The sequence below is a fragment of the Malus sylvestris genome, chromosome 2 (assembly GCF_916048215.2).
Source record: "Malus sylvestris chromosome 2, drMalSylv7.2, whole genome shotgun sequence".
NCBI classification, from domain to species: Eukaryota; Viridiplantae; Streptophyta; class Magnoliopsida; order Rosales; family Rosaceae; genus Malus; species Malus sylvestris.
The window spans coordinates 18,893,578-19,030,013 of record NC_062261.1 but is presented as its reverse complement, the minus strand read 5'-3'; the positions used below and the strand labels follow the sequence as shown (position 1 = coordinate 19,030,013).

The 136,436-nt window shown below is 39.2% G+C and overlaps 5 protein-coding genes, 1 long non-coding RNA gene and 2 pseudogenes across 6 annotated transcripts; 5 read left to right on the top strand and 3 right to left on the bottom strand.

Moving 5' to 3' along the window:
• Positions 1–26,556: 26,556 nt before the first annotated feature.
• LOC126598192 (uncharacterized) lies at positions 26,557–27,905 on the bottom strand. Its single transcript, XR_007614713.1, has 2 exons — positions 27,606–27,905; positions 26,557–26,747 (listed from the first exon to the last, which is right to left on the bottom strand). It is a non-coding gene; the product is annotated as an uncharacterized LOC126598192 (long non-coding RNA).
• Positions 27,906–30,043: 2,138 nt separating this feature from the next.
• LOC126597920 (growth-regulating factor 9) lies at positions 30,044–33,421 on the top strand. The gene is made up of 3 exons (XM_050264656.1): positions 30,044–30,623; positions 31,710–32,369; positions 32,676–33,421. The coding sequence occupies exons 1-3, from the start codon at positions 30,296–30,298 to the stop codon at positions 33,089–33,091; spliced, it is 1,404 nt and encodes a 467-aa protein (XP_050120613.1). The 5' UTR covers positions 30,044–30,295; the 3' UTR covers positions 33,092–33,421.
• Positions 33,422–35,794: 2,373 nt separating this feature from the next.
• Positions 35,795–37,976, bottom strand: LOC126597936 (serine/threonine-protein kinase Aurora-3). Its single transcript, XM_050264657.1, has 6 exons — positions 37,737–37,976; positions 37,389–37,631; positions 37,203–37,298; positions 36,382–36,596; positions 36,219–36,291; positions 35,795–36,100 (listed from the first exon to the last, which is right to left on the bottom strand). The coding sequence occupies exons 1-6, from the start codon at positions 37,959–37,961 to the stop codon at positions 36,002–36,004; spliced, it is 951 nt and encodes a 316-aa protein (XP_050120614.1). The 5' UTR covers positions 37,962–37,976; the 3' UTR covers positions 35,795–36,001.
• A 19,342-nt stretch (positions 37,977–57,318) lies between these two features.
• LOC126597840 (uncharacterized) lies at positions 57,319–62,863 on the bottom strand. Its single transcript, XM_050264651.1, has 14 exons — positions 62,749–62,863; positions 62,357–62,675; positions 61,179–61,270; positions 61,050–61,069; positions 60,605–60,845; positions 60,424–60,519; positions 60,230–60,345; positions 60,039–60,119; positions 59,284–59,407; positions 58,903–58,952; positions 58,708–58,798; positions 58,508–58,543; positions 58,147–58,244; positions 57,319–57,747 (listed from the first exon to the last, which is right to left on the bottom strand). Exons 1-14 carry the CDS (start codon positions 62,807–62,809, stop codon positions 57,631–57,633), a joined length of 1,542 nt encoding a protein of 513 aa, XP_050120608.1. The 5' UTR covers positions 62,810–62,863; the 3' UTR covers positions 57,319–57,630.
• Positions 62,864–67,119: 4,256 nt separating this feature from the next.
• LOC126597856 (cytochrome P450 704C1-like) lies at positions 67,120–69,666 on the top strand. The gene is made up of 5 exons (XM_050264653.1): positions 67,120–67,659; positions 67,835–68,119; positions 68,221–68,565; positions 68,687–68,887; positions 68,976–69,666. The coding sequence occupies exons 1-5, from the start codon at positions 67,138–67,140 to the stop codon at positions 69,159–69,161; spliced, it is 1,539 nt and encodes a 512-aa protein (XP_050120610.1). The 5' UTR covers positions 67,120–67,137; the 3' UTR covers positions 69,162–69,666.
• Positions 69,667–81,076: 11,410 nt separating this feature from the next.
• LOC126601969 (cytochrome P450 704C1-like) lies at positions 81,077–111,851 on the top strand (annotated as a pseudogene).
• A 7,124-nt stretch (positions 111,852–118,975) lies between these two features.
• Positions 118,976–122,275, top strand: LOC126597888 (cytochrome P450 704C1-like; annotated as a pseudogene).
• Positions 122,276–123,141: 866 nt separating this feature from the next.
• Positions 123,142–124,611, top strand: LOC126597952 (uncharacterized). Its single transcript, XM_050264658.1, has 2 exons — positions 123,142–123,917; positions 124,244–124,611. Exon 1 carries the CDS (start codon positions 123,164–123,166, stop codon positions 123,878–123,880), a length of 717 nt encoding a protein of 238 aa, XP_050120615.1. The 5' UTR covers positions 123,142–123,163; the 3' UTR covers positions 123,881–123,917; positions 124,244–124,611.
• Positions 124,612–136,436: the final 11,825 nt, after the last annotated feature.

Below are 136,436 nucleotides of genomic sequence, written 5' to 3'. Positions count from 1 at the left end.
CCAACAAGTTATTTTGGTACCGACAATTCCAACTTTCATATATATTGTATTGTATTGTATTGGATACTGTAGAAATTAACCTTTACACATGAGTGCAATGTAATTGTTTGCATGTTAGATGATACCATCCTTTTGTATTAATAAGTCCCAGCTGCGTTGCTTTGTAAGCATGTAACCAAACATGGCCTTTGTCGTTGTCATCCATATTTTCTATACAAGCATATGGTTATGGTTAAGATTCATGAATATAAGTATTTTGACACACATTTTATACAGTCTACTTCGTAATGTATTTTAACGATCTATCTGTTTATCTTTTTTTTCCTTCAAATACCATCTCGACCAAAATCATCCGAATCTGAAGCTATATGACTGTTGGATTAAATTTAGTGTTTTTTTAGACCGTATTCATTCATTTTCCTCACTATAAATGAAAGTTTTAATTATTTTGGATTTGTCTAATTTGTTGTAAGGCTGGTTTATAAATGATAAATTGAAATATAGACTATTCGGATATTTGAAAAAGATACAGAATGGAAACCACAAAAATGTGTGTCAAAATGTGTGTCCCCGAATCCTAACTCATATATAAATCTTATGGATACCATATTTTATAGACCACATGATATGACGGTTGATGATTAGCTTTGTTATTTAATGATTTAGAGACCATCAACCAATGCATCATCATGTAGTTTACAAAATATGATTCAAATAAATGATCACTCTAGCATCACCCATATATATTATCCTCCCAATGTGTGTGCATATATATAATGGTTGTGTATGTATAATGATTGTTTGTTTTTTTTTTTTGAGCAAACGATATTATCTACACTAAATGAAGGGGGTGGCTTAGCCTCACAATGGACTATCAATAATGTGGTTCAAAGTCGCATTTGGTGAGAATCAAACCTAAGACCTCTTACTTACAAGTAAAGAGGAATACCACTATACCGTAGTATTAAGTGGCATGTTGTGGAACAAAGCATATTGTGGAACCAAAAGCTATTAGGAGTGCCCTAAATTATGGAACAGGATCCTAGGGATTAGTTCATGCTATTTGTTCATCAATCATCATGCGATCAGAAATTATTTTGAATTTTTTATTAAAAATTGAATACAAATATATCTAATCAAAATTGATCACACGATGTACGATAAATGATTAAAATAAATTGATTTCTAAGATTCTCGCAAAGAGAATCCGAAAATGAACCTCATCCCTAAATTATTGGGAAGGAGTTGAGAGGGTCAGTGGCTAATCACCATAAAACCTCCAACCCATTTTTGCTTCCCTTTACGTTTTGGCTATCTTTGGAACACAGACAGCTGGAACTGCCTTCCATATGGAAATCTTCAAATTAATTCAAAATAAATTATGTACGACCTGCTTTCCTGTTTTGGATTAATATATAGGAGTGTGCTATCTACACATTCCTTTTACTTTTCATATTCTTATTAATTTCTGTCATTTGACATTTTTCAATTCATCCAATTTGATGGTGAAAATTAAAATGGCGTGTGAGAAGTAAAAAATAGTGTATGAATATCATGTCTCAATATACATGACCAACTTTAATAGCGTCAAAGAAAAAAAAATATAAAAATCGAATTTCTTCTATCTTTTTCCTTGAAGGGTTTTGGTTATAAAGATTAAATTAAAACTTAATATGTATTTTAGCAAGGGAAAGAAGAAAGGAAAAAGAGGAATAACGTAAACAATGGATGCCAAGCATTAAGTCTCCCTCAATTGGAAGCAAAGAGCATGACTTTCATCTGAAATGGCACATTAGATTCCGTGTCATTTTTATTTTTTTACAGGTGATATTATCTACATTAATAGAGTAGAGAAGTGGGCTAAGTTTTACAATGAATTAGCAATAATGTAGTTTGAATTCGTTTTTGACGAAAATCGAACCTAAGACCTCTCACTTATGAATGAAAAGATACCATTAGACCGTAATACTGGAAGACTTCCTTGTCAATTTCATTTACGTTCTTTAATTGTTTATTAGATTTATTTTCCACCTCTGACAAGGTCAGAAAAGAACTATGTGGCGAAATGAGAGAGTGCGGCAAGATGAGAAAGCATTCTATGTGGCGAGGTGGGAAAGTATGAAAAGAAAACCTTCGACCGAGCTTGTCATCTAAATTTTGCTAAAAAAAGGATGCAAATTTTATTCGGAGAAAATTGATTTCTGGACACCCTTTTCATATTTTGCTTACTCGAATTCTGGCTTGAGACATTACATTATTACAAACGAAAAGCGTTGTCAAGAAAGCATAAGGATATGAATTTCTTCTTGTACAAGTTTGGATTTCTTTTGTTTGAGAAAGCAAAAAATGACTTGAGGTGATTGGTCGTGAGACAAGTTGGTCCCTATCACCCACAAGCATAAAAATGCGACAACGTTTTCTTTTTTCTTCCTTGCTGGGAGATGTGAAGTTCCTTTCCATGGTTTCACCTCTATATGAAATGCGACTTAGCGTCCTTTATCCAACTTGTTAATATATACAATAAAACACGCGGACATGCACGTTTCATATGTGTATTTTACCTCTACAATGGTGGTTCAAATATTTTATCACATAAACTAACCATCGTAACTAGTGGCGGATCCATAATTTCAATGTCGGGTGGTCCCAATGTAGAAGTTTCAAAAGTTCCAACATTGATCATCTTTATAAACATCATCAGTTTATATTGAATTTGGTTCACATCTTTATCAAATTTGGTTCATATGAATATATCAAGATTAAGCTCACATGTGTCAAAACCAACAAATGCTCCTCAACACCATAACGCAATTATGACTTTCCAAAGACCGAAAAACTGGCTTAAATCACAAGTAGACCTGATATTCGTGTCGTGTTTTGCAATATCTTAACAGATCGTATCGTGCAACACCTGTTAAAATAAATGGATAATATGATCCAACTTGTTAATATTAACGGATAATATGATTCGACCCGTTACCCGTTAAAGAAATATATTTTAAACCAATAAGTAATCAAATGAAAACTATAAAAACTCTCTTGTCTTTCAAGTATTACAAACCCCAAAATAAAAGGCTAAGGAAAAAAAAATATTAGTACATTGCGACAAAATATAAAATGTTCAAGGATATGCAAAAAAGTTATAATAATATAAGTGAGATGGGATCCAACGGTATGGATTTAAGAAGATTTGGGTTTTGAATAGTTTTTTTAATTAATGTAGAAGTGTGGAAAAAAAAAAAAAAAAATATATATATATATATATATATATATATATATATATATATATATATATATATAGACACAGGGAACATATTATTTAATCTTAAAGGTCAAAGTGAACCCTTTCATTCTGAATTAAAGAATTCAAAATGAATCAAATCTCCCTAGGTAGGATTCGAACCTACGACCAGTCAGTTAACAGTCGACTGCATACACACACACATATATAAACGCTCGTCATGATAAGCTTTACAATTTTCATGAAGAGCTCAACTTTGAAATTCACACTATAATCACATAAACTATAGTTTAAAATTTAGCCGCTGATTGCATTTACATTTACCCTCCATTCTTCTCACCAATTTTTTTTTTTTTGAAAACATAATCTTTTAGAGGATGTAGGAAGATGCACAATCGAATCGTTGATATTATGTTCAGAGTTTTATCGTTAGTGAAAATATTACTCGGAGTTTATAAAGTCTATAGAAACTACATAACATCGCTCACATTTTAGTTAACCATAAATATCGGAACGTGATATTAATGATCCAAACTATTCATTTTTCTATATGACACACCCCGACCTAGATCGAGGCATGCTGGCCGTCATGTGAAGATGACGTAGCCATGTGTACAGTGCGGAAACAATAATGATAAACAGAAATGCGAATAAATAAAACCAAACCAACTAGAGCTCTAGATAAGGTAAGGTGCAAGATGAGAATTAATGTGACTACACATAACTAGAGCATAAGTAGCCTAAGTGCAGTCCAGCATGACGAATACTAATTATACAGTACTAAAGATGGTCCTACACTAGTGATAATCTGTCAGAGCTGCCGTGAATTCCTCGTGAGCCACCAACAAGCCCTCCTACCTAAAACTTGGAGGGGCGCAAAACAGAAAGTGTGAGTGGGAAAAAACAAAGCTTTTCAAAACCATTTCATTTATCAAAAGTTCTAACTCATCGCCGTAAAACCTATATAAATTCCCAGAAAATAAAATATATAGACATATCTCAAAACTATACTCAGAATAGTGGAAATTATAGTATACCATGCCATATATCTCAAAGTAACAAAATAAGTAACTCAGGTGAAATAATCTCATGAATATAACATATCAGCCGAATCCACCTAAAGTGGCCTGTACGGCTGAATCTATAGCTCAACAAGTATGTCTGCACATGAGTCAAAACCACCTAATGTGGTCTGTACGACAGGGCTGGGTATAAATAAATACGCTCAAGTGTTACGATCACGTGAAGACTGTGCGTATAATCGCGGGTCACCTATGAGTCGGAACCACCTAAAGTGGTCTGTATGATAGGAATATGCACCTAACTTGGATCCAAGGTGAGCGTATGGTGCGGGAGGTGAACATCACGTGAAGGACTGCGCCCTAACCATTGGCGGGAGCACTAACACTGGGGTGCAGGTTTATAAGCTTTCAACACATCTCACAAGATCATTAATTCACAATAACAATCTACAACTCACCTGATACTTACCTGAGCGGCCACCGCGTTGAATCACATATGTATATACCATACAATTTCATAGTCTAAGTATAAATCAATAGGCATGGCATTTCAAAACATAATTTCATTTAAACACATTTTTTGGGAAAAATGCCAAGTATATAAGTATATACTGAAAACCAAAAGCCCACTCATTGATATGTGGAAGGGTCGTAACCCCCGAGCCTTGCTTGACTGCGCTCGTCCTCAAGATAGGTCTCACCTATATGCTAAACAACTATATACACATTATTTAAAGCACATAACCAAAACTAGGTAATAACTTCTCATACATTGCTTAATTGGGGTGTTGGAATATACCAACGTGATCTACTCAACCCCACGAACATCCCCATATTTTTAGAAAAAAATTTCGATGTCCCATGCGCCCTCACGCGCCGGCCAAGGCACGGCCAGATGCGCCACCCACGAGCAGGCACGTGCTTGGCACACTGACGGATTCCTTAATAGCATTAGGGAGTATTTCGTTAAATAAAAGCATACACCGTTAAAGATACCTGACGCCGTTAGAATATTCCGTCAAAGTTGACGGAATATTTGCCTTCTTCTCTAGCGAGTCACCGGATTCCGTCTCCGTCCGTGTCACTGGAAACTGAAAAACTTTAAAGCTTCATATCTTTTCCATTTCTCAACCAAATTCGATGAATTTTCACCAAAATGAAGCTTACAACGAGTAGAACACATTCTTACCACTTTGGGGGACCTAAAAACAACGGAAACTCGCCGGAACCCCTCACCAAAGTTCGGGAAATTCAAGTTCTACAAGCTCTCATGACCAACTAAGGGTACGAATCGACTCCTGGGCTTGCAAGGAACATGAAAACCACCTTCACAGTCTCGATTCGTGCCTGCAAAGGTTAGTTTGAAATATGTCAGTACAATTGTACTGAAATGGAAAGAGGTTCGAGAGGGATGAGAGAGAGAGAAAGTCAACGGGAGTTTGTGTATGGGTGTGTGTGGTTCTAGTTGGGTCACCAACCAAACACAAACAAAATCCTAAGTTCTAATTGGGTCCAATTAGCTAGGAAAGAAATTAATTGGTCAGTTTCCTTTGCCCACTAATACAAAACACAATCCAACGCTCAAGGGCAAAATGGTCATTTCACGTTATCGAGGATAAAATAATATACACATTCGGGACGGGTTCACAACTACCCCCTTAAGAAAATTTCATCCCCAAAATTTACATACAATAATGTACAAACCACTAATAACCATAAAAAAAGCGTGGGTACATTTCCTTCATATGCTCATCTGTCTCCCACATAGCTTCTTCCACTGAGTGATTCCTCTACAAAACTTTCACTAAGCGCACAGTCTTATTCCTCATAACTTTGTCTTTCCAATCCAAAATCGTCACTGGTTCCTCATCATAAGATAAATCTGGATTAATTTCCAATGGTTGATGAGGTATCACATGTGATGGATTTGAAACATAATGATAGAGCATGGAAACATGAAAAACATTGTGCACTTTAGACAACTCTGGAGGCAACTCAAGCCTGTAAGCAACCTCACCAACTCGCTAGATGATCATATACGGTCTAATGTACCTAGGACTTAGCTTACCTTTCTTCCCGAACCGCACAACACCTCTCCACGATGATAACTTTAGGAATACCCAATCACCAACTTTATACACTTTATCAACGGCATGCTTATCTGCTAGACTCTTTTGTCGATCCTGAGCCACTTTCAAATTAGACTTAATTCTCTGAATATTCTGAGTAGTCTCATCCACAATCTCAGGGCCCACCAAAAGTCTTACACCAATCTCTGACTAACATAAAGGAATACGACAAGACTTGCCATAAAGTGCTTCAAATGATGACATACCAATACTCGAATGGTAGCTATTGTTATATGCAAACTCCATCAAATCTAACCGCTGATGCCAGGTGTCGCCAAACTGCAATACCGAAGATCTCAGCATATCTTCTAACGTCTGAATAGTCCTATCAGATTGTCCGTTTGTCTGAGAATGATATGTCGTACTATAAAGTAACCTCGAACCAAGAGCCTCATGAAATGCTACCCAGAACTTAGAAGTAAATCTAGGATTCCGATCCGAGATAATACTAACCGGAACTCCATGATACTTAACAATCTTCGATATGAGCAATTTAGCTAATTGGCTTAAAGAATATTTCTCCCTAACTAGAATAAAATACGTTGACTTAGTAAGCCGATCAACTATCACCTAAATGCCATTATAACCATTTTGTGTACGAGGAAGTTTGTACACAAAATCTATAGTAATGTCTTCCCACTTCCATTGTGGAACGGGAAGTGGCTGCATCAATCCAAATAGCTATTTCCTTTCAGCTTTGACCTGCTGACAAATAGCACACATACTCATATACTCAGCAATTTCTCTTTTCATACTCAGCTAATAATAAAATGGTCGAATGGTATGATACATTTTTGTACCTTCAGGATGCATCGCATATGTCGAACAGTGCGCTTCATCCAAAATTTCTTTCTTTAACTCAGCATTATTTGGCACATACATTCTTCATTCCTGCATAAGCATGCCATCCGATTCTCTAATCCTTAGATCTTTCTTTTTCCCATCATTTCTTGCTTAGATTAATTCCTAGATTTCCTCATCATACATCTGAGCCTCGAGTACTCAATCAATCAAAATTAGTCTGACCTGGAAACTAGCAAGTAAAGCTTCCTCTCGATCTTCCACCCCTAACTTCACTCCAGTGGACCTCATATCTACAAGAAGAGGAACATGACAAGCACACAAAAAATTAATTCTCGCTTGAGGCTTCCTACTAAGTGCATCTGCCACTACATTTGCACGACCAAGGTGATAATCAATTGTGCAATCATAATCACTGAGCAACTCTATCCATCTTCGTTGCTGAAGATTAAGATCCCTTTGAGTGAAAAGATAATGAAGACTCTTATGATCTATAAAAATCTTACATTTTTCACCATAAAGATAATGTCTCCACATTTTCAAAGCAAAGATAATAGCTACTAATTCAAGATCATGAGTAGGATAATTCATCTCATGAGGCTTCAACTGTCTTGAAGTATAAGCAATCACCATACCATGCTGCATCAACACACAACCTAGACCATTCAAGGAAGCATCATTGTAGATCTCAAAATTACCATTATCATCTGGAAACGCCAAAACGGGTGCATGAGTGAGACAATATTTCAACTGCTGAAAACTCTGTTCACAATTATCATCCCACTTAATTTTAACATCATTCATGGTTAACCTCGTTAGTGGTAAAGCCATAACAGAAAAATCCTTAACAAACCGTCTATAATAACCAGCTATGCCAAGAAAACTCTGTACCTCAGTGACGGTTCGTGGTTGCTCCCAATTTTCAACAGCTGCTATCTTTTGAGGATCCACCAGAATACCTTGAGCTGAAATAATATGTCCCAAAAAATGCCACTTGATCTAGGCAAAATTGGCACTTGCTAAACTTGGCATACAACTGTTGTTCCCTTAATTTCTTCAACACCAAAGTAAGATGTCAAACATGCTCTGACTTAGACTTAGAGTATACCAAAATATTGTCAATAAAGACAATAACAAACCTGTCCAAGTATTGCTGGAATACTTAATTCATCAAATCCATAAAAGCTGCAGGTGCATTAGTCAATCCGAATGGCATCACAAGAAACTCATAATGACCATATCGAGTCCTAAAGGTTGTCTTAGGGACATCCTCACTTCTGATCTTTAATTGATAATAACTAGACCTCAAATCAATCTAAGAAAACACAAAGGTGCCTTGAAGCTGATTAAATAAATCATCTATATGCGGCAATGGATAACGGTTTTTAATCGTTACCCGATTTAATTGCCTATAATCAATGCATAGCCTCAAAGTTTCATCTTTCTTTCTCACAAATAACACCGGAGCTCCCTAAGGTGAAGTACTAGGCTGAATAAAACCCTTATCAACTAATTCCTGCAACTAAATTTTTAATTCCCTCAATTTAGTAGGAGCCATTCGATAAGAAGTTAAAGATATAAGATCTGTACCTAGAAGTAAATCAATGGTGAACTCCACGTCTCTGTTTGGCGGCAATCCAAGTAAATCATCAGGGAATACGTCAGGAAAATGCCTGACCAGCTGAACATTCTCCACACTAACAAAAGTATCATCATTCAATACCACATGAGCCAAATATCCTTGACAACCTTTCTCTAACAACTTTTTAGCCCTTATGGCAGAAATAACACCATGTCTCACCCCACTATGCTCGCCCACAAAAGTAACCTCAGGTAATCCAGGACGATGAAATGTAACTGATTTCCCGTAGCAATCTATATTAGCACGATTGTAATGCAACCAATCTGTGCCCAAAATCACATCAAAATCCACAATATCTAATGGGATAAGATTAGTTGGCATAACTACATCCTCCACTAATATACACAACTAACGTAACATCTCTCTCCTCTGGGCATCGCAAACTCTAACTCATACCCAAGAGGTGTAGGATGAAGTTGTGTCATTTGAGCAAACGTATGAGAAATAACAAAATGCATAGCACCACAATCAACTAATACTCTTGCAAAATGATCAAGAATATTCAATGTACCCATGATCAAATTAGGATTATTTTGAGCATCCTGCAGTGTCATGTGGTGAATACATCCTTGAGCCTGATATCGACCTCCACGACCTCTGCTAGTCTGACCACTACGACTTTGCACATTACGCCCCTGAACTGGCTGGTTGGGCTGCCTCGATGATACTGCATTGCTAGAAGCAGCCTCCATATGCTGAGACTGTCCACCAAGGTACCATTGTGACCTACCAGCTGAATATGGCGAATATGGCATATAACCTCCAGAATACTGAGGATAACCACTCTACTGATATGAGTCATGTGGATACTGATACTGCCATGCAGAATAAGGAGCTATATCGCCCTGTTAATGATAAGCACATCTACGACCCGGCTGGGCATAACCACTAGATCCTGAAACTTGTTGGGTCGGCCCTAGGGGTGGTAAGTAAGGCTGTTGGGGCCTATGCTGATTCTGAGGACAATGCATAACTCGATGCCCCAATTGACCATAGGTAAAACATTCGCTATTGCCTCGCCTACAATTCCCAAAATGCCGATTATTACACCTACGACATAAAGGTGCACCCGTGCCACCAGAATCTCTCTGCCTCTGAAAACGAGGACTTCCAGAAAATCTATCACCTCTCATCTGACCAATGGAACTCATACCCCCGCTATAAGAACTGGAACTGGCTCCACCTCTCTTAAAGCTCTGAGTCTTGTGAGGTCTAAAAAATGATTGGCCTTTACCTTTATCATCTTTCTTCTGACTTCCATCATTTTCTTCCTCTTCACTGTCACTAGGTGACACACCCCGACCCAGAAAGTCCACTAGGACTCCGAATCAAGTTGTGTTGGCCGACACCTGGAAGGTGACGAAGCCATAGAATGTGATAATGTGTAAAAATGTGATTAAATTTAAACTTAAAAGTGGCTATATACATAAATACGCGGTGAGTGGGTGTGCACCCATTTCACACGTGATACAGAGCATAATACAGTACAGTGAGCAAAGATAATAATTATACCATCATAAGGAGCCACTTGAACTGGGAATGCCACAAGTCCTAGTCAATACGGAACCTTGCTACTAGAACCTGGAAGGGGTGCAAAAATAGAAAGTGTGAGTGGTCAAGACAAAGATTTTCAAAATCAATTCCATTATCAAAGGTAGTAACCCCTCGCCGTAAAACCTTTATAGTTTCCAGCAAATCATATTACGTAGAAGTATGAAATCACAAGTATTCTAACCGTAAACCCATGAGTATACCACTACCCAGTATCTCATTAGTAATATAAATAATCATGTGCTTAATAAACCAAACTAGCACGCAAGTTGGAATCACTTATGGTGATATGTACGACTTATCCATATCTCATCATATATCTTGTCAATCATTGCTAGCATATAAGTCGGAGTCACCTTTAGTGATTTGTACGACTGCATTTATATCTCATCAATCATTGCTAGCACATAAGTCGGAATCACCTCTAGTGATCTGTACGATTGCATTCATATCTCATCGATCATTGTTATCACATAAGTCATAATCACCTTTAGTGATCTGTACGACTGCATTTATATCTCATGGATCATTACTAGCACATAAGTTGGAATCACCTCTAGTGATCTGTACGACTGCATTCATATCTCATGGATCATTACTGACATAAGTCGGAGTCACCTCTAGTGATCTGTACGACTGCTAGAACATAAGTCGGAATCACCTCTAGTGATATGTATGACTGCATTCATATCTCATTGATCATTACTAGCACATAAGTCAGAATCACTTCTAGTGATCTGTATGACTACATTCATATCTCATTGATTATATGCAAATAATATGTCAGCCGGATCCACCTCTTGTGGCCTGTACGGCTAAGTCTATAGCTCATATCTCAAACTAGCTGGAGTCACCTCTAGTGACCTATATGGCATTACGCCTGCACACGAGTCGGAACCACGGTAGTGGTCTATACGATAGGCCTGGGTGTAAATGAATACGCTCAAGTGCTATGATCACGTGAAAAGTCACATACGAGTCGGAACCACCTATAGTGGTTTGTACGACAGGCCTGTGCACCTACCTTGAATTCAAGGTGAGCGTATGGTATGGGAAGTGAACCTTACGTGAAGGACTGTGCCTTGGCCACGTGCGAGAGCACTAACACCGAAGTGCAAGTTTATGAGCTTTAAATGCATCTATTACAACATGTACGACTCATAAGCAACCTGTACGACAATGCCGGAGTTGCCTACTATTGCAACCTATACGACAGTGTCAGAGTTGCTTAAAACATATATGTAGTCATACCATAACCCCATCAATTCAACTAATACCGTATACTTACCTGAACTTACATGTGTGTCCTGCGTTCCCCTTTGCACTTCAGAGCGTTCACAATAATTATGTGCAAGGAATATACATATGAATATGCCATGATGAAATCTAAAATTAAAACATTTCCTAGTATTTCCAATTATATAATACGGCGTACTAACTATTAATCACCAAAACATAAAGTTAAAACGCACAGTTTTCACCATTGTCCCTCACATTGCTCAATTCCCCAAACGATGCTATTGTTTCAATTATTTAGTCTCATTTATTATATGGCTGCATCTAACGTCTCGCTAGACTGCCTACATATCGAAAATTGGACGGAAAACCCGTCAAAATTGATAGCAAGGGCGCGGATCGTAACCGGGTCAAAAGAAACCTGGCACGTTCCTCACCTTTTCTCTTCCCTCATTTCCCTCATTTCCTTCCCTTATGATTGGGTAGTTTCTTCCTCTCCCCTTTCCTGATTCGTTCATCTCCCCTCTGTGCTCTCTTCCTCCCATCTCTTCCGCTGCCATCAGGCATCCCTTCCTTCCCCCTTTTCGTCACACACACACACACACACACGTCCTTTTAATTAGTATACAATAATATAATATAATTAGAAAAGTTATTTCTTCAAAATAGTTTCGGTTCATCACTCTAAATTCACTTCTGCTTGCACATACTCATTCGTATCGTCGAGTACCTCAGGAATACGCTAACAGAATATTTAGTATGTCTTGCAAAAAGATGTCCCCTTCTACTTACTATAAGTAAGATGCCTTAGATGGGACCAGTCTCCAGGGAAGGTTTTGATTCTTCACAGACAGGAGAGGGATAAGAGGGGCATTGTACTGACTTTGGGAAGGGATCCACTAAAAGGAATTCCTGCTCATTGACTCACTTTGGGAACTGATCACAATAAGGGTGATCTACATGTTAGTCAATGAAAGTCAAAACCTTCGTCTCTAAGGCATTTTCGTAATTTCACATTTTAAAATTTATAAATTAATAAAATTTGGGACAAGTTGTCACACTAGGCATATTCTCTTAATCTTTAATCCACAACAAAATCTCATAAAACTCCTGATAAGTAGCACAGGGAGTAGTGGTTGCCATAGAACGCCATTTCTTTTTAGTACCCAATCTAAAGCGACGAAGCATCTCAACCGAATTAGCAGCAACCTCTGGATCATAGCGAGATAAATCAGTAAACCTCCTGTAGTAATCATTAGCTAACATCTTTCCCTGCTTTAGATGCGTGAATTCTTGATTCTTGTGATCTATATACTTTAGAGGAATGAATCTCTTCTGGAATAACTGCTTAAAAACTTCCTAATCAGCAGCTTCCTCTGGTGATAACTGATAAAACTCATGTCTCCACCAAGATGCGGGTTCTGGACCTAAAAACCAGGTAGTCTTCTCAACCCACCTATCAGGAGGAAGACTCCCCTAACTCTGTTTTACACGGAAAATCTTCTCAACATGATTGAGCCACCGCTCTGCTCCTTCATGTCCTTCATTACCCATGAAATGATTCAACTTCAGATTATACACAATCTCTAGAGGAGTCATTTGAGGAGGACAAAGTGAAGACTGAATAACATTAGCTATAGCTTCCCTTAATTGGGTAATATCAGGGAAACTAGGCTCAACTGAAGGACGTGGCTCTCTACGACGCGACATAGTTCTAACAGAAGACACCAAGATAATTAGAATATTCACAAGATATACAGAACTGCAAAACCTAGGCTATGATACCAAACTGACACACCCCGACCTAGATTGAGGCATGTTGATCGTCACGTAAGGGTGACGTAGCCATGTGCACAGTGTGGAAGCAATAATGATATACGGAAATGCGAATAAATAAAACCAAACTATCACGTGAGGGTGACGTAGCCATATGCACAGTGCGCAAACAATAATGATATACGGAAATGCGAATAAATAAAACCAAACCAACTAGAGCTCTAGATAAGTTAAGGTGCAAGACGAGAATAAGTGTGACTATACATAACCAGAACATAAGTAGCCTAAGTGCAGTCCAGCATGATGAATACTAATTATACAATACTAAAGATGGTCCTACATTAGTGATAATCTGTCAGAGCTACCGTGAATTCCTCATGAGCCACCAACAAGCACTCCTACCTAAAACTTAAAGGGGCGCACAACATAAAGTGTGAGTGGGCAAAAACAAAGCTTTTCAAAACCATTTCATTTATCAAAAGTTCTAACCCCTCGCCGTAAAACCTGTATAAATTCCTAGAAAATAGAATATATAGACATATCTTAAAACTATACTCATAATAGTGGAAATCATAGTATACCATACCATATATCTCAAAGTAACAAAATAAGTAACTCAAGTGAAATAATCTCATGAAATATAACATATCAGCCGGATCTACCTAAAGTGGCCTATACGGCTGAATCTATAGCTCAACAAGTATGCCTACACCCGAGTTGGAACCACCTAATGTGGTCTGTATGACAGGGCTGTGTGTAAATAAATACGCTCAAGTGCTACGATCACGTGACGACTGTGCGAATAATCGCTGGCCACCTACGAGTCAGAACCGCTTAAAGTGGTTTATACGACAGGACTATGCACCTAACTTGGATCCAAGGTGGGCGTATGGTGCAGGAGGTGAACATCACGTGAAAGATTGTGCCCCAACCATGGGCGGGAGAACTAACACCGAGGTGCAGGTTTATGAGCTCTCAACACATCTCACATGATCATCAATTCACAATAACAATCTACAACTCAAACAATCTACAACTCACCTGATACTTACCTGAGCATCCACCATGTCGAATCACGTATGTATATACCATACAATTTCATAGTCTAAGTATAAATCAATATGATGGCATTTCAAAACATAATTTCGTTTAAACACATTTTTTGGGAAAAACGCCAAGTATATATGTATATACTGAAAACCAAAAGCCCACTCACTAATATGTGGAAGGGTCGTAACCCCCGAGCCTTGCTTGACTACGCTCGTCCTTAGGATAGGTCTCACCTATATGCGAAACAACTATATACATGTTATTTAAAGCACATAACCAAAACTAGGTAATAACTTCTCATACATTGCTCAATTGGGGTGTTTGAATATACCAACGTGATCTACTCAACCCCACGAACATCCCCATATTTTTAGAAAAAAATTTCGATGTCCCATGCGCCGCCCACGTGCAGGCACGTGCCTGACACACTGACAGATTCCCTAACGGCGTTAGGGAACATTTTGCTAAATAAAAGCATATGCTGTTAAAGATACATGACACCGTTAGAATATTCCATCAAAGTTGACGGAATATTCGCCTTCTTCTCCGGCGAGTCACCAGATTCCGTCGCCGTCACCGTCTGTGTCACTGGAAATTGGAAAAAAATTTAAAGCTTCATATCTCTTCCATTTCTCAACCAAATTCGATGAAATTTTCATCAAAATGAAGCTTACAACGAGTAGAACACATTCTTACCACTTTGGGGGACCTAAAAACAATGGAAACTCGTCGAAAAAACTCGAGGAAACTGACCAAACCCTGCAACTATATAAACCCGAGTGTTCTTACATCAAAATCACTCCAAAATCGATCCAACGTGCTAGAAAAGCAAGAATAATACCTTATTAGGTCTCAAAACCACTTAAAACCTTCGCGATCACATTGGAGGAAAATCACCCCTCACCGGAGTTTGGGAAATTCAAGTTCTACAAGCTCTCACGACCAACTAAGGGTACGAATCGACTCCTGGGCTTGCAAGGAACATGAAAACCACCTTCACAGTCTCGATCTGTGCCTGCAAAGGTTGGTTTGAAATCTGTCCGTACAATTGTACGGAAATGGAAAAAGGTCCGAAAGGGAGGAGAGAGTCAACGGGAGTTTGTATATGGGTGTATGTGGTCCTAGTTGGGTCACCAACCAAACACAAACAAAATCCTAAGTTCTAATTGGGTCAAATTAGCTAGGAAAGAAATTAATTGGTCACTTTCCTTTGCCCACTAATACAAAACACAATCCAATGCTCAAGGGCAAAATGGTCATGTCACGCTATCGAGGATAAAATAATATACACATTCGGGATGGGCTGTCACACTATATCCTTAAAAGACCATGTTTTCAATACAAAAAAAATCGAAAAAATGAAATTCGGCAAGAAGAATAAAGTGTAAACGATAATCAACAGTTAAATAAAAATATAAGATTTATGGATTATGCGTGCCGGATTTCGGAGTTGACCTCATCACAAAGTTGTGAAGTTTGTCATTACAAGTGATTCTGTATTTTTCCTTACATTTTCACTTCTATATAATTATTATTAATTTTATAATTTTACCGTCAAATAAAAATACTATTCATGAGTGTTTAGAATGTTTTAAAAATCTAAACGACGATGTTTACCATCGTCTACGCATGTAGGATGCAATCACAATCTAAGCTAAACGACAATGTAACAAACGAATCTCGCTTTTAAGAGGATAAAACATTTATGAGTGTGACTGTATGAGACAAACTAATAAACTTGTGGCTGTATGAGATAGACTAATAAACTTTGTTAAGTCGTTGACTCTAAAATTGAAAGTTTGTTTTTTTGCCTATAATAATATTATACTAGTTGATTTGGATTTTCGACAATGGGTCAAGTAAAATTTATTCCATTAATAATAATAAGAAACTCTAGTAATAAAAATAAATAAATAAAACTTAATTTTTTAAAACTTTTATAGAATAATAGTACAATAATACATATGTAATATACCATATATACGCAATGACTATTGTATTTTATAGAAAGTTTTTTTAGTAGTTTAACTTTAAAATCATTAAAATAATTTTTTTCTTAACGGGTCGAAACATGTTACACATGTTACCTAGAAGTAAACATGTTATTAATGGGTTCTTAATGAGTGATCCGATAATGACCCGATTATTTATCATGTTGACTCAAACTCATTATTTTCGTGTCGTGTTAACGAATCTATAAGAAACTGTCAGGTCTAATCACAAGTATACATATCAATTTAAATGGTTAGCATCTATATTATAAATTGGGTCTAGGAGTCTAAGATGATAAAAAAAAGGGGGGGGAAACTAATGAAAAAGGGTTTGAAAACTTTGAATTTTAACGATAAGGCCAAAATAAAGGGTAAAGTGAATAGTGCAAGGATTGACATTTTAGTGTAAAAATGTGATTTTTTGTTAAAGTGAATAGTACCGGGAGCTTTTTGTTAAAGTTCCCTAAAAAAAATTACATGAATTTAGAAGAAAACTGAAATAGGCGGTGGCACAACAAGTGGTAGTGGAGAGAGGTGGTGGTGATTGGTGGGGTATGGGATTGGGAAGGTTGTATAACCTGCTGCATGCACATCCATAGAGATAAGGACCTCTCCACCACCACTGCCCAGCCCGTCGGAGGGTCCCAAGGGGTCGACCACAGGTGTTTCTCTCAGCATCCAGAAGGTCCTAGGACCACTCAGGTTCCTATATGGATTCATCTCTGCCCGTAACACGGTAATCCCAATTTTCCTTTTTGTTAGTTTTTTTGCTTAACCAGTCCTAAATTACTCGATAAAATCATGTACACTTTAGGCTGACCTTAGACCCGATACTTATCAAAAGTTAAACTCAACTACACAAAAGATCATTTCTAACTACCCTTTTTTCGACTTGCTTTCTTACCATCGAAAGTATTAACTACTTCTTACACATGAATGATGCACAATTGATCTCATGTCATATTTCACATATATCACCAATGAAGAACACTCCAGCAACAGTTCCACAATCACGACAGATGAATATTCGAATGAAGCAATTGTACACATAACCAATTATCATCTAGCCACAACAAGTCAACCAATATAAAAAATAATATGGCACTTCACAAATTTAATAAAATAAATTTCCGTAAAAGTTTTGGACTTATATAATTCAAAATAATAGCCAATTAGAATATAAAAAATAAAATAATTAACTTATTATTAAGTAAAAATTATTAAAAAGTAGTAATACAACACTTAATGAAATCAATGTGTATTCAATACATAATAATCAGATAATTATTTTTAAAAATACAGACCTTCACAATCTACCCTCTTTAAAAAAAATTTCGTCCTCAAAAATCTGTAAGACGTTACTCACATAAGATAGTAGTTTAAGAAAACTAAGGCATATAGATTACCCTTCCATTTCAAGTGCATTGCAATTCTGTATTGCCGTCCAACTCTAGCATGTCTTCTCTTAATATATATAGAGTACAACAACTTAAAATTAACTAAATAATAAACGACAATTTTTTTTTTTGAACAATCGATATTATCTACACTACTGGGGATGGGGGGGGGTGGGTTAGCCTCACAATGGGCTATCAATAATGTGGTTCAAATTTGCCTTTGGTGATAATTGAACCTAAGACCTCTCACTTACAAGTAAAGATGAAGACCACTTCACCGTAGTACTAAGTGGCAAATATTGCATACATGCATTGTTTTAATAATGGTCCAATATTGCCACTTAATACTATGATCTAATGGTATTCCTCTTCACTTGTAAGTGAGAGGTCTTAAATTCGATTCATGCAAAGGGCTTTTGAATCACATTATTGCTAGCACATCCCCATTGTGAGGCTAAACGCACTCCCTCCTTAGTGTAGGTACTATCATTTGGTCAAGAAAAAAAATAATGGTTCAATATTTGGAATTGCTCAGACGGAGAAGTTATTTATAGGAGGAGATTTAAATGGACACGTGGGCAGGGAGACAGGCAACTATGGAGGTTTTCATGGTGGCCATGGTTTTGGGGAGAGAAACGAGGATGGGGAAGCTATCTTGGATTTTGCAATGGCATATGATCTCTTCTTAGCCAACACCTTCTTTAAGAAGAGAGAAGAACATGTGATCACCTACAAGAGTGGGTCGTCAAAAACACAAATAGATTTTCTTCTAATGAGGAAAGGGGATCGTATAACTTGTAAGGATTGCAAAGTTATACCAGGAGAGAGCGTGGCTAATCAACATCGCTTGTTGGTGATGGATGTACATATCAAAAGAGTAAGACAAAAGAACAAGACTTGGAAGTGCCCAAGGACTAGATGGTGGAATCTAAAAGAAGAAAAACAAGCCATTTTCAAAGAGAAGGTAATCACCCAATGTGTGTGGGATAGAGAGGGGGAAGCTAGCCAAATGTGGGATTCCATGGCTAGTTGTATCCGAAAAGTAGCAAAAGAGGTATTAGGAGAGTCCAAGGGCTTTGCCCCACACCAAAAGGAATCTTGGTGGTGGAATGAGGAGGTACAAACAAAGGTGAAGGCTAAGAAGGAATGTTGTAAAGCCTTATACAAGGAGAGGACTGATGAAAATGGTGAAAGGTATAGAAAAGCGAAGCAAGAGGCGAAGAAAGCTGTCAGAGAAGCTAAGTTAGCGGCTTACGACGATATGTATAAACGACTAGATACCAAAGAAGGAGAGTTGGATATCTATAAACTATCTAGAGCAAGGGAAAAGAAGACAAGGGACCTAAACCAAGTGAGGTGCATCAAGGATGAGGATGGAAATGTTCTTGCTACAGAGAACGCGGTTAAAGACAGATGGAGAGGTTATTTTCATAATCTTTTCAATGAAGGACATGAAATGAGTGCTTCTTTAGGGGAGTTGAGTAACTCAGAAGAGTGTAGAAACTACTCTTTTTATCGTCGAATCCGGAAGGAAGAAGTGGTTGTAGCTTTGAAGAAGATGAAGCATAAAAAAGCAATAGGCCCAGACGATATACCAATCGAAGTGTGGAAACTTTTGGGAGAGACAGGTATAACATGGCTCACTGACCTTTTCAATAGGATTTTGAAAACGAAGAAGATGCCAAATGAGTGGCGAATGAGCACTTTGGTGCCTATCTACAAGAATAAGGGCGACGTACAAAATTGCATGAACTATAGGGGTATTAAGCTAATGAGTCATACAATGAAGCTCTGGGAGAGAGTCATTGAGCATAGATTGAGGCAAGAGACACGGGTTTCGGACAACCAATTCGGGTTCATGCCAGGGCGCTCAACCATGGAGGCAATCTATCTCTTACGAAGATTGATGGAAAGATATAGAGATGGGAAAAAGGATTTACACATGGTCTTTATAGATTTGGAAAAAGCGTATGATAGGGTCCCAAGAGACATTCTTTGGAGGATTTTAGAGAAGAAAGGAGTACGAGTAGCATATATCCAAGCTATAAAGGATATGTATGAAGGAGCAAAGACTGCCGTAAGAACTCATGAAGGACAAACCGAAAGCTTTCCCATAACTGTAGGATTACATCAAGGCTCATCCTTAAGTCCTTACCTTTTTGCGTTGGTAATGGATGAGTTAACACGACATATTCAAGATGATATTCCTTGGTGTATGCTTTTCGCAGACGATATAGTGTTGATAGATGAAACTCAGGAAGGGGTAAATGCAAAGCTTAACCTTTGGAGAGAAGTGTTGGAATCTAAAGGTCTTCGCCTAAGCCGATCAAAGACAGAATATATGGAGTGCAAGTTCAGTGCAAATGGAGGCCAAAACGAGTTAGGGGTGAGGATCGGAGATCAAGAAATACCAAAGAGCGACCGTTTTCATTACCTAGGATCTATCTTGCAAAAGAACGGAGAATTAGATGGAGATCTCAACCATAGAATACAAGCTGGATGGATGAAGTGGAAGAGTGCATCCGGCGTGTTGTGTGACCGCCGTATGCCACTGAAGCTCAAGGGAAAATTTTATAGGACGGCAATAAGGCCGGCGATGCTGTATGGCACAGAATGTTGGGCGGTGAAACATCAACACGTACACAAAATGGGTGTAGCGGAGATGAGGATGCTTCGTTGGATGTGTGGGCACACGAGAAAGGATAAGATTAGGAATGAGGATATCCGGGGTAAAGTAGGAGTAGCCGAAATTGAAGGAAAGATGAGAGAAAATCGGTTACGGTGGTTTGGACATGTGCAAAGAAGGCCTACTGACGTTCCGATTAGAAGATGCGACTATGGGACAGAGGTTCAGGGCCGAAGGGGTAGAGGAAGACCTAGGAAAACTTTGGAAGAGACTCTAAGAAAAGACTTAGAGTACTTAGATCTAACGAAGGACATGACACAGGATCGAGCACAATGGCGTTCTAAGATTTATATAGCCGATCCCACTCAGTGACTTGGATTTTCCAAGTCTCCAACCGAGAAGTTTTCCTCACTCGGGAAATTAAGGGAACACTACCCCAACCTACATGCTCCACTCAGAAAGCTTCAACATACAAGCTTTAACAAAAGAAAATTCAAAGAACTTAGCGAAGAAGGCTTTGGTGTATTTAACACAATACGTTGAAATGAAGGAAAGCTTATTTATTGATATCCCCGATAAGCTACAAATATGTACATATACATGAGTCAAAATAAGCACACAAGAGGGAGCCTTCACAAAGGTTGCTTAGGAGAAGTCTCAGCAGTCGGTAGAGCCCCAGAAAGAGAAGGCACCGGAGGGGGATCATTTGGAGCCTCAGCACTGGACAGAACCCTAGAAGGAGGAGGCATCAGAGGTTGATCATTTGGAGCTTCATTACGCGGTACAGCCCCAGAAGACGAAGGCAATAAATGCCTTTGGAACAAACCCACAAATCTCTGATGATCAAGTAAAACCTGACCATCAGTTTCCTTCATCTGGTCAAGCTTCCTTTTCATGTTTGTAGCATAGTCATGTGCGAGCCGGTGCAACTGTTTATTCTCATGCTTGAGCCCTCTAATCTCCTGTTTGAGACTCATCACTTCAGCCGCCAATGATTCAACTTGGCGGGTTCGAGCAAATAGGCGTTGGGCCATATTAGACACAGAACCTGCACACTGAACACTGAGAGCCAGCGAATCCTTAACAGCTAACTCATCAGACCGTTTGGAAAGTAGTCTGTTATCTTTGGGAGTGAGAAGGTTCCTGGCCACCACCGCAGCGGTCATATCATTCTTCATCACGGAATCCCCAACGGTAAGAGGACCAGTAGGGGAGACGAAGGATGGGCGCCATATGTTGTCTGGAGAAGGCGGGGCTGCCTCTTCAACAAGGTTCAAGTCAAAACGACGGTCGGAGGGGCCAGACATTTTCAAAGGTGTTGAAGAGAGAAGAGGTCGGACAAATCAAGATCTTAGAAGTGCAAGAATGAAGCTTCTACTGGTGGAGATTCAAGTGTGCTTTGGAACTTAATGCCAGCCCCTATAAAAATCTGCACTCGACGAAGCTTCAGAAATCGAAGAGGCGCCTGCTCAGAAATCGAAGAGGCGTTTGCTTTCTCAAAAGTTGGGCTGCTTAGAGATCACGAGGGTTGATCTCAGAAATCGAAGAGGCGTTTGCTTTCTCAAAAGTTGGGCTGCTCAAAGACCACGAAGGCCGATCTCAAAAATCGAAGAGGCGCTCGCTTTCTCAAAAGCTGGGCTCCCCAGAGACCACGAGGGCCGATCTCAGAAATCGAAGAGGCACCTACTTTTCCAGCCTTTTCCAGCCTTGTCAGCACCTGTCACACGCACACTCAGTTTTGCGGAAATTATGGGCATTCTGTCAAAGACTTCTGGGGAAGTAGAAAACACATGAATCTTACTGTTCAATCACCCACTTCTCACACGCAACAATAGCTCATGGGTACCACAGATAACTTTGCCAAAGTTCTCTGCCAAAGTTGAGCACGTGAAGCTTGCAGCTCCCACTACATCGCTCTGACCAAGAAGGGTAAAAGAATAGCAAAGAAACAGCACTAACAAAGTTTAGACCCATAAATTTTGAAGGTCTAGCTACCATATTATTACCCACAAGGGTAAAGGAACAGTACCACTGCTGGATAATTGGAAAGTCCCTGTGTGTCAACCTCTGTGCTTCGTGGCAAGGTAGACTAGCAAACATGCCCAACCTTTACTCACATTCGAGAAAACACTCCCAATAAGATTGCTTGCTCCAAAATCGAAGAGGCACCGTCCTCCGAATCTCGAGAGCCAGACTCCCAACATGACTACTTTCTTAAAAATCGAAGATAGGGTAAAGGAACAGTACCATTGCTGGATAATTGGAAAGTCCCTGTGTGTCAACCTCTGTGCTTCGTGGCAAGGTAGACTAGCAAACATGCCAAACCTTTACTCACATTCGAGAAAACACTCCCAACAAGATTGCTTGCTCCAAAATCGAAGAGGCACCGCCCTCCGAATCTCGAGAGCCAGACTCCCAACATGATTACTTTCTCAAAAATCGAAGAGACACTGCTCCCCGAATCTCGAGAGCCAGACCCCCAGCATTATTGCTTTCTCAAAAATCGATGAGGCATCGTTCTCCGAATCAATCGAAGAGGCGCTCGCTTTCTCAAAAGCTGGGCTGCTCAGAGACCACGAGGGCCGATCTCAGAAATCGAAGAGGCACCTACTTTTCTAGCCTTGTCAGCACCTGTCACACGCACACTCAGCTTTGCAGAAATTATGGGCATTCTGTCGAAGACTTCTGGTGAAGTAGAAAGCACATGAATCTTACTGTTCAATCACCCACTTCCCACACGCAACAATAGCTCATGGGTACCACAAATAACTTTGCCAAAGTTCTCTGCCAAAGTTGAGCACGTGAAGCTTGCAGCTCCCACTACATCGCTCTGACCAAGAAAGGTAAAAGAATAGCAAAGAAACAGCACTAACAAAAGTTTAGACACATAAATTTTGAAGGTCTAGCTACCATATTATTACCCACAACTGTAAAGGAACAGTACCACTGCTGGATAATTGGAAAGTCCCTGTGTGTCAACCTCTGTGCTTCGTGGCAAGGTAGACTAGCAAACATGTCCAACCTTTACTCACATTCGAGAAAACACTCCCAATAAGATTGCTTGCTCCAAAATCGAAGAGGCACCGTCCTCCGAATCTCGAGAGCCAGACTCCCAACATGACTACTTTCTCAAAATCGAAGAGAGGGTAAAGGAACAGTACCATTGCTGGATAATTGGAAAGTCCCTGTGTGTCAACCTTTGTACTTCGTGGCAAGGTAGACTAGCAAACATGCCCAACCTTTACTCACATTCGAGACAACACTCCCAACAAGATTGCTTGCTCCAAAATCGAAGAGGCACCGCCCTCCGAATCTCGAGAGCCAGACTCCCAACATGATTACTTCCTCAAAAATCGAAGAGACACTGCTCTCCGAATCTCGAGAGTCATACCCCCAGCATGACTGCTTTCTCAAAAATCGAAGAGGCATCGTTCTCCGAATCTCGAGAGCCAGATACCACAGACCACTTTTTCAAAGTGCTCTGACAGAGTTAAAACATGTGAAACTGGCAGCTCCCACTACCGTGCTATGACCAAGCAGGGTAAAGGAATAGCATTACTACTTGTTGTTAGGGAGACTCCTATATATGTCGACCTCCATCCCCAACGGACAGGCAGACCTGCAAAAATGCTCAACCCTTCATCATATCTGAGAGGGCACTCCCAACGAAGCCTTTCGAAATATTCAGCTTTCTTTCCCCCCGATAATACCTCTGTAAACAAGCTATACTAGAGCAAGAATATCTCATATCATCAGGGTTAAAAGCAAGAGTATCCCATATCATGCTTTTTCCCTGTCTTTTCTTTTGGCCTTGTTTTTACCTGCAAGACAAGGAGAAAGAGAGCAATCAGTCAGCACTTGGAATCAAGCTTCCAGCCAGGAACTGACTGCCTGGAACCCCTTACCTGATTACTTACCTGGCATTGCTCTCGAGTACTCATCTTCAACATCTTATGTTTCCAGGGAAGATTCCGCATCTGCTTGAGGAACAGATAGGGCAAGTGCGAAGGATACAAGGAAGCATGTGGAGACAAGCGTAACAGCACACGTGCCGATACATTCATTACTCTGTCAAAAGCAAAAGTATCCCATATCAGCAGGGTGGAACGTACTCTAGATTTGGTGGACTTGTTTTGACCCTCAAATTCTTCAGTCGGCCTTATACTCTGGAGGAAACCAGAAAACCCTCCAGCTCAGTTCAAGAATAAGCCTGTGGAAAGTTACTTCTTCAAAAGCAAAAGTATCTCATATCATCTCTTCTCATTTTTCTTCTCTTTATCCTTCATGCTGCTGCAAGATGGGGAGAAGGTGAACAATCAGTCGGAGCTCTGATTGCTTACCTTGTCTGTCACCTCTTTCAGCAGACCCCCTAGCTCGGCGACTTGGGGGACTCCTACTACATGGTTTGTATCGCGCTTGACCAAGCCTGAAACTACAAGTAAGCTTCAAGTGAAATTGATACATTACCTTGTGCATCTCCACCAGTTAAAGATACCATCCCTGGATGGAGGAAGAGTACTTCCAGAGAAGATGCCACATCTACCTATGAGACAGATAAGGCAAGTCAAGACGACACCACACTCCGATACTTAGAAGTTTCGTGATTACGAGATCATTCTCCCACAATATTTCCTAATGTCATTTGTACTAAATCATTCACTTGTACTCACTAAATGAGAGCTTGAACCTATGTACTTGTGTAAACCCTTCACAATTAATGAGAACTCTTCTATTCCGTGGACGTAGCCAATCTGGGTGAACCACGTACATCTTGTGTTTGCTTTCCTATCTCTATCTATTTATATACTTATCCACACTAATGACCGGAGCAATCTAGCGAAGCTCACAAAAAGCGATCGTTTTCGCTACCTAGGATCTATCTTGCAAGAGAACGGAGAATTAGATGGAGATCTCAACCATAGAATACGAGCTGGATGGAAAGAGTGCATCCGGCGTGTTGTGTGACCGTCGTAGGCCACTGAAGCTCAAGGGAAAATTTTATAGGACGGCAATAAGGCTAGCGATGTTGTATGGCACAGAATGTTGGGTGGTGAAGCATCAACACGTACACAAAATGGGTGTAGCGGAGATGAGGATGCTTCGTGGGATGTGTGGGCACACGAGAAAGGATAAGATTGGGAATGAGGATATCCGAGGTAAAGTAGGAGTAGCCGAAATTGTAGGAAATATGAGAGAAAATCGGCTCCGGTGATTTTGAACATGTGCAAAGAAGGCCGACTGACGCTCCGGTTCGAAGATGTGACTACGGGACAGAGGTTCAGGGCCGAAGGGGTAGAGGAAGACCTAGGACAACTTTGGAAGAGACTCTAAGAAAAGACGTAGAGTACTTGGATCTAACGGAGGACATGACACAAAACCGAGCGCAATGGCGTTCTAGGATTCATATAGCCGACCCCACTTAGTGGGAAAAGGCTTTGTTGTTGTTGTTGTTGTAGTCAAATTTACTATGGTAAAATTATGTTCCTCTTGAGTTGTGGAAGCTCACCTCACTATTATTATGTAGGTTTACGAATTAGACAATCAAAATGATAGACATGATAAAATCGACATATACGTGAGGCTAAAATTTGTATTTATTTATTTTAATTTTGTAAAGAATTCTTTGATTCTTTTCGTAAGAGGAATTTATTCTTCACCCTATATTTTATTTATTTACGTTTTTATTTTTACTTTTTCACCTTCTCAGGTCTGGACCCATGATACATTGTTGTTGTGCGAGTATAAATTTATTGTCGACTACACTTGTAACAACCAAATTTGTAAAGAAAAAATAAATAAATAAAAAGGTAAATGGCCCAAAATGAAGGATTACTTTGCAGTTGGTTGCCATGCATCTTTGTGCCCCTCCATTTACAAATGAAACACACTAGGGGTGGGCACGGACCGGGCCGGGCGCAAACTTGTAGGAACCGGACTCGACCCGTTTTAAAATGCAACGGGCCGGGCCGAGCCGGGTATATGAATTTTGAGATTTGGAACCGGACCTAACCCGGCCCGTTTTAAACTGGCCGATTCGGGCCGAGTCCACGGGTCCAATTTACTTTTTTTTTTTTTAAAGAATAGGTTGTTTGGATTGTGTATAGAAAATCTGTATCATCTACTTTGTTGCCTGAGTACAGACTATTGCATTAAAAGATAAATTACAGGCTAACTTAGCGACTACATAAATCATTTGAACATATAGAATAATGAGAAAGGCTCTGCTGTTAGTACAAGGCGTTCGCAGCCTTCTCCCTATTCTCAGAGGGGTGATTACATATTTCCCTGCCAATAGTTACAAATAAAAGCTTATAAAGAGGAATTTACATTCAAATCCAATTTGCATGAAATGGTCATAGTTAAAACTTAAAAGGGATTTTGAATACCTACTCCTGATCATATTGCATCTCAACGTCAAATTGGGGATTTCGAATCAATTAAATTTCAGAACTTGAATCAAGTGGACTTGCATATTATCAGAGATTGTTGGTCCACAATGAAACTAAATGCAGCTGTGTAACTTAATTGACTGGAATTACAAAATTCTCCTCTAAATTTTCTCATCGACCAACAATTATCTAATTACATTACTTGGATTTACAGAAACGTTCCACCAATCAACCAAACATAATCTAAATAAAAATACCAAAATCTGAAACAGAATATTCAAATATATACAAGTTTGAAACTATCACAGGACACACATATATTCAAATTCAATTTAATTCAACAGAAGATTCAAATTCAATTCACCTAAAGATTTGAAATTCGAACAGAACAGAGGTCAAGATTCAAGAACCCAACAAAATCCCTAAATCTAGTGCACCACTAATATCTCTCGTTCGAGCACAACAATTTTGGTTATGTTAATCAGAGCATCAGCATGTGGGGCTTTCATTCGGTAATCCTATGAAGGCAAATTTATGAACCTTCCAATTCATATAAGGCAAATTTATAGATTCGGTTTGGGGTTTTCTTGAAATCCCATATGATTACTGAATGCAGAGACTCAGAGATTGCAGAGTCAAAAAGGGCATATATCTAGAAAACCCTAAATCCCTAAATCTAAAAAATTATTATAGAGAATCAGAGATTGCAGAATGCAAAGATTCCAAAGAGTAAAGATTTAAGAAATTATACTACCTTAATTTGGGAGGACATGAGATGAAGGTGGTTGATTTCGATTTGCAGGATGATGGTGGTGTTCTAGATGGCGATGATGGGGTAGTTGCGATTGGGACGAGACGACGGTGATGTGGTTGGTGATGGTGGTCGTACCTCGCAAGTCGCCAGAGAGAGAGACAGAGACGGAGAATTGGCGATGGCTGCTGTCGAGGAGGAGAGGAAGGTTTCCGTCTGAGATGAGACTCGGTAAGGAAAAAAATCCAATCGAATGGTGGAGAAGTGTGGAGGTGTGAATAATCCCACGCTATAAACGGTTCGGGCCGGGGGCCCGTTACTCTTGATATTTGGATCCGCCCCGCCCTGTCAATTCCTCCACCCCGCCCTGCCTCGCCCCGTTTCTTCTACAAAATATTTAGACCCGCCCCGAACCTGTCCCGAACCGCGAGGACCCGCCCCGACCCGCGGGTCCAGGATCCGTTTGCCCACCCCTAAAACACACACATGGTCCCCTTGCTCACCTGTTTGTTGGCCTCTAATCAATGTAGTTTGAAAATATTCAAATGAAATGACCAAGTACTGAAATGGAATTGGCAATTAGGTTAGAATCTTTTAGCAAGTTAGGTCAGGTGAAAAGAATTCACACTGTTCTTTCTTTCTCAATGTCCAAACCATCCGAATATTCTATACAAATTTCGTGAATGACAAGTTTGATATTAATTGTATTAATGGTCCCTCAACTTTAATCTAACTGGAAAAATGGTCCCTCAGCTTTAACTCAGTTAGAGCAATGATCCTTTCAACATAACTCATTTTGACAGAATTCCGACAAAGTTAATGAAGAGGATCATAGCTACATGTTTTGATGAGATAAGGGACCAATGGTATTTGATTTTTAGTTGAGATGACCATTGCTCCAATTTGATTAAAATTGAGGGACTATTGCTACAATTTACTTGATTTTTAACAACAAAGTTTTGATACATGAATGCCGCCAGAAATGCCAGGTTGCTTAGATAAACTAAATATCACTAACAGTCTAACACACAACAAAATAAAACCAAGAACTCTCACACATGTAGAGACCGCACAACAAACTATTATCATATGTAGAAGTATACGTAGTCACGTTAGAATGAATGTGCTCCCTCTTATGCACGACTTTCATTTCCCGATTTTATGTTAACTACATTTTGTTTAAATTCAATTGTCGATATTATTAAAACCCGCGACGATTCAACTTTACAATTGTTGATGTGTAGACATGGTTGTTGATATGCCGATCGCATCTAAAATTGCAATTTAACCTTAAATTTGACACTCCAATAATTTTATTTTTTTTAACAAATAATATTATCTACACTAATGTGGTTCACAATGAGCTAGTAATAATGCGGAGATGGGAGATGGGTGAGCTTAGCCTCACAATGAGCTAGTAATAATGTGGTTCAAATTCGTCTTTGGCAATAACCGATCTTAATACCTATCACATTCCAACAAAATTGTTAAATGCTACTTTATTTCATCCTTAAATAGATACTAATGTTGTGGCATGTGAAGATGGCAAAGTCTTTAATAGTTCAGACTACTAGTAGTTTAGCATTGTACCTATTAGATCAGCAAATAAATAATAAATTATTTTCTCAATTTAATTATGACCGTTTATTTTTCGTACTACTGAATAGTTTGGATTGTTGAAGAAAAATTGATGTGATAAGGCAATACTTGTCATGCTAAGTTTAAAATTGGAAGATATGGCCGCTTAGTACTACAGTTTGGTAGTATTTATCTTCACTTGTAAATGAGATATCTTAGGTTGAATTCTCACCAAAGAAAAATTGAGATATCTTAGGTTCGATTCTCACAAAAAAAAATTTCATATTCCTCGTAGTATAAATAATAAGAAAAACTAATGAAAATGACTTGAAAATTTTGAGTTTTACCGATAAGGACAAAAGAAAGGGTGAAGTAAATAGTACCATGATTGAATTTTTAGTGTAAAAATGTGATTTTTAATTAAAATGAACAGTATCGAGAGTTTTTCGTTAAAGTTCCTTAAATAATATCGTTGTTGGAAAAATATTGGAGGATATGAACTTAGATATTGGTTTGGGCCAAAGCATTGCAAACCTGAAAGAAATTCAAGCTGGTATCCAACGACCTCCCATAAATCCAAAATATAGGCCTATTGGGCCCTGCCCAACCACCGAATCGAAGAGAAGACGAAAGCGAGAAAATGTAACGTACGTGCGGGTCCCACTCAACAGAAAACCCGGATGACGTGTCGACAGGCGGGGATTCCACTGCTGCCAGACAAGCAGGCGCCCTGGCCCAGCTGAGAGGCGCGTGGAGTAAATCCCCAGCGAAGGACTGGCCGACCCGCCTATTGGAGCGTGACGAACACGCGCAATGGGTTTTAAGCGGCCCGAGAAGCGGAAGAGAAAGTTGGTCTGAAAATTTCGGGCTGCGGACACTGAAAAAGTCTGAAACAGAGAGGCAGGGATTGTCAGTGACTCAGTGCTCTCTCTGACAACCCGCTTTAAACAAAACAAAGCAAATATATTTGTATACATATAATATATATATATATATATATATATATATAAAGATTTCATTCACTCAGTTCATCAAATTTGTGTTGAAAATTTGAGAATCGAGTTAGGAACTGAATTGGGTTTTTGTCTGTGAATCTGTTGAATGTGTTTGCGAAAATGGAGGATGGAATTATGAGGAGAGAGAAAGAGGAGAGAGAAGAGGTGAAACTTGGACTTGGTATTGGGGTTGGTTGTAATTATGGTGATCAGAACGGGAAGAAGAAGAAGATGAAGTGTGGTGGCGGTGGTGGTGGTGTTGGTGGTGGTTGTGGTGGTGGGTTTACGGCTGTGCAGCTGCATGAGCTGGAGGAACAAGCGCTTATCTATAAGCACTTAGCTGCCGGGGTACCAGTGCCGGTTCAGCTTTTGGTTCCAATATGGAACAGTGTGGCTGCCTCTTTTGGCTCCTCAAATGCTGCTGCTATCTATCAGCACTTCCCCACCTGTAAGTCAAATTCTTGCCTTTTCCTTGATGGGATTTCAATTTTTTACCGAACGGTCTTTTTTTTTTTTTGGTGGTTATTTTGTTTGCTTTTTGGTGGTTGTTATGAGAAATTTGAACTGGGTTCTAATGTTTTTGTTTCATTGACTATCGGGAAACTGGCTAAAATGATCGGAAATCAAATCTCAATTGCAATATCGACAACATATCCATTAAATATTGAAAACATAACGATTAAACGATTGACATGCTTTTCTGTTAGTTTTACTGCAAAATATTTTTCCCTCCTTGAAGGTGGTTCTGTGTATTGGAATTCGAATCTATCACTTCATCCACCGATAGACAGTTTAGATTTTCAAATAATGGGGTCATAATATCAACCAAAAAGCTTGCCATTTTGTCGAGCACCTAGTAGGCACTTGTCAACATATGCCGGAAGTTTATACCAACATATGTTGACAACTACTATTACTTGTAGAGGCTTGTTGAGGGTGGATGCAGGGTACTGTGGAGTAATGTTGAAGACTGCCAAGGTTTTTCAACTAAAATATTTCATAAAAGAAGTGAGAAAAGAAAGACAAATATGATAAAAGAAAATTGAAGAAGTAGGAAGAGGTTGTTGTAATTTAGTTTGCCTTGGCTATTTATAGGGGTCAAAAACACTATACAAACAAATATACATGGGGTTTTTGAAGTTACTGGGGTCAAGGACAACCAATGACCCCATGCTGGCTCTGCCACTGCTGATAGATAATGTGTTTTGTTGACGTGGTTTGCGGAAATGAGTTTGAATATATTCGATTATTGTCATATGAAGTATTTGTTTATGTGAACTTCCCTCCCGAAAGATGGTTTTGTTCTGTGTGCTACAATTCAAATTTTTTTGCTGGGATGGGTAATTCGAGGCATCGCTTCATACATTGATAATGTGAGTTTGTTGACAGGGTTCAAGGAATTGAACTTGAAAATAATAAGAACTATGTCATGTGAAATGATTGTGTCTGTGAACTTATATCAAGTAATCTGATTTTCGAGAAGGATTTTTCTCAGTTGATTGGTTTTTTTGTTTATTTGGATTGATTGTTTCAGTTATAGGATTCAATCCTGTGGGGGGCTTTGACTATCGAAGTAAAATGGATCCTGAGCCGGGAAGGTGCAGAAGAACAGATGGAAAGAAATGGAGGTGTAGTAAGAGTGTAGTTCCTGGTCAGAAATACTGTCAGCAACACATGCACAGAGGCTGCCAGCGTTCAAGAAAGCATGTGGAAACTTCTGAAACGTCTTCTCCTTCCAGCGCAAAACAACCCAAGAATTCAGATGCTGAGTTGTGCAGTTCAAAGACAAACCTTCGGATTTCAACTCCGAATGGCCTTCATCTTAAGGCCCAATCCTCGGATAATATTGGTGTCAGCCAAGGTACAACCAATGCCTCCAGTGGCTATCAAGAATGTAAGACAAACATCCGATCTGTTACAACTACATCCGTTGCCATGATACCTGCCAATAGAACTGCTACATCCCCTGCTTCTGCAGTCACTATTGCACATGCTGGACCAACCGCTGCCACCAACAGCAGTAGCAACAAAAATAGCATCAGCATTGGTGTAAAAGAATATAGTAGCAACCATGCTGGTGACAATTGCATGATCAGAGGAAGCAGCCTCAACAGAAATAGCACCATTGTTGGTAGTACTATATCACCAGGATTGGGCTTCTCCCCGAAGAGCGTTCTTCAGGGTAGACAAATGAGTAAGATCAAACCATTGCGCTAAAACATGTTTTTATTCTCACCTGCTATATATATGTGTGTGTGTGTATTATTAAGGATAACTGTTGGTTTTGAGAAACTTTCTACACAACAATGTTTGAGTTTGGTTTAGATGTGACTTCTTAATGAAAGAGGCCAACAGTGCACCAGAATTGAAATCACGTAGGAAAATTATGTCCTGTAAAAAAGATGACAAAATGGTTTTAGTTACTAAAATACTTCTCTAGGTTTTCTTTCTAATCAACTGGAGTATCTGTGTATTTATTTCAGTTTTCAACTGTTTTCAGCTTTTCTAATTTCCAATGGCGTATGCTTCAACAATAGTAGCGGGACAGAGCTTGAACCAAGGAGGTGTAGGAGAACGGATGGAAAGAAGTGGCGCTGCAGAAGGGATGTTCTTCCTGACCAGAAGTATTGTGGTCTGCATGTCCACAGAGGAGCAAAGAGGCAAACGAAAGACTCCCAGCCAATTGGTGTTCCTTCTAGTTCAGTTGCTTCCATGAACACTGCTCAGATCTCTCAGACGACATCCACTACCAAAAAAACTGATCGTGCAATCCCCAATACAAATCTCAGCATGTCCATCCCAGCAAGGCCCCCACCGATGCAAAATGATGAAAAAAGCAATTCAAGCGGAGATAGTGACACGACCATTACAGACACCAGCCTTGCTGCTTACGAGGGTAGTTATGTTTCATCATAAATAGCTACACTTTCCATCACTCTGAAGTATCCGAAATTTTGAATTCTGTGTGTCTCCCGCAACCAGTATCCTCAGGAAAATATCAACAGAAGAAAAATGAAGTCTCTCTCTAGGGCATAAGAAATGCTGTGTGTTCTGAGAGGAAAATAGTAATTCAGATTTCCTGGTATCTGATCGTTTTTTCTCCTCCGAAGAAAGATATGAAAGTGTATTTCTTGTTAGTTTTCGGAGAACGCAAATGAGGGTTGATTTGCATGTAATTTGTTCATCGAAAGGTCGACCTTCTCTCTTGTAATCTTGTACAATGTATGCCAAATTAATGTTGTGTTATGATGTTTCTTAACTTTGTATTAGCATACATGAGCAGCCTGCCAACTTAGATAAACATGCTTTCAAGTGCCATTGAAACATCAAAAAACCACTTTCTGTTAAAAGGGCTTTTCTGTCTAAAGGGCTTTTATCATAAACACTTCGAAATTTTATGAAACTTTTATGATAGTGTTTGACAGATAAAGTTAAAAGGGTTTCTGGGTAGTTACAAGGAAAATACTTGGATTTTTGTTAAATTTTTTGATGTTATCTAATGAAAGCGCTTCTCGTAAAAGTTGTTTCTTGAGAAGCATTTCCAAACGATCCTAATTATTCTGCTTGCATGACAGTGGTGGAAACGTGGAAGGAAGATATCGGGCAACTTTACAATGAAACGATTCAGTGGAGGGGACCCTAATACTTCCATGCTCAACTCCAGAAGCAGACACATTCAAGCTCATAGTTGTTTATGGCAAACCCTACCTGCTAAGACTAATCAACTCCGCAGCGCAACAGATTCTGTTTTTCGCCATTGCCAATCATGTCGTTGCAGTTGTGGGCTCAGCTGCTAGCTGCACCAAGCCATTTTCAACAGATTGTGCGACCATATCTCCCGGCCAAATCATTTGCCTCTTGTTATATGCCGACCAGAGGCCAGAACAACAACTACATGATTGCTGAAGCCTACGTTGGTGGTGCTGGAATGCCATACTCCAATACAACGGAAATTCTAACTCCGCCGTTACTTCCTTCCCGTAACAACACTAACACATCGGTTCACTTTACTAGTAAACTCGACATAAAAACACCCTGTTGACGTGCTGCTCAAGATATCAACTTTTTTTTTTTTACACCGAATAATTCATGTTCCAGGCCTACTGGGACGCGTCTTGCCGCCATTGTCAACAAAATTATCTTTGTCAACCTCAGCATTGACATACTGCAAGCTTATTTCTACCATGTCAATGGGGGCAATTGGAACTGGCCGTCCAAAATTCCCAGCCCTCGCTGTTTTATTTTACGGCTCAGGACTTGCCGTTGAACCTACAGACACGGAAGCAGGAGACGGAGGTGAGATATTCAACGGTGGAGATTGTGTTTCAGGGGACAAATTTGGTGGCAGGGGTCCGGGGATGAGCATCCAATGCAAGGACAAGGACCCTTTGACATATAATCTTGTTGATCCTCCTCTTTAGAACACCTTTGCCGTCCTTGTAAATGGTTGGACTACCATTAGATTCAAGGCAGACAATCCAGGTAAGTAATTAAGACGTTCATCTTCCTCTATTAACTATATTAATTAAGAGGCCGTAGATAACCATTTCAGATTTTAGTTTCCGTTTTCACACTAAAAATGAAATGGTTATCAAACAATGGAGCTACGATAAGCCGAGACGGAGCTGGGATTGGCGTCGGTCTCTGATAATGTTGCGGCCAGTGCTAGCATGAACAACGGAGCTACGATAAGCCGAAACGGAGAGACGTTTTTCATCAGATTAATGCTTGTTTGCGCTCCTTCCTGTGTTTCTTCTTCCTTTCTCGCGGCATTGAATCTTTCGCTTTTTCATTAGGTCAACGATTAGGTTCGGTATGCACATATCTCATTCATTGTGAATAACGTATCTTCATTACATGAATTATGTAATTGGGACGGTTCAATTTTTTAATCTTTATTTGAAGATTATCAGACAAAAAAAAAAAAAAAATCATTCTAATTGAAGATTGTTTAGTCATCTATGTGTATCAGATTGATTCATGAATGTTAATTGATACTCACACCGTCAATTTGTTCTATACATTTGGATGACTAAACGATCTTTGATTGAAATGATATTTTATAAGAATGATCTTTAAATGAAGATTAAAAAATTAAACAGTTACGATTATAAAATTATACATTATTCGCAAATAATGAGATATGTGCATGGTCTCACGGAAGAATGCTAGTGTTACCATTTTTTTTTATTTGAGCAATATTCTTCACTGAATTAATCTAGACTGTTGGGATTATTCAATATATATACACACACACATATACACATACATACATATATGTTGTACTTAAAAAATTAAAATTGAGAACCAAACAAAAGTCCAGATATTTGATGATCAAGAGAGGCTTTCAAAATTGAAGTGAGGGGTCATGAGAAAAGGGACGATGCAACATAAATACACAGGAGAGAGGTCACTCAGAAATTGTTGTGCGGGTGGTTGCTAAAATAGTAACAAACAATATTTCTTTAAAATCCTCTACATCCTTACAATCATGATTCACGATAATCCTCTTACAAAATCGTCGTTTCGGTTATTTATTAATTAGTTCAGCAACTAATGCACTCTGTAATTTACACAAACCAGAACACAGTCACAAAACCTTTAGATATATGTCTACTATTTACTGGGAACAGTCAGAACTGAGAAGTATATTAAAGCATACTCAGCCAGCAACTGATGTGATCAATGTTGACAAGTTACAAGACTTCCTTAGCATATATTAGAGAAATTAATCGTCTCTTGTCCGATGAGATTCTGACCGAAATTTACAAAATTCAGCTGCGCTCACTTCCATGGTTAGAGCATGATGAAAGCAAGAAACGCAAGCTATTTGCAAATGCCGGAGGGATCTGTGTTCTTGATTATCCAAGGGTGTTCCATGATCTTTTGAAGAGACAGCCTCTTTGAGGAGTCCTTGACGAGAAGCTGCAAAAAGGTCGACTTATTTCAGGAAGGCAATGGATGGATACTGATACCAAAAACTACTGCTAGAGGTTTATTTACCCCCACGTATCACTAAGAACATAATCATTGAAAAACTTACCCTGGTAATGAGATGTTTAGCCTCCGCGGAAACTTGAGGTTCAGCTGGGAAGCTTAGGTCAACCTTCATTATCCTGCATCCAATATCAACTTGTTATCCAATTATGTTTTCGTTCATGTCAGGAAACCACATTGATTGAGGAAGACAGAAAACTTATTGATACCTTTTGAATGTATCCTTTTGACTTTCGGCCTCAAAGGGAGGAATACCAAAGAGGAACTCATAGCAAAGAACGCCTAAAGTCCAGTTATCAACAGCATAATCATGAGCTTTGTTCTCCACCATTTCTGGTGCTAAATAATCTAGAGTTCCACACATGGTATGCCTCTTGCTTCTTGACTGTACAGACCATCCAAAGTCTGCAATTTTCAATCGACCCTACAAGAATAATTTCATAATCAATTCATCAAAATACGTCCTCAGCTTGTTCAAAGATAACGACCCCAGAAAAGAATTCACATAGCAGTGCAATTTGGAATCACTAACAGGCACAGCTTTGTTCAAAAACCGAAAGGGACTAACAATGACAGCAATAAGAAGCCCCTGTATGTTCATATACTGGAAAACCAACCTTGGTTTCAGATTCTCCTAAAATTGCATAAGGAAAATCACATCTACTAAAGCTAACCCCGAAACCAAAATTAATTGGTCTTAAAGGGTGTAAAGGCTCTATAAAATTGAAAGAAAATCATACAAATACAGAATAATTGAAGATGTTGCTATTGTCACTAATTGGAAACCAAAAACGAAATTTCAACACAGAAAAGGTGAAATTGTAGTCATTGTTACAATGTGGAACTAGAATATGTACAACATTAATTGACCGATGAGCATTGTGGGATAAATTTTGGGCAGAAATAAAGGATTAAGAGCCACAGTTCTCATCTCTATTTCCAACTTCTAAGATGACCCAAATACCGAAACCGGAACAAAACAAGAATGGCAGATTTATGGTAGGGAGAGGAAGTAGCAAAACATTCATACCTCATGATCCAATAGCAAATTTTCAGGCTTGATGTCCCTATGAATCACATGCTTTTCGTGACAATACGCCAATGCTTCAGTCAAGCTCAAAATATACTAAACAATCACACGAAACCCCATTAATGTCCAAACCACACACACCAGAGAAAGAATTTAAGAGAGAGAGAGAGGGACGGGGATACATACAGTGGCGGCCTGTTTCTCCGAAAGGTAGGTAGTTTTCCTGAGAAGTCCGTAGAGCTCTCCGCCGTGAGCGTACTCGAGGATCAAGAAGATGCGGTCGTCATCGTGGAACCAGCCGTAGAGGCGGAGGATGTTGGGGTGGCGGAGGCTGGTCTGGATCTCCATCTCCCTCCTCAGCTGATGCTGAATCTTGTACTTTTCGATCTGCTCCTTGAATATTACCTTCAATGCCACTACGTACTTGCTCTGCCCAAAAAAAAAAAAAAACACCCAAATTTCCCCAGAAATAAAATTAATCGATGGATTCGGATTCGAGGTTTTTCGATTTCGATTGAGGAGAAATTCAGATACCTTGGCTTCTCGGGCGACGTAGACTCGGCCGAATTTCCCCTTTCCGAGGGGTTTTCCGATCTCGAAGTCTCGCAAGGACCAATCTTTCTTCGAGGATTCTTGCGGTTTCTGGGTTTTCGATTCCATTTTCCCGTGGTTTTTTCCGGAATGGAATTCTGGGATTTTTCTTTCTTGAGGGAGAGTTTCTGGGAATTGAAAAGCCAGAGAGACAGACCAGACCAGCATATGGAATTTTTGAATTTTCCTTTTAGCGCCACTACCGAGGCGCACCGTTTTGCTCGATTCTTTGGTCTGCTCGGGTGGGTCCTTGCTACAATAGCATGGTAGATATTGCTAAACTTAACAAAATAATGTGTGTACTTTTTTTGTACCATCCGTATTCCGTCACAATTAAAAATTTCTCTTCATGCTCATAAATACTCGCCAATTGCGTCCATGCCATTCATAAGGGATGAATAGTGATAATACATTATACGCATGTCCGTACCAAGTATTATATAAGCCCCGATAACGTGTAGAAAGTAGGCCCTAAGATATTGTTCCTGATGAGGATCACCTCACCTACCTCTAACTCGAGAAGGTTTTCCTACGCCAATCTAATCGTATTTTCCTTTTAGAAAAGGTATTTTGGTCAGGTTGCCTCTCAAAAGCATCATCAAATATGTGGAACCAAAAATAATCACAATGCGGCAAGTGGATTTTTAGGTAAAATGAACAAAATTACCTTTGAGGCACATCGGATTTCCTACGAGCGAGTAGTGGACAATCATCTCTCAATCAAGTCAAAAGTGCTCAAAAAATTTAACAAATTCAAAATTATTTCATCCATCCTCATCTTATATTCCCTACAAGGTAATTATTCCATAACCTTTAAAACATTCCATATAAATTGAGTTAATTGGCCAATTAATGGATTAATTAGGTAATTAATCCATTAATTGCCAAATAAATCACCCATTACACTCACAAATTACCCAAAAGGCCAGCCACTCTCTCTACCAAGAGGGCCGGCCATGCTCTATATATTGAACCCCATTTTTTCTAAAAACCTAGCTCCACACTCTTGCAAAACTCCCAAAAACTCTCCAAACACTTTTCTCTCTAAATTCTAACTTTGGCATCGGAGGTTCTTCGGCCAAAACCCCCTCATGTATCATGGGCGCGTGAGGCTCTTGGCCTTGACCTAAGGTGTTAATTATTTTGTAGGTGCAATTTTGTCCAAGATCAAGGAGGAAGAAATTTGCATCCACAAATTGGTGCTTTCATTGAGAGTTGAGTCCCCCATTCGTTGAAAACTCCCGCATCCAAGGTTTTCTATTTTCTTGTCCATTTGTAGATTTTTCGTATGTTCTTATTTTTAGAATTTTTTATTTGAAAAAATTCTTTGATAAAACGTAAAAGAGAAGTACAATGGCTAGAAATTTATAAAATTCAACAAGTGAAAATTCCAATATTCAAGAGATGGGACCGCGGCGATCCACGAGGCTAAATGTGACAATAAGTAGAGCGGCATCACCATTACGAGGCTCCACCATGGTAACCATCGCAGCGGCCACCACGGCAACCACGGCAACCACACGTGGTAAGGTCCATGGCACCACTACCACGACCTAAGCCGTGTCATCCAAACTTGCACGGGCCCAAGCCCCAGCCAAGCCATCCAAGGCCTACAGCACCAGAGCCATAGCCCAAGCCATGTCACTCCAAGCCCAACGTTTTGCCAAGCCAAGCCCTAGCTTAGCACCCATGTGCGCCACACGCAAGCAGCCCACTCCCGTGGCTTAGCCTGCTTCTGCTGAGCAGCCCATTCCAGTGGCTCAACTTGTTCTTGCCGAGCAGCCTGCTCTCGTGGCCCAACTTGCTCCCGCCGAGCAACCCACTCTCGCGGCCCAGCCTGCTCCGGTAGCCCAACCTGCTCCCGCGGCCCTTCTAAGCAGCCCAAATCGATCCAAGATTAGTTTAACAGTCCCAGCTTCAAATTTTCAGACCGATGATCAAACCAGGAGGATTTTCACCATATTTTTCTACTGATTTGACATTTTCCAACTCAAATCTCGCACCCGGAGTCTACCACACTTCCACTACTCAAGGAGACGCATTCCTTTCAAGCTATTCCAACCCAAATGGAGAACAACACTTGTCTCGACAAGTCATAGAATTGATGAGCGCCCTCACACAGCAGATGACCTTGGTGAACCAACTCTTGCAACGTACCGAGATGCAACGTGCCCCAGACAAGGTATTCTGAAGTAAGACAAAGGTAGACAAAGAACCTCTCCAGCAGTGTCCCAGCAAGCAGCCGCTCGACTAGCCACGAATCGAGTGTTCGGGCAATGTACACTCCCGATTAGGCCCCCGAGATAATGTATACTCCTATCTTACCGCACGAAGAAGCGTGCACTCTTGACTAGGCCCACGGACTAGCATACATTCACGGTTGGGGTCACACTCCGATAGTCAACATGAGCAACCTTCCAGGTAAAGTGTTCATTTATGGTTAAGCCCGCAAAGAGCATCATCCACCTCACATCGGAGTAGGCAGCACGACGGATGAAGAGAAGCAGTCACTCAATCCGGCTCAAGTTCAACCGACAGCCTACGAAAAACTCATTTTCCTGCTAGGAACACACCACACGCACCACATCCACGACATAGACTAGCCAAACACATGGAAGAGCAGTCTAGACCAGCAAGTCACGGCTGGGGTTAGTCGAGAGCTCTGCCACCCCAACAAAGGCAAATTTAGGAAGAAGTATAAAGACTTTTGACCAAGGATTGCACAATTTCCAATGCAACAAGGTCACTAACTAGGCATTACGACGGAACATGACCAACATAAGCAGGTCACCCTTCACGGACAAGATCGAGCAGGCAGAGCCTCCATGCGAGTTCAGCATGCCACATTTCACATATTTAAAAGGGGATGAAGAATCAGAGAGACATTTAAAGCACTACCAAAACATAATGATCCTCTATCGAAACAACGACGATCTCATGTGCAAGATATTCACCACCATTATACAAGGCAATGTGCAAGATTGGTTCTACACCCTGCTGCCACAATCCATCCGGAGTTTTGACGAACTTTCTTTGGTTTTCACCAGAGAATATTCATCATATCGCTTGATCAAAAAGAAGTCCGACCATTTGTTCAACGTCAAGAATAACCCAAAGGAGTCGTTTTGTGACTATGTGAAGAGGTTCAAAGCAGAAAAGGTAAAGATAGTCAGATGCAACGACTCGATAGCTAGAGCAACCTTCCAAAAAGGACTTCCAATAGACCACCTGCTATTCGAAAAATTGATTATGAAAGAAGATCTAACTCTGGCAAACTCTTTCGCTCTGGTAGAGAAGCATGCACTTTGGGACGAGGCTCGCCAATGCACATTCAAGGACTTGAAGAAGTACCCGACATTACCTCTCTCTTATCCAAACTAGAAGCAGTAGAGGACTTATTAGCATGTTTTACAATATCTAAAGCAGCAATAAGCTCTACCATCATGTGAGAAGAGCTGGGGGCCCAACTACCTGTATTTCACAGTTCAAAAGCTCTTGTCGATGCTATCAGAAATTCAAAAGCTAACTTTGGCGATAGTTGTCGCAACCTGGAAGCTCAAGTTTTACCTTCAAACGCACGTAACCATCCTCATGACACACTATTCCACCAAATCCAGACGCGCGACAATAAAGGCGTAGACCCCGGTGGATGTAAAGTTTTCTGACAAACGCAACAATTAGGCCCAAAATACACGCCAAGGGTAGATGAACACTGAAAGGACACACTCTGAATTAAGTTTTATCCTCATCGACTTTAAAAGATTTTACATAAGAGCAACATGTACCGGTAGTTGAGCACCACTTCCTGCTACGTCTCACACGGCCCCAGCCGACCCTTGCTCCATAATTCAATTCTAAAGTGGCCTAATATCGGCAGTTGAGCATTTCTTGCTGTGTGTAACATGGCCCCAACTCCACAGCTCCCTACCACACATTCACGACGTAACAGAGCAGCTCAACGACGTCCTAGAGGTAGCTGAGCACACCCTAGCCTCGTCTGCTTCACCCGATGGAGACTTCTGGCATTTGCATGTCCACATCACATCCAACTACAAAGGTTCGAGAGCAGGCGTAGTCCTTGTCACCTAGATGGTTCGATGCATGAGCAGGCGATCACTTTAGGCTTCAAAGCATCCAACAATGAAGTAGAATATAAGACCCTACTAGCAGGCTTCCGAATGGCAAAAGACTTGGCGGTGAAAAAGCTCACAATTCATTTTGATTCCAACTAATCACTAACCAGACTGCTTGAGGTGTTTCAAACTTACACCCTTACTCAAGTTCCACAGGCAGATAATGCTCATGTGGATGCACTAGCCGACCTAGGCTCCGCCCTCGACCACCAACTCAAAAGCTCTATTCCAGTGGAGTATCTAGATGAGCCAAGCATAGAGGCGAAGCCAGCAGTCGAGGTGTCACATGTTAGTACAACTCCAAACGGACAAGATTCCATTGTAGACTACCTGGTCAATGGCACATTCCCCAAGAAAAGATTGGAGTCTAGGAAGCTCCAAATCAAGGCAGCATACTACTACATGTGGAACGACATTCTCATCCAAAAATCTTACACCAGACCACATCTCTGCTGCCTAGCGCCTCCCGATGACTTGAAGGTTCTAAGCTCAATCCATGAAGGTGTTTATGGAAATCACTGTGGAGGTCGATCCTTAGCACATAAGGCTCTTAACGCAAGTGACTACTATCCTACCATGCACCGAGATGCTAAGAAGATGTACGACTGTTGCCAACGTTACAAGCCGGTACTATCACTACTTACCAGCGAGTTAACCTGCGGATGAATCCTTGGTCGTTCATACAGTGGGTAATAAACCTGGTAGAACCTATGTCGCTTGCTACTGGGGGCAGAGGCATGATGATCGTGGCAACCAATTACTTCACCAAATGGGTAGAAGCAGAGCCCAAAACGACCACGACTTAGACAGACATAGAGCACTTCATATGGAGGAACATCATTTGCTGATTTGGCATACCTCAGTCCATTGTCACCGACAACGGCCCGTAATTCATGGGCCAAGATATGGCGAAGTTCTTCCAAAAGTATAACATCAAGCAGCACATGTCCATGCTAAGATATCTTCAAGGCAGCAGGCAGGCAGAAGCATCTAACAAGATGATCCTTGACTGCCTCAAGAAATCCCTCACCAACAAGAAGGGAAAATGGCCAGACGAACACCCCAGATGTCTATGGGTATATCGCACCACCAAAAGATGAGCAACCGGTAAGACTCCTTTCTCTTTGGCATTTGGCTCATAAGCAATCATTCATCCCAATGTCATCAAGCCAAGTATCACCGCTCTACTACCAAGCATTGAGCAAAATAGTAAGGAGGTGGCCACAATCTTACATCTGGCAGAAGAGAAGCGCGAGCAGACCATCACCTGCATCGTAGCCTACCTGCAACAGCTCATTTCCAGCTACAACAAAAGGGCCAAGATCCGGCAGTTCTAGCTCGAAGATCTAATCCTAAGAAAAGCCTTCATCACTGCCCGTAGAGAAGGCTCCAAAAAGATGGATCCCATATGGAAAGGTCCGTACAAGATTAGTAGAGTAGGCGGCAAGAGTAATTACACCCTCGCTACCATGAAACGATAAAAAGATCGAAAAGAAATGGAACGCTTACAATATGAGGAAGTACCATGTGTGACATCCCGCTACATCAAAGCCCAAAGACTCAAGCAACTTGACATGCACCACCTCACAAGTCGAAAACTATCCAGTTGTTATGTAGTTCCTACTTTACAGGTAAGTTCTCATTCGTTTCACTCATTTTTCAATAAGGAATTCAGAAGTAATCACAACTTGGCTCGACTCCATGCTTACAACAACTGATCATCCTGCACTTCAAAAGAAGATCGCGCCCTTCTTAGGGACTCATTGCAGGAATTGCGCCCCCCGAGGGACCAACCATGCTCTCTAGTGCGAAAGGGTAAACCAATTCCCTAACACTTACATGGGCCAGCTCTCCAAGACGGAAGGATAAACTCTACACTCCGAATATCCAGATGTGGATGAGTTTGGTTGCCTTAGTATAACTAGATGCACGATGGCTTATGCCGAGATTCCTAGAAGTAATACAATGGTCTTTTTCAAGGCTTAGCTAATTGAAGGATTTTGGGTCTCTTGGCCTAATATGTGAGGAACCTAGGCCCTAGAGACTGAGGGGGCATATTACGCAGTACACCCTACAGACGACTGCCTTAGAACCCTAATGTTGCTACCGAGTGCACTAAGGTAGCCTACGGTTTCTGGAAGACTGCTTACGGCTTACCTTTCGAGCAGTAAAACCATGCTAGACTTAAACAACCGCACATTCTTGTGAAAGGTTAAACAAGGTAGCGTGTATATACGAAGCTTTATCCACTGCCGACACGCTACGTAGGCGATAAGCTTCACCTCTGCCAAGCGCAGAACAACCTACACCAAGTCCTAAAGTGTTGTGATACTTGCTACGCAACTTATGGAATTTGGAGAAAGCCAAAGTTAACAACCTAGTGGTTACGTGGACTTGTTTACTTCTGTAAGTAAGGCATCTGGCTGCCAACCCTATGGCTAACAACTTTGCAAAGTTCTACACCAACACCTACAATTGCATAGGCTACGCAGGCCTGTCTGCTTATAGAATAGTAGCACGCCTGCCACTGGTTTATAAAGTCTAAAGGTTAGGGCATGAACAAAAGAAGTGAAGATGAAGAAAAACGAAGGAAACATGTTTATAAACAACTAGCAAAGGCTGATGGAGTTCAAGCAAAACAAGAGCTACAATGAAAAACAAAGAAAATCTTAAAGGCTACCTAGAAAACTACACTTCAGCAGCTTGGACATCCCACGACTACTTGGTCACCACACCTTCAGCAGCCACGACACTTTTAGCAGTGACATCATCCAGCGCTCCTTGGTTGCCCCAACTTGGGCACTAACTTCTCCAACTGCTTCACTAATGGAAGCCTCAAAAGTAAAAGCAAGCAAGTCTTCTAGAGAAATAGAGAAGGTCTCGAAACCTCGAGCCCATCATTCTCACCCTTCAGCTGCTTATCCTCCTCGAGCAGACCAACACAGACGCGCTGCAACTCATCCACTTCATTCTTCAGACTTTCGTTGATCTTCAGTACACCTTGAACTTCCAACACTTAGGCTTTAAGCCTATCGATGATTCTCTTGAAGTGGATCACTTGATTATAAGAAGCAATCAACTCTTCATCCTTTGCACAAACAGCAAAACGAAGCTCAGAAACTACAAACTCAAGATCTTGAATTTGAGGTATGTAACATCCAATCTCCTTCTTTGCACTTTCATACTTAACTTGGATCGCGTCAAGCTTAGTCTTCCAGTCAACAATATCTTGGCGAGTGGTCTCAAGCTGCAGAGAAGCGGGGATAAAATATTAGACCCCTTCAAAGCAACGAGCTCAGAATCTAACCTTTTGATGTTCTCGGTCGAGGAATAAGCTTCAGCTACCATAGTCTTTGCCACCTCTTTCGCAACCTTGTTATATATGCATTATAGTAAGCAGAGCAGTCATTCTATATTGGGTCGTATGCTTCGCAAAGGAACTTGGGCAAACAAACCTTTCTAAACGCCATCAACAAACTTGGCACAAGCATCCATGTCTTCAAGCAGATCTGGTTTCAAGAGCGCAAAGATCTTAGCAACCTCCCCAAAAGCAAGCTTAATAGATTTCTCATAGCTGCCCATGTAAGCAGTCTCCTCCTTTCTAGCAGTTGAATCAGTCTCAGCAACAGGGGGAGTGGGCCTTAGCGCCACTTTAACAACAGAGTCCACCGTATCGCTCTTCAAAATAACAAGCTTCTCCAAATATGAACTTGACTTAGCTCCCAATTGACGTCTTGGTACAGACTTCGTACTAGGGGCATAACATGACCTCTATGCTGAGCAATCCTATCATAAATCGTACTTCCCATTGGAAGAGGTCATGTCAATCACAGGCCTCTCGGTAGTAGACGAACCTTTATAAGCAGCAAATGAAGTCTTCAGTTTTTCTCAACCGGTATCTCTTAAGCAAGCGGGGAAGATCTCTTCTTTCCACCTTCATTCATAGTAGGCTCCACGACAGTATTCAGATGAGCCAATGCATCTGCCTTGATCCTATTACCTCTTTTATCGAGAGCAACCTACCTTTCTCCCAGCGAAGAGGATTAAGTAGCCAATGCCATTCATAATACTCAGCAGGAGAGCTCAACCCATACCGATTTTTTCCTCATTTTTCTCTCAGACCAGCAAGCAGGAGGCTTACATGCCCAACATTTCAGCAACCCATAAGGCCTGCGACCTCCTCGTTTCTCTGCGACTCGCCTAGCACTACGCCTCAGCGCCTCAATCTGCGGCCCCAGCTGGGCAAGCTACCTTTGGCACTAGCCAAGCCAAGCAGCCTAAACAGTTCCCTGCCACAACACCTCATTGGCTTATGCCGAGCCAACTCCGGGCCCCTGCCAGCCGACGTGCCGCACCACCCCGACGGCTGCCCCGCGACAGCACTATCCAAGAAGAAGACAAGGAAAATTAAAATTTTCTTACTTTGGTGCGGCGCGGAGAAGACGAAGAAAGCAACGAAAGACGATCATTTGCACAGACAAGATGTAGAAGATTGCTAGATGAGGGGGAAGAAATATCCTCTAAGCTCTCTCTCTCTTGTAGGGTAGAATAAATTGCTCTGCAAAGTTGATTTAATAACCCACTTAAGATGGACTTAAATAGGCTTTGAAAGAAATTTATTTCCCTTTCCTAGAATGATCTAATTTCCAATTAAAGAGGGAATTTACATCAAAATAGGAAGCAATCATATGTTTCCTAAAGCAAGAAGATCTCTACATCTGCCGCCCTTTCCTGCAAGCAGCCCAACAGGTGTGGGAGCATTTCTGGAGCCAAAAATAATCACAAGGCGACACATGGATTTTTGGGTAAAAAGGACAAAATTACCCTTGAGGCACATCGGATTTCCTACGCGGGAGCAGTTGACAATCATCCCTCAATCAAGTCAAAAGTGCCCAAAAAAGGTAACAAATTCAAAATTATTTCATCCGTCCTCATCTTATATTCTCTACAAGGTAATTATTCCATAACCTTCAAAACATTCCATATAAATTGAGTTAATTGGCCAATTAATGGATTAATTACCTAATTAATCCATTAATTGCCAAATAAATCACCCATTACACTAAAAAATTACCCAAAAGGCATGCCACTCTCTCTCCCAAGAGGGCCGGCCATGCTCTATATATTGAACCCCATTTTCTCTAAAAACCTAGTTCCACACTCTTGCAAAACTCCCCAAAACTCTCCAAACACTTTTCTCTTTAAATTCTAACTTTGGCATCAGAGGTTCTTCGATCAAAGTCCCCTACCCCCCATTCATCGTGGGCGTGTGAGGCTCTTGGCTTTGACCTAAGGTGTTAATTGTTTTATAGGTGCAATTTTGTCCAATATTAAGAAGGAAAAAATTTGCATCCACAAAATAATTTCACATGCTTTCTCATTCTACCAAATATAAGCTTGCCATTTGCTTGTAAACATGATATTATATGAACCTCCACTAATACAAGCTTGCCAATTGCTTGCAAACATGATATTATATGAACCTCCACTAATACAAGCTTGCCATTTGCTTGCAAAAATGATATTACATGACCCGCATTATAGTATCGAATGAAGCTGTTTACCGTATTCCTATCCACCCTCAAGTGATACTAAAATTAACTTAAAAATCTAAACCCTACACGGTTCAAAAAAGGTCTGCAAATGTGGGGTTATGATCAAGTTATTTACCATATTCCTATCCACCCTCAAGTGATACTGAAATTAACTTAAAAATCACACGGTTCAAAAAATGATTGCACAAGTGGGGTTATGGGCCACTTGTTCGGGTTCAGGTTGTTCATTAGTTCTACAATAGCCTGCAAAACAAAATTAAATAAATAACTTACACAAATTGATGGTGAATTTGGCCAGAGTTATTTGTTCACATTCAATCTTCTGAGATGTTGAATTAAGTAGTTGGGAACTTACATGATGTACCTTAGACACAAGCACAAATGATACAGAGTCAATTAGCAGTTGGTGGGTAATCATGAAGAGTTGCCGCATAGTTTCGTTTTCTTAGTATTGTTTGAATTCGCTCTAATTTTTCACATGTAAAATATATATTCCGATTCTGATTATTGAGGGATTTGTTTGTCATCCACATCTTAAATTGATGTTCTATTTTGTTGTGTATGCATTTCTCTTATAGATGAGGTAAGTGGCAGATTGATATGATACATTTGTTAATTCATACTCATCAATCGTCTGCTACACTGTAAACCTCAGAATCTGTTTCATGTTTCTCAATTTAAGTACTATTTTTCTTGTCTTCTCATATTTTGGTTTCTGTCATTTTGGTGCACAATATCTGATATATGTAATTTTATGTATGATTTTGTGCAGATACGGTTGAGTTGCAAGTTTATGGGTTGTCAGATTCCTTTAGTGCAGGGAAGGGAAAAAAGGTTAAATGGCCGCGTAACATTCTACCATCGCAAATTTTAACGTCATCCATTCATTTTGGGGAAGCTCTTGCGAAACAGGTTCTTTAGGATTGACAGGATTACAGAACCTTGAAAATACTTGAATTGTTCCATCCAGTGTTGAGCGCACAGCCCAAAGCTTGTGGACTATTTTCTTGGAGATTATGGTAGAGAAATAAATCCAGACAAGACAATCCATGGGGGCATGAATGTATATCACCTTTCGTTGCACTTTCTTAATATTCATGACCTGATGTTCGGCGATGAATGTGTGGGTTAGGAAGGAAGAACTGGGGTGCGCTTGTTCTTGTCTCTTTTTAATGTCATTCCACTTCATCTTGACCACTGGTTAATGCCTTGAAGAAAAAAACCACAATGAGAAATACATATTTACAACCATTTCTTTCACTTTATTGATTATTTTTCTTTTATTTATTTGTTTGTTGAGTGAGTGGTGCAATAGATGGAGAGAGAAGTAAAAAAGTAAAAAAAAAAAACTGAAATTAATTTTTTGAGCCAAAAAAATATTTTAATCCAGGACTAGTTAGGCCTTGCATCAAATACTTAACTATTTTTATCCTGCTTAGTCTAAGCTAAGCTAGTCCAGCTTAGTTCTTAAAGCTAGTTTAGTTCAAGATAGTTCGGTGCAACAAACGTACATTTAGTGTCTAGGTTGTAATTTTTATAATCATTACTATATCCGTAACAAATGCAATTGATTGAGTTGTGATACACACACTTTCACTATAGTTGTTGCTAGCCAACATTGATGGGTCATTCAGTACCTAGGTTGTTATCTTTAGAGCAACTCCAGCGTGGGAGCCCTCCCCCCAAACTATTCACTATTAAATCCACCCTGTGAACACTAACCGCCACTCCAAATTGTGCCACGTGTCACAATGGTAATTTTTCTTAATTTTAAAACTATTTTTTCTTTTATTTATTTATTTATAAAGCAGAATAATATCAACCGTTGATTTCACGGTTGATATTAAATAAGTTTATTTTTATTTTTATTACCGTTGCAAATCGGACGATCCTATTTAAAGAGCCGTTGAGATCGAATGGACCATGGGACACCACGTGGCTTCCCAACGGTAACCTCGGCAGACTGCGACGTGGGCCCCATATTTTAAAAAGTTATCGGCTGACACGCCCCCACGCACGGGTGAGTCGCACGCACCTGATAGAAAAAAATATAAAATTGGGCTAATGCAAGGATGACGTCAGCCCTGGCTTCACATCCACTTGGGCTCTCGGGCTGGCAATTCTTCACATGCTCGAAGCTCGGGCCTCCACTCTCCCTCAGGCTGCCCACGCTGAAGCTTCAAGGCCGGGCTATCTGGCCCTATTTCGTCCCCCATCCCCCAAGCACCAGCCCACGCTAGAGTTGCTTTTATGAGTGTGTGCCTCCAATTTCTTTCTGTTATGCATTTAATTTTTTAATTTTTTTATAAGCTATTGTAAAGCTGATGAATAACCTGAACTCAAACAAATGGGAATTGGATCATCTCCTGAGCTTGGGCTCAGGAGCCTGCTGACCAACACACATAGACCGTTGGATTTTGATCCAACGGCTACAAACAAAGAGTCCTTTAAAAGTTATAATAATTGTAGCCGTTGGATCAAAATCTAACAGCCTTGTGTGTTGGTTAGGAGGCTTCTAAACCCAAGCTCAAGAGAGGATCCAATTCCAAACAAATGGCCCATAACCTCACCTTTGCAAGCCTTTTTAAACCATGAACAGCTAGGATTTTTTAGTCAATTTTAGTATGATTTGAGGGTAGATAGGACTATTGCAAACAACTTTATTGGGATCAAGCTTATTTTACATTTGATGGGCATTCTTGCTACTTTAATTTAGTGAATGTTCATATAATATCCTGCTTGCGGGTATTTGGCAAGCCTTAGAGTAACTCTAGCGTGGGCTGGTGCTCGGGGGACGGGGACGAAATAGGGCTAGATAGCTCGACCTTGAAGCTCCAGTGTGGGCAGCCCGAAGGAAAGTGGAGGCCCAAGCTTCGGGCCTGTGAGGAATTGCTAGCCCCAGTGGATGTGAAGCCAGGGTTGCCGTCATCTTGGCGTCGGCCTAATTTAATTTAATTTTTTTTCTGTTAGGCGCGTGGGGGCACGTTAGCCGATAGCTTTTCAGAGCTTGGGCCCGCATCGCAGTTTGCCGAGGTTACCATTGGGAAGCCATGTGGCTTCCCACGGTCCGTTCAATCTCAACGGCTCTTTAAATTGGACCGTCCGATTTGCAATGGTAATAAAAAAATCTTATTAATATCAACCGTTGGATCTGAGATCAATGCTTGATATTATTCTGCTTTATAAATAAATAAATAAAAGAAAAAATAGTTTTAAAATTAAGAAAAGTTATCGTTGTGACACGTGGCACAATCTAGAGTGTTGGAATTCAATTTTTTTTTTAAATCCAATGGCAGAGATTAATTAGTTCAATAAAAATTTTAAAAAATTTGTAAAAAATCCGAAAAATAATCTAAAAAATTTTAAAAAAAATTGTTTTTACTTTTCTATAAATACCTTCTCATTATCATCTACCTTACGCCACAATTTCATATTTTCTCAACTACTTTCAATCAAATTCCTATCTTTCTCTCAAAGTTTCAATCCAATTTTTTTTCAACAAAATTACTACTGATGTAGGTATGAATTGGTCACTTCTTGAAGATGTTGCATTGTGTACTAGCTGGGTTGAAGTTACTTATAGTTCGCTTACGGGTAATTAGATGCAGTTGCGAGAAATGTGGAGTCTTATTCATACCAATTATCTTGAGAAAATGGGTGGGAAAAGAACCAAAGAATTGATGTCCAGCCGTTGGAAATTACTTAGCCAATCGTTTAGTACGTGGAGAGATGCCTTGGCACAAGCTAGTACTAATCTTCGAAGTGGGGAAAATTATACGGATCAGGTAACAATATATTATTTATTTGTTTATACTATACCCAAATTTACATTATAATTATTTGTTTGTATTATTTATTTATTACCTACTTTCATTTATAATTATTTGTTTGTATTATTTATTTGTTACCTACTTTCATTATAATTATTTGTTTGTATTATTTATTTTTTACCTACTTTCATTATAATTATTTCTTCTCCCGCATTGTGTAACAACTTCAAGCACAAGCTTGTTATGGTGCCAAAACCAAAAGTAAAAATAAACCGGTGGGAATGTTGGAATATTGTAAAAGATTGTCCTAAATTCAGAGTTGTGTATGTCGGTCCAGAAGTTTTCATGAACAGCACCCCTCTACACTCTACACCCGATCATGGCTTGCATGTTCATGAAGATGATGCAGAAGAAGTGCCCGAAACGCCCCTCCCTGAACAAGCGTCGGGGTCAACTTGTTATCCAATTAGGCCTCAAGGTAAGAAGGCTTCAAAGAGAAAAGGGAGTGCTTCCAAGAATGATTATGCAAAGTACATGGAAGAACTTGCTTGCCAAGGTGAATTGACTTTGGCGCGGGAAATGGCAAAATTTGAGGCTGATAAGGCTAGAGATGAGGCAAAAGCTGCAGCTGTTGAGAGAGAATTTCAAGCTAATGAGAAGGAAAGAGAGCTACTTAGGCAAGAAAGGGAACAAGCTAGAGAAGAGAGAATGACTCAACGAGATCGTGACATTATGAACACGCCTTTGAAGGGAAGTCTCCAAATTCTAAATATTTTTGGAAGTCGGAGAAAGAGGATGTGGTGATGATGAATAGAGTACTTTTTGTAATCGGAGCCCATAATTTTCCAATCACTTTGGGTTGAAATTTATTATTTATTGAATAGTGTACTTTATGTTGTTTCCAATTTATTGAATTTAATACTTTATTTATAGTGAGAGTAAATTTATTTAATTTGGTAAGTTATTTATATCATAAGAGAATATTTATTCAAATGACAAAAACACACCAAATAAAATTACATAAACATACCAAATAATTAAAAATGAACTAAAAATGAACTAAAAAAACACACCAAATAATTAAAAATGAACTAAAAAAACACACCAAATAAAATTAAATAAACACACCAAATAAAAACAAACACACTAGATGAACTTAATTATCTTCAGCTTGTTTCAAAGCCCACTGGTGCTCTATCAAGTCATTTTGTCGGGCATTGTGCATGTATGGCCTTTGAAGTGCAGTATATTGTTGAATGATCAATTCATAGTAACGTCCATCCCTTTCTAATGGCTCATGTTGCACGGGTTCTTCGGTGGCTTCATGAGCACAATATATACGTGTTCTTGAATTGTTCATCGTGTTTGGCTCATATTCATCAACGGCATCATAATCGTACTCATCTTCCACAATCATGTTGTGAAGAATGATGCACGCCATCATGATGGATCGAAGTGATTGTACATCAAACAATCTAGCAGCACCTCTGACAATCGCCCCAGCGAGCTTAGAGGATACCAAAACAATGCTCCACATCCTTCCTGCACCCCTTTTGACAACTTGCAAAGTGTTTTTCCTTTGCACTTCACGGACGTGGCACTGTTTTGACAAATGTTGACCACCTTAGGTAAATGCCATCTGCTAGGTAGTATGGCCCGTCATACATACATTTGTTGATGCAGTACGTGACTTTTGGTGCCTTTCCTTGCAGGACATAGTTGAACATTGGGGATTGGGCAAGGACGTTGAGGTCATTTTGAGCTCTTGGAACCCCGAAAAAGGCGTGCCAAATTCATGTATCAAAAGATGCCACCGCCTCCAAAATGATATTTTTTGCTCATTTTCTGTCCCCATAAGCACCTTGCCATGCACTTGAACAATTTTTCCACGTCCAATGCATACAATCGATGCTCCCAATCATCCCAGGAAAACCTCGCATCTCAGCCTTCTTCAGAAGCCTTTCAAGTCCTTGTGAGTAGGTTGCCGAAGGTACTCTGCGGTGTAGATAGATTCGATTGCTCCGCAAAACCTCATTAGGGACTTAAGAATGGTTGATTTCCCCATCCTCGCTATCTCATCCACTTGGTCTGCAGATGCTCCATATGCAAGCATCCGCATCTCATCAGTAATTTTTTGCTCTAGAAGGAGACCCATAGCACCCAAACCATCCTTCTTTTGCACAAGTAAGAATCATGGTTGCAAACAACAATCATGATTTTGTTGAACAAATGTCGTTCCATTCTAAAACGACGTCTGAAGTACGTATCAGGGAATGCACTGTTATGGACAAAATAATCGTCCAACAACTCCGCACCTTGTCGTTGCCTGTTTTTATCAAGGTTTTCGGAACGGCTGGGCCCGGAGATCTGAACCACAGCTTGGATGACTCGACGGGAATGTGAGGCTTTGGCCATTCTTGCTTCATCATGTCTCCTTCTACGCTCATCCTCCTCTTCCATCTCATTTCGGCCTACCTGGACATTGAACATTCCTTCTGATTGGTTAAACAATTATTCCTCTTGCTAATCGATTTCCCACATCATCATTGAAGAAGAAGACATTGTAAGAAGGAAGCAGAAACTATGAATAATGATACAGATTTTGATTTTGGTGAAGAAGGAAGCAGAAACTATGAATAATTATAGAGATCTTGAGAAAATAGGTATGAGATTTCAGAGATGGATGATGGATTATATGGAGGATTCAGAAGCGGATTAGGTTGTAGATAGTGCCACGTGGCATGTTATCATTCGTTAAAAATCTGATCGAAATCTGTCCTCAAAGATTCTGAAAAGGTAAGGACACATGGCACGACGGGATTGGATAAAAATCTTATCGAAATCCATCACCAATAATTGTCTTTTCAGGTAGTGACATGTGGCGCAACGAGAACGATTAATAATCTAATCGAAATCTATCCTCAAAGATTCTGAAAAGGTAATGACACGTGACACGACGACATTGGATAAAAATCTTATCGAAATCCATCACCAATAATTGTCTTTTCAGGTAATGACACGTGGCGCAACGAGAATGATTAAAAATCTGATCGAAATCTATCCTCAAAGATTCTGAAAAAGTAAGGCACGTGACACGACTGCATTGGATAAAAATCTTATCGAAATCCATCACCAATAATTATCTTTTCAGATAATGATATGTAGCGCAACGAGAACGATTAAAAATCTTATCCGAAATTACAAATAAAAAATTATTCTGTATTATTTAAAAAAAATTATATTTTATTGCCTATTGGCAGGGCTATTCAAGTGAAACGGTGGATATGCAAAAGGCAGTTACTGTTCATTAAGGACGGTTACTATTCACTAAAGGCGGTTACTATTCACAGGGTGGATTGAATAGTGAATAGCCTGGAGAGAGGGCTCCCACGCTAGAGTTGCTCTTATGATTGATAACGAATTTCACCACATGATTACAGTTAATAGCTTTCTCACTACATAAGTCTATTTAAAAGTAGATTATTACCACAAGGATCATAAAAAAAATTTGGCCAAGAGCATATTACTTTATAATAAAAGTCTAACTTTATTATCCCCAACGTTTGGATATAAATGAAAATATCAGTTTTTGCTTCAGAAAGAAAACTGATATCGGGATATGGTAAACTAGACTAAAAATATTAGACTACGTAGTATGAATACCAACGTTATAAACTAGTTAATGCATCAGTTTTGATTTCCCAGCAAAATTTAATTAGGATTTAAAAGAAAACATTAGGGAAAAAAAATGTTATTCTTACAATCTACTTGTACAATTATTTGTATCATCTCTCTAATAGATGAGAGCCATATGCATTGACGGACCCTATCTCTGTTAAAGAGATGGTACAAGTGATGGTACAAATAGATAGTAAGTGTAGCATTACTATATTAGGAATGATATTAAGGTGACCAATAAAGAGTTTTATTTTGCCATTCTATCCTAAATGTAACACTGCTGAGCACAATTCTCAGCTTCTATGTTTTTCACTGTAGTCCTATAATATGCATGATACCATACGATACCACCAGAAGAGCAGCCAGACAAAACAAGGGCTTGGAAAACAAGTGGGCAACCTAACACCAACTAATTATGCCACTTAATACTACAGTCTAATGATATTCTTCATCACTTGTAAGTGAAAAGTCTTACTGTATTCCTCTTCACTTGTAACATCACTTGTAAGTGAGAGGTCTTACTGTATTCCTCATCACTTATAAGTGAGAGGTCTTAGGTTCGATTCTCACCAAAGGCGAGTTTGAGTCACATTATTGTTAGCCCATTGTGAGCCTAAACCCATCTCATTCCCTTTAATGTAGATAATATCGTTTGTTAAGAAAAAAAAAACACTAACTAATTCTGTTGCCATAAACAGAAAACGTTCAATACAAATAACAGCAAGCCTAGTCTAAAGAAACGAGCATACTACCTTCACATACTTGAAACACACCCGAAATTCACCCTTATCGTGTTCTGCCTTAAGGTGAGATCATCTTCAGTTGCCTTGACGACCACCAGGACAAGAAACCCTTCACTTCTTGAAACTTTCCTCTCTTAGAGGTACAAGGGATTTGGTATTGCCTCCCAACGAGTACAGGATCACACTCAAGAAGGCAAAGGCTCCCTACACAAATAGTGGCATAAATCGACGGGGCAGACCATGAATTTCAACTTGTTTGACACTATTTTTCTGTAAATCGTACCAAAAGAGAACAGTTTCACTATCCATCGAAAGCACCAAAGGTTCACTACTAGCAAGCACCCAAGGCACATTCCCGTGAACAATAGAATAAAGCAGGTTCCAACTCCAAGATTCTGTGACTCCATATTCCTTCATAATCCAAACATTGTTTCGAGTGGCTAAATCTTGGGCGTTGAAATGATTAACACAGATGCATAAGCAGCCTCTCAAGACCACCAAATCAAGAGTAGAATATTAATCCCCATCCCATGGACAGGTGCAGGAGATTTGTGATATTTCTCGTTGGAAAGATTAGAGCACTGTCCAAACACACGATGTCACCTGGTTGAATCCAAAACCATTGGAAGGAAAGTTTAGGACCCTTTTCATGGAGTTGGATTTTAAGCTGTAGACATTGACTTGATAACTCACCACCACCACTACTACTACTACTACACTTTCCGTATCAGTAAACTCCACAATTTTCAAAAGTTTTAGTCCCCGTCAAATGAATCATACCCGGATCCATAGTGAAAGCTCGTTCATAAATCCGGTTCTTCCTCAATAGTTGGGGAAGGAATCTTCTTGAACCTTTGAATTGACGGGTTCCACAAAGGAATCTCCTGATGGCTTTTGTTGTGAACACAAACCAAACCATTGGACCAGTCCACTATCTCAATAAGAGCATTTCCACCGGTTGGTAAAAGGCAAATAGGCCAGGCTCAAGATGCTGGGCACTTGGGCTGGTAGTGGTTGGCCCACCACTTGCCTTTGCTTATTTGGACTGCTGGACATGACAAAGAACAAAACCCATTCGATTTTATTGAATTTGGTTGAGATTTGCTATGGCAAAAAATGATTTGAAATTGTGAAAGGAAATTGAAAATCTGCCCCAAACAGTTGGAGAGCTCTACTTTGGCTGGTTTAATATCTAGGTCGCAATTTTCTGTTCTTTTTTATGTTGGTTATTTTCTCCTTTCTTCCTGTTACTTGAATTGCTTATTGCATTGCAGACACATGTTCTCAAGGTGCTGATAAACCATCTATGTAACAATTATTAAGGGTTTATCCAACAAGGCTTTTAGTATTTGTATTGTAATAAGTTGTTTAAGCGCAAAATAAGCTTTGAGTTCGAAATCTGAAGGGTAACCAGCATCTAACGATTGAACAACAGAAAATAGTAACAAAATATGGCATCTTCTCAGGCGTGACAAGCCAATCCGCGATATAGTAAGGAAGAGCATTGTGCTCACTGCTCATGCCCAAACCAATGAAACTGCCACTGGTTTGGTTCGAGCTCAAACCGAACCAATCGTATCGCTTAACAGTGACTGTTCGGCTGCAATTATGAACAATCCTCGAAAACATACAACAGCTATCAAAGATTTCTTAATGTATCAACTTGAGATTCTTCTTATATTTTGGATTATCACTACTTCAACTGAAGTCATAAATTGTTAAATTACACGAGCTGCACATCTCTGGCGGGTTCCTGCATCGTAAACCCAACTACATAATACTATGTACAATCTTGCACCGAAGAATACAAACAATTAGGAACAAGCAGAGTCGAGTTCGCGTCTTTGAGGTGTGGAGTTTTTACGATCAAAATATGATTTTCCATTTTTTTTTTGTCCTTCGTCCCAACTCCACATCCTATGTTTTGGACATCATAGAGTCAATGCTGTAATAGGCATTCAATTAGAGCCGAACTCTTCGTTCCACCTCTCAAGCTCTTCCCACTTGCTTTTGCTTAAGCTTGGCCTGATTACAGTCATCGCCTTCTGAAAATCTTCATATCTTAGAGGTCGTACCTGGCACACGGATAACAAAGTAAACTGAGATCAAAATTGTTTTTCAAACAAGTTTACAGTCACCGGGAACATCAAATAAATATTATACTGAAAACCAGATGAATGCCACCGCTTCGCTTAAGTTTGAGACCAATGAGAAATATTATGAGTAGCTAATGGAGTGTCTTTGGCATCCACATCCTCATCAATAGTAAAATAAAAAAGGTTCCTCACGGAAACCTTAATAAAAAAAAAAAAAAAAAAAAGCATTTTGAATGAATCATGATCTAGAGTGAAAGACTTGCATGAAACGAATCAGATCATCAAAGTAAACATGTGTAAGTGCCTTTAGCAAATATCTACCAAGCACTAATAAGTATTTATACACGGCTCTTAAACCAATTTATTTAGGTATAATACCTGATTTGCCCTGACGGTGAGAATATTTTCACCCAGTTCCCTAATTGGCATCATTGCAGCTTCTTCACACAATGCTTGCAGATCACTTCCCGAATACCCTGTACATAAAAGTAACTAGTGACATGCTTAACCAGTATGATAATTGTTTTATTCCAAGATGATGAATAAGGTTCCATTCCATAAAAAAGCAGCACAAAGTAATGGCTGGTAACCACCAACCAACCACTACGAGTGGAACTAAGGTTGGTAGCACCAAGTGTCTCAATGTTGGCCAAATTTCTTTTGCAAATTGAATTGACTTATTAAAGCACTGCCATTTGAAAAGCACTTCAAAAAGTATAACAGGAAAAAAATTTCTTACCTTCTGTCTCTCTTGCAAGTCTTTCAACATCTCCACCTAATACAAGCAATAAGAAGTAAAAAATCACGTGACTCAGAAGACTAACCAAAATGCGCAAAAGGATGCTTGCATGCTTCACTTTCTTTGGTTATTATTTGGTTTGGTGGAATGGAATCATATACAAGGAAAAGTTCCACAAGTATTTATAGGAGCATCCTTACTTGGTAAGGAAAATGCTTGGCCCTTGAGTTTGTGCCTTAGGAGAACTCTCCTCGCAGTTAAATCTGGTAATGGTATGTACACTCTCTTTACCTGGTTCAGGGTTCCCCATTACAGTGAGTTTAATCAGAAAAGCAACTGGAAGCCAACAGAATGAATACCAACAATGTATAAAAGTTAAAGGGGAAGAGAGTAACCAGTCTTCTAAGAACTGCGTCATCCAGTTCTTGAGGCTTATTCGTAGCACCTGAAATAACATTAAAAAAAATATGTCAAAGTGAGGATCCATATTGAGACAAAATAGAATAGTTCAGAACTTTGGCAAGTCACTCCCTACTTCCCTTGACCTTTTCTTTTCTTTAAAATTTATTATTAACAGGGGTCAACATCAATTTCCTTGATGAAAGTCTCAACAGGCAGAAGACATAAATGATTACAAATAAGAATGGTAATATACCAATTGGCATTCTTGAAGCAAGCTAGCCAAGATTGTCATAGAAACTAGACATAATGTACTAATAAAAAGCACATCCTTCCAGTTCGGGGTCCTTTAATTGAATTTGAGATATAAAGCTTACCGATCACAATTACCAGATCATTAGGATTAGAGGTCACTCCGTCAAACTGTATCAGAAACTCTGACTTCAACCTTCTGCTTGCGTCATTTTCGTTTGCCTGCCTTGTTGACATGACACTATCAATCTGTAAACAAACAGACATCAGACACAATTGCATCACTGATTTATGTTGAACAGTAACAGAAAACAAGAGCACCATTGGAGAGAAACGAGGGGAGGGGACAGTGGGGTGGGAAAAAAATATGGTGGAGATGAAAATGGTGGAAATAGTCTATGATCTCAGAGGCATTTGTGACAGCAGGTACAGAGATGCAAGTTGAATGGAAATTCAGAAAAGTGTCATGTTGACTCATTCCACGAAACACTCTCAACTATGAATATGTAATCTTTACATTAACTATTTACTAACAAACCCAAAATCCTGAAACTTACGGCACTTAACTATAATGGCTATATGCGATCTAGATGACTAAAATCAAATAATAAGTGATACAATTGAGAAAAATCAGCAGTAGCGGGAGCGCTAAAAAAACTGAGAAAGCAGTGACATATAAAAACAACAAACACAAAGAGAGATAATTACCTCATGCTAACCACTGATCATACATCCAATTTCTCCTAACCAACTATACAGTCTTCGAGTACAAGCAAGAAATAGCTTACTTAATAACAGAATCAATAACAGATGCAGGGGAAGTCAGGGCGTGTTCAAAAATTGAATCTAAATTTCAGAGTTCAGAGGAAAAGTAGCATACTTCATCCATGAAAATTACTGATGGCTGTCTGGATATAGCAACCATGAAGAGAGTTCGTACAAGCTTTTCAGCCTCTCCCACCTTTTTCAGTGCAAGTAAAGCTTATTAGAATTCCTATAAGGGCAATAGCGGAAAAGAAAAAAGGGAATGAACTGAAAAAAGAAAGTGCATCCCTCAAGACAGAGACATACCCATTTTGAAGTCAGGGAAGATGCAGAGACATTAAAAAATGTTGCCTCTGACTCTGAAGCAACTGCCTTTGCAAGCATGGTTTTTCCATTTCCAGGTGGACCAAACAAAAGCAAACCTGAAAGTTATATATGAAACAAGTTTTTTGGCTGTTTCACTTTTACAAGTAAAGATGTGAAATCTTCCAAAGCATTACCTCTAGCTGGCCTTCGAAGACCAGTGAACAAGTCTCTTCTTTTTGTGGGTAAAATAATCATCTCCATCAAAGTTTGTTTCACCTTCTCAAGACCAGCTGTAGAGAAACTAAAATGAGTAACTTGGTAATCTTAACAAACTTACCAAAAGAATAAATAGGGAGTATGTTATAAACTTCTCACCAACATCTTCCCATTTAACGGAAGGGCTTCTATCCACTATAGCACTATTTATCATTTCAACCAATTTTTCATCATAACCACCCCCAGACTGTTGCACAGGTTTTGAGCTTACAATGTTATTGGCCTGATTCCTCATTTCTGGTCTGTTTGTAGTGGCACGTGGAGACTGGGGTAACACATGTTTTCTGGCAGTTGATGTTGGTGATGCAACTGAAGCAGTTTGTGCATGAGCTAAGGTGTTCTGCATATATTTTGAAATTTTTTAGCTACACAGAGTATGTAGTAATCTTGAATTTTATCAAATACTCAACTGTTTCCTTTCATTTTTCTAAACAGATTAGATGCTTCAGATCACCATAAAGTGCATTTATTAAAAAATAAATTATGGTTCAACTGAAAAGGAACAAAAAAAATGTATAGAACTCTCAAACCAGACCAACCATACTTTGCTCATGGGCGCACCACCTGAAATAAGGACAAGGAAAAAGAAAAGAAAGAAACAAAGTCACTTGCCAAGTATGGATATCAGTTTGAAAACAATGCTCAGTTAAGTTGAATCAGTATGTGATATGACCTGTTCGTCTGCCTAAAGTTTGTAATCTTTCAGAAACTTGACCCTGCCACTTCGATATTTTCTGACGATAAGATTTCACCTTCTCTCTCTCACTGCCACAAAATAACATATTTTTATGATAACTACAATGCACGAGCATCTCAGCATGTCATCATGACTGACTTCATATTTAGCAGTAAAAACAGTGTGGTTATTCACTCTTTGTGAATGATTTTTAATGATTTTGGTGACAAATGAATGCAGTTTTAATAATTTCATTGGTTATGGTTGGTTTCTTTGTACACCCCGAGACAATTTCGTAGTAAGTCCAATAGGTATTCTAACCCCTTTTGAAATCGTTAACCTTGTGGGCAGTTTCCTAACAAACTCATTAAGATGTAATTTTTGAGGTAAAGTTTGAAAGAGGCTTCAAATTATGTTTGTTCTTGTTGCTCACAACTTTATTGAATAGATTTGGGAATTTAAAGCAAGTGTTCTATTCTGCACTGAAGAATTAGAAAATATGTGTAAACAACATTTAATTCATCAGCTATTTATAAAGATCTTCATCTCTTACAATAGGAGGCAAACCATACTTGTGGGCTGATTTGCCCTATTGAAAGATACTTCACAGTTTACGCAAATGAATTCCAAATTAAAGTTCATATTCTACAACATTAATCACTGTGACTGACTTGATACTTAGCAGTATGAACCGTAACTGACTTTTGGGTAACTATCCTTTGAAGGGCAGATTCAGCCAACATACGAAGTCACGGTTTGAAACCTATTTTAAGTGATGAAGCTCTTTATAAATAGATGATGAATTAAATATTGTTTCCAAATCTTTTCAAATTCTTCATTGCACATTAGAACACTTGCTTGATTTCCGAAATTATCAACCAACAATATTTTGTACACTGTTTCCAACTTTACCTCAAAAGTTTATCTTGACGACTTTGTTTAATCACCCTCACTCTCCTACGTTTTCAATGAAAGATGTAATTTTGTATCTAACACATAAATAATCAAACTTTCATATCCACAAAATCAAGGGTCTCGGCATTTCGATGCATAAACAGAAATTTGAAGACTAGCCACCAATTTTTTCAGACTAACAACTTCAGCAACACTTCAACAAGAATCAAAGAAGAAGAAAAGCACAAGAATAAGAACACAGAGCTCAGAAAGTTGAAAACCTGAGGGTGATATAGGAAGGCATGGGAGTGGAGGTGGCCTCGACGAGAACCCTCTGAGCGTTGCTGTAGTGAGCAATGGCGTCATCGACTAAGCCCCACTCTTCAGCCCTAACGGCCTTGGCGATCTCATCCTTCGCCAATTCGAAATAGCCCTTGAGCTTGTATGCGACACGCTCGTTGGAGACGGAAGATGGGCCAGCTACACCGTCCATGGTGGAGGAATCGGGCGGAGGACTGGAATTAGGGTGAGACTCGTCGGAGGAGGCGGCGGAGAAGACGGAGCCGAAAGAATCGATTAGTTCTTTGAGGAAGCTCATGCCTGAAACGAATACATGCCGATTAATTGGGTTGAGGAGGAGAGAGGTAGAGAGAGAGAAGGCTTTTATTCTTACCGATTCCGCGGGACTGCGGAAAATTCCCTGTAAAGTCATTCTTTAAGGCGCTTTTATCCATTTCAGACGCCGGCGCAGGCAAGAAATTGAGAAGTTATTATTAATTTTTTTGTTTTTGAGTGCGGAAATTCAATTTTAAAGGGTAAGGATAAACTAAATTTGTTGATAAAATTTTGTAAACTAAACGACATAAAAGTTGATGGTTAACTTATTACTTAAGTATTGATTAACATGAGCTTATTTTTAATTGGTGACACATTATTAGTATTCAAATTTAATCTACTTAGCATTACTCAATTTTAAATGGTTAGAGTATTTATGATCATACCTTTAAGACAATTTTCAAAGGAGTTTTAAAAAATTAGTATTCAAATTTAATCTACTTAGCATTACTCAATTTTAAATGGTCAAAGTATTTATGATCATACCTTTAAGACAATTTTCAAAGGAGTTGTAAAAAATGCCACATAAATATATAACAGTAACAAATGACATGCCATTTACTCCAACTGAAATGTCAAAGATGACATGGAAAAGAAGGCTAAGCTGACATAGACAAAAAGATGTCAAATTTGAATTTGTATTCAAATTTGATTTTTGCTATTTCTAAGGGAATTCCACTTGCCTTACCATAAATGCTAACATATTTAAGTATTATTTTATTATTTTTAAACCAATAACAACCCAACTTTTATTATTTTTGTTAAAAAAAAAACATAAGTGAAGCAATAAAATTTGGTATACCGGTGGAAGAAAAATATTGACAATATGTCCAATTGACAAGTCAACCATCAAATTTAAATTTGATGTTTTGAATTTGACGTATCCTTTGAAGATGCTCTAAGAGAAGGGATGGATTAGTTGTGGGAACCACTCCACATTGAACTTCACCGATCCTAACCATCTATTTTGTAAGTCTCGATTCATAAATCAACCTTGCAAAAATTAAATCAATCCGAAATTATTTGCACATTTAATTATCACAATGAAGTTTCATTGTTTCTTAGAGAATAAAATGTTCGTCAATTTCTTTTAACCCAATTAGATGCCTCAAATATTTCTAATTTGGTTAATATTTTGTAAGGATAATTTATGAAGTGCAACTTAAAAAATAAACGGTTCGAATCGTTAAAATTCGATGTAGTATGTGGCTACAACTCATCCTTATATTTATAAAAAAACAAAACAAAAAAAAAAACAAAAAAAAAACCAATACAGCTTACTTCCCATAAAAGCTTCCTATTTATGATTATGGCAGAGATCACAATTTGCCAACATGTGACATTAAAATTACATAATTTAATTTCTAGCTAGTATTATTGATATCGAATCACAGTACTTGTAAGTTGTAACTAAACATGAATTTTAAAGTGATGAATTGTACAAAGATAAGTTAAGGATGCAAGTTTTTTTTTTTTGAACAAATGATATTATCTACATTGAGGGGAAAATGATGGGCTTAGTCTCGCAATAGGCTAGTAATAATGTGGTTCAAACTCGCATTTGACGTGAATCGAACCTAAAACTTCTCACTTACAACTGAAGAAGAATACTACTAGATTGTAGTATTAAGTGGCTCGGTTAAGGATACAAAATTAATTAATCATTCTCACTTCTTTTGTGGTTAAACTAAGCCCGCTTCAAATTTTTAGGGTTAAAAAGACACGCTATCTCTCTAACGAACGAGTAAAAAATCACTTGAAGGCTATACCTTTAGTCCTCGTACGAACGAGTAAAAAATCACTTGAAAGCTATACCTTTAGTCCTCGTTTGATAGCTCGGATTGTACTGACTATTTCAGTTGGATAGGATAATTTGTCATTAGATAGTACTGACTATTTAGTCGTGTATTTGGTATAATATCAAATTAAATACCTATTTTTTTATGAAAAAAATAATGCCTATATATTTTTTTAAGAGTATAAACAATTAAAGAGCATTGATTAGATCTGTTCTTAGCTAAAAAAAAACTCAATTCATCTTGGACTTATTTTTCTCTACCCTTCTTCCTCCTTCTAGTACTAAAAGTTGTCGCTGCACAAAGAATCAAAGCTTATCATATTCATCTACTTCCTCAAAGGGAGATTGAAGAACATTCAATGGCACTGAGTTTCCAATTAAAATCATATTTGCTATTAGAGCCCGTCTATTTGATCTAGACATAGACGTTGTTGCCATGGATGTTGCCATGAGTATCTGCAAACGCAGGTCGACGACCTGTTCATCGATTTGCCCTAATTCCAACTTATTCCACCACCCAATCCCCATCCCCATCCCCAATAACCATACATAGCCGCACCCTCAAAACTCCAATTTCTTCTTCGTCGAGAGAGAATAAGGAATAGTGGTTGAGAAGATGGATCGAATGACCCTAGAGTAATTTGCGAGAGAGAGATGAAAAAAGCCAGCGTGATTTTGTTTTCAGCAACCCGACTAATAATATCGGGGATTTGGAGTGTATAAGTTGGGGGAGAATTCTCTCTCCTCCTATTCTCATCCCCTTCTCTCCCCTCCTCTCACACACTCATTTTTGTTTTATTGTCTTTATATAAAAATCAATATAAGATGTTGACGTGACTTAATCGTAACCGTTCAAGCCGGAAGGGAGAAAAAGGGAGAGAGATTAGGAGGGGAGAGAATCCTCCTCCGTATAAGTTATATGGCGTGCATCGTACAAAATAGGTGGGGCCGTAAAATAATTCGATGCTAATTTAATACGGAACGACACCAAACACCGAATAGCTAGTATTACTTAGTACTATCCGGTGTCTAATACGGCATGCCAAACTAGGCCTTAAAAGACACTCTCGTGCCCTTTCATTAACCCTAGCCACAAGAGGAAAAACACTTAAAATGTTTCATGCACATAACTGGTGTTTCTTGCAGAAAACATTTAGGTACTTTTGAAATCCAAAAATATTTTCTCTAAAAGTATTTTTAATCATTTTAAAAGTATATCCAAACGAGCCATTAATTGTCTAAAACACAAGACAACTAACGAAAAATTGGGGCTGGCAACTGGGAACAAATTGCACATCAAGTAAGGATTAGGGTCGGCTAGCATGGTAGCACAACAAGGGTTTCGGTTTGGTGTCGATCTCAAAAACCTGAAATCGTGCAAGAACCGATGCAGGCAAAATAGCAATTCTTGGCGATAGGGTTTTTGGGGATTGAGTTAGGATGAAACATGCTTTGATGCCAAGATAAAATTGTAGTAGAATACTAGGGTTTGAATTGTTGTGTGTATTCTTCTCTCAATGAGAATATATATATATATACACACACACCCACACACACACAAACTACATATTTGACTAGGGTTACAAAGAAATTTCAAACAACAAGAAAATCCCAATTAATAAGGAAGTTACAATAATAACTAGAAACCCCTTACTCATGTTGGTATTTGACCCTAATACTAAATCACATCTCTCATTCTAATCAATACCCATGATTATAGTCCTCTTTTGTTCCTCTTTTGGTAAATAGAAATTATAGCTAATCATAAAGAGAACATGCTCTTCTCGAATCATAAACTAAATTGTTTTACATTTATATAACCCAAATTTATGTTGTGTAGCAATTTCTGACCCAAATGTCACGATGTTAAGTCCAAGATAGTAGGCCGCTATGCCGACTCTCCGAGATGTCAACATAGTATTGAAGTGGGTTAAGACTGGCCCTAAATTTTGGGCTTGTGATATTTTTAAGCCTACTCGCAAATCGATCAATCCGAACGTGCCCTTGACTGAAGTGGAAAGTATGGGAACTAGAAGAAAGGGTCCAATTCTTAACAAGACTGACTTTACTGTTATTTGGGGAAATTAGAAGAAAGGGTCCAATTCTTAGCTGGAAAGTAGTGAATCACCAATCTTCATCAGCAAGAAAGCTTTGGAGCTGGTTAGCTACACTGTCCTAGTTATCCAAGGAATCAACTGCTATAGCTAAAAGATCACAACCGTTGATTCAATCCGAACTTCTTACAATCAAGATCCGGATGTCCGCTCGCTAGCAGATCGACGGCCATGATCAGCCATAGGGAACTCAGGACTGCTATTTCAACTCTCATGGGTAGTTATCCTTTTCTTATTGTCTTATTTTGACAATAAGACCATTGAATAAGATAATAAACCAACGTTGATGTTCTGCTTGCATTTTTTTCTCTTGATTTCACTTTCATAGATGTAACCTAAGATAGCAACGTTTCCTCCCGTTACACATATAGATAATGTTTTTCCTTCGCCGAACAACTCAATATATTATGTTGTCAGACTGTTAATTTTAGCTGAAATTTAAACGATAATCCACTTGATAGACATCTTATACGGTTGACACTTTTGGATTTCCCTATATATAGACTGTCTTTGCCTCTTTAACCAACCAGGAAAGATGAGTATTCTCTATTTCATATTCACCTTCATATTATTTTCAGTACTATTTGTCATCCTCACCTTCTGTTTTCTGCTACTTAAAATCTTCACAGGAAAATCCATTAGAAACCCAATTTACCCGCCAGTAAAAGGCACCGTCTTCGACCAGCTCTTCTACTTCAACAGGCTCTATGACTACCAGACCGAAGTTGCCAAAGAGCAGCCAACTTTTCGGCTGCTTACCCCAGACCAAAGTGAAGTATACACCACTGACATGCGAAACATCGAGCATGTTTTGAAAACCAACTTCGCCAAGTATTCCAAAGGGAAGTACAACCAAGATATTGTGTCTGATGTTTTTGGCCAAGGGATATTTGTTGTTGATGGAGAAAAGTGGAAGCAGCAGAGGAAGCTTGCGAGCCTTGAGTTTTCGACCAGAGTTCTTAGAGATTTTAGCTGTTCTGTGTTTAGAAGAAATTCTGCCAAACTGGTTAGAGTTGTTTCTGAGATTTTGGGTTCCAATCAAAGTTTTGATATGCAAGTGAGTAATCTGAAACCAATAAATCATTTTAGTAGCTACTTAATGATAGGGCTGACCAGGTTCCAATCCTCCTCCCTATAGTTTAGATTACATTAGAATATCGCTTGAATAATCAGTCTGGCCAGAATTAAGCTTAATATGATTTAGGTTTTCTTGCAAATGATTCATTTTGCAGGATATTCTTATGAGATGCACTTTAGACTCCATAATCAAAGTAGGGTTTGGAATAGACCTGAATTGCTTGGAGGGTTCAAGCAAGGAAGGGACTGCATTTATGAAGGCCTTTGATGATTCGACCGCCCTGTCCTATTGGCGCTTTGTCGATCCATTCTGGAAATTGAAGCGAGTTCTAAATATTGGTTCTGAAGCAGCTCTTAGAAAGAATGTCCGAATCATGGATGATTTTGTACACCAACTTATCAAGAGTAAGAGGACGTTGGTTACAGGGAAAACTGATGCTGTAAGTAACTTGACATCTTTCGTTTTCTTTGCACTGCAATCTTTCTCATTAAAGACTCAAATTTGTTAATGGAAATCTTGAATTATATTTTATTTATGAAGAATGACAGGGAGGACATACTATCGAGGTTTCTGTTGGAGAGCGAGAAGGATCCCGAGAAAATGAATGACACATATCTGAGGGATATAATTCTGAACTTTATGATTGCTGGCAAAGATACAAGTGCAAATACACTCTCATGGTTCTTGTACATGCTTACGAAGAACCCTCTAATACAAGAAAAAGTTGCACACGAAGTGAGGGATGTTGTCGGTATTACTATTCAGGTCAACGAAGCTAACATTGATGAACTTGTAGAAAACATAACTGATGCAAATCTTGATAAAATGCATTATCTTCATGCAACGATAACAGAGACCTTGAGGCTATACCCTGCAGTTCCTGTGGTACGTATATTCAAATAACTTAGTATTAATCATTTTCCAATGAGTTAGTGAAGTTTAAGCATTTTTCTGGGATGGAAGTTTGATATGTAGTTTGATGTCTTTGTGTTTGGCTTCCTCGAAGGACGGGAGATGTGCAGAGGTAGATGACATTCTTCCTGATGGCTTTAGATTGAGAAAAGGAGATGGAGTATACTACATGGCCTATGCCATGGGAAGAATGCCTTATATTTGGGGAGAAGATGCTGATGATTTCCGACCTGAAAGATGGCTCAAAAATGGAATTTTCCAGCCTGAATCACCATTCAAATTTGTCGCATTTCATGTTAGTATCATGTGAAAGAATAAAAATGCTAATTGCTTAGTCTATCTAAACTGTCAGTAATGGTTTCAATTAACCGTGCTAATTGCAGGCAGGACCTCGAATCTGTCTAGGGAAAGACTTTGCATACCGGCAGATGAAGATAGTATCAACCGCTCTTCTTTTCTTCTTCCGCTTCAAATTGGCTGACGAAACAAAAAATGTAACCTATAGGACCATGTTCACCCTACACATGGATGGAGGTCTCCCTCTTCGCGCAACTCCGAGGACAGCTTGATATCTTTCTAGCGTATCAAGTAGAATAATGTTCAGTACTTTGCTAAACTTTGTATCTGTAAAATTCTGCATGACTACTGAAATGCGCTTAAGATTTATAAATGTAGTGTGGTTCTACTTGTATTGGTATGTTTTTAGAATAATATTGTAACCTGCGGTATAATATACTCACCGTATAAATAGGATTTGGATTTACTTCCTATTAGGATTCTTATTATAACCTAAGTCCTATGCACTATAAATAGGATCTTAGGGTTAGTGTATTTTGTGTGGCTCATTCGTGTGGCAATTTGGTGAGAGCCAATTTGTGAGTTTGTGAGTTCGAGAGCAATTTGGGAGAATCTTCTCCGTTAGTTTTGGGTTCTCTACTTGTTTGGTTTAGTGTTTGTAATTTGTGGGATTTGGGTTGCGAGAGTTTAAACACTCTTTTGTAATCTCCATTTGTTTAGTGAAATTCCTCGCCGTGCTTTGCTTGTGGACATAGGCTTTACGCCGAACCATGTAAATCTCTTGTGGTAATTTGAGATTGTTTGTTTTAGCTTTCACCTATGACGTTGATATTGGTACTTTGTTAGAATTCGCTTCCGTTTACGCATAAAAGTACAACAACACACACCTTTAAGATTGTTGGCCAGAAATAACCATGACGTCAAATAAGCTGTCTCATCATTCGGCTTAACCGATGAGCACCGCAGATCCCTTTATGTATTTATCTCATTACTCGGGCAGCCTCGGTATATCCAAGAAAAAGTAACAAAAGGTCACCTTCGCCTTTTCTGAGAGCTCGTTTTGGTACACGGTGCATTTCGTGGCATGATGCTTGACATTTTGGTTCATGTTTGGCCCCTGGATTGTTGAGATACTACATTATTGGTCGTCTTCAGTATGATGGTATCACTTCGATGGCGCAGATGTCCTTTGGCACCTTTCGATCTGCCAAAGGTGGCAATGACATCACCCTAGTTCTAATCAAGCTGTCTTTATGGTGGGTTTGTTGATTAACCAGAGCCTAGAATAACTATTTTTCGACCATTATAACCCAGCTCATCTCGCCCTTAGAGAGTTGTGGGTCAGAGGTGATTTGGGTGAGTTCATTGGCATCACCATTCTTAGTTTAGGAAATGTGCTTGAAGGTGATGACAGAGAACACACTGGCCAAATAGGTAGACCATGTGATATGGAGCTAATGTGCAACTCATGCAATGGAAAATGCCCTTAATTTGGTTAATCATAAGCTCTGAATCACCAAGTACGAGAACTCGAGTTGCCTTAAGATCATGAAGTAACCCAAGACTGATCACAAGAGCCTCATATTTGGCTTAGTAGTTGGTACATTCTAAGTTAAATTTGAAATCAAACAACCAACAAGGTGCTTTGGTGATTGAATGACGATCCCCACACCTTCCGAAGACTCAGTACTAGAGTCATTGAAATATGTAGTCCAAAATTTGTTTTGCATTTGGACCATGCCGATCTCGACTTCCTTGCCCCCAAAACCATATGGAGAGGAATGACACGCTAAGAAGCATCTAATGATTGTCATTTCACTGCCTTATGAGAAACATACTGGAGAGTAAATTTTGACAGTATTATGGTCCACTTGGCGATTTGGCCTTTAACAATAGGTCGTGTAAGCATATATATCAAATGACATATGTTTAGACAATTATTTGAGTCTCCAAAGGCAACATGTAATTGTTCGTCTTAAGGAATATCCAGTGAGGAATTTTCCTGGCCAACGAGCACACAGCTCCCCGAGAGGTTGGTGCCGGTTAATGTTGTCTGTCGGGCTTCTGCTTATTGGCAGGCTGTAAGAGAAGGACATAGTTAATTCTGAAAGGTGCCTTTGTGGGGCCTTAGATGTAGGCTTTGAGGTTCATAATCAAAATTAACTTTAAGTACCCAGGCGTGCCACTGCCATCTTTAGTATGATAGATGTAAAACCGATGTTAAGTTTTATTGTATATATATGTCCGAGAGACCAAGTTAGTTATAAAATGTGCCTTTGTGGGGCCTTAAGTGTAGGACTTGAGGCTTCCGGTCAAAACTAACCAAATACTTGAACATATATTGGGTGGTTCATTGTTGCAGAAGTATCACAACCGTTCTACTTTAATCGCCCGACCTCGCAGAGCAGAACGAATTCAGATAGGTGCCTTTATCGGGCCTTAGGTATAGGCCTTGAGGCTTCCTATCAGAGTTAATTCTATACTCAAGCGTTCTGTAGCAATCATTATATAACAGAAGTAAAACTAGAGAATAATCCAATTACTTGCGCCCCAAGTAACTTCGGACTTCTTGTTATTAAGGACTGTCGTGGATGGGTTAAGTCTACATAGGGTTCTTTTTATGCCTTGAGACCAAGGACTTTTAATTGATCAATCTTGTCTGCCTGAATGGTTAGAACTTAGAAGTCTTTTAATCATACACTGGCTAGAAATAACTTGGGTGCAGATGGAACTATACATCATATTACTAGATATATGAATGAAAGATAAAAAACAAAGGAGGTCGGGCAAGGTTTCACCTTGTCGGGTAAGGCTGATCGTCTTGCAACTTCCTCTCTTTGTGATTTACAAAGGGTTTGAATGCTAGAAGGGGAGATTGGAAGATGAGTTTATATGAGGGAATCGATACTACAACAAGATTTAAACAGGGTAGCAGAGCTTTTACAAAGGCTTTCTGGTGAATGTTGATCTCGAAAGGGATGAAGGCTTGGGGGCTGACTACAGCTTCGTGAAGGAAAATCTGGTTTAAGCAGAGTTTGTGCTTGTATTTGTTTGTTTGATTGAGTGTCCTTGTCTCTGATTTTTCTTCCTCCTTTTATAGACGATTTGGCTTGGCTACCTGTAGTATTGATTTTGCCTAAATGCATTTGAAGGACAGTAACTCATCAACTTTTTACTTGTACTGCCATTGTAAAGTACTTTTGGGTTGATTAGCTTGCTGGTCTACACCACTTGACCTCTAGGTAGGTGAGCAGGTGGTTTGAATGATCTGCACTTGGTCGGGAAACAAGCTCATTCTTTCTTCTGGGCTTCTGCTGGGCCTTGGACTTTTCCTTCTTCTGAACCTTCTTTTAGGCTTTCTTTTGGGCTAACCCCTTTTTAACCCAAGGTTCAAGTTTTATCCCAAACAGTGCCCCTTTCAATTAATATTCAGGCTGGAATTCCAGGCGCCAATATTGATTGAATATCCGCATGCCTGTATACCTGCTTTTGGAACTTGTGTTTTCTAGACGGGATGAATGCAATCTTGCATCTCTTTCTCTTCTCATGACCTTTGAGTTATCCTTTGAGGTTCCTATAAATTCCGGCTTAAAACTTCTCCTGCCCAGCCAATATATCATCTTCAACCTTCTCTTTCATCACCCTCGGACGTTTCTGCCTTCTTAGTTTTCTTCTAAAACTGGAAAATGGGTTCCTCCGGATTCAAGTGGGGTTTCCTAAAACTCTTTTTTCGTGAGAAAAAGGATTTTCATTAAATAACTACTATTTCCAACACCTTTGGTCAGACACCCCGCTATCCCCAACACCTTTGGTCAGGCGGTTTCCTCCTGAGGGCTTGCCCTCCTGCTCGTTGTTTTGATAAGTCAGGCTTCACCATTATATCTGGTGACGATCCTTATTGAGGGTCCTCTACCAAGCTCATCTTGGTCGCACAACCCGATCACCTGATCCTGACCAGGTTTTGTCCATAAAGATACCAGAAAACTAGTCGTGACACCAACACAATGTAGAAGGAATGAAACATGGCACATTGGGACTTAATCCGGTGTAATTTTTACCAATTCGTCGAAATGAATGAAGCATCATTTTAACAACTTTTATCATTCTGTCTTCTTGAATGGTTGATGAATACACTGCATTCCAACACCCCAACACCTGCTTTATCTTTCATTTTCTTCAATATAACAATAACAATCCCTAACATCCCATAATGTAGGACAATACTTTTTTTAAGAATTTGACATTAATGGGATGTTTCTGCCAATTTCTTTTGAGGTCAACCAAGTAATATCCTCCCTTGTCTAATACTTGATTAACAATAAAAAAGACCTTCCCATGTCGGGCTTCATTTCCCAAAGCCCCTAAGCTGAGCTCCTAGAGGGAGGACTGCCTTCCATACTAAATCTCTTTCCTTGAAAGACTTCAGTTTTACCTTCTTGTTATAAGCTCGGGCAACAACTCTCTTCCATTCCCGAATCTGGTTCAAGGTCTCAATTCGGGCTACATCTAAATCTTCAATCCCTTGACACATAGCTTCTATGCACTCTTCACTATGTAACCCGAATTGATTTTGAATCCTGACAGAACTTACATTGATTTCCATGGGAAGAACCGCATCTTGCCCGAATGTCAAATCATAAGGAGTTGTCCTCGTTCCTGCCCTCTTAGAGGTTCGGTATGCCCACAAAGTATTCCCTAGTTTTTCATGCCATTTTCCGGGCTATCTGTCACCATCCTTTTGATAATGTTTATCAAAATCTTGTTGCTGGCCTCTACTTGACCATTTGACTGAGGATAGTAAGGACTGGACTGGATCATCTTTATTTTGTATTTGTTTGCAAACTCTTTAACTTCTTTTGATATAAAAGATGGCCCACGATATGTGATTATGGTTTTGGGCACCCCAAACCTGTGCAGAATCTTGGTCTCAATAAATTTCTTGACTACAGCTGAAGTTATGGTCTTTACAACTGAGGTTTCTACCCATTTGGTAAAGTAATCCGTCACCACAATTATGAAAGTATACCTCTTGCTAGAAGATAGATAAATCTGCCTGATGAAGTCCATTGCTCATCCTCTAAAGGGCCAAGGTTTAACCACCGGATTTAAAGGTACTGAAGGCACATGTTGGAGGGGTCCATGCCTTTGACATTCCTCACAGCCTCGGGCATAAGACTTGCAGTCTTTTTCTACGTCAGGCCAGAAATACCTATACCTCCTAATCAACCACCTCATCTTCGTTCCAGCTTGATGTGCCCCATATATCCCTTCATGTACCTCGGCCATTACTCTCATAGATTCCTCTTGGCCTAGACATTTCAGTAGTAGCCCATCCAGAGTTTTCCTTAGCAGGTTCTCCTCCCATAAGACATACTTAGTTGTTTGCTGTCTATTCTTCTTGCTTGTGGGTGAAGAAGGATATTTCAAATGATGAATGATAGGCGATCTCCAGTCTTCCGTCTCGGTTTCTAGGACCATTACATCTAGACTGAATCCCCTTTCTAGGATAGAAGGAAGATTTCTTTTTTGAATCTCGACATCTACTCCATACTTCCTTTCCTGGATTGGTACTCCCAAGGTTATTTGCGCCATCTCGTTGGCCGCCAGATTAGACTCCCTAGGAACATGATTAACTGATACTTCAGAATCCCAATAGCTCAACAATTGCGTGGTCACCAAGTAATATCCAGCCATGGTGATATGTCTGCACTTGTATTTTCCGTTTAGCTGTTTACTACTAACTTTGAATCATCAAACACCTTTATCTCCATTGCCCCCAGCTCTATCAAGATTTCCAAGCCAATTATTAAGGCTTCATACTCCGCCTGATTGTTGGTATTCCCTTGGTAATCTAGAAGGAACGAGTAATAGTGGTGAACCCCTTGGGGATTTATGATGACAATCCCTGCTCCAGAAGCCTTATGAGTGTAAGAACCATCAAAATGAAGCTTCTAAGGAGTAATCCAGAGACCAGTTACCCTTTTTATTTCTTGTTGGACCCATTTTTCTTTGCCCGAGATGCCTTTGCCTGGTGGGATCCAAACATTAGTTACTTCCAGGATCCCCGGTATATTGACAATCTCATCTTGAGACTCTTGGTGCTCTGCTAAGAAGTTAGCAATTGCTTGGCCTTTGACCGCCCTTTGGGGTACATATTGAAAGCTGAACTTTGATAATGCTAGAATCCACTTCCCAATCCTTCCTGTTAGCATTGGTTTTGACAACATATACTTTATCACATCTGTTTTGGCTATAATGTGCACATGACAAGGTAACATGTAATGCCTCAATTTACTAGTAGTGAAATACAGAGCTAGGCACAACTTTTCTATTATGGAGTATCTTGTTTCTACCTCAGTCAGAATTTTACTGAGGTAGTATACTGCTTGCTCCTTTCCGCCTTCATTGTTTTGGGCTAGTAAACTACCGATTGATTTCTCTGAAGCAGAGATATATAGTTTTAAGGGTTTTCCCCTTTGAGGTGGTACCAACACTGGTGGAGAAGTCAAATAGGCTTTGATGCTGTCAAAAGCCTTTTGGTGTGGTGGTCCCCATTCGAAACTTTCTTTATCCTTCAATCTCAATAGAGGAGTCAACGGCTGAATCTTGCCCGCTAAATTGGCAATAAATCTCTTTAAGAAATTAATTTTGCCTAGCAGTCTTTGAAGTTGCATCTTGTTGGTGGGCGGAAGTGACTCCATTATTGCCCGAGACTCGTTCTTGTCCACTTCTACACCTCTTTGATGAACCAGGAATCCTAAGAAGTTACCCGCTCTTACTCTAAACGCGCACTTCTTTGGATTCATCTTGAGTTTATGGATCCTCATCCTTGTCAATGCTTGCCTGAGGTCTATCAGATGCTGCTATTCTGTTTTGGATTTCACCACGATGTCATCGATGTACACCTCCATGTTATGGCCAATCAAATCATGAAAAATAACATTCATCGCCCTTTGGTAGGTTGCACCAGCATTCTTGAGCCCGAACGGCATGACTAGATATTCATATGCCCCCACATGACCGGGACACCTAAAAGCTGTTTTATGTATATCTTCCTGGGCCATCTTTATCTGATTATACCCGACATTTCCATCCATAAAAGATAAGACTTTATATTTTGCTACTGCATCTATGGACAGATCAGCCATGGGCATGAGATATTCATCTTTTGGTGTGGCGCCATTAATATTTCTGTAATCAACGCAATATCGTATTGCTTTTGTTATGGCTTTTAAAATGGGTACAATGTTGGCCAACCACTCTACATATTTGGCAGGTCTAATAAATCCAGCTTTCACTAGTTTTTCAATTTCTTCTTTGACCTTTTCTTCTATTTCCTTTGACATCCTTCGTGGTGCTTGCTTAATAGGTTTATATCCCTCATTGATGGGCATTTTGTGTTCCACCAAGGTTGAATCTAAACTTGGCATCTCAGTATAATGCCAAGCAAAACAATCTTTAAATTCTTGTAGAAGATAAACAATCTTTGCCCGAGCATTAATTTCTAATAAGCCACTGATTTGTATAGGTCTTGGATCTTCTTCTGTCCCTAGATCAATAACTTTCAAAGGATCCTGAACTTCTGGTGGTGGCTTGTCAGGTTTTGTACACAAAAATTCAACTAACTTCGGGCTATCGGGCAAGTCGTCTGGTCCATCCAAGTCATTTATGCACTCGGCCATTCGTATAACCACCTCTAATTCCTCTCCGTAAAGTTCTTCCCTGCTTTTATCCTGGTCGGTTAAAGTTCCTAGCTGCCATTCCTGCTCCTCTTTTCCTAATAACTCTGTTTCTTGTTTTTTTTTCTCTCTCATACACCAACAGTCTTTCAATCAGGGATTTGACTGCCGTTACCTGATCCTTTCTCTTTTCTTCTGTCATTGATGGTATTGAGGTGTTGGGACGATACAGGGTCTATCCCATTCTTCTCTAGTGAGGTACATTCCTTGTTCTAAGAGCTTTTGGGCTGTCACCTTGGTAGGGCGACCGTTCTTATCTGCTCCTGAACATTGCAGAATTCCTACATTGGGATCGTAGAAATTTGCTTCCGCTACATTGGCTGTAGGAAGAAATGGCCGTGATTCGGCCTCCACCATCTCTCAAAAGCCTGGTTCCCCCGTTCCTGCTTCATGGTAAACGGCAACTTGTTGATGTACAGTGGAGGGTATGGCAAGACTTTGGTGGATCCAATCCCTTCCGAGTAATGCTCCATAGGTGGAAGTACAATCCACCACACAGAATGCCAGCATGATTTGTTTGGATCCCAAGTCCACTTCTAAAGGCAATATCCCATGAGTTTTGGTGATAGCACCCGAGAAGCTCGAAACTGTGAGATCTGTAGGAATGAGATATTCTACACCTCTCCCTATCTTCTTCATTTGCTTAGCGGGCAATACGTTAACAATTGCTCCACCATTAATCAAAACTCTTTTGAAGGGCACCCCCTTCAAATGAGCTGTAACATATATTGGCTTAAGATGGTTGGCTAGCAACATGTTTGGGCAACTGAACACCATTTTATCGGTATAGATTCTTAACGGACCATTCTTGAATGTCTTGGATGATTCAGCTTTTCCCAATTCTTCTTTTCCAACTACTTCAACGCTGACATGGGCCATTATTGGCTCTGCTGTCAAATAGTCATCTTCCATAGTAGCGGGTTGATCAGGTTCAGCACCAAACATGGCGGATAACACATACGTCATGTTGAAATGAAAGGTACTAGGGTCTGGAAAGTCTTCTTTCTTGCTCTCGATCTGTTCCATAAACTCATCTAACCAGGCTATCGCATCTTCTGGGAGTAATGGTTCTGGTGCCCCCTTCTATTGATTTATGCCCGAATCTGGTATCTGCTTGGGAACTTCGCCAACAGGATTCAATGATATAGAAGGGAGCTTCATCTTAGGCGAAACAGTTCCAAAACAAATAGGCTTTGTCCTCCATCTAGGAGTTGCCATCATTATCATATATTCTTGAGCTTTCCTCTATATCCTGTACTCCCAGGGTGTAGGCTTTGTGGTACATGGTTTCCTTCACCCTCTGTTTTGCTATTAGCCTTCTGCACCTCTTTTTTACTCTTTTAGTTAAACTGACTACTTCCCCCAGATGATGTTTTTTCAAACTTCTGATTCTTGGAGGCTTCAGATGTCGTGGGAGTCTTTAAAGAATTCATGTAGGCTTTATGCTGCCTCTGGACCCTTCTGATCATAGAGGCTCCCATTTTTTTTGTGGGTTGTCCATTTTTCCCGACCACGTACCATTTTCGCCCGAGATGGGCAGGGTTATCCTTTTTGACAGGATTTGTTATCTTATCATTCCTTTTATCTTCTCTCCCTACATGGCCATATTGAGGATGCCTTATTTCCCTTTCTTTTATACCTTTAGCCTCCTTGTCTTCCGCCTCCTCAGAAGCTTCGTGATTTCGAAACACTTCTGATAAAACTCTAGGTTGGGAATCCCCTCATAACCGCTGAAAAACACTTCGGGAAGTCTCTATTCCTGCTGTCATCCTAGCTTTTTCACAGGCCTCTTTTCTTTCTTCTTCCTCTTTCCTCATGATTAGTTCATGATCAATGAGGACTCCTGCTAGCGATACTTCGAGCTCACACTCGCATTGGCATCTACTGCACATAACCATCAATTTGATTATGGCTACTTTTGGATGTTCGGGCAATTTGATCACCCATTTTGTGGATTTGTCAGCTGGCCTTCCTTCTTCTGTCTCCTTTGCAACCTTTCCTTTCCCCTTCTCAGCCCATGCTAAATTAATCATATTAACTGAGGCTTCTGAAAAGGGGTATGAATGCTTGTTTAGCATTGTTTCGACTTGCCCCTGATATGGGCTCGGTGGATTATTTGCCAAGATCATTTCTTCATCTGGCTGGTTGGCATCCAATTTTTCTCTTTCTTCTTCCCCTTCATCTTCCTCATTGACTAGAGGTAAATATATAGGAATATTTGGTTTCATAACTAGGTCTGTTTTCCTTTTGAAGCCTGCGGAGGCGTTTTCCAATCTTTGCAACATCTGCAACAAGGTAGTTTGCAAATCTTCAGGTAGCTTTGACATATTTCTTTAGCAATTAAGATCTAATCAGGATATCCAACCGGGCGTGCCAAAACTATATTCGTCTTAAGGAATATCCAATAAGGACGTTTCCTGGCCAACGAGCACACAACTCCCTAAGAGGTTGGCGCCGGTTGATGTTGTCTGTTGGGCTTCTGCTTATTGGCGGGTTGTAAGAGAAAGACAGAGTTAATTCTGAAAGGTGCCTTTGTGGGGCCTTAGATGTAGGCCTTGAGGCTCACAATCAAAATTAACTTTAAGTACCCAGGCGTGCCATTGCTATCTTTTGCATGACAGATGTAAAACCGATGTTAAGTTTTATTGTATATATATGTCCGAGAGACCAAGTTAGTTATGAAAGGTGCCTTTGCGGGGCTTAAGTGTAGGCCTTGAGGCTTCCGGTAAAAACTAACCAAATACTTGAACATATATTGGGTGGTTCATTGTTGCAGAAGTATCACAACCGTTATACTTTAATCGCTCGAGCCTGCAGAGCAGAACGAATTCAGATAGGTGCCTTTGTCGGGCCTTAGGTATAGGCCTTAAGGCTTTCTATCAGAGTTAATTCTATAATCAAGCATTCTGTAGCAATCATGATATAACAGAAGTAAAACTAGAGAATAAGCCAATTACTTGCACCCCAAGTAACTTAGGACTTCTTGTTATCAAAGACTGTCGTGGATGGGTTAAGTCCACATAGGGTTATTTTTATGCCTTGAGACCAAGGACTTTTAATTGATCAATCTTGTCTGCCCGAATGGTTAGAACTTATAAGTCTTTTAATCATACACTGGTTAGAAATAACTTGGATGCAGATGGAAATATACATCATATTACTAGATATATGAATGAAAGATAAAAAACAAAGGAGGTCGGGCAAGGTTTCGCCTTGTCGGGCAAAGCTGATCGTCTTGCAACTTCCTCTCTTTGTGATTTACAAAGGGTTTGAATGCTAAAATGGGAGATTGGAAGATGAGTTTATATGAGGGAATCAATACTACAGCAAGATTTAAACAAGGTAACAGAGCTTTTACAAAGGCTTTCTGGTGAAGGTTGATCCCGAAAGGGATGAAGGCTTGGGGGCTGACTACAGCTTCATGAAGGCAAATCTGGTTTGAGCAGAGTTTATGCTTGTATTTGTTTGTTTGATTGAGTGTCCTTGTCTCTGATTTTTCTTCCTCGTTTTATAGACGATTTAGCTTGGTTGCCTTCAATATTGATTTTGCCCGAATGCATCTAAAGGGCAGTGACTCATCAACTTTTTACTTGTATTGCCATTGTAAAGTACTTTTGGGCTGATTAGCTGGCTGATCTACACAACTTGACCTCTAGGTAGGTGAACAGGTGGTTTGAATGATCTGCACTTGGTCGGGAAACAAGCTCATTTTTTCTTCTGGGCTTCTGCTGGGTCTTGGACTTTTCCTTCTTCTGAACCTTCTTTTGAGCTAACCCCTTTTTAACCCAAAGTTCAAGTTTTATCCCAAACAGTACTATCGTAACTTTTTCGCCGCAAAGAATAGAAGGAGGCAAAGATTTTCAATGGTTGTATAATTGATTTCAGCCAAGTTGATATTTAGGCTGAGGTAAAATATGGATTGCCTTCGATTACTTACGTTGTCCTGAGCAAGTAAACGCCCAATCGATGCGTCAGTTACCAAGATGTACAATTTCAAGGACTTTTCTTGTTTGGGAGGCATCAAAACTGGTGAATTTACCAAACACTCTTAGATTTTATTAGAAGCTTGTTGGTGCTCCGTTTACCAAACAAACATGTCTGAATCTTTCAACTTTTAGCAAAGATGAAAATGCTTTCATTTTTCTGGCTGAATTAGAAATAAATCGACCGAGGAAATTGATCTTGTAAAGCAGAGATTGAGCTGCTTTTTGGTAGTCAGCGGATGGGCAGCTTTAGCTTCATTCTTATTTACCTCTATTTCCCGCTGATGAACCAAGAAACCAAGAAAGTTCCTGGCCGAAACCTCAAGCTCATTTTTTTTAGGATTTGTCTTTGAATTATGTTGGCGTATCTGCTCAAATGTTCACTGAAGATCTGTCAAATGATATCAGTGCTTTTTCGATTTGACCACAACGTGATCAATGTAGGACAATCGTTATAATGGGGTCATGAAAAATTGCATTGTTCGCACATTGATAAGTGGCACCAGCATTCTTAAGACCGAAGAGCATTACGACCCATTCGTAAATATCAAGGATTCCAGGATACCGAAAAACCATTTTTTGAACATCGGCTTCGGTAATAAAAATTTGATTATAGCCGGCATGTCCATCCATAAAAGAAAATTTTCATGGTGGTCGCAACATCAATTAGCAAATCAGAAATTGGCATTGGGTATCTATCCTTAGGTGTAGCCAAATTTAGACTGCGAAAATCAATTCAAATCCAATGCGTGCCATTTTTATTTACGACTGGCACAATGTTTCCATTTCATATAAGGAGCCGTCCAAATAAAGCCATCATTTAATAAACAAACAATCTCGTCTTTGATGCCGAGTTGTAACTTGGTTTAGAATCAGCATGGGGGTTGGCGAAATGGCTTACAATGTTTTTATTTTATTTTATTTTAAGCTTGTGTTCAACCAAGGATTTATCTAGGGCGGGCATCTTGTGAAAATTCATAGCAAAACAATCTTTGTATTCAATAAATTAATTTACGAAGCTCGGCTTTTAAGGGCCGAGGTAATAAGGAACTAATAAAAAGAGGTTATGCATCAGTTATTCGAACGGCTAAGTTTTCTCTATTTCATATTCACCTTCATGTCATTTTCAGTACAATTTGTCATCCTCACCTTCTTTTTTCTGCTGCTTAAAATCTTCACAGGAAAATCCATTAGAAACCCAATTTACCCGCCAGTAAAAGGCATCGTCTTCGACCAGCTCTTCTACTTCAACAGGCTCTATGACTACTAGATCGAAGTTGCCAAAGAGCAGCCAACTTTCCCCTGACCAAAGTGAAGTATACACCACTGACATGCGAAACATCGAGCATGTTTTGAAAACCAACTTCGCCAAGTATTCCAAAGGGAAGTATAACTGTTCGTGGCTAGAATTTCAGTCGGGGATGTCTCCTAGCCGACGAGCACATAATTCCCCAAGAGGTTGGCGCCGGTTGATGCTTTCTGTCGGGCTTCTGCTTCACTGGCGAGCTTGTCGGGCAAGGCTGAAAGAGAAGGACAGAGTTAACTTTGAAAGGTGCCTTTGTGGGGCCTTAGGTATAGGCTTTGAGGCTCACAATCAAGATTAACTTTTAAGTGCTCAAGCGTGCCACTGCCATCTTTAGCATGGCAGATGTAAAATGGATGTTGAATTTAGTTGTACATATACCCGAGAGGCTGTGTTAGTTATGACAGGTGCCTTTGTAGGGCCTTAGGTGTAGGCCTTGAGGCTTCCGATCAAGAACTAACCCAGTACTCGAATATACGATGTCTGTTTTATTGTTTGCAGAAGTGTTATAACCATTATACTTCTGATTATCTGAGTCCGCAGAGCAGAATGAACCCAAATAGGTGCCTTTGTAGGGCCTTAGATATAGGCCTTGAGGCTTCCCATCAGAATTCCTTCTATACTCAAACGTTCTACTATAATCATAATATAATAGAAATAAAACTAAGAGATAGATCGATTACTTTTGCCCCAAGTAACTTCGGACTTCTTGTTATCAAAGCTTGTCGTGGATGGGTTAAGTCCACATAAGGTTCTTTTTTATGCCTTGAGGCCAATGACTTTTGAATGATCAATCTTACATGCCCGAGAGCTTAGAACTTAGATCTGGTTTGAACTGTGAAGACATAATCAAATCGGATTCAAGAATTGAGAGAGTCTTTTAATCGTCATCTTACTAGAAATAACTTGAATACAACTGGAAGTATACAACATATTGCTAGGCTAATGAATGAAAAGACAAAAATAAAGAGGGTCGGGCAAGGTTTAACCTTGTCGGGAAAGGCTGATCGTCTTGCAACTTCCTATCTTTGTGGTTTATCAAGGGGTTTGAGAGCTTTAGAAAGGGGGGTAGGGAGATAAGTTTACAGAAAGAAATTGATACTACAGCAAGCTTAGGACAAGGTAACAGAGCTATTACAAAGGCTTTTGGTAAGGGTTTATCCCGAAAGGGATGAAGGCTTGGGCTGACTACAGCTTCGTTTGAAGGCAAATCTGGCTTGAGCAGAGTTTGTGCTTGTATTTGTTTGTTTGATTGAATGTTCTTATCTCTGATTTCTCTTTCTTCTTTTATAGACACTTCGGTTTGGCCTCCTGTAGCAGTAATCTTGCCCGAATGCAGCTTGAAGGGTAATGACTCATCAGCTATTTACTTGTACTGCCACTGTAAAGTGCTTTTGGGCTGATTAGCTGGCTGGTCTATACCACTTGGTCTTTAGGCAGGTGAGCAAGTGGTGCAAATGATCTACACCTAGTCGGGAAAGGCCTTTTCTGCCTTCTGGACTTTGGCTGGGCTTCGGGCTTTTTCCCTTTTCAGACCTCCTTTTGGGCCAACTCCTTCTTGAGCCCAAAGTTCAAGTTTTAACCCAAACAGTGCCCTCTTCAATCAATATTCAGACTGGAACTCCAGGCGCCAATATTGATTGAATAGCTGCATGCACATGTACCCTAGTTCTTGAAACTTGTATCTTCTGGTTGAGATCAACATAACCCGGAGTCTCTTGATCTTCCCATGACTTTTGAACTACCTTATAATATTCCTATAAATTCCGGCTCAAATCATCTTCAACCTCCTCTGTTATCAACCCTGAGCGTTTTTGCCTCCGTAATTTTCTTCCCAAAATTGTGAAATGAGTTCTTCAGGATTCAAGTGGGGTTTCCTAAAACTTCCTTTTCGTGAGAAAAAAAGTTTTCATCAGATAACCACTATCTCCAACACCTTTGGTCAAACACCCCGCTATCTCTAACACCCTTGGTCATGTGGTTTTCTCATGAAGGCTTGCCTTCCTGCTCATTGCTTTGATAAGTTAGGCTTCACCATCATGTATGGTATTGGCTCTACCTGAGGATCCTCTCCCAAGCTCATCTTGGCCGCACAACCCGATCACCTGATCGGATTCTATCCAGGAAGACATCGGAAAACCAGTTGAGACACCATTGCATCCAGAAGGAATCGAACGTAGCACATCAGAATTGAATCTGTTGTAAATTTCACCAATTTGTCGAAATGAAATAAACATTGTTTTAATAGCTTTGTGTCTTTCTGTCTTCTTGAATGATTGATGAACATACACTGCACTTTAGTATCCCGAAGCCTGCTTTACCTTGCATCCTCTTCAATATAACAATCTCTAACATCCCATAATGTAGGACAATATTTTTTCAAGAATTTAACATTAATGGGATGTTTCTGCCAATTTCCTTCGAGGTCCGCCAAGTAGTATCCTCCTTTGTCTAATACTCGACTAATCATGAAAGGACCTTCCCATGTCAGGCTCCATTTTCCGAAGCCCCTAAGCTGAGCTCCTAGAGGAAGGATTGTCTTCCACACCAAATCTCATTCCTTGAAAGACTTAATCTTCACCTTTTTGTTATAAGCTCGGGCAACAGCTTTCTTCCCTTCCTGAATCTAGTTCAAGGCTTTAATTCGGGCTATATCTAAGTCTTCATTCCCTTGACACATGGCTTCGATATACTCTTCACTGTGTAACCCAAACTGATTTTGAATTCTAACAGAACTTACATTGATCTCCATGGGAAGCACTTCATCTTGCCCGAAAGTTAAAGCATAAGGAGTTGTCCATGTTCCTGCCCTCTTGGAAGTTCTGTATGCCCATAGAGTATTTCCCAACTTTTCATGCCACTTTTCCGGACTATCTGTCACCATTCTTTTGACAATGTTTACCAAAATCTTGTTGCTGGATTCTGCCTGGCCATTTGATTGTGGATAGTAAGGACTGGACTGGATCATCTTTATTTTGTATTTGCTTGCAAACTCTTCAACTTCTTTTGAAATAAAAAATGGTCCATGATCCGTTACTATGGTTTCGGGCACCCAAATCTATACAGAATTTTGGTCTCAATAAATTTTTTTACTGCAGCTGAGGTTATGGATTTTACGACCGAGGCTTCTACCCATTTGGTGAAGTAATCCGTTGCTACAATTATGAAAGTGTGCCCCTTGCTAGAAGCCGGATAGATCTGCTCGATGAAGTCTATTGCCCATCCTCTGATGGGCCAAGGCTTGACCATTGGATTTAAAGGTACTGAGGGTACATGTTGGAGAGGATCGTGCCTTTGACATTCTTCACATCCTCGGGCATAGGACTTGCAATCTTTTTCCATGTCGGGCCAGAAATAACCATACCTTCTAAGCAACCATCTCATCTTCGTTCCAGCCTGATATGCTCCGCATACTCTTTCATGTACTTCGGCCATTACTCTCATGGATTCCTCTTGGCCTAAGCATTTCAATAGTAACCCGTATGGAGTTTTCCTTAGCAGGTCTTTTGCCCATAAGACATACTTAGTTGCTTGCTGTCTATCCTTCTTGCTAGTGGGTGAAGAGGGATCCCTTAAATAATGAATGATGGGCGACCTCCAATCTTCCATCTCCGTTTCTAGAACCATTTCTTTCCAGGATAGAAGGAAGGTTTCTTCTTTGAATCTCGACATCTACCCCATATTTCCTTTCTTGTATTGGCATGCCTGAGGCTAATTGCGCCATCTCGTTGGCCGCTAGGTTGGATCCTCTGGGAACATGACTAACCGATATCTCAAAATCCCAATCACTCAGTAATTGCGCGGCCGCCAAGTAATACCCGGCCATGGTGATATGTCTGCACTTAAACTCCCCATTTAGCTGGTTATTACCAATTATGAATCACCAAACACCACTACCTCCACTGCCCCCAGATCTATCAAGATTTCCAAACTAATTATTAAGGCCTTATATTCTGCCCGATTATTGGTGTTCCCTTGGTAATCTAGGAGAAATGAGTAATAATGATACACCCCTTGAGGGTTGATAATTACAATCCTAGCTCCTGAAGCCTTCTGAGTGTAAGAACCATCAAAATATAGCTTCCAAGGAGTAATTCATAGACCAGTCACTCTTCTTATCTCTTGCTGGACCTACTCCTCTTTGCTCGAGATACCTTTGCTTGGCGAGATCCAAACACTAGTAACTTCCAGGGTTCCCGGGATATTGATTATCTCATCTTGAAACTCTTGATGCTCCGCCAAGAAGTCAGCAATTGCTTGGCCTTTAACTGCCTTTTGGGGTACATACTGAAAGCTGAATTCTGATAATGCTAGAATCCACTTCCCAATCCTTCCTGTTAGCATTGGCTTTGACAACATGTACCTTATCACATCTGTCTTGGCGATGATGTGCACGTGACTAGGTAACATGTAATGCCTCAACTTACTGGCAGTAAAATACAGAGCTAAGCACAATCTCTCTACTGGGGAATATCTTGTTTCTACCTCGGTCATAATTCTACTGAGGTAGTACACTGCCTGCTCTTTCCCGCCTTCATTGTTTTGAGCTAGCAAACTCCCGATTGATTTCTCTGAAGCAGAGATATATAGCTTTAAGGGTTTTCCCCTTTGAGGTGGTACCAACACTGGTGGAGAAGTCAAATAGGATTTGATACTGTCAAAAGCCCTTTGGTGTGGTGGTCCCCACTCGAAATTCTCTTTATCCTTCAGTCTTAGCAAAGGAGTCAGCGGCTGGATCTTGCCCGCTAAATTGGCAATGAATCTTCTTAAGAAATTAATTTTGCCTAGCAGCCTCTGGAGTTGCACTTTGTTGATGGGTGAAGGCGACTCCATTATTGCCCGCGATTTGTTCTTGTCCACTTCTACACCTCTTTGATGAACCAGGAATCCTAAGAAGTTACCCGTTCTTACTCCAAACGCGCATTTCTTTGGATTCATCTTCAATTTGTGGATCCTCATTCTTGTCAATGCTTGCCTGAGGTCTATCAGATGCTGCTCTTCTCTCTTGGATTTCACCATGATGTCATCGATATACACCTCCATATTATGGCCAATCAGATCATGAAAGATGGCATTCATTGCCCTTTGGTAGGTTGCACCAGCATTCTTGAGCCCGAATGGCATAACCAGATATTCATATGCCTTCACATGCCTAGGACACCTAAAAGCTGTTTTATGTATATCCTTCGGAGCCATCTTTATTTGATTATACCTGGCATTTCCATCCATAAAAGATAAGACTTTGTGTTTTTCTACTGCCTCTATGGATAGATCTACCATGGGCATGGGATACTCATCTTTTGGTGTAGCGCCATTAACATTTCTGTAATCAACACAACATCGTACTGCTTTTGTTATGGCCTTTAAAATGGGTACAATGTTGGCTAACCACTCTACATATTTGGCTGGCGTAATAAATCCAGCTTTTACTAGCCTCTCAATCTCTTCTTTGACCTTTTCTTCTATCTCCTTTGACATCCTTCGCGGTGCTTGCTTAACAGGTTTATATCCCTCCTTGATGGGCATTCTGTGTTCCACCAAGGTTGATTCTAAACCTGGCATTTCAGTATAATGTCAAGCAAAACAATCTTTAAATTCTTGCAAAAGACAGATAATCTTTGCCCGATCATCAATCTCCAATAAACCACTGATTTGTATTGGTCTTGGATCTTCCTTTGTCCCTAGATCAATAACTTCCAAAGGATCCTGAACTTCTGGTGGTGGCTTATCAGGTTCTGCACACAAAAATTCGACTAGCTCCGGGCTCTCGGGCAGGTCGTCTGGCCCATCTAGGTCATATATGCACTCGGCCATTTGGATGGCCCTCTCCAATTCTTCTCTACAAGATTCCTCCCTGCTTTCATCCTGGCTAGTCGAAGCTCATACCTGCCATTCTTGCTCTTCTCTGTCTAATAGCTCCCTTTCTTGCTTTCTTCCTTTCCCATACACCAACAGCCTTTTAATCAGGGATTTGACTGCCATTACCTAATCCTTCCTTTTTTGTTCTGTCATTGATGGTGTAGGGGCGTTGGAATAATACAAGGTCTAACCCACTCCTCTCTAGTAAGGAGCATTCCTTGTTCTAGAAGCTTTTGGGCCATCACCTCGGTAGGGCGGCCGTTCTCATCTGCTCCTGAACACTTCAAAATTCCTACGTTGGAATTGTAGAAACTTGCTTCTGCAACACTGGTTTTAGGGAGAAATGGCCATGATTCGGCCTCTATCATCTCTCAAAAAACCTAGTCCCTCTGCGCTTGCCTCATGATAAACAGCCACTTGTTGATGTAGAGTGGAGGGTATGTCAAGACTTTGGTGGATCCAATCTCTTCCAAGTAAGGCTCCATAGGTGGAAGTGCAATCCACCACAAAGAATGCCAGCATGATCTGTTTAGACCCTAAATCCACTTCTAAAGGCAATATCCCATGAGTCTTGGTGATAACGCCCAAGAAGCTTGAAATCGTGAGGTCTGTAGGAATAAGATCTTCTGTGCCTCTCCCCAACTTTTTCATTTGTTTGGCTGGCAGTACGTTAACAGCTGCTCATCCATCAATTAAAATTCTTTTGAAAAACACCTTTTCCAAATTGGCTGTAACGTATATTGGCTTAAGATGATTGGCAATCGAAATGTTTGGGCAGCTGAACACCATCTTATCTGTATAGATCCTTAAAGGACCATCCTTGGATGTTTTGGATAACTCAGCTCTTCCCGACTCTCCTGAAGGATGATTTTGTGAAAACATGTTCATTTAAGCAACATCAATAAGCATGCAATTAACAATTAAAGGTGGAATCATGCTTGCATGCAATTAAAAACAAAACATTAACCATGAAATTCAAAGCCTAGTAGATTGGTGAACCAAGACTCAACTCAAATCAAAGTGAGTTGAGAAATATACCTTTGTAGATTCCTCTTTGCATAAGCAAAGGCTAATCACCCAAAGAGAGGGCCTTCATTCCTTGCATATTAAATCTATGGATTTGGATGGAAGAATAGGATTCTCCAAGTTCCCAAAATAGAGAACCTCTAAGTATCTTCACCAAGGTTAGATTGGAGAAGAAATGAGTGACCTTGGAGTAGTGGGATTGCTAGATGCACCCTCTGTTGGAAATGTGCTCTAAAGCCAATCATATGATGATACTTTACGGACATTTCACATGTTAAACTAATCTAGTTTACATATAAAGGGCAAAGATTATTGTTTGAGCCGTCTCATATAAATGTTATATGCTTAAACGATAAAGTCCAAGGAATATGTGATTGGGAGAATGCAATCTAATGAAGTTAGATTAATGAGACCATTCTTTCGTAGACACATCCTAAATGTTCCTGATCATAGGATTGCCAATTGGGCATTGACAGTCCGTTAAGATCAGTACGTACTGTGTCTTCTCTCAGGGAGAGTGACTAGTCTCGAGTCATTGGTGTGTGTGACATCAAGACAAGTACGTAGGTGCTCAATAGAGAATGAGTTCACTGAACGTGATCAACGAAGAGTTCTTATATTCCATGTCACATGAGAACTCATGGTTGGGATAATGCAAAGTAGTCCTTTGACCTGAGGCATCACAGTTGTCTTGTGGTTAAGTCCTTAATCTTTGATTATGTCTAATTCACCCCCTCAGGGTGTCACGGCATCGTTGGGGTTAAGCTACTTAGTCATGGAGACAAGTGAATGCGCAACAAGGGATCTCTAACCTTCAAACAGTTGAGGGAGAATACTCTATGATATGATTTGGAATCTCTGGCCAGAGTATGAATGAGATTGTGGAATGTGTTTCAAATCACATTCAAGGAAATCATATAAGCAAACGATTCACATTGAATAGTAGACATGAACAAATAAACTATCATACCAAACAATGTGGTCAAGAGTATTAGATTAGAGAAAGACCGTATTGCATTTGTAATCCCGAACTGAATAGGTTCTCTATCCTCTTCTGATTAGCTTGGGTAACCATGACATGCTGCTAGGCGTCAACCATGGTTTGTGGAAGCCCTATACGTGTATAACCACTAAAGGGAGAATTGAAAATTGTTTCAATTCACAATCGATGTAAAATGGTTTTAATCGCCCACTGCCTCGCTAAAAGGAACCTAATGGATCGCACACCATAAAAGGTGGAGATTGAAGATTAAACGGAAATGAGTAAGAATGATTAAATGGTTTAATCATTTATTTATGGCAAGGATTAATTAATATGTTAATTAATCAAACGAATAAGTTCGTTAAAGACTTCGGGATAGTTTTGGACCTTAAGGCCCAATGGGCTTCGAACGTCAAGCCCATTAACTTAAGTTGTATGACAATTTAATGAATAAAGATTCATTAAGGCCCAAAAGCCCAAAACTCCCTAAATGGCCGGCCATAGTGTGATGAATTAGGGTTTTGGTTATTTAGGTCACTTAAAGAAGTGACTATATAAATGACTTTATAGCCAAATATTCATTAAGATTATTAAGGGTTTATTTTGGGGGAAAATTGGTGAGAATTGTCTCTCCATTTTCTCTCTAAAGAAGCTAACACCTTGGAGGGTACATCTAGCAATCCTACTACTCCAAGGTCACTCATTTCTTCTACAATCAAACCTTGGTGAAGAGACTTAGAGGTTCCCTATTTTGGGAACTTGGAGAAACCTATTCTTCCATCCAAATCCATGGATCTAAGAAGCAAGGAATGAAGGCCCTATCTCTTTGGGTGATTAGCCTTTGCTTATGCAAAGAGGAATCTACAAAGGTATTAATTTCAACTCACTTTGTTTTGAGTTGATTATTGGTTCACCAATCTACTAGGCTTTGAATTTCATGGGTAATGTTTTGTTTTTGAATGCATACAAGCATGATTCCGCCTTTAATTTGTTAATTGCATGCTATAGATGTTATTCAAATGAACATGTTTTTGAAAATAATCCCTTCAAGTGGTATCAGAGCCTAGGTCTAGTAGTTGGTGAATCCTTTTGGGTTTTGTAGTTCATAAGTTTATGATTTAAAAGTTGTAATTGTTACAAGCTTTATTCTTGCTTCTTTGAATGTAAATTTTGTTTGAAAATTTGCCATCTCAAATGTTGTAGATGTAGTTCATATGAGCATGAATATTGGAGCTAAAATTTGGTGCCATGGTTTTGGGGATTTTCGGCCAAATCCAAAGGGTGATTTTTTGGGTTCATGTTTGTCTTGTTAAAATGGTTTTAAGGTGACTTTTGGAACCCCTAAGTACCCTAGGATGTTAGCCTCATTTTGAATGATAAAAATTTGAGTTTTATTGCATGAAAACATTCATGGAGCTCTTATGGGTTTTCATGGATGTTCTTCATATGTTCTTGATGTTCTTGCCAAGAACACAAAGGTTTGTGTTTTGATTCAAAGTTTTGATTTATTTCATAAAGTTTATGATATATGTTTTTCAAATGATTTATCATGTATTTAAAGTGTTAAATATTTGTATAAATGATGATGGAAACATCAATCATCAAAACATATATTATTTTTATGAAAGTATTTAAAGTGTTAAATATTTGTATAAATGATGAAAGAAATATCAATCATCAAAACATATATTATTTTTATGAAAGGTGAAAGCACTACTTGATTGTTTTTGACAAAACTAATAAATCAAAACACCCACCACTCCTTTTTATCCCTAAAAACCGGCCACCCTAATAAAATAGGGTATTTTTGGGGCTTTTATGCAATTACATAAAGTTTTGATACTTTTGTGTATTTGTACTTTGACCCGAAAGTTTACGTTTTGACGTTAAGGCCTAAAAACGCTAAAGGACAAATTGTTTTGCTCCTTTAATGAAGTTTTTGAATTTATTTAAATTTTGGGTTCTAGTTGTATTTACATGAAGTAGTGACTTTTGTGTTTTTACAAAGTGACCCCAAAAGTTTATGTTTTCGCAATATGGCCCAAAAAGTTGTGGTTATTGCATGATGGCCCAAATAGGATGAGAACAAAATTGTTTTGTCTCTTTAAATGAGAATTGGATTTTCATTTTGTTTAGCTCCACTTAAATCAATTTTATGGATACAAAAACCAAATGAAAATGTTGCATTCAATTAATTAGTTAAAGCGTTAATTAATTAAAGGATGATTATGAACCTAAGCCTAATATAATTGAGCTATGTGAAAGGCGTTTCAAATTTGTTTGAACCATGGGAATGTGTAGATTAGATTTTGGTTGTAATTTGATTTGATCAAATGTTGTAAAAGGGCTTAAGCTCTTCTTTACTTTAAGGTAATTTGTTTTATGCAAATGTTGTAATGAGCATAAGCTCATCCTTTACTTTGAAGTATTTCTTTCTTGCTTTATATGATATGCATGAAAATGAAGTAATTGGGTCCAACGCCCCTAAGACAACACGCCTTAATGTGATTAAACGCGTAACTAAAATCAATCTCCATCCCTAGACCGAGATTCAACACAAGGCTCGTGTTGAATCTAAACAAAGGTTCATAGTCATCCTAAGGCCCTAAGGCAACTATATAGTCCATCAAATGAATGCAAACCTAATGTTAGTAGTAACATATACTCTTGCTTTAAAAACCGTTTTAAAAGTATAGTGGGAGTATTATGTACAACTAAAACAATCATATGGACCAATAGTTGTAATAGGACCAAAATTGTTTTAATAGAGATTAAAATGTATATTGAAATGTGATGAGACCTAAAAACCCTCAACCAAACCAATATTAAGTTGATAAGCGAGAGATGTTTAGAATATCTCTTCGTGGCCTTCCACCGTGGTGGGATCCAATCGTTTATGACTTGTACACCGGCTTCACCCTATCATGGGGGAGTACAAAGTGCATGCTTATACTCAGGAGGAATCCATATGCATATGATGAGGTGAGTGTAGGCAACGAGGATAGCTATACATCGTATCATCGTGAGGCTATTCTTGAACCCCTTCACACACTAAGCATGGTGGGAAGAACTTAACTAAGTGAAATGGAGCCAACATCATATCATTGTGAGGTGACATTCTCTAGAGGCCAAATAAGATGGGTACTTGCATGAGTTGCAAATGAGTAAGCGTACTCTCTCATTATTATTGTTGCTAGCCATATATCGTATCATCGTGAGGTGGGCTTGGTAATAGTGAGCCTCCCATAACCTACTAGGAGTTTCATCCAAAACTCTCGAATTCCTATGAGGGATATGGAATTTGCCAAAAATAGTGGGTGGTGCTATTTGATTTAAAGACCCAAATCAAATGGCTTAAAATCAATCAATTTATATTCGTTATGTATTTGATTACCAATATATTTGCAAACGCTATCCAACACTTGACAAATAAAAGCCGAACGTTTAGTTTACGGACTTGGTACTACAAAACCATAGATTGTCTTTAATGGCTTGTAAAAGTACCAAAGTAGTCTCATCCTCACAATCTTCCTATTGATAATGTATCATTAGAAGAATATGTTAGAAAAGGTCTATCATAAAGAGGACAACACTTTTAATGTCATAATTCTTCAATTACAAATTGTTGTATGAAGAAATAAGAGTTGCTTTGAACAACCCTTAGTCAATACAAACACTTAGTGCTTATTTCTTTGTTAATTGAACAAAGAACTTGAGAAGTAAGCACAAGGGCATGGACACTTTACGTGCCATGATTCTTCACTTACAAATTGTTGTATGAAGAAATGAGAGTTGCCTTGTACAACTCTTGAAAGTTTGTAATTATGTTTAGAACATAATGGTTGGTTGACAAAAATAGTCCATTAACATGGACTTATGATGATTTTGAATCATTGAGTGTTGAAATGTTAAACCACTTAACGAGACGGAAACTAGGCAAGGACTTCACCTTTGTTTCCCTATCCTAATGGTTCACTAAGTTTATGGTAAACTATGTAGTGAACAATAACCACATACTCTCCAAATTGTTTGATGTGTATAACACAATTGAAAAAGGTTTCAAGAGAGATAGTGGGAGTTTAGGGACCATGACTAATGTAGTCAAAGGTGAAAGTCAAATAAAGAAGATAAATAACTCCAAGGGAACAAATTTTCTTTATGAAAGGATGGACATTGGAAGGGGTATTTGCAAGAAATGTCTTGCAAGTGTCAAGAACACACCTTTCGAAGGTGTTGTAAAATGTTCTTGAATAGTTCAAAACAGTTGGTTCTTCTACTTGAATGTATGATTCCGTATTAGTAACTATGTTTTACAAATCGTTGTAAAAGTGTGACTAATAAGAAGTAGAAGATATATGAGAGAAGAAAAGGTGCTTCACATACGGAACGTGAATAAGATATAGATCTCTGCGAAAGCGGATTGTACTTACTTCCTCATATGAACTACCAAAGAAATTGGAAAAACCAAAGATTGTCTTTACATTCCAATTTTAAGGAATTTAATTCCGTCACTATAGTAGAGATGGATAAATGTTTTGTTTGACAAAACATTATTCTTTATTAATCAATGATTGGATTATAGTAATCTAATTGATTATCTCTATAGTAGAGATGATATGGTAGTGTTAACTGTTCAGAATAAAATGATGCTTAAAACCCAAAAGGTTAATTTACTTAGATGTTAGTGGCACTTGTCCACAACATAATACTACTCATGTTATATGACATTCACCGAAGATCACTCTCGGTTGGACTATAGTTTATTTTGAATAAACACAAGTCCGAATACTTTGCAAAAGGTTTCAAAGAATTCAAGTAATGTTAGTTGATGAGTAAGACGTCTAAAGTATTTACCTCCTTAGATTTGATCCAAGGAAAAGTAACACTTTAGATGAGTTTCCTTGAAAGATATCAAGGAAAGGAGCATCATGAGATAATGAATTTCTTCATTAGGAGAAGAACGAACAAGAATAAGATTTAGTTCGTTAGATGTTATCTATTACCCATATATAGGATATATACTTCTAAAACAATATGATTGTCAATTAGAAGATCTTCCAAAATTTTCATAACTCCATAAGATGTACTTGGAAAGAAAGACAAATCTTAAGCATGTTAAGATTTGGGGTTGTGGGCTAATAAGCAATATTTGTTTGATAACAATCTTGTGAGATATCCTTAAAATTAACTTTTGGATATCGCTTCTATAAACCAACTAACAAATGTTGTTTTGTTGGGTAGTTCATTGTAATCCTACAATGTGATTTGCCTAATAGCAAATAAACGATTGATAGAACTCAAAGAATGCGTTCTTTGAGAGACAAGAAAGTAATCAACAAATATAACAATCTAGTTCCTATACCAAAAGCTCCAAGGTAGTCGAGAAGGATTTATAAACCGTCTCAGTTGAATGGTTTTGAACTTTATGACTATGTCATAGAGTTACACCTCTTAATTCGAAAGAAATAAGAAAGAAAATCCTTTTGACTACATTGAGTGTATATATGATATATATACTCAAGGAAATGGTAAAGTACCATTTGACCCGAAATAATGAAACCTTCATAAGCTAATTGGTAACTTAAGGTGACTACAATCAAAGAGAATGGTTGACTTTGAAGAAACCATCTTTGAGATAGTCTTGGTTTCAATTAATTCGAAGATTGCTAGCTACAACTAAATGATGATTCAAAGTTTTGACATAATATGGGTTTCCGAAACCATTATTAAGATAGTCTTGATAATATATGTCTAAAACTATAAATCACAACATATGTAAGTTGTAGAGATCCATCCATCGTGGATCTTAGCAAGCTAGTGGGAGCTATTTGCATCTTATGAGAAAAAGATCAAATCGTTTGATTTCTCATAAAGATGTAGATGAATCTTTTGTTTACTAGGTTTACAAAAGATTAGTGGGAGTTAATCATGTTCCTAAAATTTATATATATTTGATATATTTTGGAAATGAAAAGAATACTTCTTCGTTAAAGTTATGACTTTAAGCATTCTATAACGATAGAATGTATATGGGAGACATTGTCTATATACATGGGATGTAAATCTATAATGATAGATTTTAGGATATAATTGGATTATATCAATCCCTAATAATAGACAAGAGATGCTAGGAAGTTTCTCATATGATGATAAACTTCAATCAAAAGGACAACTCTAGTAAGACTAAGGAGTTGTTCTTCTCAAAGAGAACGTACTCTTTGACTCCCAAAGAAATAATGCGTAAATAGAATCCTTTATGCATACGCAGAAAGGTGATTTATGTATTTCATATTGTATGAAAAACATTGATATGAGTTGTACCTAGAACGGTACAAGACGATATCAGTGCAATCCCAGGATCAGAACCATGGCAACTGTCAAGTGAGTCATTAAGTATTTAAGAAATACTAAAGGATAAATTCCTCAAAGATCGAGGAAGAATTAGAGTAATGTAATGGAAGCGTAAATGTATTAGATTATGAATCTAATCCATCATTAGATGTTTCTCCATTGTGAATGAAGAGATAAACAGATATCTCTTTATTATAACTAAAGAGATATTTGGATGGAAACATTAAAGTAATGACTTTAGTGTGTTCCATTATGAATGCAAAATATATTGCCATATAAGAAGTTTACAACAATGTTGTTTGGATGGGAAAGTTCATTTATGAACTCTCTATTCGATTCCAACCAGAAAGTGTATGACACTAATGGGGCGATAGCTCAAGCCTGGGAATCAAGGTCTCATCAAGATCCGAACACAAATGAGAGACTGAACCACATGATTGAGAATCATGTATAATGGTGACGTCGTTATTCTCAAACGTTGCTTCTATGGATAACATATAGATATCCATTGACTAGGCCTACTACTCAGCCATTTATGAAATGACTACAGAAGAGGTATCATACTGATGACCAAGCTGATTGGCTCTAGTGCAAGTGGGAGATTGTTGGAAATGTGCTCTAAAGCCAATCATATGATGATACTTTACGGACATTTCACATGTTAAACTAATCTAGTTTACATATAAAGGGCAAAGATTATTGTTTGAGCCGTCTCATATAAATGTTATATGCTTAAACGATAAAGTCCAAGGAATATGTGATTGGGAGAATGCAATCTAATGAAGTTAGATTAATGAGACCATTCTTTCGTAGACACATCCTAAATGTTCCTGATCATAGGATTGCCAATTGGGCATTGACAGTCCGTTAAGATCAGTACGTACTGTGTCTTATCTCAGGGAGAGTGACTAGTCTCGAGTCATTGGTGTGTGTGACATCAAGACAAGTACGTAGGTGCTCAATAGAGAATGAGTTCACTGAACGTGATCAACGAAGAGTTCTTATATTCCATGTCACATGAGAACTCATGGTTGGGATAATGCAAAGTAGTCCTTTGACCTGAGGCATCACAGTTGTCTTGTGGTTAAGTCCTTAATCTTTGATTATGTCTAATTCACCCCCTCGGGGTGTCACGGCATCGTTGGGGTTAAGCCACTTAGTCATGGAGACAAGTGAATGCGCAACAAGGGATCTCTAACCTTCAAACAGTTGAGGGAGAATACTCTATGATATGATTTGGAATCTCTGGCCAGAGTATGAATGAGATTGTGGAATGTGTTTCAAATCACATTCAAGGAAATCATATAAGCAAACGATTCACATTGGATAGTAGACATGAACAAATAAACTATCATACCAAACAATGTGGTCAAGAGTATTAGATTAGAGAAAGACCGTATTGCATTTGTAATCCCGAACTGAATAGGTTCTCTATCCTCTTCTGATTAGCTTGGGTAACCATGACATGCTGCTAGGCGTCAACCATGGTTTGTGGAAGCCCTATACGTGTATAACCACTAAAGGGAGAATTGAAAATTGTTTCAATTCACAATCGATGTAAAATGGTTTTAATCGCCCACTGCCTCGCTAAAAGGAACCTAATGGATCGCACACCATAAAAGGTGGAGATTGAAGATTAAACGGAAATGAGTAAGAATGATTAAATGGTTTAATCATTTATTTATGGCAAGGATTAATTAATATGTTAATTAATCAAACGAATAAGTTCGTTAAAGACTTCGGGATAGTTTTGGACCTTAAGGCCCAATGGGCTTCGAACGTCAAGCCCATTAACTTAAGTTGTATGACAATTTAATGAATAAAGATTCATTAAGGCCCAAAAGCCCAAAACTCCCTAAATGGCCGGCCATAGTGTGATGAATTAGGGTTTTGGTTATTTAGGTCACTTAAAGAAGTGACTATATAAATGACTTTATAGCCAAATATTCATTAAGATTATTAAGGGTTTATTTTGGGGGAAAATTGGTGAGAATTGTCTCTCCATTTTCTCTCTAAAGAAGCTAACACCTTGGAGGGTACATCTAGCAATCCTACTACTCCAAGGTCACTCATTTCTTCTACAATCAAACCTTGGTGAAGAGACTTAGAGGTTCCCTATTTTGGGAACTTGGAGAAACCTATTCTTCCATCCAAATCCATGGATCTAAGAAGCAAGGAATGAAGGCCCTATCTCTTTGGGTGATTAGCCTTTGATTATGCAAAGAGGAATCTACAAAGGTATTAATTTCAACTCACTTTGTTTTGAGTTGATTATTGGTTCACCAATCTACTAGGCTTTGAATTTCATGGGTAATGTTTTGTTTTTGAATGCATACAAGCATGATTCCGCCTTTAATTTGTTAATTGCATGCTATAGATGTTATTCAAATGAACATGTTTTTGAAAATAATCCCTTCACCCTCCAAGGGGCCGGCCTGTTTAGAGAGAAATGGAGAGACATGTTCTCTCCAATTTTCTCCAAAACAAAACCCCTTAATGAATTTTGGCTATAAAGTCATATTTATACCTTTATTCATTTGAGTGGCAAACTTGTAAATAAGTCCAAGTTCACTACCCTTAACCATATGGCCGGCCTTAGGGTGTTGTTTGGGCTTTTGTGAATTAAGTTGTCATACAACTTAAGTCAATGGGCTTGACGTTCGAAGCCCATTGGGCCTAAACGTCCAAAACTATCCCGAGGTCTTTAACGAACTTATTCGTTTGATTAATTAACATATTAATTAATCATTGCCATAAATAATTAAACCATTTAATTATTCTTACTCATCTCCATTGTTTCTTCAATCTCCACCTTACACGGTGTACGATCCATTAGGTTCCTTTTAGCGAGGCAGTGGGCGATTCAAACTCTTTCAAATCGATTGTGAATTGAAACTTACTTTCAATTCTCCCTTTAGTGATTATACACGTTTAGGGCTTCCACAAACCAAGAGTGACACCTAGCAGCATATCATGGTTACCCAAGCTAATCAGAAGAGGTGGAGAACCTATTCAGTTTAGGATTACAAATGCAATACGGTCTTTCTCTAATACAATACTCTTGACCACATTGTTTGGTTTGATAGTTTATTTATTCATGTCTACTATCCAATGTGATTCGTGTGCTTATATGATTACCTTGAATGTGATTTGGAACGCATTCCTAAATCTCATTCATACTCTGGCCAGAGATTCTAAATCATATCACAGAGTATTCTCCCTCAAACAGTTTGAAGGTTAGAGATCCCTTGTTGCGCATTCACTTGCCTCCATGGCTAAGTGGCTTAACCCCAACGATGCCGTGGACACTCCAATGGAATGACGTTTGACATAATCAAAGATCAAGGACTTAACCACAAGACAACGACGATGCCTCAGGTCAAAGGACTACTTTGCATTATCCCAACTATGAGTTCTCATGTGACATGAATATGAGAACTCTTCGTTGATCGTGTTCAGTGAACTCATTCTCTATTGAGCACCTACGTACTTGTCTTGATGTCACACACACCAATGACTCGAGATTAGTCACACTCCCTGAGAGAAGATACAGCACGTACTGATCTTAACGGACTGTCAATGCCCAATTGGCAATCTTATGATCAGGAACGTTTAGGATGTGTCTACGAAAGAATGGTCTCATGAATCTAAGTTCTTTAGATCGCATTCTCCCAATCACATATTCCTTGGACTTTATTGTTTAAGCATATAACATTTATATGAGACGGCTCAAACAATAATCTTTGCCCTTTATAGTTAAACTAGATTAGTTTAACATGCGAAATGTCCGTAAAGTATCATCATATGATTGGTTTTAGGGCACATTTCCAACATCTGCCTCTTCAGCTACCTCAAAACTGACATAGGCCATCATTGGCTCAGTTGTCACATAGTCACCTTCCATCGTGGCGGGCTGATTAGGTCTGGTACTAAACATGGCGGATAGCACGTACGCCATGTTGATATGAAAATTGCCAGGCTCTGGCAGTTCTTATTTCTTGCTCTTGATCTGGTCCATGAACTCATCTAACCAAGCCATCGCATCTGATGGAAGTAGTGGTTCTGGTGCCGCCTCCTGTTGATTCATGCCCGAATACGGTGTTTGCTTTGGAACTTCACCGAAAGGATCCACTAATGATAAAGAAGGTGGTTTTCTTTCAGGCGAAACAGTTTCAAAGCAAATGGGCTATGTCTTCCATCCGGAAGTTGGTATCATGATCATATCTTCTTGAGCTCTCCTCAAGATCCTATATTTCCCAGGGTGTAGGCTTTGCAGCACATGGTTTCCCTCGCCTTCAGTCTTGCTATTAGCTTTTTCCACCTCTTTTTTACTCCTCCAGTGGAGCTGACTACTCCCTCCAGATGACGTTTTCTCCAACTTTTAATTCTTGGATGCTTCCGACGTCGCAGAGGTCTTTAAGGAGTTCATGTAGGCTTGTGTTGCCTTTGGACCCTTCTGACCATGGAAGCTCCCATTTGTTTAACAGGCTGTCCATTTTTCCCAACCACGTACCATTTTCGCTCGAGGCGGGCAGGGTTATCTTTTTGACAGGATTTGTTATCCTCTCATTCATCTTGACTTCTCTTCCCATATGGCCGTACTGAGAGTGCTCTACACCCCTCTCTTTCGGCTTTTTGGCATCTTTATCTTCTGCCTCCTCAGAAACTTCATGATTGCGAAATATCTCTGATAAAGCCTTAGGTTGGGAATCGCCTCCTAACCGCTGAAAAATGCTTCAGGAAGTATCCCTTCCCACAGTCCGCCTATCTTTCTCATGTGTCTCTTTTCTTTTTTCTTCTTCATTCCTCCTGATCAGTTCATGATCCATAAGGGCTCTTGCAGGTGGTATTTCGAGCTCACACTCGCATTGGCATTTACTGCACAGAACCATCCCTTTGATTATGGCTGCTCTTGGATATTCGGGCAAGTTGATCACCCTTTTTGTGGGTTTGTCAACCAATATTTTTTCTTCTTCCCTTGTGACCTTTTCTTTCCCATTCTCAGCCCAGGCCATACTGATCATATTTATTGGGGCCTCTGAGAAGGGATCCGTAGGTTTATCCATCACTGCTTCCTCTGGCTGGTTGGTTTTAAGTCTCTATTTTTCCCTATCATCTTTTTACCCAGGTTGAGGTAAAGATATAGGAATAGTTGGTCTTATAACCAGGTCGACTTCCCGTCTGAAACCTGTGGAGGCGTTCTCCAGTCTTTGTAGCATTTGCAACAAAGCAGTTTGCAAATCTTCTAATCGTTTTGACATATTTCTTTTGATCAAATGTATCCCAACGGGCGTGCCAAAACTATGTTCGTGGCTAGAATTTCCGTTAGGGATGTCTCCTAGCCGACGAGCACACAGCTCCCCGAAAGGTTAGCGCCGATTGATGCTTTCTGTCGGGCTTCTGCTTCACTGGCGGGCTTGTCGGGCAAGGCTGAAAGAGAAGGACAAAGTTAACTTTGAAAGGTGCCTTAGGTATAGGCCTTGAGGCTCACAATCAAGATTAACTTTTAAGTGCTCAGGCGTGCCACTGCCATCTTAGCATGGCAGATATAAAATGGATGTTGAATTTAGTTGTACATATACCTGAGAGGCTGTGTTAGTTTTGACATGTGCCTTTGTGGGGCCTTAGGTGTAGGCCTTGAGGCTTCTGATCAAGAACTAACCTAGTACTCGAATATACGATGTCTGTTTTATTGTTTGCAAAAGTGTTATAACCATTATACTTCTGATTATCTGAGTCTGCATAGCAGAATGAACCCAAATAGGTGTCTTTGTAGGGCCTTAGATATAGGCCTTGAAGCTTCCCATCAGAATTCCTTCGATACTCAAACGTTATACTATAATCATAATATAATAGAAATAAAACTAAGAGATAGATCGATTACTTGCGCCCCAAGTAACTTCAGACTTCTTGTTATCAAAGCTTGTCGTGGATGGGTTAAGTCCACATAAGGTTCTTTTTTATGCCTTGAGGACAAGGACTTTTGAATGATCAATCTTACATGCCCGAGAGCTTAGAACTTAGATCTGGTTTGAACTATGAAGACATATTCAAATTGGATTCAAGAACTGAGAGTGTCTTTTAATCGTCATCTTACTAGAAATAACTTGAATACAATTGGAAGTATACAACATATTGCTAGGCTAATGAATGAAAAGACAAAAACAAAGAGGGTCAGGCAAGGTTTAACCTTGTCGGGCAAGGCTGATCGTCTTGCAACTTCCTATCTTTGTGGTTTATCAAGGGGTTTGAGAGCTTTAGAAAGGGGGGGGTAGGGAGATGAGTTTACAGAAAGAAATCGATACTACAGCAAGCTTAGGACAAGGTAGCAGAGCTATTACAAAGGCTTTTGGTAAGGGTTTATCCCGAAAGGGATGAAGGCTTGGGCTGACTACAGCTTCGTTTGAAGGTAAATCTGGCTTGAGCAGAGTTTGTGCTTGTATTTGTTTGTTAGTTTGAGTGTTCTTATCTCTGATTTCTCTTTCTTCTTTTATAGACACTTCGGTTTGGCCTCCTGTAGCAGTAATCTTGCCCGAATGCAGCTTGAAGGGTAATGACTCATCAGCTATTTACTTGTACTGCCACTGTAAAGTGCTTTTAGGCTGATTAGCTGGCTGGTCTATACCACTTGGTCTCTAGGCAGGTGAGAAAGTGGTGCAAATGATCTGCACCTAGTCGGGAAAGGCCTTTTCTGCCTTCTGGGCTTTTGCTGGGTTTCGGGCTTTTCCCCTTTTCAGACCTCCTTTTGGACCAACTCCTTCTTGAGCCCAAAGTTCAAGTTTTAACCCAAACAATAACCAAGATATTGTGTCTGATGTTTTTGGCCAAGGGATATTTGTTGTTGATGGAGAAAAGTGGAAGCACCAGAGGAAGCTTGCGAGCATTGAGTTTTCGACCAGAGTTCTTAGAGATTTTAGTTGTTCTGTGTTTAGAAGAAATTTTGCCAAACTAGTTAGAGTTGTTTCTGAGATTTTGGGTTCCAAGCAAAGTTTTGATATGCAAGTGAGTAATCTGAAACCAATAAAGCATTTTAGTAGCTACTTAATGATAGGGCCGACCAAGTTCCAATCCTCCTCCCTATAGTTTAGATTGCATTAGAATATCGCTTGAATAATCAGTCTGGCCAGAATTAAGCTTAATATGATTTAAGTTTTCTTGCATATGATTCATTTTGCAGGATATTCTTATGAGATGCACTTAGACTCCACAATCAAAGTAGGGTTTGGAATAGACCTGAATTGCTTGGAGGGTTCAAGCGAGGAAAGGACTGCATTTATGAAGGCCTTTGATGATTCGACTGCCCTGTCCTATTGGCGCTATGTCGATCCATTCTGGAAATTGAAGCGAGTTCTAAACATTGGTTCTGAAGCAGCCCTTAGAAAGAATGTCCGAATCATGGATGATTTTGTACACCAACTTACCAAGAGTAAGAGGACGTTGGTTACAGGGAAAACTGATGCTGTAAGTAACTCAACATCTTTCATTTTCTTTGCACTGCAATCTTTCTCATTAAAGATTCAAATTTGTTAATGGAAATCTTGAATTATATTTTATTTATGAAGAATGACAGGGAGGACATACTATCGAGGTTGGAGAGCGAGAAGGATCCCGAGAAAATGAATGACACATATCTGAGGGATATAATTCTGAACTTTATGATTGCTGGCAAAGATACAAGTGCAAATACACTTTCATGGTTCTTGTACATGCTTACGAAGAACCCTCTAATACAAGAAAAAGTTGCACAAGAAGTGAGGGATGTTGTCGGTATTACTATTCAGGTCGACGAAGCTAGCATTGATGAACTTGCAGAAAACATAACTGATGCAAATCTTGATAAAATGCAATATCTTCATGTGACGACAACAGAGACCTTGAGGCTATAACCTGCAGTTCCTGTAGTACGTACAAGAACTTGGTATTAATCATTGATTCCTTCTGACAAGTAGTCCAGAGATCTTGGTATTAATCATTTTCCAATGAGTTAGTGAAGTTTAAGCATTTTTCTGGGATGGAAGTTTGATATGTAGTTTGATGTCTTTGTGTTTGGCTTCCTCAAAGGACAGGAGATGTGCAGAGGTAGATGACATTCTTCCTGATGGCTTTAGATTGAGAAAAGGAGATGGAGTATACTGTTAGGAGTACTGTAGGTTCACAGAGTTACCAAAGGTGCACAGCACCAGATTAATTCTTGTCTGTATGGGTTAGTTAGGGGAATGCTAAAATAGTTAGCTTTGGTATGTATGTATAAATACTTCATGTACAGAGATATGATAATATACTGAAAATCATTTTCTCAATTCTCTTTCTCTCTCTACATTTTCTCTTTCTCTCTAATCTCTCTTTCTCCAAGATTCAGTTTTCTTATTCACTAAGATCTTACTTTCTACATGGTATCATCGCCGGAGTCCACCGACGTTGATCTCCCGCTTCCGTCTTCTTGATTTTTCCGCCCTTTTCTTTCCTGCCAAACAGATCTTTCTTGTCTTCTCTATCTATTTTTCTGCAAATTCGCCATGACTGTCGTGGAGACCTCTACCAATTCTTCGTCCTCAGCCGCTATACCTCCTGCTGATGCTCTGAATCCTTCGATTACCTCTGTCACCGTTCAGAACATCACTGGTGTGAAAATTATGTTGACACTCAAATTAACCCTCTTTTTATCAATTGTAGCAAGTATGTAAGTAGGGATCGTTCTAGGCCGGGGATTAGGAGGGATTGCAAAATCACTTGGACTTGACTCAAAAACGTAAAAACAAGTTTAAAACACTAACTAGACTCAAAGAATGTAAAACTAAACTTTAAAACACTAAAACAAACCAAAAGACTCAAAACAGCAAATAAACACTCAAAACTGCCTTAAAACCACTTTCTGGGCAGTTTTGGACACTAGGGAAGAATTTGGACGAAAATTGGTTTAAACTTGACTCAAGACACCTAAAAACACAAACTAAATGGGTTTCTAACTAATATGACACTTAAAACTAAAGGGGGATTGATTTTGGACGAATTTTGAAAACAAAACAAAACTTTGTAAATTGAAAAGACTCTAAAACGAATTTGGTTTAAATGGATGGATGGAAGGCTAGCTAAGGGGTTCATCTCCACACATGTCACACTTGCATATAAAACGATCTCTAATTGCTTTTCAATTAACCATGAATTCCCAACGCCCCAAGTTAATTAGGTCCGCTTAAATTAACCTTCAGATTTTCCTAATGTTATTGAATTGGATGATTGCATACGACAACCCAAAGCATTCCCCACAAGTCCCCTACATGATTGCATAATAGAGATACAAGCAATAATCATTAAGTTCTATGAAAACCATAAGCATTGACGAAGCACTTGTTACTATGATTGCATGAAACTTATGCCAAGAACTTACTTAACACGATTGTGATCAACAACCTTTACTACTTGTGAATATAAGTTCATAACGATTAGGTGAAATTCCCTTATATCCTAGCATCAAATTCATGCATGCAAACTAAGTGTCGACCCTCAATCAACATACAAGAATAAGTTTTAATTCACATAGATAAGCAAATTGAAATCACAACTTATGAAACGCAATTAGAAGTAATCAAATCATATAGCAAGCATAATCATGGTTTCGAATCCTCCCCTAGCCAAGGGGGGTTTAGTTCCTCATACTCGCAAATAAACAAAGATAAATAAATTTAAACATTAAAACAAAGATAGAAAACACCTAGAAACGCTCCACAATCCAAGCTCCTTGAATGGCATGCACGGCTCCAAGTTGTCTTCCTTCTTCTCCTTGCAAACTCACGGCACACAAGGTATGTTTGGGTGAATGGTGTAGTGAAAATATGGTAGAGGATGGTGACTAAATGGTGCAGCAAAGGGTGGTATTTATAGGCTGAAATTCGCAGCCCCTATGTAGCAAAGGAAAAGGATTTAAAAGCCTAATTTGTATAGGATAATAACACACAATCCTTCAAGGAAAAGGCTAAGGCTTTTAGAAACCAAGGGGGAAAGGAATAATCAGGTTTCTAGGAGTCCTAGAAAGGTTTGGGGCGTCACTTTTGTAGGAGAAGGGATAAGGCCTTCTAGAAAGGTTATTTTGTGGCTGATTTCTAGAAAAACAAGGGATAAGGTGTGGCACCTTTGTAGGAAAGGATTAGGTCTTCTAGAAATCCCATTTTAAGCATCCTAATCTAGTTAGAAACCCTCCTAAGTGGCTGGAATGTGGATAATTTAGGATTAGGATAAGATAAGATAGGATAAGGTTTGTTTGGATAAGATAAGCTAAGATAAGGTTATGGATGAGGTTTTGGATAAGATCCTTCTCTTGAGTTGATTCTTTGGCTTTAATTCTTCTTCTTCATGTAGGAATACTTGCTTGAGTAGGAAACTTCATTCGTCTAGGAATCCATCTTCAATTAGGACTCCTACATTGATTAGGAATCCTTCTTTATTTAGGAATCCTTCATTTAAGCCCTTTCCTACTTCAACTAGGAAACTTTGTATCTTCAATTCTTCAACTTCAAAACACATTCCTAGCTTCATCAATCCTTCAAATTCGTCCATCCCTTGTGCTACATATGCATGAACTCCATTCTAGCCCAATTTTGCTCCAAAATGCTCCAAATTGCTTCCTTTTGCTCACTTTGTCTCTAAAACCTGAAAACACATGAAAATAGCTTAAAAGACTAATTTAACTAAGAAAACACAACATAAATGCATAAGAACTAACTAACTAAGGCGCATAAATATGCTCCTATCAATCACCGGCATGGTTCCGACTAAGTTGACGCGTCACAATTACATCACCTGGCGCAGCCTTTTTCTTCCGGTTCTGAAGCGTTTCAAGCTTTTAGGGCTTGTCAATGGCACTGACATCTGTCCTTCTCAGTTCATCTGTGATTCTACTGGCACTCGAGTTCTTAATCCTGCGTATGACGTTTGGTGTGATCGAGATCAGATATTGATGATTTGGATAAATTCGACTCTCTCTGAAGATCTCTTGCCTTTGACTGTTGGTATGGATGATTCCAGATCTTTGTGGCTTTCTCTGGAAAAACGCTTTTCTGGCGCTTCTCGTTCACATGTTCACAGTCTTCGTGCCAAGATTCAGACGATCCAGAAAGGTGACTCTTCGATGACTGATTATCTTAATTCAATTAAAGAAATTTCAGATAAATTGGCTGCTGCGGGTGACCCGATCTCTGAATCTGATTTGGTTGCTTACATTCTGTCTGGTCTTCCTGAGGATTATGAATCGTTTGTTGATTCTATTGAAATCAGAACTGACTCTGCTACTTCTGATGAAATTCATGGTTTACTTTTGAGTAAGGAAATTTCTCTTCAAAAGCGTAAAAATCGAGCCCCTGCATCCACTCCATTTCATGCATATACTGCTCAATCCTATCATAATTCTGGTTATCACTCTGGCTCCCTAGGATATTATCGAGGTCGCAACCAGAATCGTTCCAAATTCAATCAGAATCGCAATTTTGGGGGTAATCGATTTAATCACCAAACTGGTGGGATTCTTGGTGCTGGTTCATCTCGATCTGGGGTCTCTCCGTCCGGTCAATCTCTTTTTATCTCTGGCAAGTCGATTTCATGCCAACTTTGCAATCAACATGGTCATCAAGCTCTTCATTGTGGTCGTCTTTCGCAATTTGCCTCTTCAATGACTACTGGCTCTCCTCATGGTTCTGGTTCTACTCATGGTTCTGGCTCTACTCCTCGAAATGGCTCTCCTCAATTCTCTGGTTATTCACCTATGGCTATGTCTGCAACCACATCTGCTCCACCCAATTACTGGATAACAGATAGTGGTGCTTCTCATCATGTTTCTCCAGATCCATCTTTCTTTAACTCTGCTATCCCCTACACTGGCAGTGAACAACTATTTGTGGGTGATGGTAAAGGTCTGTTGATTTCACACATTGGTCATGCTTTTCTACGCACACCTAATACAGTTTTTCGTCTTAAAGATGTCTTACTTGTCCCTCAAGCTTCTCATAATCTACTATCTGTCTACAAATTTGTCAATGATAATTTCTGCTCTCTAACTTTTGATCCGTTTGGGTTCTATATCAAGGATCTCAACACTGGGAAGATGCTTTTCTAGGGCCTCAGTGAAGGTGGCCTCTATCCTTTCTACTGGACATCTTCCCATGGCTCTTCTGGAATTACAGTGTCTCCTCGTGCTTTGATGGTTGCGAAGGCTGACATTCATCTCTGGCATATGAGGCTTGGACATCCTTCTAATGCTGTCTTACACTCTGTGTTAAATAATCATCATTTACCTGTAACTGGTTCCGTGAATAAAATGCCATTTTGTGTTGCTTGTCGAATGGGCAAAGCTTCTAAGCTTCCCTTCTCTGTGTTGCCTTGTACTTCAGTAAGGCCTTTTCATTTGGTTCATGCTGATGTATGGGGACCCTCCCCTTCACTCTCTTGTACTGGTTACAAATACTATCTAATAATAGTCGATGATTTCACCAAATACAGTTGGTTATATCTTCTATATCTTAAATCATATGTATCTTCTGCTCTTATCACTTTCGTTCTCAAAGTTCAAACACTGTTTGCCTCTAAAGTTCAGTGTTTCAGGACTGATTCAGGGGGTGAGTTTTTGAACCACTCACTTCAAGCTTTCTTTAATGCTCAAGGAATTACACATCAGCTGAGTTGTCCACACACACCTGAACAAAATGGATGTGCAGAGAGGAAACATCGTCATGTTGTTGAAATGGGCAGAACCCTACTTTCTCAGAGCGGGTTACCATCCAAATTTTGGGTTGAAGCTTTTCAGACATCTGTTTATCTCATCAACAGGTTGCCATCACAGACCTCTTCCTTGAGTCCATGGACACATTTATTTCAAGCTCCACCGAAGTATCATATTTTGAAGCCTTTTGGATGTGCCTGTTATCCGTGGTTGAAACCTTACTCCAGCCACAAGTTAGAACCAAAGAGTAAGCTGTGCATTTTTCTGGGCTATAGCTTGAATCACAGTGGATATCGGTGCTATGATCCTGTCTCTGAGAAACTCTATATTTCAAGACATGTGGTGTTTGATGAGAGTACTTTTCCTTATCTTCATCCTACTTTCTTACCTGCTTCCTCTTCTGTACTACCTCATTCCGATCCTCTCCCTTCTTCCATCTCAGTTCATATACCCGTGCCCTCTTCTTCTCCACCTGCAGTCTCTCCACCTCAACCATTTGCTAGTCCTCATGTCTCGTCTACACCACCAACACATGATCCTACCTCTATTCCATCAACATCTCATTCCTCTCTCCCAGCTGCTTTTTCCCCTGATCTAGTCTCGGGTTCTCCTCCCCCTATTGGTTCACCTCACAATACTCATTCTATGATCACTAGAGCCAAAGCTGGTATTCATAAACCCAAAGTTTTCACTGCTACCAAGCATCCTCTTCCATCCTCTGTTGATCCTCTTACCCAAATACCATCTGCACCCACCACTTACCTTCAAGCCTCAAAACATGCACCTTGGATGGCTGCAATGCAAGATGAATTTCAAGCTCTTCAATCCACTGGTACATGGGATTTGGTGCCTTCTCATCCTTCCTACAATCTTGTCGGTTGTAAATGGGTTTTCAAGGTGAAACACAAGGCAGATGGGTCTATCGAAAGGTATAAAGCAAGGCTAGTTGTTAAGGGTTTTCATCAACAAGAGGGTTTGGACTTCTCTGAAACTTTCAGTCCCGTGGCTAAACCACCCACTATTCGGATTTTGCTTTCCCTTGCCGTGCATTATGATTGGTTTATTCATCAATTAGATGTTAGCAATGCTTTTCTTCATGGTCAGTTAAAGGAGGATGTCTATATGGTGTAGCCCCCTGGTTTTGTTGATCCTTCCAAGCCTACTCATGTTTGCAAACTTCAGAGGTCCCTCTATGGTCTTAAACAAGTGCTTCGTGCCTGGTATGAAGCTTTTTATCGGGCTCTTTTGTCCTTGGGCTTCTCTGCTTCCTCCTCTGACACTAGTCTTTTTATCAAGAAAGACATCACTATCACTTTTATCTTGGTGTACGTTGATGATATAATCATCACTGGCAGCTCCTCTCAAGTCTGCCAAACTATTATTTCTCAGCTGCAAGCTATTTTTCCTGTCAAAGATCTTGGTGATATTCACTATTTTCTGGGAATTGAAGTGACTCGATCTCCTCATGGTCTATTTCTTCATCAGTCCAAATATGCTCTAGACCTCCTAAAGAAAACTGATATGTTAGGTGTCAAACCTTGCTCTACTCCAGTTAGTTCCTCTAAACTGGATCACTCAGGCACACCACTTGCAGATCCTACTTCCTACAGGTCCATTGTTGGTGCATTACAGTACCTTACCTGGACTCGTCCTGATCTTGCTTTTGCAGTGAATCAAGTGTGTCAACATATGCAAACTCCCCGAACTATTCATTTGCAAGCTGTTAAGCGTATCCTCCGATATCTTAAAGGCACTATTGACTCCGGACTGAGGTTCACCAAGGGTGCTCAGTTTCTCACTGCTTGGTCTGATGCCGATTGGGCTGGTTGCCCTGTTGACCGACGATCTACAAGTGGCTATTGTGTATTTTTGGGACCCAATTTAGTAGCTTGGAGTGCTAAGAAACAGAACACAGTGGCTCGGTCATCCACTGAGACTGAGTACAGGTCACTTGCCAACACTGCTGCAGAAATTTCGTGGGTTTGCAAGATACTCTTTGATCTTTCATTTCCCCTTCTTCGTACACCTGTTATATTCTGTGATAACAAGAGTGCTATTGCACTAGCTTTCAACCCCGTCTTTCATGCTCGTACAAAGCATGTTGAGCTTGACTATCACTTTATCCGTGAGAAAGTTCTTTTGGGTCAGATTGATGTTCAACATGTTAATACATTGTCCCAGATTGCTGACATTTTTACTAAGTCTCTTCCTGCTGATCGGTTTCTCTCCCTGACTGCCAAGCTTTCAGTTCGACCCTCTACCTTCAGCTTGAGGGGGTGTGTTAGGAGTACTGTAGGTTCACAGAGTTACCAAAGGTGCACAGCACCAGATTAATTCTTGTCTGTATGGGTTAGTTAGGGGAATGCTAAAATAGTTAGCTTTGGTATTTATGTATAAATACTTCATGTACAGAGATATGATAATATACTGAAAATCATTTTCTCAATTCTCTTTCTCTCTCTACATTTTCTCTCTCTCTCTCTAATCTCTCTTTCTCCAAGATTCAGTTTTCTTATTCACTAAGATCTTACTTTCTACATATACTACATGGCCTATGCCATGGGAAGAAGGCCTAATATTTGGGGAGAAGATGCTGAGGATTTCCGACCTGAAAGATGGCTCAAAAATGGAATTTTCCAGCCTGAATCACCATTCAAATTTGTCGCATTTCATGTTAGTATCACGTGAAAGAAAAAAAATGCTAATTGCTTAGTCTATCTAAACTGTCAGTAATGGTTTCAATTAACCGTGCTAATTCCAGGCAGGACCTCAAATCTGTCCAGGGAAAGACTTTGCATACCGGCACATGAAGATAGTATCAACCGCTCTTGTTTTCTTCTTCCGCTTCAAATTGACTGACGAAACAAAAAATGTAACCTATAGGACCACGTTCACCCTACACATGGATGGAGGTCTCCCTCTTCGCGCAACTCCGAGGACAGCCTGATATCTTTCTTGCTTAACAAGTAGAATAATGTTCAGTACTTTGCTAAACTATGTATCTGTAAAATTCTGCATAACTACTGAAATGCGCTTTAGATTTATATATGTAGTGTGGTTCTACTTGTGTCGGTAAGTTTTTAGAGTAATATTGTAACCTGCGGTATAATATACGCACCGTATTGCGAAGTTCTACTTTTTTCAATTTTTTTTGTAAAAACTCTCTCAATTCAACATGAAATTTTGTATAACTAACATATAAATAATTAATTTTTATATTTATATAGAAAACTTATAGTCATAATATTTTTATACATACACAGGAATTTAGAGACTACCTACCATTTCTTGCAGGCTACGAACTTAAAGAAATACTTCGACACTGATAACAAAAATCAGAAACTGAGTTTAAAATAAAAATTGACTGATCCAGATATATAATGTAATAAAAATTGATTACTCAACTGATATATAATGTAATAAAAATTGACAACCTGATGCAGATATATAATTAATAGTGTTTGATTACTCAAATGATATATAATGCATGTACACTTTGATCTAAACTTGACAAAGCCTTTTTTTTTTTTTTTTTTTTGAGGAACTAGAAATTCATTACCAAGGCGAAAGACAAAAGAACATAGGCGCTGAAGCACATCGACAAAATGAGAAACAATCTGCAAGGAGGATTAAAAATAGGAGACACTGCCTCTAAGTGTGACGACCCGTCCTGGAATTTACAGAACAAAAGGTCATTTTGGTAATTTCATTGGGATTGGGGATATTTTGAATTGTCGCTTTTTGGGTCTTAAATTGTATGCCACTTGGGGTCAATTTCCTTGTTGGTCCCCCCGACCCTCTCTCATTTCTTCCCTTCGACCTGTGACTCACTCTCCCTCTCACAACTCTCTCATATCTCTCCCTCCCCTCACATTTCTCTCCCATTTCTCTTAGTTCCCCGACTTTCTCTCTTGGCAAACTCTCCCTCTCCTCTCTGGGCTCAACCACATCAACCACAACCCTTCCCACAATGTTAGAGTTGTGTTGCTCGACACAAGTTAAAAGTATGAGTCTATGACTACTTGAACTTTCAATTTTTATATGTCACATCTATAATGGACATATGTTAATATTGCCTTCAATTTAATCACATAGCCCGTGAAAGCCTTTATAGTTTTACACATAAGGACTCGATGCAATTAAAATGCCACTAAGCTAAGTTGCAATTATTTCGTAAGATAGCTAATTTTAGACTTTTCACATTTCAACAGAGACGTAGATTTTTCGATTATAAATATAATATATATGAGTAATGATAAGAAGACCAACTTCTTAGACCAAATTTGTGAATTATGTGATGTGTCTCACTAATAAAAAAAAAGTACGTTAATGAACATTTAAGTAATAATCGATTTATTAACAATCACATCATATCAGTTATAAAAAAAAATTGAGCGGTATGAACTAGTTGCAGGCCTCCTGCACTTGATGGAGAAAGCTTTGTTGAGAGAGCAAAAGAATGATGGAATCTTTTGTATTTGTTTTTCTCCATCAAGTGCAGCAGGCCTGCAATCTCTTACGAAGATTGATGGAAAGATATAGAGATGGGAAAAAGGATTTACACATGGTCTTTATAGATTTGGAAAAAGCGTATGATAGGGTCCCAAGAGACATTCTTTGGAGGATTTTAGAGAAGAAAGGAGTACGAGTAGCATATATCCAAGCTATACAGGATATGTATGAAGGAGCAAAGACTGCCGTAAGAACTCATGAAGGACAAACCGAAAGCTTCCCCATAACTGTAGGATTACATCAAGGCTCATCCTTAAGTCCTTACCTTTTTGCGTTGGTAATGGATGAGTTAACAGGACATATTCAAGATGATATTCCTTGGTGTATGCTTTTCGCAGACGATATAGTGTTGATAGATGAAACTCAGGAAGGGGTAAATGCAAAGCTTAACCTTTGGAGAGAAGTGTTGGAATCTAAAGGTCTTCGCCTAAGCCGATCAAAGACAGAATATATGGAGTGCAAGTTCAGTGCAAATGGAGGCCAAAATGAGTTAGGGGTGAGGATCGGAGATCAAGAAATACCAAAGAGCGACCGTTTTCGTTACCTAGGATCTATCTTGCAAAAGAACGGAGAATTAGATGGAGATCTCAACCATAGAATACAAGCTGGATGGATGAAGTGGAAGAGTGCATCCGGCGTGTTGTGTGACCGCCGTATGCCACTGAAGCTCAAGGGAAAATTTTATAGGACGGCAATAAGGCCGGCGATGCTGTATGGCACAGAGTGTTGGGCGGTGAAGCATCAACACGTACACAAAATGGGTGTAGCGGAGATGAGGATGCTTCGTTGGATGTGTGGGCACACGAGAAAGGATAAGATTAGGAATGAGGATATCCGGGGTAAAGTAGGAGTAGCCAAAATTGAAGGAAAGATGAGAGAAAATCGGTTACGGTGGTTTGGACATGTGCAAAGAAGGCCTACTGACGCTCCGATTAGAAGATGCGACTATGGGACAGAGGTTCAGGGCCGAAGGGGTAGAGGAAGACCTAGGAAAACTTTGGAAGAGACCCTAAGAAAAAACTTAGAGTACTTGGATCTAACGGAGGACATGACACAGGACAGAACACAATGGCGTTCTAAGATTCATATAGCCGATCCCACTCAGTGACTTGGATTTTCCAAGTCTCCAACCGAGAAGTTTTCCTCACTCAGGAAATTAAGGGAACACTACCTCAACCTACATGCTCCACTCACAAAGCTTCAACATACAAGCTTCAACAAAAGAAAATTCAAAGAACTTAGCGAAGAAGGCTTTGGTGTATTTAACACAATACGTTGAAATGAAGGAAAGCTTATTTATTGATATCCCCGATAAGTTACAAATATGTACATATACTTGAGTCAAAATAAACAAACAAGAGGGAGCCTTCACAAAGGTTGCTTAGGAGAAGTCTCAGCAGTCGGTAGAGCCCCAGAAAGAGAAGGCACCAGAGGGGGATCATTCGGAGCCTCAGTACTGGACAGAACCCTAGAAGGAGGAGGCATCAGAGGTTGATCATTGGGAGCTTCATTAAGCGGTACAGCCCCAGAAGACGAAGGCAATAAATGCCTTTGGAACAAACCCACAAATCTCTGATGATCAAGTAAAACCTGACCATTAGATTCCTTCATCTGGTCAAGCTTTCTCTTCATGTTTGTAGCATAGTCATGTGCGAGCCGGTGCAACTGTTTATTCTCATGCTTGAGCCCTCTAATCTCCTGTTTGAGACTCATCACTTCAGCCGCCAATGATTCAACTTGGCGGGTTCGAGCAAATAGGCGTTGGGCCATATTAGACACAGAACCTGCACACTGAACACTAAGAGCCAGAGAATCCTTAACAGCCAACTCATCAGACCGTTTGGAAAGTAGTCTGTTATCTTTGGGAGTGAGAAGGTTCCTGGCCACTACCGCAGCGGTCATATCATTCTTCATCACGGAATCCCCAACGGTAAGAGGACCAGTAGGGGAGACGAAGGATGGGCGCCATATGTTGTCTGGAGAAGGCGGGGCTGCCTCTTCAACAAGGTTCAAGTCAAAACGACGGTCGGAGGGGCCAGACATTTTCAAAGGTGTTGAAGAGAGAAGAGGTCGGACAAACAAAGATCTTAGAAGTGCAAGAATGGAGCTTCTACTGGTGGATATTCAAGTGTGCTTTGGAACTTAATGTCAGCCTCTATAAAAATCTGCACTCGATGAAGCTTCAGAAATCGAAGAGGCGTCTGCTCAGAAATCGAAGAGGCGTTTGCTTTCTCAAAAGCTGGGCTGCTCAGAGACCACGAGGGTCAATCTCAGAAATCGAAAAGGCGTGTGCTTTCTCAAAAGTTGGGCTGCTCAAAGACCACGAAGGCCGATCTCAGAAATCGAAGAGGCTTGCTTTCTCAAAAGCTGGGCTGCTCAGAGACCATGAGGGCCGATCTCAGAAATCGAAGATGCACCTACTTTTCCAGCCCTGTCAGCACCTGTCACACGCACTCAGCTTTGCGAAAATTATGGGCATTCTGTCGAAGATTTCTGGCGAAGTAGAAAGCACATGAATCGTACTGTTCTATCACGCACTTCCCACACGCAACAGTAGCTCATGGGTACCACATATAACTTTGCCAAAGTTCTCTGACAAAGTTGAGACACGTGAAGCTTGTAGCTCCCACTACATCGCTCTGACCAAGAAGGGTAAAAGATTAGCAAAGAAACAACACTAACAGAGTTTAGACACATAAATTTTGAAGGTCTAGCTACCATATTATTACCCACAAGGGTAAAGGAACAGTACCACTGCTGGATAATTGGAAAGTCCCGGTGTGTCAACCTCTGTGCTTCGTGGCAAGGTAGACTAGCAAACATGCCCAACCTTTACTCACATTCGAGAAAACACTCCCAACAAGATTGCTTGCTCCAAAATCGAAGAGGCACCGCCCTCCGAATCTCGAGAGCCAGACTCCCAACATGATTACTTTCTCAAAAATCGAAGAGAGGGTAAAGGAACAGTACCACGGCTGGATAATTGGAAAGTCCCTGTGTGTCAACCTCTGTGCTTCGTGGCAAGGTAGACTAGCAAACATGCCCAACCTTTACTCACATTCGAGAAAACACTCCCAACAAGATTGCTTGCTCCAAAATCGAAGAGGCACCGCCCTCCGAATCTCGAGAGCCAGACTCCTAACATGATTACTTTCTCAAAAATCGAAGAGAGGGTAAAGGAACAGTACCACTGCTGGATAATTGAAAAGTCCCTCACATTCGAGAAAACACTCCCAACAAGATTGCTTGCTCCAAAATCGAAGAGGCACCGCCCTCCGAATCTCGAGAGCCAGACTCCCAACATAATTACTTTCTCAAAAATCGAAGACACCGCTATCCGAATCTCGAGAGCCAGACCCCCAGTAGGATTGCTTTCTAAAAAATCGAAGAGGCATCGTTCTCCGAATCTCGAGAGCCAGATCCCCAACAGGATTGCTTGTTCGAAAACCGAAGAGGCACCACTTTCCCAACTTCAAGAGCTGGATCTCCTTGGATAAAGCTTGTCTGTAATCTTCACACGCAACATCAGCTTTCCAGATACCACAGACCACTTTTTCAAAGTGCTCTGACAGAGTTAAAACTTGTGAAGCTGGCAGCTCCCACTACCGTGCCATGACCAAGCAGGGTAAAGGAATAGCATTATTACTTGATGTTAGGGAGACTCCTATATATGTCGACCTCCATCCCCAACGGACAGGCAGACCTGCAAAAATGCTCAACCCTTTCTCTTATCCGAGAGGGCACTCCCAACGAAGCCTTTCGAAATATTCAGCTTTCTTTCCCCCTGATAATACCTCTGTAAACAAGCTATACTAGAGCAAGAATATCTCATATCATCAGGGTTAAAAGCAAGAGTATCCCATATCATGTTTTTTCCCTGTCTTTTCCTTTGGCCTTGTTCTTACCTGCAAGACAAGGAGAAAGAGAGCAATCAGTCAGCACTTGGAATCAAGCTTCTAGCCAGGAACTGACTGCCTAGAACCCCTTACCTGATTACTTACCTGGCATTGCTCTCGAGTACTCATCTTCAACATCTTATGCTTCCAGGGAAGATCCCGCATCTGCCTGAGGAACAGATAGGGCAAGTGAGAAGGATACAAGGAAGCATGTGGAGACAAGCGTAACAGCACACATGCCGATACATCCATTACTCTGTCAAAAGCAAAAGTATCCCATATCAGCAGGGTCGAACGTACTCTAGATTTGATGGACTTGTTTTAACCTTCAAATTCTTCAGTCGGCCTTATCTCTGGAGGAAACCAGAAAACCCTCCAGCCCAGTTCAAGAATAAGCCTGTGGAAAGTTACTTCTTCAAAAGCAAAAGTATCCCATATCATCTCTTCTCATTTTTCTTCTCTTTATCCTTCATGCTACCTGCAAGATAGGGAGAATGTGAACAATCAGCCGGAGCTCTGATTGCTTACCTTGTCTGTCACCTCTGTCAGCAGATCCCCTAGCTCGGCGACTTGGGGGACTCCTACTACATGGTTTGTATCGCGCTTGACCAAGCCTGAAACTACAAGTAAGCTTCAAGTGACATTGATACATTACCTTGTGCATCTCCACCAGTTACAGATACCACCCCTGGATGGAGGAAGAGTACTTCCAGAGAAGATGCCACATCTACCTATGAGACAGATAAGGAAAGTCAAGACGATACCACACTCCAGTACTTAGAAGTTTCGTGGTTACGAGATCATTCTCCCACAATATTTCCTAATGTCATTTGTACTAAATCATTCACTTGTACTTACTAAAGGAGAGCTTGAACCTATGTACTTGTGTAAACCCTTCACAATTAATGAGAACTCCTCTATTCCGTGGACGTAGCCAACCTGGGTGAACCACGTACATCTTGTGTTTGCTTTCCTATCTCTATCCATTTATATACTTATCCACACTAATGACCGGAGCAATCTAGCGAAGATCACAAAAAGTGACCGTTTTCGCTACCTAGGATCTATCTTGCAAGAGAACGGAGAATTAGATGGAGATCTCAACCATAGAATACAAGCTGGATGGATGAAGTGCATCCGGCGTGTTGTGTGACCGTCGTAGGCCACTGAAGCTCAAGGGAAAATTTTATAGGACGGCAATAAGGCCAGCGATGTTGTATGGCACAGAAGGTTGGGCGGTGAAGCATCAACACGTACACAAAATGGGTGTAGCGGAGATGAGGATGCTTCGTGGGATGTATGGGCACACGAGAAAGGATAAGATTGGGAATGAGGATATCCGAGGTAAAGTAGGAGTAGCCAAAATTGAAGGAAATATGAGAGAAAATCGGTTCCGGTGGTTTGGACATGTGCAAAGAAGGCCTACTGACGCTTCGGTTCGAAAATGTGACTACGGGACAGAGGTTCAGGGCCGAAGGGGTAGAGGAAGACCTAGGAAAACTTTGGAAGAGACCCTAAGAAAAGACTTGAGTACTTGGATCTAACGGAGGACATGACACAAAACCGAGCGGAATGGCGTTCTAGGATTCATATAGCCGACCCCACTTAGTGGGAAAAGGCTTTGTTGTTGTTGTTGTTGTTGTTGTTGTGGTAAAAGAACACAAAACCAAGAAAGATAAAAAATAAATTTATACTGCGTTAACGTGCATACTTTCTCTTCTCTTCATTTCGCTTTCATGCTTCCAACCTTATCTAAGAAAGCAAAAGTCTCTCTCTCTCTCCATATAAACTTTCTTTGCCTCTTTGTTATCACAAACAAATTTAATGGAGTTTCTACTTATCATCTTCACCTCCATACTTTTGTTTCTCTTGCTGACTGTGTCATTGTTCATACTCAGAATCTTCACCGGAAAGTCCATCCGAAACCCGAAATACCCTCCCGTAAAAGGCACTGTCTTCCACATGTTTTTATACTTCAACAGACTCTACGACTACTAAACTGAAGTAGCCAAAACACACTCAACTTTCCGGCTTCTAGTCCCGGACCACAGCGAAGTGTACACGGCTGACACGCGCAACATTGAGCATGTTCTGAAAACCAACTTTGCCAGGTACTCGAAGGGCGCCTTCACTCAAAGTATTCTGTCGGATATTTTTGGCCAAGGGATATTTGTTGTTGATGGAGAAAAGTGGAAGCAGCAGAGGAAGCTTGCGAGCTTCGAGTTCTCAACAAGGGTGCTTAGAGATGTTAGCTGCTCTGTGTTTAGAAGAAATGCTGCCAAACTGGTTAGAGTTGTTTTTGGAATTTTGAGTTCCGGAGGGGTTTTTGATATGCAGGTGAGTAATCTGAGACCTAAAAGATTTGTTTAACTTTTCTTTTCTTGTTTGGTATTTCTTAATCAAACTGGTTTTATGAAAATTTATTTAGGGGGCTTAGCTAATTAAGCTTGGAAAGGTGGGGGAGTCCTAATTAAAGTCAATTTGATCTGACTGATTTTTGTTACCAATAAAGGGTGAAGACAAAAATGGTGAAACATTCATATTCCCAAAATTGCCCTCTTCTTAAATTTTCGAATAAAATAAGAAATTCACAAAAAAAAATGGTGAAACATTCATATTATTATTTGTTTTTCTGTTTTTTCAAATAAAAAATCATAAGTGCCAATTGTCACACACATACGCGTGTGGCAAGAGGCTAATATGAGAGAATAAAACATGGTGGGAGGAAAAATATGATTTGTAAAATTACAGCTCATTTGGTGCCTAAGATTGCATATTGTAGTAAGAAATGATCATATAGAGGTGAAAGAGTTTCCATGTCATGGGGATTGGAACGTGTATAAGTTATATGATGTTGATATCGTACCATTTTGTGGGTGGGGATTGAAAGGTTAGTTTCTTTCATGAGTAATCTATTTTCTACCTTCAACATACCTTGAACCTATTGAGTTATCCAATCCAATCCGTATAAGCACATGCTAAGTTCTCTTAATTCTCTAAAGCGGGATTCACACTCAACGAACTCTTCGGATCGAACATAATATTTTGCATTTGATTCTATTTTTAGGATTTGCTTATGAGATGTACCTTGGATTCCATATTCAAAGTTGGGTTTGGAATAGAACTGCATTGGTTGGAGTGGTCAAGCAAAGAAGGGACTGCATTCATGAAGGCCTTTGATGAATCTACTGCACTGACTTATTTTCGCTACATTGATCCGTTCTGGAAACTGAAAAGAATCTTGAACCTTGGTTCCGAGGCCTCCCTTAAAAAGTATGTCAAAGTTATCGATGATTTCGTGCACCAAGTTATCAGCAGCAAGCGGAGATTGCAAGAGGAGCAAAAAGATGTTGTAAGTAAATTTAACATTACCACATTGGCTTTACAGAATGTGTCTCTACCATATAGTTCTATGTGTTCTTTACACGATTTCAGTTTGCTGCGTGAGGAAAACATACAGTAAGGGAAGTGTTTTGCGCACATCCTTTTTCTTCTCCCACACCCTTGGTTATTTTGGATTGTAGGAATCAAAAGAGAATTAAGGGAAAAAATAAACAAGGGTGTGCAGAAGGAGAAACAGCGTGTGTAGACATCATTTCCCTGCATTAATGGTAAATTTAAGATTTTAGTTTCCTATGAAGTTCTGATTTTTTTTTTTTTTTATGTTTCAAAGATTGACAAGGAGGACATACTGTCAAGGTTTCTACTGGAGAGTGCGAAGAATCCAGAGGAAATGAATGACAAATATCTGAGGGATATAATACTGAATTTTATGATTGCTGGCAAAGACACCAGTGCAAATACACTGTCATGGTTCTTCTACATGCTCAGCAAGAACCCTCTAATACAAGAAAAAGTTGTACAAGAAGTGAGGGATGTCGTTGGTAATCAGGTAGGCGAAGCGAAAGTTGATGAATTCGTGGAAAACATAACTGAAGAAACTCTAGAACGAATGCATTATCTTCACGCGGCGCTGACAGAGACCTTAAGACTATACCCTGCGGTTCCAATCGTAAGTATACTTGAATATCCCAGTTTTAATTTTCGTCATAATATTTTTTAAATAAGATACTTGTATTTTCTTTACTTTCTATAGTAGTTTGTAAGAATTTAAACAGGACAGTGCCAGAACCTTGATTAAAATTGTTAAACATATGAAAATCAATACAAGAAAGCCACTACTCCACAAGGACTGTTTGTCGCCTAATGACTAAAGAGTCATTCCTGCTTACTCTTGCAAATTATAGTCCAGACTGGCAAATGTGCATAAATAAATTTTAAAAATGGAATAGGAAAAGTTTATGGCACGTGTCTAACTATAATTGATCTGCATAGATGAACAAGTCCTTACACATAGGGAGCCAAGTATCTTTAGGAAATTTTAACCCTTTTTCTATTACCAAGGGAAAAATAGGCAGTGAACTTCCAACTTTTAAGTCGGAAGAACTATTCATATTACTGTAAATATTGACATCTTTATGTCTTGGTTTTCTCCAAGGATGGGAGATGTGCAGATGTAGATGACATTCTTCCAGATGGCTTTAGAGTGAGAAAAGGAGACAACGTAAACTACATCACCTATGCCATGGGAAGAATGCCTTATATCTGGGGAAAAGATGCCGATGATTTCCGACCAGAGAGATGGCTCGAAAATGGAATTTTCCAGCCCGAATCAACCTTCAAATTCGTCGCATTTCACGTTAGTAAAAATATTTTCTTTTTCCTTTATCACAAATATATGTTTTCTAATTATCCAAATATTCACTAATAATAGTATCACTTTCACTTGTGCTATTCAGGTCCGCGGATATGTCTTGGGAAGGACTTTGCTTACCGGCAGATGAAGATAGTAGCGATGGCTCTCCTTAGCTTCTTTCGCTTCAAATTGGCCGATGAAACAAAGCCGGTAACCTATAGGACCATGTTCACCCTTCACATAGATGGCAGTCTCCCTATGATTGCAGTTCCCAGAACAACCTGAGTAAATTCTTCTATGCATTGAAAAATAATGTTCAAGGTTCATCAACCATCCAAGTGTGAACTTTATATAATATATATATATATATATATATATATGTGTGTGTGTGTGTGTGTGTATGTATGTATGTATGTATGTATTGAAGGAAGGACCTCCGGTTACTTATGACTACTCCTGATTAGGGTTTCTCGGTATTATCTGGGTAATAGAGGTTAGGTCAACTTCATTAGGGTTTTATCTAGTTAATAGGCGTTTATTTTCTTCTTGATCTTATCATCTTGTGTAAGGATCTTATCTCCTCATTTCAAGGAAGATTAGAGTGTAAGGGTCTTATCTCCTCATTTCAAGGAAGATTAGTATGGCTCCCTATGTCGGCTGTCTTCCATGATTTAAGGAGAGATGACTTGCATGATTTAAGGAGATTAGCGTGGCTCCCCATGCAGGCTGTCGTGAGTGTTGAGTGTAGTTTGCAACTCACTCAAACTCCTCTATATATTTGTGTAAACTTGGTATGCTTTTAATATAATAAAAAACCACAAAAAGCAACATGGTATCAGAGCGGGCATCATCCTGAGCCTGTTCTGTATATCGAAACTGCTGTGTTTATTTTTCAAAAACAATGGCAGATGGAAGTCCAGAGGATGTAAGCATCATTGCTTCTCCATCTATAAGCGCTTCTGAAATGGATATCAATCCAAACCAACGACTCAGTTCAGTGTTATTGAATGAGTTTAATTATTTGCCATGGGCAAGGGCTGTTAGTCTTGCTCTCGGTGGAAGATCCAAGCTTGGTTTCATCAATGGCAGTCAACCTGCACCAGATGCTTCTTCTCCAGAATATGGAGGGTGGCTATGTAAAGATCAACTGGTCATGTCATGGTTGTTAAATTCTATGGAAAGGAAGGTTGTCTCACTCTTTGGACCACCGTGAAGGAGATGTATGGCAATCAAAATAATGCTGCTCGCATCTTTCAACTCAAGAAGGATATCTCCAACATACAACAAGAAGGTAAAAGCTTTGTTCAACATCTTGGTTCTTTGAGAAGCATGTGGAATGAGTTAGATGTGTACAGACCTCACACAACTGATTCCTCAGTGCTCCTTAAAAGAACTGAAGAAGATAAAAATTTTCAATTATTGTCTAGCTTAAGCTCAGAATATGAGGATTTGAGAAGTCACATTCTCATGAACCCGGAGCTACCATCCTTCACTAGTGTCTGTGCAACTATCCAACGTGAGGAAGTAAGGAGAAAAGTCATGAACAATGGTATAAAAACCAACGTGACAGAAGCTAGGGCTTACCTGACAAATGAAAAAAGGTATAAAGGGAAAAACCCTCATTTGAAGTGCCTACACTGTGACAACATCGGGCATGTGAGAGACAAGTGCTGGATCCTACATCCAGAACTCAAACCTGACTTCATGAAGGATAAATCCGCACCAAAGACAAGTCGTGCACACCCTTGTGCCAACACTGCAACATCCTCATCTATCAACAGTTTTGATACCTATCAACAGTTCACTGCAAATCCTGCCACCCTGTTAAATGAGTTCACAGCGTATCTCCAACAAAAGAAGGGAAGAGAGGAGGGATATGTTGATCATGAAGATGGAAGTACTATTGCATTGATGGGCCAATTTGCAGGTTTTTAAGCTGATGCTGATTGTGTACCTCAGACAGACTTGAAAGGTATTGTAATTGCTTTCCAAACTGCTCTTAAAATAAATGAGTTACATGATTTTTGGGTTGTAGATTCTGGTGCCACAGACCATATGACTAATCAAATGTCAAAGTTACATAAATTTGAGAAACTACATAATCATTCACATGTATCTGTTGCTAATGGTGAAGGTGCTAGGATTGTAGGAAAGGGAAAAATCCACCTGATATCTGATCAAATAGAGTCTATGGCCCTATATGTCTCATCTTTTCCATTTCAACTTCTCTTAGTGGGAAGAATCACAAATGCCTTAAATTGTTTGGCCATTTTTTCACCAAAAACTGTCATTTTCCAGGATTGTATAACCAAGAGGATGATTGGTGAGGGGTTTTACATTGATGGTCTCTATTACATATCGAAAAGCTCGTCCTGTGGGTTCCATGCCAAGTCAAAGTCCATCCATACCTCCATTCAAGCTTCCTCCTTGTGGCACCAGCGACTAGTCCATCCATCTCAACCTATCTTGTCCACCTTATTTGCTGACTTAGGCAAAGAATCAACCCACTGTGAAACTTGCCATTTGTCAAAGGCAACAAGACCACCTCTAGGGTCTTCGATGTCTAGAGTTTTTCACCTTTTTGAGCTTGTACACTCTGATATATGGGGACCAACAAGTGAATCTTTTGATGGTTATAAATATTTCATAACTTTTGTTGATGATTATTCAAGAGCCACCTGGTTATATTTGTTAAAATAAAAAAGTGAGGTGATGGAAGTGTTTAAAGACTTTCACAACCTTGTTAAAAATCAATTTTCTTCTCAAATCAAAACCCTAAGGTCTGATAATGGCACCGAATACATGTCCCAAGTCATGACTCAATATTTGAGTAACAATGGCATCATACATCAAACTAGTTGTGTTGGCACACCTCAACAAAATGGTGTTGCCGAGAGGAAAAACCGTGATCTCCTTGAAAAAACTAGGGCATTGATGTTACAAATGAATGTACCAAAACGTTTTTTGTCTCAAAGCGTCATGACAGCAGCTTACCTGATCAACAGGTTACCTAGTAGGGTTTTGGGGTTTAAATCTCCAATGGAGATAGTCAAGAACAAAAAGGTGGACTTGTCTCACCTTAAAGTCTTTGGATGCATCTGTTTTGTTCATGTTCAGCCCTTACATCGAGACAAACTTGATCCTAGGGCAACTAAATGCATTTTCCTTGGCTACTCGTCCACACAAAAAGGGTATAAGTGTTACAATCCACAACTTAAGAAATTAATTGTTTCAAAGGATGTTCAATTTCATGAAACTAATTCTTATTACAGTAAGTCTCTGGATAATACAAGTCAGGGGGAGATTATCTTGGACATGTTTCCACTGCCAAGGATCGAGATGCTCAAGAATGTAGGTTATCAACCTCACACAATGGATCTTGTGGCCCCAAATCAACTGGATCCACATGACGACATCAACATGCCTGTGGAAGATGAAACTCTACACAATATTGGTCCTGAAGAATCTTCAGAGGAGTCTCTTCCTACCATACCTCGACGAAATCTATCTCGTGAGAGGCATCCACCAGCAAGACTGCAAGATTTTGTTACGTACAAGCCCAAGCACCCCTTATCCAACTGCTGTTCTTACCAAAAGTTGTCACCTAATTATACTGCCTATTTGAGTAATATATCTGCACATGAAGAGCCTCAATCATTTCAAGAAGCTAACCAATCTCAGGTGTGGCACCGAGCCATGCAGGATGAATTACATGCATTCGATCAACATAAAACCTGGAGTATTGTGCCACTGCCCAAAGGAAAAAAGATAGTAGGCTGCAGGTGGATATACAAGATTAAATTCAACTCGGATGGGTCTATAGAAAGACACAAGGCACGATTAGTGGCCCGGGGCTTCACTCAAACATTTGATATGGACTACAAGGAAACCTTTGCCCCGGTTGCAAAGATGAACACAGTGCGCGTACTCTTGTCCGTGGCTGTCAACAAAGGGTGGCCTATGTATCAAATGGATGTAAAAAACGCCTTCTTACATGGTGAGCTTGAAGAAGACGTCTACATGAGATTACCACCGGGTCACTCTCAAAGTCATAAACAGGATGTTGTGTGTAAACTGCACAAATCAATTTATGGTCTTAAACAATCACTGAGAGCTTGGTATGCTAAGCTTAGTTCAGTCCTTATCAGTGTTGGTTTTGGAAGAAGCAATACGGACTCCTCTTTATTTGTACGCTCAGGCATTGCTGGTACATTGGTTGTTCTTGTGTATGTTGATGACTTGATCATCACCGGAGATAACCCTGAAGAAATCAAAGAGCTCAAGCATTCTCTTCAGCAACGCTTTGCAATAAAAGATCTTGGTGTACTAAGATACTTCCTTGGCATCGAAATGGCTACCTCTCACAAGGGCTTCTTCCTTAACCAGCGCAAATATGTTCTTGATCTCCTTAAGGAAGCAAACATGAGTGATGCTAAACCGGTCCCTACACCTCTCGACATTAAACTTAAGCTCAGCTTAGAGGGTCAACCTCTTCCGAACATAAGCTATTATCAGCGGTTGGTTGGTAAGTTGATATACCTGACCATCACAAGGCCCGACATTACCTATGTTGTCAGTATTGTTAGCCAATTTATGCACTCTCCAACGATGAAGCACTTTAACCTAGTCAAAAGGATACTTTGGTATCTAAAAGGTTCTGTGGGACGTGGTATAATCATGAAGAACAATGCAAGCACTCAAATTACAGGTTATTGTGATGCAGATTGGGCTGGCAATTCCATTGATCGTAAGTCTACAACGGGATATTGCACGTTTGTGGGAGGCAACCTTGTCTCATGGAAAAGCAAAAAACAAACTGTCGTTGCAAGATCCAGTGTTGAGGCAGAATATCGGGCCATGGCATCTACTGCGTGTGAACTAATCTAGCTCAAAGGTTTACTGTGTGACTTAGGTGTTTTCAATCATCAATCCATGTCCTTTTTATGTGACAATCAGGCTGCAATGCACATTGCTTCCAACCCAGTTTTTCACGAGAGAACCACGCACATTGAAGTCAATTGTCACTATGTTCGTACACAAGTTCAATCTCAGGTTATCCAAACGCATTTTGTAAGGAGCTCAGATCAACTTGCTGACCTATTCACCAAATCCTTAGCCTCTCATCAATTTCAGCTTCTTCTTGGCAAGCTTGGATCCATCAACCTTTTGGATCCAGCTTGAAGGGGAGTATTGAAGGAAGGAATTCCGATTACTTATGACTACTTCTGATTAGGGTTTCTCGGTATTATCTGGGTAATAGAGCTTAGGTCAACTTCATTAGGGTTTTATCTAGTTAATAGGCGTTTATTTTCTTCTTGATCTTATCATCTTGTGTAAGGATCTTATCTTCTCATTTCAAGGAAGATTAGAGTGTAAGGGTCTTATCTCCTCATTTCAAGGAAGATTAGTATGGCTCCCTATGCCGGCTGTCTTCCATGATTTAAGGAGAGATGACTTGCATGATTTAAGGAGATTAGCGTGGCTCCCCATGCAGGCCGACGTGAGTGTTGAGTGTAGTTTGCAACTCACTCAAACTCCTCTATATATTTGTGTAAACTTGGTATGCTTTTAATATAATAAAAAACCACAAAAAGCAACAGTATACCTATGTATACGCATGTAAATGATAATTACTTTCAAGTTTTTCGTGTTTACTATGATTGAAATAATAGTTCAGGGTCCCTATTTTATCTTAAGGTATATACATAATGTTGAGACGGCTACACGCATAAGAGCATCTCCAAATGAGATGTTAAAATCTTAGGTGGAATGCCACTTTGCAATTTTAATTTTTTTCGTCAATACTCTCTCAATTCATCATGTAATTTTGTATACCTAAGATATAAATAATTAAATTTTATGTTTATATAGAAAACTTAAAGTCATGATATTACTCATACATAGGAATTTAGATGCTGCCTACCAATTCTTGCAGGCTAAGAAACTTACAAAGATACTTCGACATTGATAACAAAAAGAGGAAATAAGAAAAATCAGAAACTGAGCTTAAAATTAAGAAAAACTGACAACCTAATGCTGACATAATTAATAATATTTGATTACTCAACTGATATATAAAGTATGTACCCTTTGATCTAAACTTGGCAAAACCTTGATTCTTGTAATTGTTTGGTTCCTTGCATGTAAATACGATTCTACTTTCAATCAAATACAAATTTGACATGGATTTATTTGTGAGATGGAACTTGCTCATTTAAGAAATAGGTACATGGGGGACCATGATTTCCTAGGGTTGGAGTAAGTCTGATTTGAATGTTGTTACTACAGAAGTCTGGTCATGAACTTACCAGCTCCGAGCGGAGTTGTATCAGATGGAGTAAGGTGTCACCATCACTCTACTCTGGAGCACTAGGCGGAGTCTTAGCGACTCCGCTGGATGACCATGATTGTTCCATAAGACACGTGATCTGATACGGATGTGGACACAATAAAATCCTATAAGTCTTGGAGTCCCTACAATCTAGGGATAGGTGTGCGCCGCAAGTAATCACAAGTCCTAAGATGATGCAATATCTACTTACTAGATATCCTTTAAGATTCTTCTGGCATAGAATGAGATTCTATCCTAAAAAAGTCTTTCTCCCCACGATGTAAACACACCCACCTAGGTTTCATCTACTGTAACGCAATCTATACACTTCAATTCTCTTGCCCATTGCTTAAGTCTAAAATCATTTGTTAACCTGACAGTTGGAGAACTTTTGGCCAGTAGACCCCTCCCCTGGTCCTAGGCTTGTTCATGGTTGTGAAGGATGATTTTGTGAAAACATGTTCATTTGAATAACATCTATAGCATGCATTTAACAATTAAAAGGCGGAATCATGCTTGCATGCATTCAAAAACAAAACATTACCCATGAAATTCAAAGCCTAGTAGATTGGTGAACCAAGACTCAACTCAAATCAAAGTGAGTTGAGAAATTTATACCTTTGTAGATTCCTCTTTGCATAAGCAAAGGATAATCACCCAAAGAGAGGGCCTTCATTCCTTGCATCTAAAATCTATGGATTTGGATGGAAGAATAGGTTTCTCCAAGTTCCCAAAATTGAGAACCTCTAAGTATCTTCACCAAGGTTAGATTGGAGAAGAAATAAGTGACCTTGGAGTAGTGGGATTGCTAGATACACCCTCCTAGGGGGCCGGCCTCCTAGAGAGAAAATGAGAGACATGTTCTCTCCAATTTTCTCCAAAAGAACCCTTAATGAATTTTAGGCTATAAAGTTCTTTATATAGTCAATTCTTTAAATGACCTAAAGAACCAAAAACCCTAATTCAACACACATGGCCGGCCACATAAGGGATTTGGGCTTTTGGGCCTTTGTGAATCTTTATTCATTAAATTGTCATACAACTTAAGTCAATGGGCTTGACGTTTGAGGCCCATTGGGCCTTAAGGTCCAAAACTATCCCGAGGTCTTTAACGAACTTATTCGTTTGATTAATTAACATATTAATTAATCCTTGCCATAAATAATTAAACCATTTAATTATTCTTACTCATCTCCATTGTTTCTTCAATCTCCACCTTACACGGTGTACGATCCATTAGGTTCCTTTTAGCGAGGCAGTGGGCGATTAAAACTCTTTCAAATCGATTGTGAATTGAAACTTACTTTCAATTCTCCCTTTAGTGTTTATACACGTTTAGGGCTTCCACAAACCAAGAGTGACACCTAGCAGCATATCATGGTTACCCAAGCTAATCAGAAGAGGTAGAAAACCTATTCAGTTTAGGATTATAAATGCAATACGGTCTTTCTCTAATACAATACTCTTGACCACATTGTTTGGTTTGATAGTTTATTCATGTCTACCATCCAATGTGATTCGTGTGCTTATATGATTACCTTGAATGTGATTTGGAACGACTTTCCTAAATCTCATTCATACTCTGGCCAGAGATTCTAAATCATATCATAGAGTATTCTTCCCCAAACGGTTTGAAGGTTAGAGATCCCTTGTTGCGCATTCACTTGCCTCCATAGCTAAGTGGCTTAACCCCAACTATGCCGTGGACACCCTCTTGATGGAGTGACTTTGACATAATCAAAGATCAAGGACTTAACCACGAGACAGCTATGATGCCTCAGGTCAAATGACTTCTTTGCATTATCCCAACCATGAGTTCTCATGTGACATGAATATGAGAACTCTTCGTTGATCGTGTTCAGTGAACTCATTCTCTATTGAGCACCTACGTACTTGTCTTGATGTCACACACACCAATGACTCGAGACTAGTCACTCTCCCTGAGAGAATACACAGCACGTACTGATCTTAACGGACTGTCAATGCCCAATTGACAATCCTATGATCAGGAACGTTTAGGATGTGTCTACGAAAGAATGGTCTCATGAATCTAACTTCTTTAGATCGCATTCTCCCAATCACATATTCCTTGGACTTATCGTTTAAGTATATAACATTTATATGAGACGGCTCAAACAATAATCTTTGCCCTTGATATTAAACTAGATTAGTTTAATATGTGAAATGTCCATAAAGTATCATCATATGATTGGTTTTAGGGCACATTTCCAACAATCTCCCACTTGCACTAGAGCCAATTAGCTTGGTCATCAGTGATGATACCTCTTCTGTAGTCATTTCATAAATGGCTGAATAGTAGGCCTAGACAATGGATATCTATATGTTATCCATAGAAGCAACCTTGAGAATAACGACGTCACCATTATACATGATTCTTAATCATGTGGTTCAGTCTCTCATTTGAGTTCAGACCTTGATGAGACCTTGATTCCCTGGCTTGAGCTATTGCCCCATTAGTGTCATAGTGTTAGTACACTAGATACACTTTCTGGTTGGAACCGAATAGAGAGTTCATAAATGAACTTTCCCATCCAAACAACATTGTTGTAAGCTTCTATATGGCAATATATTTTGCATTCATAATGGAACACATTAAAGTCATTACTTTTAATGTTTCCATCCAAATATCTCTTTAGTCATAATAAAGAGATATCTGATTATCTCTTCATTCATAATGAAGAAACATCCAATGATGGATTAGATTCATAATCTAATACATTTACGCTTCCTTTACGTTACTCTAATTCTTCCTCATTCTTTGAGGAATCTATCCTTTAGTATTTCTTAAATACTTAAGGACTCACTTGACAGTTGCCATGGTTTTGATCCTGGGCTTGCACTGATATCTTCTTGTACCGTTTTAGGTACAACTCATATCAATGTTTTTCATACAATATGAAATACATAAATCCCCTTTATGCTGTGCATAAAGGATTCTATTTACGCATTATTTCTTTGGGAGTCAAAGAGTACATTCTCTTTGAGAAGAGCAACTTCTTAGTCTCACTAGAGTTGTCCTATTGATTGAAGTTCATCATCATATGAGAAACTTCCTATCATCTTTTGTCTATTATTAGGAATTGATATAATCCAATTATATCCTAAAAATCTATCATTATAGATTTCCATCCCATGTATATAGACTATGTCTCCCATATACATTCTATCTTCATATAATATTTTAAAGTCATAACTTTAAAGAAGAAGTATTCTTTTCATTTCCAAAATTAATATATCATATATATATTTAAATTTTAGGAACATGATTAACTCCCACTAACCTTTTGTAAACCTAGTAAACAAAAGATTCCTTTACATCTTTATGAGAAATCAAACGATTTGATCCTTTTCTCATAAGATGCTTATAGCTCCCACTAGCTTGCTAAGATTCATGATGGATGGATCTCTACAACTTACATGTCTTGTGATTTATAGTTTTAGACATATATTATCAAGACTATCTTAATAATGGTTTCGGAAACCCATATTATGTCCAAACATTGAATCACCATTTAGTTGTAGCTAGCAATCTTCGAATTAATTGAAACCAAGACTATCTCAAAGATGGTTTCTTCAAAGTCAACCATTCTCTTTGATTGTAGTTACCTTAAGCTACCAATTAGCTTATGAAGGTTTCATTATTCCGGGTCAAATGGTACTTTACCATTTTCTTGAGTATATATCATATATACACTCAATGTAGTCATAAGGATTTTCATTTTTATTTCTTTCGAATTAAGAGGTGCAACTCTATGACATAGTCATAAAGTTCAAACCATTCAACTGAGACGGTTTATAAATCCTTCTCGACTACCTTGGAGCTTTTGGTATAGGAACTAGGTTGTTTATATTTGTTGATTATCATCTTGTCTCTCAAAGAACCCATTCTTTGAGTTCTATCTCTCGTTCATTTGCTCTTAGGCAAATCACATTGTAGGATTACAATGAACTACTCAACAAAACAACATTTGTTAGTTGGTTTATAGAAGCAATATCCAAAAGTTAATTTAAGGATATCCCACAAGATTGTTATCAAACAAATATTGCTTATTAGCACACAACCCCAAATCTTAACATGCTTAAGATTTGTCTTTCTTTCCAACTACATCTTATGGAGTCATGAAAAATTTGGAAGATCTTCTAATTGACAATCATATTGTTTTAGAAGTATATATTCTATATATGGGTAATTGATAATATCCAATGAACTAAATCTTATTCAAGTTCGTTCTTCTCCTTATGGAGAAATCCATTATCATATGATGCTTCTTTCCTTGATATCTTTCAAGAAAACTATTCTAAAGTGTTACCATTCCTTGGATCAAATCTAAGGATGTAAATACTTTAGACGTCTTACTCATCAACTTACATTTCTTGAATTCTTTGAAACCTTTTGCAAAGTATTCAGACTTGTGTTTATTTAAAATAAACTATAGTCCAACTGAGGGTGATCTTCGGTGAATGTCATACAACATGAGTAGCATTATGTTGTGGATAAGTGCCACTAACATCTAAGTGAATCAACCTCAACAACTTTGTGATTCTTTATTCTTTCCAAAAGAATAAAGATTCGAACATTTCGCCTCTATACAATTTTAACAAGAAGGTATTGGATCCGGATCTAACGATCCAAAGCATCCATCTATGACCAACTCGTAATTTATGTTTTAGAGGTATCACAACTTTAGTTGGGATTAGTCACTACCTTGCAACCTTTTGGGTTTTAAGCATCATTATATTCTAAACAGTTAACACTACCATATTATCTCTACTATAGAGATAATCAATTAGATTACTATAATCCAATCATTGATTAATAAAGAACAATGTTTTGTCAAACAAAACATTCATCCATCTCTACTATAGTGACGGAATTAAGTTCCTTAAAATTGGAATGTAAAGACAATCTTTGGTTTTTCCAATTTCTTTGGTAGTTCATATGAGGAAGTAAGTACTATCTGCTTTCGCAGAGATCTATATTTTATTCACGTTCCGAATGTGAAGCACCTTTTCTTCTCTCATATATCTTCTACTTCTTATTAGTCATACTTTTACAACGATTGTAAAACATAGTTACTAATACAGAATCAAGCATTCAAGTAGAAGAACCAACTGTTTTGAACTATTCAAGAACAATTTACAACACCTTCGAAAGGTGTGTTCTTGACACTTGCAAGACATTTCTTGCAAATACCCCTTCCAATGTCCATCATTTCATAAAGAAAGATTGTTCCCTTGGAGTTAATTTTATCTTCTTCATTTGACTTCTCCTTTGACTACAATAGTCATGGTCCCTAAACTCCCACTATCTCTCTTGAAACCTTTTTCAATTGTGTTATACACATCAAACATTTTGGAGAGCATGTGTTTATTGTTCACTACATTGTTTACAATAAACTTGGTGAACCATTTGGATAGGGACACAAAGGTGAAGTCCATGCCTAGTTTCCGTTTCTAGAAGTGGTTTAACACTTCAACACTCAATGATTCAAAATCATCATAAGTCCATGTCGATGGACTATTTTTGTCAACCAACCATTATGTTCTAAACATAATTACAAACTTTCAAGAGTTGTACAAGGCAACTCTCATTTCTTCATACAACAATTTGTAAGTGAAGAATCATGGCACATTAAGTGTCCATGCCTTTGTGCTTTCTTCTAAAGTTCCTTGTTCATATAACAAAGAAACAAGCACTAATGTTTGCATTGATTAAGGGTTGTTCAAAGCAACTCTTATTTCTTCATACAACAAATTGTAATTGAAGAATTATGACATTAAAAGTGTTGTCCTCTTTATGATAGACTTTATCTAACATGTTCTTCCAATGATACATTATCAATAGGAAGATTGTGAGGATGAGACTACTTAGGTACATATATAATCCATTTAAGACAATCTTTGGGATTGTGATACCAAGTCCGGAAACTAAAGCATTCGGCTTTTCTTTGTCAAGTTTTGGATAGCGTTTGCAAATATATTGGTAAATAAATACATAACGAATATAAATTGATTGATTTTAAGCCATTTGATTCGGGTCTTTAAATCAAATAGCACCACCCACTATTTTTGGCAAATTCCATATCGCTCATTGGAATTCGAGAGTTTTGGATGAAACTCTTAGTAGGGTATGGGAGACTCACTACTACCAAGCCCACCTCACAATGATATGATGTTGGCTAGCATTAATAATAATGAGAGAGTACGCTTACTCATTTGCATCTCTTGCAAGTACCCATCTTATTTGGCCTCTAGAGAATGTCACCTCACAATGATATGATGTTGGCTCCATTGCACTTAGTTAAGTCATTCCCACCATGCTTAGTTCGTGAAGGGGTTCAAGAATAGCCTCACGATGATACGATGTCGGCCATCCTCGTTGCCTACACTCACCTCATCAAGTATGTATACAGACTCCTCCTGAGTATAAGCATGCACTTTGCACTCCCTCATGATAGGGTGAAGGCGGTGTACAAGTCATAAACGATTGGAGCCTACCACGGTGGAAGGCCACGAAAGAGTGTTCAAAGCACTCTCACGCTTATCAACTTAATAATGGTTTGGTTGAGGGTTTTAGGTCTCATCACATATAAACATACATTTTAATCTCTATTAAAACAATTTTGGTCCTATTACAACTATTGGTCCATATGATTGTTTTTAGTTGTATATAATACTCCCACTATGTTTATAAAACGTTTTTAAAGCAAGAGTATATGATACTACTAACATAACCTTTGCATTCATTTGATGGACTATATAGTTGCCTTAGGGCCTTAGGATGATTATGAACCTTTGTTTAGATTCAACACGAGCCTTGTGTTGAATCTCGGTCTAGGGATGGTGATTGATTTTAGTTACGCGTTTAATCACATTAAGGCGTGTTGTCTTAGGGGCGTTGGACCCAACTACTTCATTTTCATGCATACCAAATAAAACAAGAAAGAAGTACTTCAAAGTAAAGGTGAGCTTATGCTCATTACAACATTTGCATAAATCAAATTACTTTAAAGTAAAGAAGAGCTTATGCTCTTTTACAACATTTGATCAAATCAAATTACAACCAAAATCTAATCTACACATTCCCATGGTTCAAACAAATTTGAAACGGCCTTTCACATAGCTCAATTATCGTAGGCTTAGGTTCATAATCACCCTTTAATTAATTAACACTTTAACTAATTAAATTGAACGCAACATTTTCATTTGGTTTTTGTATCCATAAGATTGATTTAAATGGCGCTAAATGAAATGAAAATCCAATTCTCATTTAAAGAGACAAAACAATTTTGTTCTCTACCTAATTTGGGCCATCATGCAATAACCACAACTTTTGGGCTATATTGCAAAAACATAAACTTTTGGGGTCACTTTGTAAAAACACAAAAGTCCACTACTTCATGTAAATACAAGTAGAACCCAAAATTTAAACAATGCAAAAACTTCATTAAAGGAACAAAACAATTTGTCCTTTAGCGTTTTTGGACCTAAACGTAAAAACGTAAACTTTTGGGCCAAAGTGCAAATACACAAAAGTATCAAAACTTTATGTAATTGCATAAAAGCCCCAAAAGTACCCTACATGTAGGGTGGCCGGTTTTGGAGAAGGATTAGAGTGATGTGTGTGTTGATTTGTGAGTTTTGACATAAAGCAAGCAAGTGGTGCAAGTGGCGTGTGTGAAAGGGAATTAATCCTTTCACACCCACCATTATTTCTACCACCATTTAAACAAATATCTAACACATTAAATCATTTGAAAAACATAAAACATAAACTTTATGAAATAAATCAAAACTTTGAATCAAAACACAAAACTTTTTGTTCTTGGCAAAAATGTCAAGAACAATGAAGAACATTCATGAAAAACCCAAAAAATTTCCATGAACATTTTTACTCCACAAACATCCCAAAACCATTCAAACTTTAGGGAAATAACATATAACCAACTAGGGTACATAGGGGTTCCAAAAGTTACTTGAAAACACTTTTAACAAGTCAAACAAGAACCCAAAAATCCACCCTTTGGATTTGGCCGAAAATTCCCAAAAACATGGCACCAAATTTTAGCTCCAATATTCATGCTCATAAGAACTACATCAACAACATTTGAGATGGCAAATTTTCTAACAAAATTTATA

Coding starts and splice junctions, on each gene's coding strand:
- LOC126597856 (XM_050264653.1), top strand. CDS start 67,138: ATGAGTATTCTCTATTTCATATTCACCTTCATATTATTTTCAGTACTA. Junction 67,660..67,834: donor ATCAAAGTTTTGATATGCAA/GTGAGTAATCTG, acceptor TTCATTTTGCAG/GATATTCTTATGAGATGCAC. Junction 68,888..68,975: donor TCAAATTTGTCGCATTTCAT/GTTAGTATCATG, acceptor TGCTAATTGCAG/GCAGGACCTCGAATCTGTCT.
- LOC126597936 (XM_050264657.1), bottom strand. CDS start 37,961: ATGCTGGTCTGGTCTGTCTCTCTGGCTTTTCAATTCCCAGAAACTCTC. Junction 36,292..36,381: donor CAAAAGGATACATTCAAAAG/GTATCAATAAGT, acceptor TATTGGATGCAG/GATAATGAAGGTTGACCTAA. Junction 36,101..36,218: donor CTAAACATCTCATTACCAGG/GTAAGTTTTTCA, acceptor ACCTTTTTGCAG/CTTCTCGTCAAGGACTCCTC.
- LOC126597952 (XM_050264658.1), top strand. CDS start 123,164: ATGTATGGCAATCAAAATAATGCTGCTCGCATCTTTCAACTCAAGAAG.
- LOC126597920 (XM_050264656.1), top strand. CDS start 30,296: ATGGAGGATGGAATTATGAGGAGAGAGAAAGAGGAGAGAGAAGAGGTG. Junction 30,624..31,709: donor CTATCAGCACTTCCCCACCT/GTAAGTCAAATT, acceptor TGATTGTTTCAG/TTATAGGATTCAATCCTGTG. Junction 32,370..32,675: donor TCTTCAGGGTAGACAAATGA/GTAAGATCAAAC, acceptor AACTGTTTTCAG/CTTTTCTAATTTCCAATGGC.
- LOC126597840 (XM_050264651.1), bottom strand. CDS start 62,809: ATGGATAAAAGCGCCTTAAAGAATGACTTTACAGGGAATTTTCCGCAG. Junction 61,271..62,356: donor CCTTCCTATATCACCCTCAG/GTTTTCAACTTT, acceptor ATTTTGTGGCAG/TGAGAGAGAGAAGGTGAAAT. Junction 58,544..58,707: donor CCAAGCATTTTCCTTACCAA/GTAAGGATGCTC, acceptor TGCTTGTATTAG/GTGGAGATGTTGAAAGACTT.